General features: G+C 42.7%; 2 protein-coding genes, 2 long non-coding RNA genes and 1 pseudogene across 7 annotated transcripts, besides 11 other annotated features; 3 read left to right on the top strand and 2 right to left on the bottom strand.

Moving 5' to 3' along the window:
- Positions 31,977 to 32,176: a silencer, noted in NCBI's record as "silent region_16090". NCBI's record gives its function as "represses an Ori minimal core promoter by ATAC-STARR-seq in GM12878 lymphoblastoid cells {active_cell/tissue: GM12878}" and the evidence as "EXISTENCE:reporter gene assay evidence [ECO:0000049][PMID:35858748]".
- Positions 42,237 to 43,343, bottom strand: FUNDC2P1 (FUN14 domain containing 2 pseudogene 1; annotated as a pseudogene).
- BTF3 (basic transcription factor 3) lies at positions 46,285 to 53,510 on the bottom strand. 4 transcript variants are annotated; one of them, NM_001037637.2, is made up of 6 exons: positions 53,153 to 53,510; positions 52,750 to 52,818; positions 49,351 to 49,464; positions 48,835 to 49,036; positions 47,549 to 47,605; positions 46,285 to 46,760 (listed from the first exon to the last, which is right to left on the bottom strand). In NM_001037637.2, exons 1-6 carry the CDS (start codon positions 53,282 to 53,284, stop codon positions 46,714 to 46,716), a joined length of 621 nt encoding a protein of 206 aa, NP_001032726.1. In that variant the 5' UTR covers positions 53,285 to 53,510; the 3' UTR covers positions 46,285 to 46,713. The 4 variants fall into 4 exon arrangements, with proteins under 4 accessions (NP_001032726.1, NP_001198.2, NP_001380581.1 ...); NM_001207.5 differs by having other exon boundaries at positions 53,394 to 53,510; NM_001393652.1 differs by lacking the exon at positions 47,549 to 47,605.
- Positions 52,712 to 53,522: an enhancer, noted in NCBI's record as "NANOG-H3K27ac-H3K4me1 hESC enhancer chr5:72794255-72795065 (GRCh37/hg19 assembly coordinates)". NCBI's record gives its function as "activates a minimal SCP1, AML or CMV promoter by ChIP-STARR-seq in naive H9 embryonic stem cells {active_cell/tissue: H9 hESC(naive)}" and the evidence as "EXISTENCE:reporter gene assay evidence [ECO:0000049][PMID:30033119]".
- Positions 52,712 to 53,585: a biological region, named in NCBI's record as "NANOG-H3K27ac-H3K4me1 hESC enhancer GRCh37_chr5:72794255-72795065".
- Positions 53,026 to 53,075: a silencer, noted in NCBI's record as "silent region_16089". NCBI's record gives its function as "represses an Ori minimal core promoter by ATAC-STARR-seq in GM12878 lymphoblastoid cells {active_cell/tissue: GM12878}" and the evidence as "EXISTENCE:reporter gene assay evidence [ECO:0000049][PMID:35858748]".
- Positions 53,286 to 53,585: an enhancer, noted in NCBI's record as "active region_22658". NCBI's record gives its function as "activates an Ori minimal core promoter by ATAC-STARR-seq in GM12878 lymphoblastoid cells {active_cell/tissue: GM12878}" and the evidence as "EXISTENCE:reporter gene assay evidence [ECO:0000049][PMID:35858748]".
- Positions 53,616 to 53,675: an enhancer, noted in NCBI's record as "active region_22657". NCBI's record gives its function as "activates an Ori minimal core promoter by ATAC-STARR-seq in GM12878 lymphoblastoid cells {active_cell/tissue: GM12878}" and the evidence as "EXISTENCE:reporter gene assay evidence [ECO:0000049][PMID:35858748]".
- On the top strand, positions 53,632 to 54,399 carry BTF3-DT (BTF3 divergent transcript). Its single transcript, NR_186388.1, has one exon. It is a non-coding gene; the product is annotated as a BTF3 divergent transcript (long non-coding RNA).
- Positions 63,608 to 64,368: an enhancer, noted in NCBI's record as "OCT4-NANOG-H3K27ac hESC enhancer chr5:72783409-72784169 (GRCh37/hg19 assembly coordinates)". NCBI's record gives its function as "activates a minimal SCP1, AML or CMV promoter by ChIP-STARR-seq in primed H9 embryonic stem cells {active_cell/tissue: H9 hESC(primed)}" and the evidence as "EXISTENCE:reporter gene assay evidence [ECO:0000049][PMID:30033119]".
- On the top strand, positions 78,986 to 97,762 carry LINC01386 (long intergenic non-protein coding RNA 1386). The gene is made up of 5 exons (NR_126410.1): positions 78,986 to 79,079; positions 80,005 to 80,067; positions 86,500 to 86,626; positions 90,327 to 90,419; positions 97,633 to 97,762. It is a non-coding gene; the product is annotated as a long intergenic non-protein coding RNA 1386 (long non-coding RNA).
- Positions 100,366 to 100,575: a silencer, noted in NCBI's record as "silent region_16088". NCBI's record gives its function as "represses an Ori minimal core promoter by ATAC-STARR-seq in GM12878 lymphoblastoid cells {active_cell/tissue: GM12878}" and the evidence as "EXISTENCE:reporter gene assay evidence [ECO:0000049][PMID:35858748]".
- Positions 103,175 to 105,686, top strand: FOXD1 (forkhead box D1). The gene has a single exon (NM_004472.3). The coding sequence runs from the start codon at positions 103,590 to 103,592 to the stop codon at positions 104,985 to 104,987; it is 1,398 nt and encodes a 465-aa protein (NP_004463.1). The 5' UTR covers positions 103,175 to 103,589; the 3' UTR covers positions 104,988 to 105,686.
- Positions 106,523 to 107,425: an enhancer, noted in NCBI's record as "H3K27ac-H3K4me1 hESC enhancer chr5:72740354-72741256 (GRCh37/hg19 assembly coordinates)". NCBI's record gives its function as "activates a minimal SCP1, AML or CMV promoter by ChIP-STARR-seq in naive H9 embryonic stem cells {active_cell/tissue: H9 hESC(naive)}" and the evidence as "EXISTENCE:reporter gene assay evidence [ECO:0000049][PMID:30033119]".
- Positions 107,426 to 108,329: an enhancer, noted in NCBI's record as "OCT4-NANOG-H3K27ac-H3K4me1 hESC enhancer chr5:72739450-72740353 (GRCh37/hg19 assembly coordinates)". NCBI's record gives its function as "activates a minimal SCP1, AML or CMV promoter by ChIP-STARR-seq in naive and primed H9 embryonic stem cells {active_cell/tissue: H9 hESC(naive and primed)}" and the evidence as "EXISTENCE:reporter gene assay evidence [ECO:0000049][PMID:30033119]".
- Positions 115,427 to 116,330: an enhancer, noted in NCBI's record as "H3K27ac-H3K4me1 hESC enhancer chr5:72731449-72732352 (GRCh37/hg19 assembly coordinates)". NCBI's record gives its function as "activates a minimal SCP1, AML or CMV promoter by ChIP-STARR-seq in naive H9 embryonic stem cells {active_cell/tissue: H9 hESC(naive)}" and the evidence as "EXISTENCE:reporter gene assay evidence [ECO:0000049][PMID:30033119]".

The following is a 131,858-nucleotide window of genomic DNA, read 5'->3' as shown; positions in this document are numbered from 1 at the left end:
ATAGGATGTTTTGTCAGTTATGGTACTTGGTTGTAAGCCACATAAACTTGGTCTAGCTAATATAAACAGAATGGAAGGGAAAGCTGAAGAAGCATGCAGTCCCAAGGAATGAAAGGCAGCTAAGGATCTCAGTCAGGAAACCATGGCCAGGCATTTCAGATGCTGTTAATATGATGTTTAGCTTTAAACCCCTTTTTTGTCATTCTGCTCAGATTTACATTCCCAGGAGGCAGAACCCTGTTAAGCGTGGTGAAGGGATGGCTGATTAACAATATCCAGCATTGCCCCCAGACCACAGAGAATGTGTCAGGCAAAGGCTGCCTAAAGGAAAAGCAGGGGGGAAAGACAAACAATAGATGTTTACATCAAATGCAATTTAAATAGTATGTGAGGCTGGGAGCAGTGGCTCACACCTGTAATCCTAACACTGGGAGGCTGAGGCAGGATCACTTGAGGTCAGGTGTTCGAGACCAGCCTGGCCAACATGGCATTACCCCACCTCTACTAAAAAAAAAAAAAAAAAAAATTAGCTGCGTGTGGTGGCACATGCCTGTAATCCCAGCTACTCAGGAGGTTGAGGCAGGAGAATTGCTTGAACCCAGGAGACAGATTGCAGTGAGCCAAGATTGCACCACTGCACTCCAGCCTGGGTGACAGAGTGAGACTCTAAATAAATAAGTAAATAGTATGTGAAAATAGTACTAATGTCTCACCCACTGTCTGTAAGACATATACTTTAAATTGATTTTCTAGCACTCTTGGTGGGTTAACCTAAAACCATTTACCCTTCCATTTGGTTCCTTCTCTTGCTAATGGTACTTATCCATGAAGTGTTGGTTCCTGTTCAGATTATGCAGTAACAACATCCAGTGATCCATTTGGGCACATCACTCTGAGTATTGCTTGCAACTGCTTTCCCCACTGAAGAGCAACAAAACAATCTCTGCCAGAATTTACTAGCATAACCATTTCACCCCCAGTGTGACTCAAGATTGACAATCAACGATCTCAGAATTCTCAGGCCTGGCTGGGGGCTGCGCCGTCGGCTTCCCTGGTTCTGAGGCTTCAGACTTGGACTGAGCCACGCTGCCAGCTTCTCTGGTTCTCCAGCTTACAGTCGGCATGTGGTGGGACTTCTCCACCTCTGTGATTGTGTGAGCCATTTCCTCCTAATAAATGCCCTTCCACATATCCCACTGGTTCTATCTCTCTGGAGAAGCCTGACTAATATAGCATGTAATTCTCGATTGCTTTAAGGTTGTTTATAAACAAACATTAAAATAACAAAACAGAAACAAGACTAATAAATCGAATTCTCTGTCAAATCTCACCCAACAAAGAACAGGTCTCCCTTATTCATCCAACTGAGATAACCAAATAGACCATAAAAGCAAGTCCCCAATCATTGTTTTGTTGCTACCAGTAGGGAGTAAGTTACTGAAGGTGTACAAACCAGAAACAAAAACAAATATTAATACATAAAATCAGTAGAAAGGGCAAAAGAACTAGAGAATCGGAAAGTTCAAGTTCTGTCACCACTGAAGATGTACAAACCAGAAACAAAAACAAATATTAATACATAAAATCAGTAGAAAGGGCAAAAGAACTAGAGAGTCGGAAAGTTCAAGTTCTGTCACCACCCAGGATTCACTTCAGAGGTCAAGAAAAGATGAGCAGGCAAATCAGTTTCTTGGGCTCTGCCAGGCTAATCTTCTCAAACATCTCAGTACATGACCTTCAAAAATGATCACATGTAATTTCCAAAAGGTCACAAGACATGACTCTCATACACATAAACACAGGACAAGGACTTTATTCAACTCATTAATTAATGAGGAAAACAATAAAATGAAAACTGACTCCAAGAGCATTTGAGAAGCTGGGTAATTCTTGGCAACATTAAGATTACTAGGTTGAAGGTTGCACATTTATTTATTATGTTCAATACTTTGGTTCTTAGTTCTTAAAGAATCAAGAAGTTGTGTAATCTTTTAAAAATATCTTGCAGGTAAAGAAAAAAATTAAGAGTGTGTTTACAACTTTTTTTTTACAGCACATGTATTTAAATCATTGCTATAATAAAGTTAAGTTCATTATTTAGGAATATAAAAACTTGTAGTTCTATGATAGATTGCATTTATTAAAAATGTTTCATTGGAGCACATAGAAATATGGCCAGGAAGGACTTGAGAAGACAGTTTGATCCATTGCTTTTAGACAGGACTGGGTTTTGCTGCCCAATTATATACAATAATAGTTTTTCTTACAATGTAAGCTGGCCCCAGTCTTGTCTTGGTATTAATATATGAAATTTTTATAATTGTCTCATTGTCTCATTTAGAAACATCCATATTTTTCTGCTTTTCCTATTGCCATTTTTTATTTGTGCATGAATTGATTATTGAGAAAATGTAGCAGTTTGCATATTTAAAAATTAATCATTGTGCATTTTACATTTAAATATGCTAACATCACTGTCGTAGAATTCCCAAATTTCATTTGTAGATATTGAGCTAAGGGCTAATGTCAGGAGCTGATTTTTAATGATAAAGCTGCAGATGGGCTAAATAAAAGCCAAATTAGTCCTACAATCAGGTATTACGTTTTTAAACCAAGTTGACTGAATTGATAGTGGACTTGGGAAATCTTCCCCAGCAGAATCTAGATGAGTGGCACAGAATTGAAATCTCTTTCTTTCCCACCATTTCCCTTTAAGTGCTCTGCTCCTTTGTAAACAGTTAAAGATTTGAAAGAGAATCTGATATTCCCAAGGCATTAGGAAGAAAGGATTTAATCCCTTCAATTTGGGGCTTAATCCTGTTAAAGAAAATGTAAGTGAAAATGGAAGGCTGGAGAGAATGATTGCTTTTTGTACAGTTAAATAAGGTCACAATATTCTTATGTACTTTGTTTTACAACTGTGTTTTCATTTTTTCAAATGTCTGGTCACTTAGCAAAGTTATTTACTATTTACTGTGTACATAGAAAGCTTTATTATGTGTGGTGTATCTAATTTTTTTTTGCTGAAATACATTATGGTCAATCAAGCCAACCTTGCATGTACAGAATTTTTTTTTTCCAAATAAATTAGTTGTTTTCTTATTTTTTTGGTTTAGTATGTTGAAATAAACTATTGTAGCTTCATCATTTTGTACACTTCCTTTTTGAGGAAGGTTTCTTTATAAGTGCAAGGGCTACCCTAATAAAGGAATGTATTTGTGTCTGCAAAAAGAAAAAGAAAAAGAAAAAAGATTACTGGGTTGAATACAAACCTAGCTAATATTCAACAGGGATATAAACTACCATTTGGGTGCAAAACAAATTATTTGCTTCTTTACCAGACAAAAATCTTCAAATTAACATGCGACTTCATTAATTCTGAGACTTTGAATAAATAGTAAAGACAGGGCCAGGCGCGGTGGCTCATGCCAGTAATTCCAGCACTTTGGGAGGCCAAGGCAGGCGGATCACTTGAGGTCAGGAGTTTGAGACCAGCCTGGCCAATATGGCAAAACCCCATCTCTGCTAAAAATACAAAAATTAGCCAGGCGTGGTGGCGCACGCCTTTAATCCCAGCTACTTGGAAGGCTGAGGCAGGAGAACCAATCAAACCTGGGAGACAAAGCTTTCGGTGAGTCGAGACTGCGCCACTGCACTCCAGCCTGGATGACAGAGTGAGACTCTGTCTCAAAAAAAAAAAAAAAAAAAAGAATCAAATTACATTTTTCTAGATAGTGTCTTTGGGTGGCCTTTGTCCCTTATGACATGGAAAGGACATGTCACCAAGACCTTTACTTCAGTGAAAGCCAGGCTGGGGTTAAGGTAATTACCCTTGTAATTAATCTCCCTTCTTTCACGACCTGAGAGGTATAGTAACGCAGGTGTCCTGAAGTGTTGGTGACAACGCTTTTCTTACATCACCCTGCTGACTAGACGATGAAATTCACTCCAGAGTTACCTACAGCAAAAGTAGCTACAAGCTGCAAATATGAGTGAAAAGGTTAATATTTTTAATATTCTTGATCTTTACAAAAGCATGCCAATAGCTTAGATAAATGTATATATTTTTAGGGAAATTATAATGGATGATTTTTAACCATTAAAAGGTAAAGATTTTAAAAGTTTGTAGCTTTGAAATTTTCTCTAAAATGTTAAGTTAGCCTGCTAATTTTTAGAAAATACTCTTTTAAGATTTTATTACCATACCTTTTTATCTTTATACGTACAAAAAGTTAAATTTTGAAATCCTTTTGTTAGAACAAACTGGTTATAACCAGTTGGATACATATACATACACTATATATATCTAAATGTTTTGTGCAAGTTACATCATTGAATATTTATATTTCTATTAAGTGGGATTGTATTCATAGCTGTTAAATGATTTGTTGTGTAATGAATAAAATGTTTGCAAATATAAGAGTTATAAACTAAATAAAAATAGAATAAGGCCAGGTGCAGTGGCTCACACCTGTAATCCTAGCACTTTCAGAGGCTGAGGTGGGAGATCACTTGTGGTCAAGAGTTCAAATCCAGCCTGGACAACATAGAAAGACCCTGTCTCTACAAAGACTAAAAAAAATTAGCCAGGCACGGTGGCTCACGCCTGTAATCCTAGCACTTTGGGAAGCCGAGGCAGGCGGATCACAAGGTCAGGAGATCGAGACCATCCTGGCTAACACGGTGAAACCCCGTCTCTACTAAAAAAATATAAACAAATTAGCCGGGCGTGGTGGTGGGCTCTTGTAGTCCCAGCTATTCCGGAGGCTGAGGCAGGAGAATGGCGTGAACCCGGGAGGCGGAGCTTGCAGTGAGCTGAGATCGCGCCACTGCACTCCAGGCTGGGCAACAGAGTGAGACTCCGTCTAAAAAAGAAAAAAAAAAAAAAGAAAAAGAAAAAGTAGCTGGATGTGGTAGAACAAGCCTGCAGTCCCAGCTACTTGGGAGGCTGAGGTGGAAGGATCACTTGAGCCCAGGAGTTCAAAGCTGCAGTGAATTATGACCACACCACTGCACTCCAGCCTAGGTGACAGAGTGAGAATTGGCCATTTGAAAAAAAAAAAGAATGAAGGGCAAGACAGACTCTGGCTATTATAAAGTTCTTAAATTAATTAATTGTTTTTACTCTTTAGTATTTTCTGTGACCAGTTCTCATATTTACATACCTACTGAGAGCTTTAAAAGTTATCACCTTACTCGTTTGTAGTAGATACTACCAATAAGATTCAAACTAGTAGCAGTAACTTTCTACATTGTTTATTGTCTAGAAACTTTTACCGTATGTGTATGTTGGTTTTATAATAAAAATAACACTAAAGATATGAAAAAGAACCATAGCATGATTGAAATGTTTCTAGGCGTGCATTTAAACAGGAAATACAACCATTTAAGAAAAGAGGTGCATTTTGCAAAGAGAATTGTGTGACTATTCTTTGATTAAAGTAAACTTCGAAGGTTTATTCTGTCTTTCGTATACATTTTCCTCTTCAGATAGTAAAGCCCTTCCTGTTGGAGTAAGAGCCTTGTGATACCAATTGCGTGCACAGGAATGCGATCCACATGCATTATGCCATGTCGCTACCTGGAAGCAAGAAGCTATTGCTGGGGATTTTATGCTCTATGGAATTGAAATTCAAATCAGATCCATAATTATTACACTGGAAATAGACTGTTGCACACTCATTGCCTACTGGGTTCTCCTCTCTGTAGAGTTCAGGCCACTGTGTGATACGTTTGCCCCACATTTTATTTTTTATTCATAATTTCAGTGAAATTGTTCTCAATTTGACAGGTTCCAAATGTCAGCTGTTTTCCAAAGTGACAAATTAACTCATGTTACTTTATTTAAAAATTTTAAAGCGGCGGATCACGAGGTCAGGAGATGGAGATCATCCTGGCTAACATGGTGAAACCCTGTCTCTACTAAAAATACAAAAAATTAGCCAGGCGTGGTGGCGGGCGCCTGTAATCCCAGCTACTCTGAAGGCTGAGGCCAGAGAATGGCGTGAACCCGGGAGGCGGAGCTTGCAGTGAGCCGAGATCGCGCCACTGCACTCCAGCTTGGGTGACAGAGCAAGACTCTGTCTCCAAAAAAAAAAAAAAAAATTTAAAGCACGTTAAATTTTTAGGTGTTTGTTATTTCCCCTTTTCACATCCATGAGGATGGGTTGTAGTTGGATATATTACATCTCCCACAATCAATTTATGGAAAGCATTATAAATACCTTCTTGGTGCTCAGTTGACCTATTCACCATCTCTTCTGCAAAAGGTTAATGTTGGAAACAGGCAATTTCCCCTAAAAGTCATCCAATCCTTCAGCAAATGTTTATGGAGCGTGTACTCTGTGCTAGAGACTGGGCTGGGCCCTGGGGACACTGGAGACCAACACAGCATTGTTCCCTGCCCTGCTCAGAATGATCTCCCCTCAACCCATACATCCTGGGGACAAGTTAAAAATGTCATGCATTAACCAAGGTATGTTTGCATTTGTAATATGCCTATTACAGGTTTCTTCTATGCTAATTGTTCTGCTGTATCAACATCAATTGATTCAACAGAAGCCTCTCTCTCCTGAGAATGAGAGGACTGAAGACCTTACAGTGGTGGAAGAAAGTTCCACTCCAAGGGGAATTGGTTCTCTGCCTAGGATGTTCAGTGGAATCATCTGGAGAGGTCTGAAAATACTGAAGCCAGGCCTTATCTCCAGATGGTCTGATTTGATTAGCCTGGGCTGCCACATGGGGACTTACAATCCCTTCTCAGTTGATTCTAATGTACATCAAGGCTGGGAACCCCTGCTCTAGCGGCAATCATCTCCTGGCAGGTGGACAAGCCACATTCTCACACTTGCCTCTTGCATCGCCATCCTGTCTATGAAAGAACTTAGTCATTTATCCTTTGTCTCTGGCCTGTTGGCGCTTGCTATGATGCTTTTGTAAAGATGAACATGTTCCCCTTTAAGCCTACATGACAAAACAAGAAATTCTGAAACAGTAATTTTACCGTGAGTTACTAATTCACCTTTTTTACTCAATGAATTGCTTGTTGTGGTTGAGCATCCTTTATGAATCTGTGTGTGAAAGAGAGCCCACTTCAGATGTCACGTGACTGTTTGCTTCCCTTGTTTATCTTCTGGATAAAAAAAGAGTCCTGAACATCCAGTACAGCAGTCTGTACCAACAAACGCTTAAGAGCTTGTCTCGTGATTCCTTTGTTCTAGGATTTCCTTGAACATTGGACACCAGTGTTGACTGAAGCACCGCCCTTCCAGAACTCATGCCAGCTCACAGAGTCTATCCACAAGGCCAGGTTACCCCTCCTCCATGATGCATGTCTGTTATGAAATCTCTCTCCTCTTACTTTCATGTCCTGGTGTTGCCCCTCTGCCAAGGAGACTGTCAGCAACAACGAGGTCAATTGCTTGCACCCCTCTCTCAGTGAGCCCCTGCCTTGAAGGTCTCTCAGCTATTTCAGGAACAGGTTGTAGGTATTTAAGGAAGAGCCTGCCCACCCAATTGAGACAGAGATTGGCCTTGCTGCCCTCTAAAAAGAATAAGCCATTCTCCTTGTGCCATTCTAGATTCTTCTTTGAAAGATAATGTTGCCATACCTACAATGATGAGATGCTATAGGGTCCTCCCAAGGACAGCATTGTATACTTGGTCAGCTTTGACACAGCATCCTATTTGGGGAGAAGTCCAATGCATCAATCCGTGTCTTATGTGAAATGTCCATCTGGGCGTGGTTGCATTCCCCAGTCTTCTTTTCTGCAATAAACAATGAGATTCCAGGGAGGAGATGGGATGCAGTTCAGCTCTCTTTGGTGGGTCCAGTCTTAGGTTGATAAGGGTATATCAGAGGAGAGCCTTTTGCAGCATCTGCTGACCTTCAAGAGTCTTAAATTTAAAATATCAGCATGTCAGAGTGCCTCAGAAATTCCCTGGGCTCCTTCACTATAGTTTACTGTTTCATATAATATTGTAATGAGCTCTTATGTACATGTTTGTGCACTTGTGGGAATTTATCTGTGAGATAAATTTCTAGTAGTGGAATTGCCTGATCACAGGATATATTTACCTAAAATCTTGGTAGATATTGCCAATTGCCTTCCAATTTATTACCCCCAACCCCCAGCTCCTGCCAGTACTGAGTACGTGTTTGCCCTTTGTTCACCAACCTGTATGGTTTCTCACTTTTTGATCTTCATCATTCCAATTATTAACAATGGTAGCCTATTTCCATTTTAATGTACAATTCTTTAATCACAAACAAGATAGAACAGTTTTCACATATTTATTAGCCATTTTTTAAGTGTTTTTGTTCTTTGCTTTCTATTAGGTTATTATTATTTTTCTTAATTTTAAAAATTCTTTGTATACCATGAAAATTATATACTAAGAAATACTTTTTTATGCTAAGGTATATTTTAATACTTACATACTGAGATACTAAGGACTATTTAGTTGCAAGTGTTTTTTTCAGTCCATCAATGAGAGATTATTCAATTACAAGAGATAGAACTCAACTCATTTAAACAACAAATGAGCCTAGTGTGGTGGCTCACTCCTGTAATCTCAGCACTTTGGGAGGCAAGGCAAGAAGATCACTTGAGTCCAGCAGTTCAAGACCAGCCTGGGCAACATAGTGAGACCTCTGCATCCACAAAAAAATGTTTTTTTTGTTTGTGCTTTGTTTTTGTTTTTTGAGACGGAGTTTCACTCTTGTTGCCCAGGCTGGAGTGCAATGGCATGATCTTGGCTCAGGCTCACTGCAACCTCTGCCTCCCAGGTTCAAGCGATTCTCCTGGCTCAGCCTCCCCAGTAGTTGGGATTACAGGCACCTGCCACCATGGCCGGCTAATTTTGTATTTTCAGTAGAGACAGGGTTTCACCATATTGGTCAGGCTGGTCTCGAACTCCTCACCTCAGAAGATCCACCTGCCTTGGCCTCCCAAAGTGCTGGGATTACAGGCATGAGCCACTGCACCAGGCCTAAAAATGGTTTTAAATTAGTCAGGCATGGTGGCATGTGCCTGTAGTCCCAGCTACTTGGTAGGCTGAGGTGGGAGGATTGTTTGAGCCCAGGAAGCTGAGGCTGCAGTGAGCTGTATTCCTGCCACTGCCAGGCGGGCAACAGAGCAAGACCTTGTGTCAAAAATAAATAAATAATAAAGGACATTTATTGGCTCACAAAATTAAAAAGTGATTACAATGTTAGGTGAGACCTGATCTAGCAACTGAAAGATCTCATTTCTTTATTTCCCTGTCTTCTGCTTTCCACATGGTTGGCTTCATCCATCAGCTCCAGCAACTGCAAGACCTCACTCTCACTCTATGCTTTCCAGAGAGGGAGAGAGAGAGATTCTCTCTTCTGGGGGCTCCTGCCAAAGTCCTGGGATTTTTTCTTTCTTTATCTCTGTCTCTGCCTCTCTGTCTCTGTTTCTCTCTCTCTCTCTCTCTCTCTCACACACACACACACACACACACACACACACACACACACACTGACATGATCATATGCCCATCCCTGATCTAATCAGTTTGCTCAAGGGGGGACATGCTAATTCGTTTAAGTCAATTAGAATCCGCCCCCTACCCAAAGTATATAAATGAGAATAGGGAATTAAAAATTCCCCCAAGAAAGATGAGCTTCTGTGAATAACTTCAGGATCAGGGGGTTATGAACATCCGTTTTATAAGAGGAGACCAGTACAGCCTCAGAGTCCCTTATGAGTTTACCAAGTCATAGATTTCCTTAAGGCCTGCCTGAGCTTTTGGACTCAATTCCAGCAAATGGAATTCTGTGGCTTGAAAAGGCAAGTCCTCGTAACTGCACACAATAGAGAAAAGAGCTACTGATGCCAGCAGGAAAGATGAAATGCTAGCCCTAATTTTTAAAATTTTCATTAAATTTGGAGGCTAAAATATTTACAAAAATGCGATCCTGTTTTATATTTAGTAACCATAACAGTTTCCTTGTGAGGTTGTCTGTAAAAAGTCCTTTTCCAAGATTATCTGGCTTTCAAAGTTTGATATAATTTCTGCAAAATAAGATTCTAATCTCTAAAAACCTTGAATGCCGACTGGTAGTCATGGATAACTCTATTCAAACTGAGATTCGTAATTTTAGAAGTATAAACTACCATTCTGTTCTTTGTTAAGCACAATCGTCTTAGAACACCCTCCTTCTCTCTTTTCCTTTTGTGCATAAAGGTAAGTAAATAGATGGCTGGCTGATTCATCTTGAAACAACGTGTTCCAGGAAGTTTATTCCAACAGCCAATTTATCTTTCAGCTTTATGTTAATGTTTTCAGAGCAGGCTGTGTGTGTGTGTGTGTGTGTGTGTGTGTGTGTGTGTGTGTGTGTGTGTGTTTAAATTTACCAGTACTCCAGTGCTCCCAAAACAACGTCTCAAATTGGCTAAGCAGTGTGGGTTTCCTTTGGGAAATCACATGGTACTGAGCAGGAAAATGGTGGACATTCGTGGGCCTTTTTGACTCTCCACCTCCTTTTAAGAAAGCCAAAGAGTCCAGTCTTTCCACCCAAGCCTTCCTCTTCCCACCTCCCTTGAAGCTAGAGTACAAGGATGTGATCTGGGCTTAACCAGTCAGACACGCTAGCCCCAGAGTTTTGAATTGGTGGCTGCTGATCCAAAGCAGTATGAGAAATGAAGTCAGAGTGGCTACAGCAATAACTGGTTTCCGGGAGCAGCAGATGCTGCACAAAATGTGACGGCCATGTCCTCACTGGCAAGATTTTGGCTGTGGACCTGCAGCTGCCTGACCCTTTCTCCTGCCTGCTTCTCAAGATTTCCCCATGTTTCTGTGAACCAGGTGCTTTTCAGTCAGTTCCTTTTTGGTTTAACCAGAGTTGGTTTCTGATGCTAAGAATGTTGACAGTTACAAGAAATAAGGAGAATATCCCTACCCTAGACTCTGGGTCCCATTTTGCCACCTGAGCACCAGGAGTCCTTTGTGAAGACAGTCCCTCTGGTTCTGGTCATGTTTGCTGTGATGTCCCCTCCCCTCTTCTCCTCCTTCCCTCTTTCCTTTCTTCCCTCTTCCTCTCCTCCTTCTCTCCTCTCTGAGGGACCAGCATCAGAGACATTCACCACACACTCCCACCATCCCTCACTGGCTCAACATCCTCCACAAACCTTCCCTGAGAAGAGCCTACACCCCATACAACACAGCCTCCATCAGCAGAGCCCTGGGGCCACCCATTCCACTGGTTCATCCATCATGCCCAGACTGACCGCCAGGCAAGGACACAAGTTGTGCCTAGTTTGCAACCCTCCAAATACTGAGAAATGAGTTACTTTGGGAAATGCTTTGTCCTTTTTCTGAAAAGATCCTTCCAGGTTATCTTTGGCAGGGCTAAATTATTCCAGCTGAGCCTGACACCTGCTTCCTGAAGGCTCAGACCCTGCCGCTTTCCTCCCTCCCTCTCTCCCTCCCTCAACACTCCCTCCCTTCCTTTTCATAAGTATTCACTGAGCACCTCCTAGGAATGAGACAAGATGACGAGTCTCAACTCAACCCTCTGTCACTGAAGTCTCACTCCAGTAAGGCGCATTTACTCCAGTATGTCCTGTAACCCACAATGAGTCACTGCATTCAGTGCAGTCTAGGCTATTCCTTCTATTGTAGGTAACAGGAGTCTCTTCTCTTTCCACTGCAAAGGATGTGCCTTCAGATCATCTGAATCATAAAAAAGGTGACATTTCTACTTTTTTCAAAAATAAATAAAAGAGCCCTCCTAAGCAGGAACCCCTCAGTTATGTCACAAGAGCCTTCCAGTAACAACTTCTCTCTGTCATAGCCAATGGCTTAAAGGCACCCAAAGTCCCAGTAAGGTTTTCCCAGACTCTAGTTCCTGGGAAGCTTTACTTGGAAGACAGTTGCAGATAAACGCCAAGCAACCAAGCTGATGGGGAAGAAACCCACTGCCTGGGTCACGCTCAGTCCTTCAGGGTTTCCAGGGACCAAAGATTATGCACAAGAACAGCCCAGTCATATCTACTACCAGTCACTTCCAATAACCAACTTTGCATAAATGTCAATATGTGTCTGCTGACATATATACAACATGCACCCATATGCACATCTTTATAATAGTTTCATTATAATGACATACTTTCAAAAAGTTATTGGCATACATAAACATATGCCCATCTCCAATTAAAATAAACATATACTTAAGCTGTTTTTAGTTTCTGCTTCATAAGTTATAAATAGGCTAAACCATTTACAAAATAATAAAATCCAGCACTAATCTTTCTGTCTGCCGAAGACCATTTTCTGTGATCCTTACCTGAGCACATTTTTCAAGGCCACAGGACTGGGGGGTCAGATTTTCTGCATCTCCAGGTGCCTGGGTCATGCTGGTTTATAATCCTTCTGGCAGCTGGGCACAGTGGTGCATGCCTGTAATCCTGGCACCTTGGGAGGCCAAAGCAGGTGGATCACTTTAGGCCAGGAGTTTGAGACCAGCCTGGCCAACATGGTGAAACCCCACCTCTACTAAAAATGCAGAAATTAGCTGGGCATGATGGTGCACACCTGCAATCCCAGCTACTGGGATGCTGGGGCAGAAGAATCTCTTGAACCTGGGAGGCGGAGGTTACAGTGAGCCAATTTGTGACACTGCGCTGCAGCCTGGGCAACGGAATGAGACTCTGTCGAAAAAAAAAAAAAAAGGCTTCTGGCAGAAATTTAGTCAGGACCTGGGAAGGATTATTTCAAATTAGGTCCATCAAGAGGAAAAGGGGGAAGGAATTCCCAAGTGACACCACCCCTCCCGCCCCACGACAGTTTGAGGATGCCTCTGTCTTCACCTGTTTTGTGCAGATCTGGGTTCATTGTCTCCTAGTCACAAGCTTCCCCACAGCTTCTAGAAGGGTCCATTTTGGAAACTACAGGGGGCTCTGAGGTTTGGCTTTTTGAAGTTCTGAGAGAGGTATCTGCTCCAGCTCAGGAGGTCCCTACGTACCTGCCAGGTAAATGCAAGTTTACCTGGGAGAGAGTCAAGCCTGCTCTTGAGTCCTAGGGCTTAAAGTCTCAGCAGCTTACACAGAAAACTGTGTTCCTCAGCCCACTCGCTGAGCAGGACTTGAAGTCCTTGGCAATGCTCTAATGGCAGTCCCTTAGGAAAATAATTTGTCATCAATTTAAACCCTAAAAATAGACTACATTCCTTACACTACATAGACTTACAACCAACCTTTTTGATTTTTTTCCAAATATTTTATTTTATTTATTTTATTTCTGAGACAGGGTCTTACTCTGTCGCCCAGACTGGAGTGCAGTGGCATGGTCATGGGTCATGGCAGTCTCAACTTCCCTGGACTCAGGTGATCCTCCCACCTCAGCCTCTGGAGTAGTTTGGCCTACAGGCACATGCCACCATGCCAGGTTAATTTTATTATATTTTTTGTAGAAATAGGGTTTCATCATGTTGCCCAGGCTGGTCCTGAACTCCGGGACTGAAGGGGTCCACCTACCTTGGCCTCCCAAAGTGCTGGGATTACAGGTGTGAGCCACTGCACCTGACCTCAGATATTTTAAGCCAAAAAAAATTTTACCTGAAAAAATTTGTTTCAACTACCAGGCACTTGGCAAAACACTCTCCAAATATTATTTCAGTGATTCTCGTCATACGTTTGTATAGAGCTTTAAATAGTTACCAATGGCCAGGTGCAGTAGCTCACACCTGTAATCCCAGCACTTTGGGAGGCTGAGGCCGGTGGATCACTTGAGGTCAGGAGTTCGAGACCAGCTTGGCCAACACAGCAAAACCCCATCTCCACAAAAAATACAAAAATTAGCTGGGTGTGTTGCCACATGCCTGTAGTCCCAGCTACTTGGGGAGGCTGAGGCAGGAGAATCACTTGAACCTGGGAGGCAGAGGTTGCAGTGAGCAGAGATTAAGCCACTGCACTCCAGCCTGGGCAACAGAGCGAAACTTGTCTCAAAAAAAAAAAAAAAAAAAAAAAAAAGGCTGGGTGCAGTGGTTCACGCCTGTAATCCCAGCATTTTGGGAGGCCGAGGTGGGCAGATCACCTGAGGTCAGGAATTTGAGACCAGCCTGGTCAACATGGCAAAATCCTGTCTCTACTAAAAATACAAAATCAGCTGGGCATGGCGACACATGCCTTAATCCCAGCTACTTGAGAGGCTGAGGTAGGAGAATCGCTTGAACCCGGGAGTCAGAGATTGCAGTGAACCGAGTTAATGCCATTGCACTCCAGCCTGGGCAACAAGAGTGAAACTCCGTTTCAAAAAAAAAAAAAAGTTACCAAAATGCTTCCACACATGGCCTCATTGGATTCCCCCAGGAGACCCTCAGAGTTGGTAGGACTTGGAAGCATTGATTTGACAAGCAAGGAAACTAAGACCCAAGGGGTTATAAAGACTTGCACAGCTAGTAAATAACAGTAAAGCACTCGGGCCTCCCAAGCGTTTTCAAAGTTCATGCTCAAAATAGAAATGGAGGACTCTATCTTGGCATTTTCTAAGCTGAAATACTGAGGCAAAAAGCAAAAAACAAAAAACAGGAAGGCTATCTTCTGAGACCTGCTATTAAATTTTTTATTTGAGAGAGAAGATGCCAACTGTAAATAATTTCCTATTGTCTACATTTTGCAAAAGAAAGAAGGAAAGAATAACAGGGCTAAATGTAAGTTCTGACGTAAGAGCCTTCTCTATAAGCAGCTTGGAGGCCGCCACATGTGCTGCTCCTACGCTGTAAGCTGCGCACTTGTCACTTGCTTTGCACAACAGTGATATGCCATCAATGCTGTGTGCCAACTAGGACTCAGGAAGTCAAATTATAGTTTAGGATCAGGATCATTATTTAAAGGTGTACTATGGTAAATTTATGGTAATTTTTTCCCCCTCATTTTAACCGCTCTGAAAGCAGGATGCAGTCAATGCTGTCGTACAACAACTGTCCGCCAGGTGGCAGTCGTGATGTAGTACGAAATGTGAAAAATCATTGACATCTGTTAGGATCCAGCAATAGTAGGCCGGGCACGGTGGCTCACGCCTGTAATCCCAACACTTTGGGAGGCCGAGGCGGGTGGATCACCTGAGGTCAGGAGTTACAGGCACGCACCATCATATCCAGCTAATTAATTTAAAAAAATTTTTTTTAGAGACAGGGTGTCACTATGTTGCCCAGGCTGGTCTCAAATTCCTAGACTTAAATCCTCCTGCCTTGACCTCTCAAAGTGCTAGGATTACAGGCACGAGCCACCGCACCTAGCCATGTTCACTCTTATGGATGGCAATGACAATTATAATGCAAACATTTTAGCTGTTAGCTTGTGGGACAAACCTCTTCCAGGGTGGAGAGTGGAGTCAGCAGTACACATGTATCACCCTTTAATCTCTCAGTAGTTTCCTATTCTTGCCTCTGCAAATTATCTCAAATTTAGTGGCTTAAAACACACAAATTTGTTTTCTTAGAATTCTGTAGAAGTCCAATGAGAATCCCTCTTTGCTAAGATCAAGGTGTCGGCAGGTCTGTGTGTCTCCCTTTCTGAAAGGCTTAGGGGAGAATCCGCTTCCTCACCCTTTCCAGTGTCTAGAGGCTGCCACAGCCCCGGGCTCTCAGCCTCTTCTCGGTCTGTAAAGCCAGCAATGCCGCATCACTCTGGCCCCACTTCTGTCATCTTAGCTCCCTCTGATTCTCTCTTCTGCCTCCTTCTTTGACTTTTAAGAGTGGTTGTGCGGCCGGGAGCGATGGCTCACACTTGTAATCCCGGCACTTTGGGAGGCCGAGGTGGGCGGATCACCTGAGGTCAGGAGTTCAAGACCAGCCTGACCAACATGGAGAAACCCTGTCTCTACTAAAAATACAAAATTAGCCAGGCGTGGTGGCGCAAGCCTGTAATCCCAGCTACTTGGGAGGCTGAGGCAGGAGAATCGCTTGAACCCAGGAGGTGGAGATTGCGGTGAGCCGAGACCGTGCCATTGTACTCCAGCCTGGGCAACAGGAGTGAGACTCTGTCTCAAAAAAAAAAAAAAAAAATTCTGTTGTGCTTACACTGGCCTCACTCAGATAATCTAGGATAGTCTTCCTATTTTACGGTTGACTGATTAGCAACCTTAAATCCTCTCTGCCATGTAACCTAACAAAGTCACAGGTCCTGGGAATTAGGATGTGGATATCTTTGATCTCTGGGGGCCTATTATTCTGCCTACTAAAGTCCTTCTCTGTCTTCTACAATACTTAAAATGAATCTCAAAGCCCCAGTTTAAGAAAAAAGTGGCCATTTCCCCTTTCTCTTATCCATTGGTGTAGCTCTCCTTGAATGGTTGCCACGATCTTCAAAGAGAGGCTCCGAGCTCATTACTGTCTCCCATTTACAGTGTTAAGAAGGTGCTTCAATTTCTTTCCAGGATGAGGAAGTCATTTCAATTTGCCATAAATCTCTGTGCCCATCACTGCCCTGACCTTGTAATAATTAAATCTGCTACATGTCTTTTTCCCTTTCAATAGCTAAAACCTCAACCCTCCTCCTGAGGAAAAACATCTGCCCTCAGCCTTCTCAGAGTGTCTATCACCTTCACTTTCTCTGTCTCGATGGTTTATGGGAAGTCTTTTGACTAAAAGACAATGATTTGCTCTTGTCTTTTAAGCTGCCTTCATTTTGCTGAGTTTCTGATTATTTTCATCCTCCAACTGTGGTTTTTCCAGAGTCAGAGAGTTCCAGGCACAGAGCTTTTCTCTAAGCTCTCAGCTTGTAACTATTCTACCAAGTTGTTTAACCATCTCAATCCAAGAAGAGGATACAATCTTTGTATAATAGGAGTCCCCATTCCTCTTTTTCTGTTCACTGAGAAAATCCTTATATTAAACTGAACCCATAATCTGGGTCCCTGACATCCAAGAACATACTCAGAATTTATTTAATGACTATGTGAGGTGTTGAGCAATCAGTTTAGTCAATTAGAACAACAAGCCGCACTGAGAGTCATGGCTTTATTCATTTATCGTAATGGTGCAAGCAAGAGAAGTGCTGGCTCCCCAGGGTTCCATTTTCATCATGGAACAGCACTGAAAAATAGAAATGAAATCCTAAGCCCCCCAGCTGATGGAACAGACCTCCTCTTGGCCAAGGAGACCCCAGAGAAACCTTGAGCCTGAGTTCCCAACAATGATGGGATGGAAGGACAGACATACCTCGTTATGCACCCTCCCTCCCTCACTGCCTGCCATTGGGCTTTCCTCCACAAGGGCTGAACAGAAACCAGCCCTTTCAAAAGACCCCACCATGGATATCCACCAACAGCCTGACACTGCCCCTCCTTTTTTGCCTGATAAGTGACCACTGACCAGTGGTTCTGGCCAGTCTATGGAAATGCACAGTGAGGGTTTTTGTGTCCTCTGTCACACCTTTTGACATCAGAGGGCTGAAAACTACACCCTCAGATCATACTAATGCCGATATTGTTTGAACGTGAGTCCCATGGAGAGGCATGAAGCGCCATTGCATATGCACATATCTTTTCTTTCATAACTATCCATGACTCCTCCTTGAATATGTATATTTGACCACCTTGCTCAGCATGAATTCCTATTCCCTTTGCCCCTCCCTCAAAGTGTCCGTTTCTGGCTTCTGGCCAAAGGCTATGCTTCCCAGCCTGTCAGAATGGCCACCCTGCAGGCTGCAACCCTTTACAAGAAATAAAGCTCTCCTTTCCACATGTAGGGACTTCATCATTCTTCAGTTGACAGCATGGAGCAAATGGGTTGAGTCACCACACTGTCCAGAAGCCAAGAATAGAAGGCTTGTGCCTCTTCATGACTGCCTGTGGGCTTGGGGAGAGAGAAGAGTGTGGGGGCCAAGGCCCTTGACTCCCTAAATGTTCACTGAAAAAATTACTGACATGAGGCAGATTAATAGGAGACAAGGCATACGAATTTATTTAATGTGTATATACAAGAGCCTTCAGAATGAAGACCCAAGCTCCCAGTGAGGTACAGGAGCTTGTATACTGTGGATGAAAAGAGCCAAACTCCATAAAATTTTGAAAAGATTAGTTCTGAGTAAAATATGAGTGACCATGGCCCAAGGCGTGGTCTCACGAGATCCTGAGAACATGTGTCCAAGGTGGTTGGGTTACAGCTTGGTTTCATATGTTTTAGGGAGACATGAGACATCAATCATAATGTACAATATACATTGGTTCCATCTGAAAAGGTGGGACAACTAAAAGTAGGGTGGTGAGGGGCTTACGGATCATAAGTGGATTCAAAGATTTTCAGATAGGCAATTGGTTGAAAGAGTCAAGTTACCTAAAAACCTGGACTCAATAGAAAGGAGTGGCTGGGTTAGGATAAAGGGCTGTAAAGACCGAAGTTTTTTTTAGACGGAGTTTTGCTCTTATTGCCCAGGCTAGAGTACAACGGCGCGGTCTCGGCTCACTGCAGCCTCCACCTCCTGGGTTCAAGTGATTTTCCTGCCTCAACCTCCCGAGTAGCTGGGATTACGGGCCCGCACCACCATGCCCGGCTAATTTTTGTATTTTTAGTAGAGACAGGGTTTCACCATGTTGGTCAGGCTTGTCTCAAACTCCTGATCTCAGGTGAGCCACTTGCCTCGGCCTCCCAAAGTGCTGGGATTACAGGCGTGAGCCACTGCACCCAGCCGAGACCAAGGTTCTTATCAATTGTCTTAGGTGGCTGCCCTTAGAGACAAGAGATGGCAAATGTTTCCTAATCAGATCTTTAAAAGGTGCTAGACTTTCAATTAATCTCTTCAGAATTGGGAAGATCTAGAAGGGGAAATATCTAGTTATGTTAACAGAGATTCTTTACAGATGCAAATTTTCTCCCAAAAAAGAAGGCTTTGTGGAGCCATTTCAAAAGATGACAAAGAAACATATTTTGGGGTAGAACATTTGATTTCCTTCATCTGCCATGTGATATTATACCAGAGCAGGTTGGAAAGTAAGCCATGTTATATGCCCATCTGATGAGATTTTATGGTTTGTAGGATGGGCCTCCCCAGATCCCTTAGATAGGAATTTGGGCAAGAGAGGAAAAAGGGTCGGAGTTTAGTCTTCAATACCATCTTGAAGTTACGGAAAGAATGGGGGCTTGGATCCTGGTGAAACAGGTTATGGGAGGGGAAAAAACAGGAATTCTGTTGCGGGGATTACCAGGGAGAATGAGTGTATCTGGGAACAGTTATTGCCTTGTAAATAGTTATCCTTGGAACTTAAATGATCCTTGGAGGTAGTCATTATACTTGTAAAAGGGTATGTTCAGGTGTGGTTACATTCTTCTTGTTGTTGGTTTTTTGTTTGTTTGTTTGTTTGTTTTTCTGAAATAGATAATAAGAGGGAGGGGAAGAAAATACAGTTATTCTCCTCAGTGGGTCTGAATTTTAGGCAGGTAAAGGAACTTCAACTTCCATGAGGGAGACAGTCTCAATCAATTTAGAGCAGGGGTCGCCAACCTTTGAGCCATGGACTGGTGCCAGTCTGTGAGCTGTTAGGAGGCCAGCCACACAGCAGGAGGTGAGCAGCAGGTGAGTGAGCATTACTGCCTGAGCCCCGCCTCCTTCCAGATCAGCATTACATCCTCACAGGAGCACGACCCTACTGTAAACTGCACAACTGGCTTGTTCCTTATGAGAATCTAATGCCTGATGATCTGAGGTGGAACAGTTTCATCCCAAAACCATCATCATCCTCCTCCTCGTCCCTCCTCCCACCCTCACCCCTCCTGTCCGTGGAAAAATTATCTTCCACGAAACCAGTCCCTGGTGTCAAAAAGGTTGGGGACCACTGATTTAGAGGTTTGTTTTGCCAAGGTTAGGATGTGCCCAGGAAAAAGGAACAGAAATCACAGGAACATCTGTGATCCATGCGTTTTCCAAAGAGGGTTTGAAGACTTCAGTATTTAAAGGAGAAAGAGCAGGCAGTAGTGGAAAGAGGAAAGAAAAAAAGGGAGAGGATGAATAAAAGAGGCAAGCAGTTACATTCTTTTGAGGCTTTGATTAGTGCTTACTGAATCCACATTTTACATGTGAAAGGAGGGGCTAGAGATGGTGCCAAAGGGCTCAGGGGGATCCTCAGATGCCAGTGAGGCCCCAGCCCCAGCCAGTGTCCAGATTTCTCACACTGTCATGAGAAAGAACTCAAGGACAATTGGCTGGGTGCAGTGGCTCACACCTGTAATCCCGGCACTTTGGGAGGCTGAGACAGGCAGATTGCTTGAGCCCAGGAGTTTGAGACCAGCCTGGACAACATAGTGAGACCCCAACCCTGTTTCTTTAAAAAAGAAAAATAAATAAATAAGAAAAAAGGGAAATAATTCAGGGATGAATCAGAATGAAACAAAAGGCAAGAAGCTTTTATTGCAAAGCAAAAGCAGACACTCAACAAAGAAGTGTGGGCATGCTTATGAGATCAGTCACACACAATGGAGCTTGGGTTTCTAATTTTATGGATGTTTCTTTAATTAGGGGGTAGGATAATCATTAGGTATTCTGGAAAAGGGGGATTTCAGGGACCTCCCAGTTATGGCTCCCTTTCTCCATTATTTGGGTTTGCCTGGAAGAGCCATGGACCTCTCACCCTGACTGGAGTTTTGGCCATTTTCTTTCCCTTATTTTGGGTTTTCTGTTATCCTGTGGTAAGTTTGCCTAGTTCTTATTTTCCACCCTCCTGCAACTACCCCGTGCTATTCATATCTCAGAGGAACAGTCAACTATGCATTTGTCTCATGTGAGCGGAGGGGTGACTTCTAGTCCTGTCTTTGTCCTGTACCTGTGAAGGTAAGCTGTTCATTTACATTGTCAAGGTGAAGTTCAACAGAACTCTGTTTCAAGGTAAAGATCTTGGGGCCCACAAAGAATTTCCTTGTGAGCAATTTGTGAGGGAGGTCCCCAGGGAGATATGTGACCTTCTAGCTTTGCAGCTATTTAGGAACAAAATGGAAGGCAGTTTTGTGGGACTCAGCTCCCAAGCTTAAATTTTCCCTTTGGCAGAGTGACTTAGGGGTCCTGAGATTTTATGTTCCTTTCACACATCCAATTCCTTAAAAGCTAGCCTTAGGCTAAATCAGATAATTATAGAGTGAAGAGGCTGAATAACATCTCATCAGCATCATTCTCTTACCCAAAATATGTTAGCTGAATTTTACGTTGTCTTAATGCCATTGAGCTATGGACAACCAAATGGGTGACAGAGGCAAGTGTCCCAATGAATTGAGGTTTATTGATCCAGCTTGAGGGTGCATCCAGGAAAAACATGAGTCACAGACATATCTCTGGCTGTTTTTCCAAAGAAGTTCTCAGGAGGTTTAGTATTCTACATTTTCCTTAAAAATTGGTGGTGGCGGGGGGAGCATGACAGTGAGACTAATGGTTACATACTTGTGAGACTTCAGTTGGTGCCCACTAAATCTACATTTTACATAAGATAAGGTGAACATTAGAGAAAAAAGAGAATAGAGGAAGCAAATGTCAGGGAGGGATGAAGGAATGGTTAATCTCTTCTTTTCTTTGTTTTGTTTATTTTTAAATTTTATTTATTTTTATTTTCTTGAGACAGAGTCTTGCTCTGTCACACAGGCTGGAGTGCAGTGGCATGATCATAGCTCACTGCAGACTCAAACTCCTGGGCTCAAGCGATCCTCTCACCTTAGCCTCCTGAGTTGCTGGGACTATAGGATCATACCACCATGCCAGGCTACTTTTTATATTTTCTGGTTGTAGAGATGGGGCTTCACCATGTTGCCCAGAATGGTCTTGAACTTCTGGGCTCAAGTGATCCACCTGCCTTGGCCTCCCGAAGTTGTCTTTGTTTTGTGCCTGGAAGAATAAGCTAGTAACCAACGTTATCAGTGTGGAGTCTTTTGGAAGGACTGGTTTCTGTTTAGCCCTTAGGAAAGAAAGCCTAATGGTGGTTAAGGAGGGAGTGGTATAATGAGCCATGCCTCACCTCCCATTACATCATGGCTGGAAACTCAGCTTCTGAGGTTTCTCTGGGGTCCCCTTGGCCAAGAGGGGGTCCATTCAGTCCACTGGGGTCTTAGAATTGTATTTTCCTTTCTCAGCCATGTCTAGGAATAGTCCAGTGAAATGATCATTGCATTGACTGTAAGGGTGCTGTTGAGTACATTGTTCCCATTACACAGCATCCTCTCTTCATTACAGGAATAGGGGCTGGTTTGTTTTTATGCTATAGGCCTTAGGAATCACATGTCCGATCAGGCTTCTCTCCTTGTGTTGACTAACAAGAGTAAAACCAAATTTGTGGCCTATTTTATCAAATATATAGGAATTATTTGCATGTATTTTGTGTGTATAAACCTCACTCTTAGTTTCTCTTAGTTTCACATCTTTATTTTCCCGTTGCTGTGTTCCTTGCTTATTTTTAATTTATTTCATTTTGTTGTATTGTATGTGTCTTTATTCTGCCTAAAATACTTTGTGGAGTACTGCAGTTAGAAGTAAAGAAACACAATCGACTTATGGAAATAACATCTAAAATGTAGATTTGCATAACCCTTCAACTTATTGAATGGCTCAGAAAGACACATATTTACCTTCTACTTGTAATTATCCTTAGGGAGAAGATTGTAGCTCTGACACTTTCTCCACAGAATTATATTATTGGAAACAGCCCAGACCATTTCCAATGCTTACATCAGAGTGCTTGGCTGGAGAACTGGGGTGAAGGGAAAATAACTCAATAAGTCTTCCTGAAAGTTCACTTTTCAAGAGCCAGATCTTGGTAAAGGAGAGCAGAAATGTCATTGGGAATCAATTAGAATTTAAGAAGGCTTGGTGCCTCAGTCTACAGCAGATACCCAAAGCAGAACTCTGATAAAAGGGAAGGCAAAGGACCAAGACAATGGAAATGAATTTGCTTTTTAACCAAACCGATATGCACATAACTTTAAAAGTCAAATTATGCAAAGGTTAAAACAAAACAAAAAAATCACTCTTTTTCTGCCTCCTCATCTTACTATCCTGCTTCTTGCAGGCAACGAATTTTAGTGCTTTTCTTCTGATCTGTTCTTCTATATTTATAAATAACATGCTTAAGTTGCTGTTTTATTTTATTTAATTTTAAGCATAATCCAGGGACTTCTTAGGATAGATAAGGTTTTAACTCTTGTATCACAACATCCTCACTCCCTGCCAACTTTCCTAAACATTTTGATTAATCAACATTCACTACTTACATTATTACAGCTATACAAATATTATTCCCTGCTGGCCTAAGGAGTGAACTTAATTATATTTGTTTTCTTATGCTTATTTTTTGCTTATCCTAAATTTAATAATTGTTTTGTTTTTATTTGCTTAGCTAAATGCTATTCCTAAGTTTTCTTAGCCCCTATCACAGTCCCTCAATACAGTTTCCCTATAGTCAAGCCAGAGAAATAATCAGTTTCATTTCCCTAGAGATCTCCCTCACAGAGCACAGTCTCCTATTGTTCTAATATAGAGTGTTTACGCTCTAGACCTGATGCTCGCTGTCATCCTAGAATCCCTTTCGTAGTTCTCTTGTGTTGCACTTCCTCTTACCTGGCTGCTATGTCTTCCTTTTTCTTGGTTTTCTTCTTCATTTCAGTGCAACACACCCTTCAGTATGACATGAGAATACACTGAGAAAGGGTGCAGGAAGGTCTTTTTTTTTTTTTTTTCTTGAGATGCTGCATGTCTGAAAATATCTCTTTTCAACTCTAATGCTTGGTTTGGTTAATAGTTTGGTTAGGTATAGATTCTAGGTTGAAAGTCATTTTCCTTCACCATGTTGAAGACATTTCTCCGTTGTCTTTTCGCTTAGTGTTGCTATTGAGAAATCAGCTATCCTGCTTACTCCTAACCCTTTGTGTGGGACCTGTTAGTACACTCTATCCCTCCCCATTCCAGAACGTTTTGGGATCTTCTTTTTATCCTTAGTGTTCTGAAATTTCACACTGACTTGCTTTTTTGAGTGTCTTCTTCTCCTTCATTGGTTTATCTCTCAGTGGGCCCTTTCAATCTGGAAACTTAAGCCTCTAATTCTGGGAAATTTTTAAATATTACTTCTTTGATATTTTCTTCTCCACAATTTTCTCTTTTTCTCTTTTCTCATTTCTGATTTTACCTATTAATCAGAAGATAAATATTGAGTTAATTCTCTAATTTCCTTGTGTTTTTGGCTCTAAATTCCCTCTCTCTTTGTCCTACTTTATGAGAGAATTCTTCAACTTTATTTTCCCATAGTTTGACTTCTTAATATCAGCTTTTATCATTTACTTTCCATGAACTTTTTCTTGTTCTCTGAGAGTCCCTTTTATCATAGCACCCTGTTTTTTTCCGTTTTTGTTTTTGTTTCTGTTTGTTTGTTTGTTTTTTGAGACGGAGTTTTGCTCTTGTTGCCCAGTCTGGAGTGCAATGGAGCGACCTCAGCTCACTGCAACCTCTGCCTCCCAGGTTCAAGCAATCCTCCTGCCTCAGCCTCCCGAGTAGCTGGGATTACAAGCAAGTGCCACCACGCCCGGCTAATATTGGTATTTTTAGTAGAGACGGGGTTTCACCATGTTGGCCAGGCTGGTCTCAAACTTCTGACCTCGTGACTCGCCCTCCTTGGCCTCCCAAAGTGCTGGGATTAGAGGCGTGAGCCACCGCGCCCGGCCGCGTCATGTTTATGTTTCATGGCTGCATCTCTTCTCGTGTCTCTCAGAGGACATTAAACTATAATTTGTTTTACATTTTGTCCTGCTACCTGAATGGACTTTTTTCTCCCCTGATTCCAGTTTTCTCTTGATTTGCATTTCACATTGGATTGCCTGAAATGTCTGATGATCATTGGCTATCATCATATGTAAGAATGAGGCACTTAAAAATCTGGGAAGCTATACCTGCATAAGTGGGGGCTTTCAGGGGCCTCCAGCTATCAGAACATGTAGGACAGCTCAGGTCCTACAAGGAAGGATTCCCTAACATCCTAACTAAGAGATAACTTCATGTTTGCCACCTTCTGCCTGACCCCACACTCCAGTGTACCTGATACCCTTGAGCCCAGAGCTTGTCAGGTCCAATTTCTCCAGAAAATAAGCCTCCCTCTTTTGGGGATAGAAAAGACTCAGTTGCCTGGCTTCCCAGAGTGGGGTGAGAACCTGAAGTCAAATTGCTTTTCAAAGAGACTTTCAACCAGTGCCCCCACTGCGAGCCGACTCCTCACCTGTCTTCTACATTACCCAGCACCTCTGATTCTCAAGGCTTCCCAAAGTCCTGAAGGTACCAGCTATCCTGCTTCTCATCACATCCTCCCTGAAGCCTTCACCGTACTCCGTTCTGCTGTCTGTTGTCACTCATTCATCCACCTTCAGTCTTTATTTATTTATTTTTTTTGAGATGGAGCCTGGCTCTGTCACCCAGGCTGGAATACAGTGGCACGATCTCAGCTTGCTGCAACCTCTGCCTCCCAGGTTCAAGCAATTCTCCTGCCTCAGCCTCCCAAGTGGCTGGGATTACAGGCACCCGCCATCATGCCTGGCTAATTTTTGTACTTTTAGTAGAGACAGGGTTTTACCATGTTGGCCCAGCTGGTCTCGAACTCCTGACCTCAGGTGATCCGCCCACCTTGGCCTCCCAAAGTGCTGAGATTACAGGTGTGAGCCACTGCACCCGGCCTCCTTCAGTCTTCATGCATTGCAACTATGGTTTATGCATGCCACCCAGTTTCATTAAAGATGAAGTCAAGCTTCTGTTTCTCTTTCTCCTTGTTGTTATTCAGACTAATCACTGAAAGAAAGGGAGTAAAAAAGTCTTTACTCAGCCTTCTTAACATCAGAACCTATCCGCTTTTCTGAAGTTGATTGCCAGACACCATTTTCCATTAACAAACAAATGTGGAAACTCTTAAACTTATCTGCTATGTTAGCTTAAACAGTTCATGCCATTATTTCTTGACCTTTCATAGTCTGTGGCATAACTAGAAATTTGCAAGTACACGCTTTGCACTAAGCAGATAATTATTTCCTTCTCCCCAACTCCAGCTTTCTGTCCATCTGTCCTCACTGCATATTTTATAAGCACACAAATCAGTATCAAAAAAATGTCCCTAAGAAAGGCAGCCAATCTTCAAAGAAGCAAATAGGACATGGCCCATTTCATGGAGGGGGAGCAGTTCAAAAGCCACTGAAATGTCAACATGGTTTGAAAGATGTCGATTAGCAAAACAGATATAAAGATGCCATGCTTGTAACAAGCTTGATTAACAGAATGATGAGGCTAATTAGAAAAATTTTAATAAAACATTCTGGTGTTGAAAGCTAATCTTTGATGAGCTGGAAAAGAAAGAAAAATAATCCTGAACCATTTCTAAGTTTAGAAAGATTTTGTTTATCTTTCTTTGCTAGAGTTGGGGCCAGCAGTTCTGATGGTTTGGATTAGCTCTTAATATTCCTTGCCATTTGGGTGTTCAAATCAGTGGTGCATTTCTGGGAACAGACTGTGTCACCATAGACAGCAGACTGAGGAATGAAGGCCTTCCACATGTGAGGCACAAACACCCCCTCTTTTTTCACCACTTCAACCAGCATCCTTTAATCAGTCAGGAACCCTAGGACATCAGCACACCAAGGAGGTCTGTATGATACACCAAGTCCTCCTTGGTCAGCAGGGTTCCCAAGTTCCCAGTTGCTCACTAAGTTATATGCCTTCCTTTGATAAGACTAGCACCTTCAAGTCAAGCAACGCTTCCTGTTACACACCTCAGTCACGTTTCTAATAAATCTACACTGCTGAAGTTGAGGCAGTAAAACAATGGCAGAGGGTGGGGGATATTAATGTGGATGAGAGCCTCAGAATTTTTGAGAATGGTTAGGGACAAAGAATCCTTTCACCTGGAAACCTACTTTAGACTTGAAATAAACTTCATGTGTTCATGTATTCAATCACTTTACAAATTCATTTCAGTTACCAACTGCTATGTATAAGATTTGTAGGCCGAGTGTGGTGGCTCATGCCTGTAATCCTAGCACTTTGGGAGGCCGAGGTGGGCAGATCACCTGAGGTAGGGAGTTCAAGGCCAGCCTGACCAACATGGAGAAACCCCATCTCTACTAAAAATACAAAATTAGCTGGGCGTGGTGGCGCATGCCTGTAATCACGCTACTTGGGAGGCTGGGGCAGGAGAATTGCTTGAACCTGAGAGGCAGAGGTTGTGGTGAGCCAAAATTGTGCCATTGCACTCCAGCCTGGGCAACAAGAGACAAACTCTGTCTTTAAAAAAAAAAAAAAAAAGTAGCATATTGAAAAGAATTGGAGTTTTACAACCAAACAGACCTGAATTCAATTCCTGATTTTGAAAAGACTTTTTCTGAGCCTCAGTTTCTGCACTATAAAATGAAAATAATAACACCACCTTTGCAGGATTATTCTAAGGATTTGGAATAATGTACAAAAAGTTACTAACATACGTTGATTATTTAATAATTGAGAGCTATAATGTATTATTACTATTTTATTGTTATTATATTACCTCTGTCAAGCAGTATAAGCGCTCAGTTCAATCTTCCATATTTATGTAAGCATAGTTCTTCTTGTCAGCCAGCGTCTTAGCTGAACAGAAAGAAATTCACATTCCCATTAGCTTTTTATTAACTCCTCTCAAACATAGGAGGTCTCAGTACCCCTGACAAAGACTTCCTCCTTGGCCAAACATTAGTTGGGATCCTCTGAGCCATCTTCTCGACTAGGCCTTCACCTTGGCCTCTCAACCTTGACATTTGTCTGCTGAGCCCACTTTTAGCAAAGAATCCCCCTAAGCCAGTTTATTGAGAATCCACCTACCCTTGATGTCTAATCAGTTTCCTCTGAATAATTTTCCATCTTCTGACCCCTCACTCTGACTCATTGGCTATAAATTCCCAGCTGGCTTTGCTATATTCAGAGTTGAGCTCAGTCTTTCTTCTCTATTTCAACAGTCTTTAATGAAGTCTTTCTTATTGTTTTCACAAATGTAATATGGTTTGGATGTTTGTTCCATCTAAATCTCATGTAGAAGTGTGATCCCCAATGTTGGAAGTGGGGCATAGTAGGAGGTATTGCATCATGGGGCCAGATCCTCATGGATGGCTTGGTGCCATCCCCTTGGTGATGAGTGAGTTCTCACTCAGTTCACAAGAGATCTGGTTCTTTAAAAGAGTCTGGGATCTCCCCTTTCTCGCTCTTGTTCTCTCTCTCACCATGTGACACCACCTGCTTCCCCTTCACTTTCTGCCATGATTGGAAGCTTCTGAGGCCCTGACCAGAAGCAGATGCTAGCATTATGCTTCATGTACAGCCTGCAGAACTGTGAGCCAATAAACCCCTTTTCTTTACAAATTACCCAGCCTCAGGTATTTCCTTGTAGCAAAGCAAGAACCCACCAATACAAAGGGTCTGAATAATGTTTCTTTAACATCCCTCATCTCTATCTGACCGGAAAGTCATGATGGTGCTACCGCCCATAAAGACATCAAATGGAACTTGGCCTCCCATAGTTAGGACGTGTAATCAGGAGAGACCAGTTGATTCCCCTGAAGCCAGGCTACCACTAATCCATACGCCACACTGGACAAACACCCATCCTCTGAAATGCAGCAATAGAGCCAGCTCCACTTGAGGCCCTGAAAGACGTGTAGAGGGCTCCATTCCAGGCTTACTCAGGCCTCCTCTGCATGCCTACCACCAGTCTCCCTGGAAACTGCGTGGCTGCTCCTTGGCACCCCAAGCCAATCGTCTTGGCTCTCCTTGTAGGCCCGCCCTTGCCCTCAGGGCACACCACATCATTGACCTCTCTCCATTCACTCTTCTGATGAAAACTCACCCATCTTGCTTTCCCAGTGCCTCAGAGCCTTGCTGAGTGCCTCACTAACAAAGCTGACATCTCTATTGTCACATGTGAATGGCTGATACTAATTCCACGTTCTCCCTCTCATATTCGCACTTGTAGTATATCTGGAGCTTTTACTGATTCCAAATTTTAGGCCCCGCTCATCCAGTTCTGTTTTCTGGTGGAAAACAATGAGGTGGAGCTCTTGTTAAATATAGATTACCACGTTAAATATAGATTACCAGGCATCTTCCTGAATAGTCCAAATTTGGGTCGGGGCTCAGAAATTTAAGTGTTTTTTTTTTGAGACAAAGTCTCACTGTCACCCAGAATGGAATGCAGTGGCACAATCTCAGCTCACTTCAACCTCCACCTCCTGGGTTCAAGCGATTCTCCTGCCTCAGCCTCCCAAGCAGCTGGGATTACAAATGCCCACCACCATGCCTGGCTAATTTTTGTATTTTTCAGTAGAGATGGGGTTTCACCATGTTGGTCAGGCTGGTCTCAAACTCCCGACCTCAGGTGATCCGCCCACCTTGGCCTCCCAAAGTGCTGAGATTACAGGTGTGAGCCACCGTGCCTGGCCTATGCCAAGGGATTTTTATCTTCAGGGAAGATTAGGAAACACTGAAATTCTACTGTAATTCTGGTCATTTTACAGAAGAGGGCATGGAAGCCTGAAGAGTAGCAATAGCTTCCCCAAGGCTGCCCAGCTTCTCCTTGGCAGATCCAAGTCCAGCCAGAGGTTTGCTGACCCCCAGGGCAGTGACTGCCCTTCATCATACAATATCTGTTGAGGAAGAGGGAGGCTTTGATGCCGGACCTTTTTTTTTTTTTTTTTCCTGAGATGGAGTCTCGCTCTTGTTGCCCAGGCTGGAATGCAATGGCGCGATCTCGGCTCACTGCAACCTCTGCTTCCCAGGTTCAAGCGATTCTCCTGCCTCAGCCCCCCAAGTAGCTGGGATTACAGGAATGCACCACCACACCTGACTAATTTTGTATTTTCAGTAGAGATGGGGTTTCACCATGTTGACCAGGCTGGTCTCGAACTCCCTACCTCAGGTGATCCACCCGCCTTGGCCTCCCAAAATACTGGGATTACAGGCATGAACCACCGTACCTGGCCAGCAATGCTGGACCTTTAATCACTGTGTTGGAGGTGGGTGGAGAGAACTCTACAGCTAATCTTTGATGAGCTGGAAAAAAAAAAGAAAAATAATCCTGAACCATTTCTAAGTTTAGAAAGATTTTGTTTATTTTTCTTTGCTAGAGTTGGAGCCAGCAGTTCTGATGGTTTGGATTAGCTCTTAATATTCCTAGCCATTTGGGTGTTCAAATCAATGGTGCATTTCTGGGAACAGACTGTGCCATGCCTCTTATAATGCCTTGCACCCATGACTGTGGTCTAGCCTTGCTCCCATTTTGAAACAGGAAATTAGCAGGTCTGTGGGAAGTAGCAAGTGCTGCTTCCCTGTGCTTTTCCTGGGGATCTATGCTCTGGGCTTTGGATCAGGAGAGCCAGCTCCAATCTCCAGTGCCCTTGAATGAGTCACTTTATCCATCTGGGCCCCAGTTCCTTCATGTGTAAATTATGGTAATTGGACTAAATTAGGGTTCCAAAACTTTTCCCAAGAAGGACACCCCCGCTAAGGTGCTCAAGAGCTAAGTATGGAGTCACAGTAACAGAAGAATAAGGGCTGATATGCTGAAGAGGAGAGAGGAGCAAAAGAAGCCGAGCAGCTCTTGACATGAGACGTCGTGGAGCGGAAGGAGATGAGGCAGGGTCCTCCGCTGTCTGTTCCTCAAACCCAAGTGATGGATGGACCCCTTCATGTTCTTGAAAAGTTATTGCAGGCTCCAGCTCTCAACATGTTGCCATCATTTTCATTTCTATAATAATGTTATTTCAATATCTACAAATATAAAACATTGTATGAGCTCCATGATTGTAGATTACTGTCTCAGTCCATTTGGGCTGCTGTAACAAAATACTACAGATTGGGTAATGTGTAAGTAATAGTAATTTATTTCTCACAGTACTGGAGGCTGGAAGTCCAAGATCAGGGCCCCAGCAGCCTCGGTCTCTGGTGAGGGCTGCTCTGTGCTTCCAACATGGCGCCTTCTTGCTGCATCCTCACAGTGGAAGAGGGGAAGAGCGAGGCCGCTCTCTGCAGCCTTTTGTAAGGACGTTAATCCTGTTCACAAGGCTGGAGCCCTCATTGATCCTCATGACCTAATCACTACCAGAGGCTCCACCTTCTAAACCATCATCTTAGTCATTAGATTTTAGCATATGAATTTCATAGGGGCATATACATCCAAAACATAGCAATTACTGTGTAATTAAAGAAAAAAATTGAAACCAAATACCATGTAACTAATAAAATTCAAAATTTCAATGTTCAATTAATGTGATGGACATGTTTTGTAGAAACTAAATTGCTACTTTGGAGCTGATGACAGAAAAATACTAGGTCAAGTCTGGTCTTTATTTAGTCTGTTTCTCTATGGTGAGTTTCAAAATATAACTTATAAGAATGCCTGTTTCCATGCAAAACAGAAGTTCTAATACATTCCTGCCTTTGTTTATAACTTAGGAGAAAGAAACCTTTCACTTAACCAACACTGTGTAAGTGAGCAATACAGGTGTCACTTGGTAACTCTGCGAAGTCGTCTCTTTATTTAAAGATATTAATCTTTGTTACAGATAATTATCACAGTGAAGACAAAAATTTTAATTCTTACAGAGAATTTGCAGATTCTTGACATACTGTCCAAGAACTCTGAGAAATGTTGAGTTTCACAGGATAAACTAAATTTGCTTTTTTAGGAGATTTGGGTTCAAGTCGAGCCCTGTCTCTAACCAGCTATTGAAGTCTGGGCAAGTGTTCACATCTTTGGGCATCTGTTTTCTCATCTATAAAATGATCCTACGAATTCCACTTACCTCACAGGCTCTCTGAAAGTAAAGAGAGTCTGAAGGTACTTAAACAATCCTCACAGTGCTTACAAATGGAACACACAATCATAACGGCAGTGGCAAGTGGCTGGTGATTTATCTCCAAGTGCCTTAAAGTGTTCTGGTCAACCATCCCTGAGTAGCATGGGACAGGCATGAGTATCTTCTGGCCCTTCCAGACCTTGGGTCCACGATGCTCCGAGCAAGCAGCAAGGGTGGTGGTTATTGGCCCGTGTGCTGAAGATCTCAAATGAATGAGGGCCCATTCATTGCTCTCTGCTGCCCTCTTGAGTATAGAAATTGGCCTTGCACCAGATGGGGTCTCAGCAGTAAGTTAGGAGAGGCAGTACAAGCCTTCTGGGCAACCTCAGCTCAATTTCCTGACAACCCTTGTTCTGCGTGCCTGTGCGTGTGCGTGTGCGTGTGCGTGTGTGTGTGTGTGTGTGTGTGTGTGCATGTGCGCGCGCATGTGCATGTATCGGCCTCCGCCAAAAGATAGGTGAGTGAGGATTTGCACTTCAAGTATTCCCCATTTCTTAGCCCCAGTCCCTCCTCAGGATTCCACTGTCCCAACCTCACCCTTCAGGCTTTGTGTTAAGTTCCTCAACATTTGGAAGGAACTGTCTGTACAACTCCTCCCCCTCTCCTCTCTTGGTTGTTAATGGCTTATTTAAGACAGATTTTGGGGCCCAGAGACCCCATAACGTTTTCTCATGTCTGCTGACCTGCAGTGGAATGACTTGCAGTTATATAATAGGCACTGGAGGAATAAATACATGTGCTATGGTTTGAATGTATCCCCCAAATTTCATGTGTTGGAAACATACTGTGATGCAGCAAGAAGGCACTCACCAGATGCTGGCCCCTTGGTATTGGACTTCCCAGCCTCCAGAACTATGAGAAATAAATTTCCTTTTTTAAAATAAATTACCCAGTCTGTGGTATTCTGTTATAGCAGTGGAAAATGGACTAAGACAACACGCTTTGTTCTACTTTTATGTCAATGTCACAGGTCTATTTTGATGTCTAATCCTATTTTTAGATCTAATTTCATTTTAATTATTAATGTTTGCATTAGATTTTTGGATACCCTTGAGGGCTATGATGCTAAATAAGCAATGACTTATTAAAAGTAGCTTTGTGGGCCGGGCAAGGTGGCTCATGCCTGTAATCCTACCACTTTGGGAGGCCGAGGCAGGTGGATCACGAAGTCAGGAGATCAAGACCATCCTGACTAACACGGTGAAACCTCGTCTCTACTAAAAATACAAAAAATTAGCCGGGCGTGGTGGCACACACCTGTAGTCCCAGCTACTTGGGAGGCTGAGGCAGGAGAATGGCTTGAACTTGGGAAGTGGAGGTTGCAGTGAGCCCAGATCCCGCCACTGCACTCCAGACTGGGCGACAGAGTGAGACTCCGCCTCAAAAAAACAAAACAAAACAAAACAAAATAAAAGTAGCTTTCTTTCTTTTTTGCCTCTCACAGCTTCATTATCCTTTAGACGAGAGAATTAATTTTCAAATGGATCACAAAAGGTGGGCAAGATGATCTAGTAGGATTAGAGGAGAAAATATTAGAATCTTTATTTTTACATTGTATATTTAATCTCATCCTTCTTAAATTTAAATTTTGAGTTAAATATTGTAAAACAATGTTTTACAATAATATGCATATTAGTGGACTAGTACAGGTATATAATCTATAAATAAATTGTGATGGAATGCTAATTTTATTTAATTATTATTATTATTATTTTTGAGACAGAGTGTTGCTCTGTTGCTCAGGCTGGAAGTGCAGTGGTACAATCTCGGCTCACTGCAACCTCCACCTCCCGGGTTCAAGCAACTCTCCTGCCTCAGCCTCCCCAGTAGCTGGGATTACAGGTGCATGCCACCACGCCCAGCTAATTTTTGTAATTTTAGTAGAGACGGAGTTTCATCATGTTGGCCAGACTGGTCTCAAACTCCTGACCTCAACTGAGCCACCCGCCTCGGCCTCCCAAAGTGCTGGGATTATAGGCGTGAAACACTGTGCCTGGCCAGAATGCTAATTTTATTTTATTTAGTTATTTTGTTACTGAAGGGATATAGAATCATAAAAGTTTGGAGACCTCTATTCTAAGACAGTAGCTGTCATCCTGCCTGTATTTCAGAATCACTAAGAGAGATTTTTAAATAAATTACATTATGCCTCACCCCATCCCAGACTCAGTGAACCCAACCTTCAGGAGTGAGGTATTGAATATGTGTATTTTCAACAAGCACTTTCTGATGATTCTGACACAAACCTCCTTGCTAAAAACCATATTGTTATCTAGAGCTAAGTAAGTTCACCAAGGGAAAAGCAGATATCTTTCTTGTTTACCTTTGTATCTATATATATAGCATAGTGCTTAACACAGAGTAAATGCTAGCTGAAGGAATGAATGAACAAATAAGCCACAACCCAGAGATAGCCTCTGACTGCCCCAGTCTTTGTTTTCATGCTTAGTGTTTTCATATAATTGTTTTACACATTCAAGAACCTTTTATATATAAAATTGGGTACCTTATTTTGATTGCTTTTAGTAAACAGTTGTTTAATATGTATTTTAGCATTATTTAGCATTTAACATTTCCTATTATCAATTATACTATTTTAAAAAATATTGGCTGGGCCCAGTGGCTCATACTTGTAATCCCAGCACTTTGGAAGGCCAAGTGGGAGAATCACTTGGGCCCAGGAGTTGGAGGCTGCAGTGAGCTGTGATCACACCACTGCACTGAATTCAGCCTGGGGAATGGAGCAGGACCCTATCTCCAAAAAAAAGTCTTTACGTCTAAAGCTTTCTTGTGTATATCCAATTATATGCTTAGAATAGAGCCTCAGAAGTAGGATTTCTAGGCCAGGTGTGGCGGCTCATACCTGTAATCCCAGCACTTTGGGAGACCAAGGTGGGTGATCACCTGAGGTCAGGAGTTCGAGACCAGCCTGGGCAACATGGTGAAACCCCATCTCTACTAAAAGTACAAAATTAGCCAGGTGTGGTGGCAGGCGCCTGTAATCCCAGCTACTCGGGAAGCTGAAGCAGGAGAATCACTTGAACCCAGGAGGCAGAGGTTGCAGTGAGCCGAAATCACACCCCTGCACTCCAGCCTGGGCAACAAGAGTGAAAATCTGTCTCAAAAAAAAAAAAAAAAAAAAAAAAAAGGGCCGGGTGCAGTGGCTTATGCCTGTAATCCCAGCACTTTGGGAAGCCAAGCTGGGCAGATCACGAGGTCAGGAGATTGAGACCATCCTGGCTAACATGGTGAAACCCCGTCTCTACTAAACATACAAAAAAATTAGCTGGGCGTGGCGGTGGGCGTCTGTGGTCCTAGCTACTCAGGAGGCTGAGGCAGGAAAATGGTGTGAACCTGGGAGGTGGAGGTTGCAGTGAGCCAAGATTGCGCCACTGCACTCCAGCCTGGGCGACTGAGCGAGACTCCGTCCCCCTCCTCCAAAAAAAGTAGGTTTTCTAAGTCAAAGAGTAAAAACTTTTATTTTCTTTTTCCCCTATGGCAATTTTTTTCTTTTCTTTTCTTTTCTTTTTTTCTGGGACAGGGTCTTACTCTGTCACCCAGGCTGGAGTGCAGTGGTGCAATCATGGCTCACTGCAGCCTTGACCTCCCAGTTTCAAGTAATACGCCCACCTCAACCTCCTGAGTAGCTAGGACCAGAGGTGCACACTACCATGACTGGCCAATTAAAAACAAAACAAAACAAACAAACAAACAAACAAACAAAACTTTTTGTAGAGACGGGGTCTCACCATGTTACCCAGGCTGATCTCAAACTCCTGGGTTCAAGTATCCTCCCACCTTGGCCTCCCAAAGTGCTGTGATTACAGGCAAGAGCCATTGTGACCAGCCGAGAGAGTAAGAACATTTTAAAGGCTGTAGCTACTGTGGGAAGAATAAATTAACATTGAACCCAGATCTGGTTCAAGGAGCAAGGCCTTGCTTGCAGGGTCCTTGTGGTCTGGCAGAGTGAGAATCTTCAGCAGGGATTTTTGGTGTGGCGAATAGACTTGGAGTGTCTGATTGCCTTCTTGTCCCTGTTTCTACCACTGACAGGCTGTGACACTTAAGATTCTTCAAGCCTAAGTTTCTTCACCAAGAATGTGAATATTCATAGCTATGTGACAGGGCTGCTAATTCTGAAGCACTATCCAATGGTAGAGCTAAAAGCATTTATTTGTATATTTGACATAGTTCCAAAGGAACAAAAGATTAGAGTCTAGAAGTGGCTCTTATGAAAAGACACCACTCCATCTCCCTTTTGTTAAAAAATACTGTTTACCCAAAAGGGGGTTTGAGTGCTAGTTCCTTAGGTGGGGGCCCAAGAGATCCCGCAACTCCAGACTCAGCCCCTGAGGGAGGTTCAGAGCTGTTTAGCAACTCTGGCCAATGGGTCACTTTGGAAATATCAAAGGTGGGTATCGTTGTTGGCAAAAGGTAGTGCTGCTGTAACTGACAAAAATAATCATGAGGCTGGGTGCAGTGGCTCATGCCAATAATTCCAACACTGAGAGGCTAAGGTGAGAAGATTGCTTGAGGCCAGGAGCTCAAAAGCAGCCTGGCAACATAATGAGGTCCTGTCTCTATTTAAAAAAATAAATAAAATAAAATAAAATAACAAGTGGTCTGAGAACTCCTTCTCTTCGTGGTGTGCCAAAAAAACTGGTCAGGCAAGTTCTTGCTCATGGTGCCAAGCCACTCTAAATAAAACAGAAGCAGCTTCCGCTTCCTGTTCTTCAATGATTGCTTACTCCAGAAACCACTAAGCAGATGGCAAATGTTTGTCCTTTGGCATGTCTAATTGGATCCCAAAACCATGGTCCGCATTTCGTCTTTGCTTTTTTTTTTGTTGTTGTTTGTTTTCTTTTGTTTGAGACAGGGTCTTACTGTCGCCCAAGGTAGAGTGTGGTGGCGCGATCTCAGCTCACTACAACCTCTGCCTCCCAGGTTCAAGCAGTCCTCCTGCCTCAGCGTCCCAAGTAGCTGGGATTACAGGCATATGCCACCATGCCCAGCTAATTTTTGTACTTTTAGTAGAGATGGGGTTTCACCATGTTGGCCAAGCTGGTCTCGAACTCCTGATCTCAAAGTGATCTGCCTGCCTCAGCCTCCCAAAATGCTGGGATTACAGGTGTGAGTCATCACGCCCGGCCTGGTTTTGTTTTTGAGCCTGGGTCTCATTCTGTTGCCCAAGCTGGAGTACAGTGGCTCTATCATGGCACATTGCAGCCTCAACCTTCTGGGCTCAAGTGATCCTCCCACTTCAACCTCCCCAGTAGGCTGGGACTACAGGTGTGCAGCACCACACCCAGCTAATTTATTTTGGGTTTTTAACTTTTTGTAGAGATGGGGTCTCACTGTGTTGCCCAGGCTGGCATCTTTGGTATAGGGCTGTGTTCTCAAATTTGTGTGTGTTTAAGGATGACTCAAGGTATTCAGAAGATGTGCAGATTCCTGGTGCAACCCCTAGAGAGTCTGATTCTGTAGTCTGGGGTGGGGCCCAGGAAACATTAGCATAGTAGAAGCAGCCCTACCCAGATAGGAACCAGAAGACTGGGCTCCGTTTATATCAGCATAAACCTGAGAAGTCACTTCACCTCACTGGTCCTTCTTTCTTCATTGTAAAGCTTCATTTTTACGAGGGGAGCAATACCCACTCATCATAAGGCTGGTTGCCAGAAGATCAAATTAGAAACTGTAGACAGGAAAAGCACCATTATCACTAAAAGCACACACTCAAGGTCTAATAATTTTGGCTTCTGCCTTTCACAGTGAGAAAACCTGAACAACACCTGGTTAGGTAACACTGTATCCCCACTGTGAGCCTCTGTCCTGTGATAGAGACTCTCTTTTGTGCTTGTGTGTTTTGCGGTGACAGATCACAGCTGGCTTCCCACCAGGCAATGTCTTCTGATTTCCTACATGGCAGTCCTTGTACTGGGTGTGATCACCGCTGTGACTGGTCTTGGGATCACCTTTGGAATACCTGTAAAACCTGAAAGTATGTGTCACCTCTGGGTGGCCAATCTGTCAATAATTCACTCAACCAACAAGAGTATATTTATACTCCATATATTTCCAAAATGGGTGAGTCTACTGATAATGTTCGGCATGTGGTAGGTGCCAGCCACTGCTCTGTTCATTTTATACTTCTCATCTTTATTTTATTCTTAACAAACCTGCAGGGTGCTATCACCATTATGACTGAGAGTCGGTGGGGGGAGGCAACTTGCCCCAGATCATATCGCAAATACATTAATAAGCCAGGTTTCTGATCCAGGTCAGCCTGACTCTGAAGTCAGGATACAGTTTCCACCTTCCAGGAGTTTCCACTGTGATTAGGAGACTGGTGAAACAGTCGTGGGCAATACAGAACAGCATACGACCAGGAATTAAGTTGAGTGAGATGATACATATTTCCAGTAATTTGAGAGAAATCAGCTAGAACTGGTGCTGAAGGGACACGGTCATAAAAGTGAGAACTGGAGCCAAACCTTGTAGGGGGTTCAGATTTAGATTGAGGTTTGGGAAGAGGTTTGCCAGAGATGGAAACTGTGTACCCTCTGGTAGGACACAAAGGATTAGGACTTTGCCTTGCACCAAACTTGAAGTATGTGAGGGAGAGAGGTGAAAAATAACACTGAGTAGTTAAGGGGTGGGGGTGAGTGAAAAATAAGGAAGGATTATGGTCCAGTAGCACTGAATTGCATTACACACACGCATCCACACATTGACACCACGCTTCCTCTTGCCACACTCTGGCAGATGCTCTCCGCTCTGCCATGATGTCCTTCTTCCATTGCTTGTTTGGCTGGCTCATAGAGGGTTTAAGACTAATCTCAGGTGTCCCCAGACTGAGTGAGGTGTGCCACCTCTGTGCTTCCACAAATCCTGTGTAAAGCTTAACCCAGCTCCTGGACACACAGTGCAGTAATTATCTGTTCTGGAATGCATCTTGAAGACAAGCAATATCCTTCTAATCCCAGCCCTGCTACATGCTTATTGGACAAATGCCTTCAGTAATGCATGTTGATTAAAGAACTGAACCTTGATGCTGCCAGAAGTGGAGCCATGGAAGGCTTTTGAGATGATAAAAGCAAGCAGTATTTGTGTGGCTTCAGTGAAGGAAATGGGGCATAGAGAAAGTGATAGATTTGAAATATGGGAAACTGACTCATCAAATTGCCATGAAAACAAACAAACAAACAAAAACCTAAGGCTTAGGGTGTTGGTCTCCTGATGAGAACAGTTTTGGACTCACGATCCTAGTCAGCTTTGGGAGTTAGTAGGATTCTACACAATGGGACATAAGGGTAAGATCTGGATTCTCATTTTACCTTTTGAACACTCATTCAGAAAAGCATTTATTGAGCACATATTATGTGCCAATAATAGTGCTCTGCTCAGGTCTCCTTCAAGAGCGTCTGCATCAGGGAGCTCCTTTAACTGACAGCCCCAGCCACCACCTGTCTGGACCCACCACCACATTCATGCCAAGGCTACTCTTCCCCACGTGGTCCCCAGGCAATTACTGAGCACTGTGGGGTTGCTAGTGCTACCCATCCCTCAAGACATGGGACCCTGCTAATGGGTGACTTTGCCTCAAAGACTCCACCTTGGCCTGTCTGAAACTTTCTTAGAACTGGCTGCAGGCCAGGCACGGTGGCTCACGCCTGTAATCCCATCACTTTGGGAAGCCGAGGCAGGCGGATCACCTGAGGTCAGGAGTTCGAGACCAGCCTGGCCAAAATGGTGAAACGCCATTTCTACTAAAAATACAAAAATTAGCCATGCATGGTGGCAGGCACCTGTAATCCCAGCTACTCGGGAGGCTGAGGCGGGAGAATTGCTAGACCCTGGGAGGCAGAGGTTGTAGTGAGCAGAGATTACGCCATTGCACTGCACTCCAGCCTGGGCAACAGAGTGAGACTCCGTCTCACAAAAAAAAAGCTGCAGTCTGAGACTTCCTACGCAGACCTTCATTAACCCCCTCCTTTCATAGGCATTAGAACTGCATCAGGATAGGTTCCCTTGCCTACTTTTGCTTCCTCCCCAAACTATAATCCTCCAAGTTAGATTCACATCTAATCTAGTTTGGTGTTAATTTCTCAGAGGATGAAAAATGACACAAGTTCTTTCAGATTATCAGATCGTAACAGTTCTTGTCCCTAAAACCACAATGCCAAGCACCTCTTAGATTAAGGGATATAAACTAGTGTTATCTGCCTCTTAATTGTCAACAGTCCCAACTATAAAATATTTAAGATGTAAAATTTACCAAGCCCTCACCACTTCTAAATCAGGTACCTAAAGTATTTCCAGCCTGTTTATCACTCTACACACCAATCTGGAATTTTCTGGGTATACGTTATTTAGGTGTAAATATGTCTGAGATACAAATGTTACCAATGAGCTCTTTACATCTTAACTTCCACCATCTAATTTTTATAGCACTTGAAATTTTTAAAAATACCTTTCACATTATTTTGACTACCTCCCATTCATTTTTTGAATGGGTAGACTAATTACATTTAAACAATAATATCAGTTTAACTCATAGTATCCCCATGAAGTCAGCATAGAGAGTTACCCTTGCTCTCATTTCTAGCTAAGAAAATAATGGAGGGGGCTATATAACCAGCCCATGGTAAAGCTCAAGCCAGAGCCTATGCCTATGGACCCTCTCCCAGGCACCTTCCAGTACTTCTCCAGCAGTGGTGAGTGTATGCTTGTTTGCCCACATACAGTAGTATTACAAAAAAGAATGAGGGAGAATAAGAAAGAAAAGAGGGAGGAGAAATAATGGGCAAAAGAACAATGGTTACAGCTAAAGCTTCAGTCAAAAAAAGAACGATGGTAAGAAGCAGAAGAGGGAAGAGGGGCATGTTGTTATTAAAGCTGATGTTCATGGTCACGAATGCATGTGTCAACATTTAATACTTGTCTTATAAATCTTCCAGATTTAGGCCAGGCGCAGTGGTTCATGCCTGTAATCCCTGCAATTTGGGAGGCTGAGGCGGGAGGATCACTTGAGGTCAGGAGTTCAAGACCAGCCTGGCCAACATGGGGAAGTCCCGTCTCTAATAAAAATACAAAAATTAGCCGGGTGTGGTGACAGGTGCCTGTAATCCCAGCTACTAGGGAGGCTGAGGCAGGATAATCGCTTGAACCCAGGAGGCAGAGGTTGCAGTGAGCTGAGATGGCGCCACTGCACGCCAGCCTAGAGCGAAACTCCGTCTCGAAATAAATAAATAAATAAATATTTTCCAGATTTACCACATCGACAATGTAAGACAGCTTCACAGCAACTGGGCTTCTTGTGCGAGGACCTCAGCACTTGCTTGCCACCCTCCCAGCTGTGTAATGGCAAGTTGGATTGCAGTCAAGGGGAAGACGAACCTGCTACCCACTCTAGTAAGGCAGACAAGTAACCAAAATTTAAAAACAGTCACCAGCAACTAATCACTAAAATTCAGAATTATATGAAAACATTATTGTACGTGAATGCTTTCTATTAGAATTAATGCTTTTGTCTAATATAGGTCAAATGCCCAACAGTCTCCCACAAAACTTGATATTCAAGTGTCCCAACCAGAAGACTTGGACATATATGGACAAGGTGTGTGACACAAGAAATGACTGTGGTGATTGCTCAGATAAATCAGGTAAAAATGAAAATGTCATTAATTTTTTAATGGCTTCTTGGAGTGGCTACCCTTATACTTCAATTACATAAATTAACTCATCCTTACAAGCCTTCCTTAAGGATACATCCATGATTTTAAGATTCTGTCATTTCCAGTAGTTTGTGCATGTTTAAACTAGATGAATTCTCTAGCTAAGAATACAGCCAGTTCTGTAAGAATTACCAAAGGAAATAATCTTGACGGACAGCTCTTGTCTGCTATCAGATTCCTTCTATATTTCTTTACAAAGGTTGGTGAAGATCAAACAAAAATCTGTTGAGTGCTTTGGCTCTCAAAAATTTTTTTGTTTAACCTTTGCCATTTCCTTGCTTTTCCTCCCTCACTTTCCTCCTTCTCTCCTCCCCTCATTCTGTTCCTTACGGTAGTTTAATACTTGGCAGACACCTGATCACCCCACAATTTCATGAAAACATGGCAGAGGTGCAATTCCAATACCTCGTGGCCCCAGTTAGTAGTATCTGAAAGCCCTATCAGAAATACGCTAAATAGATAATTTCCTGCCCTTTGTCTGGTCATCGTGGAGGGTAGAAATAGAAATGCTAGGAATTACAGATAACAATGCTCTGACAAATAAAGACTAAAAGTATAAGGAGATCCTTTTCTTCTTGCTAGCTGCCAATTAGCAGTGATTCTTTTCCCTGCTGATTGAACATACAAACTCAAAGGGACCCTTTCTTTCTTTCTTTTTTTTTTTTCATGCTTAAAGGCAAATGTATTCAGTTCCTTTCCATGCAGCACACAATAAGGTTATCTATGTGCTTATTTCTTTTCCAAATCAACAGTTTGGGACAACCTTTCAGGATCCACTCATCCTCCACGGTCAGCCATCTTGCAATGTGTTCTCATAAGTGTCTTGCATGGGGGTAAAGGAACCTTCTTGTTGACCTACAGACTGACCTTCTTGTTGACCTACAGACTGACCAAGTAGGGGGTGTACTGGGAGGAGAGCTAAGGACTATTGTCTCTTCTGCCACCATCAAGCTCATGGTGCCACATTAATTTGTACCAGCAGAAGCTTATAGAAGCCACTCAGATTTGCCATGGCAGGCAGGAAGGCATGGGAGAAGGAGAGGAGGGACTCGATGTCCTACGATGGAGTGTAGAGGCTGCTGGCTGGAAAAAACCAGGAACAATGAACATGAGGTCATCTTCCTTAGGATGCCATGCCAAGCAGAAAGCCTCCGAAAAATCCCCCAGTCACTAGAACATTCTTCTTCACAAATGACACCACCTCCTCAGCTTTGCTCCTGACCTCAGTAGGTATCTGATTGCTCTTACGGATCTTCAGCTGCTCTTTGGCTTTCTTCATGTCCTTCTCCACTCGTTGCCAGTCAACTTTGATATACCCAGTATGGTTTGCAAGCTGAAGGAGAGAAAATCCACCTCCCACAGCTGTTGCAGCCAACTTTCCAACCTTCTGGAATATGAAACCCATGCACCATCCAGTGACACCTCCAATGAACAGCTGGGTTGCCATGCTATACTTTTCTGCTGAAGGTCCAGATTCCTGCCCGAACAGCTTACGCCACCATGGCTGCTTCTTAGCAAATTCCGTAAGGTCCAGTGACTCAAAATTTCCCTCAATGTTTCCTTGACTGGACGCGGCCATTTCGGTGAGCTTGTCTCGCGAGGACACACGTAGAGGATCTGCGCGGTAGGCCGCGGAGTGGCGCGCAGTTGTCGCCACCACTTGGCTTCCGGCACGTGTGGCAGATGTTTCCATTCCCACGGAAGAGGGCGCGCCGTGGCTGCTTGCAGTCTCCGCAAGCGGCTACATCACAGAGCTCAGCGGGCGGTGTGAGCACCCTTTCTTATTTATGCAATATGTCAGTAAGTTTATTTTTAGGCTGATGGTGAGGGGTAGTACTTGTCTTGGCTTTTCAAAGTACAAATTCTTTCACCCAAATATGTAGAATCTTTAATAAACATCTGCAATTTTTCCTGCTGGGCAGTTTTCACTAATATTTTTAAGATCCAGGGGGCTATTTCTTTTCCAATAATATCTTTTTCAGTCCACCTTGACATTTTAACAGTTATGGTTTTTAAAATAAATAAAATTGTCTAGTTTTACAGTGCCCAAAGTGTTCAGGCTGGAGATGTGATACTGTTTTCTTTGCTGACTGTGCCTGCATTCCCAGAACTCGCTGCAAAAATGGCATTCAAGACTGTGCTGATTGGAGCGATGAAAACTTATGTGAATAGAAGACTTTTCTAATCATTGTTTTGGAAAAGCTGAAAACTGTTATTAGTTGCCTTAATACTTCTCTCAAAAAAAGTATGTGTGCATGTATATATCTATATATGTGTATATATATGTATATATGTGTATATATGTATATATATGTGTATATATGTATTATATGTGTATATATATGTATATGTGTATATATATGTGTATATGTATATATACACACACACACATATACAAACATATATATCTTACTGGGATGGCAGAGGGAGGGAAGAGCTACTGAAGAACATGAATCCAGCATTAATGGAGAAAAAAAGATTAGTAGAAATCAGACCAAAATCTTACTTTCAGCTCATTTCTCAATCTGTTTCCAAATTTTAGAATGTAGCTCTCTGTTCTGTGCACCATAGGGTTATGGGAATGAAACAAACGTATTTTAGCTCAATTATTTTAACAAATAAAGGGTATTAATCCCAAAAGCTGTCAGATCGAAACAGATGTCTATTTCAGTTTCCAGCTGAAAACTAGTTTGTTCCGGTCTGCCCCTCTAGTCTGCCAGGGCCTAAAATTCTTTCCAGCAGGTAGTGAACTTGAAAGAGCAGACTTGGATTTGAATCTCATCCTAACACCTGGGGGGTGTGTGACCTGAGATAAATAATTTCACCTCTTAAAGATAATTTTCTTATCTGTACAATAAGGCTCTTTCTTGGGGTTATAAGCAAAGAAGACACAAAACAAGTGGTAGAGTGCTTTTAATATGTAACAGCAGCTAAACGGACTGTAGACAAAGAAAAATTAGAAAGATATGGTAGATTGTATTATTGTCCAAAAATATCTGCTACCCTGGAGGATTATACTTCCCCAGTCCCACAGCCACTACTCTGTATGTGACTTGCTTTGGCTGAGGAAGTTTATTAATGATATGCATCACTTCCCAGCATCACTTTGAAAGAGCCAGCTGATTGTTCTCCATATTTTCCCTATCATGAGACTGGCAATGTTCCAGTTAGATGTTTCTGGAGTACAGCGGAGCCCAGCCATGGGCAAACCACAAACTTCAAATGTGACAAACCTTTGTAGCAACTAGACTTTTGGTCCTTTCTAACTGTAACATAACCCTTCCTATTTTGATATTGAAGAGACTACAAGAAAAACTTGCCATATTAATCCATAGCCACGAACACAAACCCTTATTTACACAATAAGCTGAAGAAATAATTTTAGATTGTTGGAAAGAAGTTGCTGAGTGCAGGCACAACAGGCTTAACCTTAGACAACATCTGTCCAATAAGCAAGATATGCTGGGATAGGCCTCACCTGGAAATCGACTGCACTTCTGTTTAGTCCCTTTCCGCTAGGCCTAGATCAAACTGGACAGATATTCAGACAGTGGCATTCTCCACAAGCTTGTCAGTCAGTCAGTCACCCCCAATACTTCTTGGGCTGAGAATGTTTCCAATCATGCTACTCAAAGTAGGGCCAGTAGGCCAGTAGCATTAGCATCACCTGGGAACTTGTCAGAAACACAAATCCTCAGTCCCCATGCCACTGCCCTGCAGCTTAGCCATTCCACTTGCTTTGGTTTTGTTTGTAACAGCTTTAAGAGCCAGCGCATGACCCACCATCTTCTCTGCCAGGAAGCCGAGTGTCCCAGATAGGTGCTGCCATCAGGGTGGGATCTAGCGTGACTATATAAGCACAGCCCAACCTGACCAAGAGTCTGTAAATGTGCACTTAGTTTTTATAATTTTGTTACAGTTGAGACTTCAGGAGTCTTGTCACTGTAGCAGTGTACTTCAACAAAACTGATAAACATCCTGAGGAAAATACAATGTAAATATTTGCAAATACTGTTTACTCAAAACTTTGTTTTCCCTACGGTTAATAGTGACTTTTAGATACAACTGTATAATACTTTCAAAAGGTACTTGCAAATTGCTATGAAAATTTAAAATAAATTACCATTACAAGTAGAAACTATTTTCTCCTCAAATGGCCTTGGTTCAGATTACACAATTGTTTTCATTGTAATTTGTAAAAATGTTTAAAAGTAACCCTATGTTTAGGGATTTTCTGGGACCATGAAACTGTCTGGTAACCTGATTATAGTGGCAGACATTATAAATTCTTTTAACTGTATATGCTCAATTTTACTGTATATTTTTTATTAAATAAAAACATAACCCTATTCATTTATTAGTGTTGACACTTAAGGAAAAGACAATGACCCAGGAGCCACTCCTATTCTAAACACTACCTTTTCCAAGTCACCTTATAAAATATCCTACAAAGAAGGGATCTGGAGATTACTTTTACTTTTTAGAAGTTCTAAACCTCAGGTTACATCTACAAAATGGAGCTATTAGTTCTTCACAAATTGAGGAATAAAGGAGATAACACCGAGGTAATTCATAAAAGGCACTTAACATATGCTTACAATAGAGAATATCAGGGAGAAATGTCTGTTTATCCACTAAGGAATACTCTATTCTCATATTTACACCCACCATATAAATCATGGAAGCACTAAGGACTGTTGGAGAGCAAAGTTTTCAAACCTGAGAACTTTATACCACCTTTGTTACACTACACCGTGATTTTAAATCTTTAATCAAATTCCAAAGGTTATCAGCCATATTACATGCCATGATTAGCTTTCTATAAGCAATTTTTTTTACTGTGTACAGATCGGTGTCAATGAAATAAAAAAATAAAACTGTATACTAGGCAAAGAACTTTATTAATCTTTGTTTCAAACTTGATTCCCAGGCTTCTTCGGCTTAATTAGCTGCAAAGAATGAATTGTGTATAAGCAAAAACTGAAAAGAGCTGCAGTGTCCAAGGGGCTTGGGCTTAAAAATATTAGAGATCTAGATTTTATCAGATCCATAAACAAAAATTTCTTAAAAAGCAGTCATAATATAAAATAGCAGCTCCCAGTAACTTCTTCAGGTTTTATCTTCAGAAGTTGACTCAATTCAGTTTGCCTCATTCTTGGAAGCCTCATCAAAATTCTCCACAAGATCTAGGAAAAGGAAAAGAGTAGAAATTCTTAAAAAAGCCAAATCTACAAATAATTATCAGATATTAAAAGGGGATGAAGGAAAGACATTCATTTGCCAATGATGATAAATACTGTGTCATAGCCCCAAGAACAAGAATGCAAAAAAAAAAAAAAGTGAAAAAAATGCCCCCCTCTTCCCATCTCATACATTGGTCAATAGTGGGGGAGCAGAACCAAAGAATACAATGACACACAATGTTAAAATTTTCCTGGATTCCTAAGGATACCTGTCTATGCAAAGTGGGAATATTTATGAGTCCAGTGATTCTCCTGCCCAATAAATATTTTAGAAGAACGTAAATTTATCCAATAACAGGTAAGAGACAAAAATGTCTCATGATTCCCAAAGGAGTTATGCTGCTACAGATTTTAGAATGCATATATATATCCCAAGATACCTGAACAACTCCACACCTTCTTGTAAATTCATGAGTTTCAAAGTAGGGAGCAAGGGTCATTAGTGCTCTGCAGGTAATAGTTATATTTAGGGTACTATATATATATACTTATTTATTCAATATTTAAGGTTAGATACCTACACATCCTTGGGATCCCAAACAGAAACAAGCCAAGTCAAGTCTATAAACATAATTCTCAATTACCTAATACTGCATTATTTTTCTCATTCTAAGTAAGATCTATGTCCATCTTAACTTACCACCCCTCTTCCCTGGGTAGTTTTTCCTACAAAGATTTCTTATTCTCCCTTGCTAAGATTCTCTAGGTTAACCACAAGTAAACGTTCCTACCTGGAACTTCATCATCATCATCCTCTCCAGTAGCAAGTGGTGCTTTTCCATCCACAGCTATGAAAGGAAAATGTAAACATTATTTGTCTAGGTTTTTAATAAATATTCACCAAAAAAAAAAAAAAAAAAAAAAAAAGAACAGATGAAATGCCAAGTGTTGTTACAACTTATTTCCATGATAAGGGACATTTGGGATTTTATCTATGATACTATCAATAACATGATATTCTAATGTCTACAAATGGGTTAAAATACTAGGAACAGCCAACAAACAAAATTCCATACCCATCCTTTCAATCCCTCTGGGCCACCATAGGCCCTGAGGTAGTATAAGGGCAGTAGGGAACTCTTAGAGTGCAGGTAAAACCCACATACCAAATCATGGTGAGATTTTGGGAGACAAATGAAGATGCCATTTTCTCAACTACTCTGTGTGTGGCATAAGGGTGATGCTCAACAACCACTTACTGAAATGAAAAAAGTTAAAGTAAAAAAATTAAAGAGTCTGTGAGTGGTAAGCATCCACTCTCCTTTATCACACAAGAATATGAACGTACACAGGAGAGTTATGTACTAGGCCCATACAGGCATCAGTGGGATACTTCAAAAGCCTATTTCAGCTCTGAAAGCCCTGACAGTTTAGAACCTGCAACTCAATGTGATAATAAAAATGAAAATTGAGGCAGATTAAGTCAATACCTAGAAAAACATGGGTAACTAAAGAGCCATATATAAGCCTCTGACTTCCTCCTGCATTCCTATTCTTCAAAATTTTAAGCACAGAAAACAGCATAACACTGCCACATCCTCAGATGTATATTCAGCTACACTATTTTCTGCCCCGAATAAAATCCCTATCACACTGTAATTAAAAATGCCAGAATACTGGCAAGCCATTTTTAAAAGATTACTGGTAATACGAACTATATAGATGAAACTGAAGTAATTTCATAATTTACACTAATTTTTTTTTCAATTCCAAACTTACAAGTAGTTATTGGCAAAGCACCAAATTAACATTTTCATCATTTCTAGTTAATAAAGTATCTGATCCAAATCAAGTAAGTAGAAAACATTCCACAAAATCAAGTGTAACAATCATGGCACGCTACATCAATTACTGCAAACTTGAGCAAGGACAGTTGCTTAAAATCAGTTACAAATCTGTTATTTTTAAAGCTTGCATTTCCAAACTTAAAAATACTCATATCCATTCTGAGCCCTGAGATCAGAAATCAGCTGCTAAATGAGTAATTCCCTGGTAAAACCATTACTAGGAAACTCACATTGTTTGGGCAGAGCTTCGGCCAGTCTCCTTAAACTAGTCAGACTATCCGCACCAAGCTGGTTTAAGATGCTGGGTAGCATTTCTGTCAGCTGCTTTGTCTCAGCATGGCCTGTAATGGTGAAAGTGTTCGCTGCCAGAGATGCCTGAACTTTAGGGTTGTTAAAGTGGATCACTGTTCCTTGGTTTGTAAACATATTCACCTATTAAGAAAAGAAAAATTTAAATTAGCAATGCTGACCAGTCTCTTTAAAAACAAATGTTTTATTAAACTAAGTCTGGCTAACTAGTATTTCACTGTGAAGCACAGGTGAAATTTTGCCTGGAATGGAATATGTATTCTAATAGCATTCAGACTTAATGAGCTCCCTGATATTTATTAATTTATGGTAGAAACACATCTTAGGGACTTTGAAGTCCCTAAGTTAAAAAAAAAAAAAACAACCCATTTAATGCATTAACGTTAACTTTTCCCAGCCAAATCTTGTTTTTTAAAGTAACAAAATTTGATACTTGCCTCTTCAATACCAGAGATATTGTTTACCCCTAACTTCTTTAAGGAGAACTGAAGTTTTTTGTCATCTGCTGTGGCTGTTCTATGAACCACCTTCTTCTTTCTGCGAGCAGTTCCCTAAAGTCAGGGAGAAGAGGAAAGAAAACAGCACATTTATACCACAACAGATATTTTTCAAATGGGAATAGTTTCCAATTCATTTCTGACCTTTGGATCTGTATAAGAACATTACCATAATCATAAACTTATGCAGTGAGCAGGCAGGCTAAGGCGAAGATAGAAGCAAAAAATGGGAAAGGAAAAGAATGATCTTTTCAAAGTTCTACTTTTTACATTTGCTCTAAAAGTGATCAAAGAGGTAGCATGTGTCAATCTAAATTAAGCATTTGAAAGAATTCCACATCCAGAATTATTAACCTCTTCTGTTTTTTTTTTTTTTTTTTTTTGAGACAGGGTCTCACTGTGTCGTCCAGGCTGGAGTGGCGCAATCTCGGCTCACTGCAACCTCCGCCTCCCAGGTTCAAGTGATTCTCCTGCCTCAGCCTCCCGAGTAGCTGGGATTACAGGCACCACCATGCCTGGTTAATTTTTGTATTTTTAGCAGAGATGGGGTTTCACCATGTTGGCCAGGCTGGTCTCAAACTGCTGGCGTCAAGTGATCCGCCTGCCTCGGCCTCCCAAAGTGTTGGGACTACAAGTGTGAGCCACCGCGCCTGACCCCTTTTCTGTTTTTATATTAAATAAAAATCAACATCCAAATTAATATTTACAGGCAAGACAGTGTATGGAACAATCAAATGAATCTGTATATAGACTTCTATAGGACTCGATAGTAAAGTCTGAAGCCCTTACCTTAACTTACAAGAGCCCTACACAAACTGTCCTGCCCTTAATATGCCACTCCTGACTGCATCTGCTACCATCCCTCTTCTTTAGCCAATAAACCTTGGCTATTCTTTGAACAGGCCAAGCAGGCTATGACCCAAGGGCCTTTGCACATGCTGTTCCTCTCCTTCCGGAACATCTACATGGCTCTTTCCCTCACTGCAGATCTCTACTCTTATGTCACCTGATCAAAGTGGTCTTTCTCAACTACCCAAAGTAAAATAGCAACTTCCACACTCACTCATCAATTTCTTTCTATCCTGGTTTATTTCTCTTCATAACACTTATTACTATAAGAGATAAATACATTTTATCATCCATCTCCTCTCCCTAGAATGTAAGCTCCATAAGGACTTCTGTTTATTGCTATAAACCCAGTATCTACAACAGTATCTAGCTCACTGAAGGCACTCAAGGAAAGTCTATCACACCCAACCACCTCACCGTCCCCCAACCTCCATCCCTATTCCTATTCATCCTTTAAAATCTTATTCAAGTCATTACCTCCTGTTTGCCTTTCCTAAATTCTGCAATTACCCCCTTTCCCTATGCCAAATCATTCCCATCTCTAGATTTTGAAAATGCTTCTACTATTGTACTATGTATATTACACTGTGAAAGAAGATTTTTTTAAGAAAAGACAATTATCGCCACTGCTAGGCTTAAAGCCCACCTAGGGACTTTAAACTTCTTAAAATTTTATATTCTCAGGATCCAACATAGTAAAGGCTTAAATAAATCTTGTTATTTAACTGAAGAAAATATCTATGGCTACAAAAAAAAAAAAAAAGTACTGGTTACTAACCTCTCCAAACTATTAAGTACAAAAATCACTTTGAAATGGTCATGTATGTATCTGGTTTCCAAAGAAATCTTCTCTAAGAAACTCAAAGGAATTTCTAAGATTGTAAAGACAAACCCAGCATACTTTCTAGAGGTTTCATACACTTCACATATGTAGAGTTCAATTTTCACTTAAATAATTATTATTAATGCTGTGATTAGATATGAAAATAAAGGGCTTTTGTAACATTTACCTAAGAGCACCTAACACCTGCAGTTTTCTCTAAAGCAAAATTAACTCACCTAATTTCACATCCCATAATAAGTACGTTTCTTAAACAGTGTAGAAATGTTTCCATATTGTGACTACAGAAATACTTCTTGTATTATTAGCTAAACGAGTATTAAGATGTTAGGACACAAAATTTAATCTTGTTATCAGCTTTAAATATCCTAGCAAATCTCAAGATTTCCTTTACCCTAAAATGATGTCTCCCAAAGTTAAAGCCTAATGATGAGAGTAACAACAAAAAGACTGCACATAAGCACATTATTCAAATTACTCCTTCTGAAACTGTACTGAAAGTAAGAGTGGTTAAAAACACCAATATAAGAGCATCCAAACACTGAGACACAAAAAATTTGAGTTTTGCTGGCACTTGAAGGCCACAGTCTGATAACAATTGATTAAAGAGGACAAGAAACATCTAATGTTGTTAAATGTGTGGGTGTGGATCCTGAAGATGGCTAACGTTAACAAAAATAAAAAGTAAAAAAAAATCAGGATAAATTCACCGCTGGCAAAGTTCAGTAATTTAACAAAGCTGTATATTATTATTTAAGTCTAAGTGCAACTTCTGGCTATCTCACAGCTAACTCTAAGTTAAACGCTTAAAGTTGGGAAAAACTAAAAGGTAATAAACATGTACCATGGAAGCTTTACAAGTTTTACCAAGTAAAGACATGCTCTGTTTCAACAAGCTACCACACCTTGTTAAATACTAAGAATGTGCTAACAATACAAACTAGGTAGACCTCTGTCTACAGTGGACTTCTTATTAATTACAGGACAATCTAAAAATCAGCTTCAAAAAAGAATCCCCTTGATGTGAATCAGTATCCACCAGGAAAAAAACAATTAATCAAAAACTGATCATTTAAAAATCAGTCACTTTAATTCCCTCATTTTTACAGTAATACAAAGTCAGAACAGGAAAGATACCTACTTGGGTTATATTTTCAAATCTAATAGTCACTGCTCTTAAACTCCAAAATGTACCCGTATCTTCAAATACCCTTGAAATATGCAACTACCCTAAAGAATATTTAGTTCAGAAAGCAGTACAGAAAGGTCTCAATTTACAAGAGAGACAAACAAGCACTGACTTTAGAAAACTCAGGCCAAAACAAGTCAAGGGTATGATGTGCACAACGATCTAACTGAAATGACACATTTTCCTTACTAATTAAATTAGGAAACACTTTTGTGTTCTACTTACACTCTGTAACACTGAAAACACAAACATGTTTACACAAAGGCGATGTTTTTAGCTCGTCTCACTGATGTGTCTCCAACCCTCGTCTCCCCCGCTCCTCGAGATTTGCTAGCTCCGTGAATTTCCCTCGATAGGCAAAGTTTGTCACCGATAATATAAGAAGCGCAAAAGGAATATGTTTTTTAAAATACCTAAACCTTAAAAAAAAAACCCACAAACCCGAACTATTAAAACTTACTTTCCCACCAATGCGCACTTGTGCCTGCAGTTTGGCGAGTTTTTCCTGGTTCATGATTGTTTCTTTCATCTAGAAAAAGAGGAAATCCTCAGCAAGGATAGGTTTAGCTCACTCTAGCATTCCATGCTCGTTATTTCCCAAGATACCAGCAGGAAAATAAACGTCCTACACAGGCCGAAACCTGGATCCCAAATCCACCCCGCAAAGCTCCAAATTTGGGTTTCCAGGGAGCCCAAAGAGCACCCGCCTCCCCACCACTCCCCCACAGCTCCCCGCTCTTGGCAGGCCCGGATGAAAGGCTCTACCCCACGCCTGGCCAGCACCCCCCACCCCTGGCCCTGGCCTGGCCTCGGCCTAGCCAGGGCCTGCCCGGCCCGGCCACTCTCCGCAAGCCTCGCGGTACCTGAGGCTCCTGTCCTCGGGTTCCGCCGCGAGGTGGAGGTTGAGACAGCGTCGCCTCGCCCCCAGGGCAGCCGCCCCTGGCTCGACCTCGCCCCCGAGAGTCAGCCTGAGCGGGTGCGCCTGTCCGTCGCATCGCCTTCCTCTCCTCCTCTGCCCTGTCCCTCCCTGTCTCGCTCCTTCAGGGAACTTCCCGCCCCCGCTCCCGTCCTCCTACCACGCCGCCGTCCAGAGCCTTTTTGTACCTTGTCGGAGCGAATAAGGGGCCGCGCGGGGGACTAGGGTTGGTGCTCAAGGGGTCTCGGGTGGACCACCTGAGATTAGGCGCACACACGCGGGGACGCAAGATGGCAGCTAAAGGGAGGCCGGAAGTGACACAAGGCCACTTCCTTCAAGAGTCAGGAAACTGACTTCGCCGCGAACTCGGTTCCTCCCTGCGCACGCGCGACAGCGTTTGTGATGGTCCAGCGAGTCCCTATTCTCCTCCTCCTGCTCCAGCGGCTGCCGGCTGTAGGCCCTACGAGAGACTGCTGGCTTGGGGCGCAGCCCGTACCTCTGGGAGAGGCCACAAAGGGGTCGGAGAGCGCGGTCCTGTGCACAGTTAGGGTTAAGTCCGCTCAGTCTCCATTGGGCCCTGATCCTGAAGTTCTGTGCCCTCCGAAGAAAGGGCCTATTCACGTTTCCTGGAGACGCCGGAGGTGCCCAGCTTGTGCTCACCACTCAAGCAGCTCTCCCCTTGCTGGAGGTGTGGGTTGGAGAATTGCAGAATTTCCCTCTCGGCCCGAATGAGCCATTACCAAAGCATTTTGTCAAAAATAGTGAAGTTAGTTTGGCCTTCCAAGGTTAGGTGGTGTGGTAGATTGCGGGACCGAGGTTCAGAATTTCTGGGGGCTGTATCCCCGAGCCCCACTCCTCAGAATGCAACTCTGTACGACGAAGGAACTGGGTAATCCGCATTTCAGCCAATTTAGCAGATGACTAACCACCTTAAAACGGTCCACACAATTATCTTGTTTATCAGGCAAAAAAATTGACTCCTAGGTACCGAATTGGCATGGATTTGACAATTAGCGATTCACGGTTAAGCAGACTTTATCTATCTTAATCCAATCAAAGGAGAATTTCTGCCTGCTGTGTTTGGAGAGACAACGCGTGGATGTGAGTTAAACTTTGTTAAACCCAGGACAAGCTTTAAGATAAAACGACTGATATTTAAAATGGCAATTTAAATAAAAATGTTCTCTGATCAGCCTTTTTGTGGTCTTAACCATGAAATGTCTTTGCATATTCAAAAGTGAGTCCGAAATCTTAGAATGCAATGTGTGTAGCAAGAAAACTTGTTCAAGTGCAGACCCCTCTCCAGTTAAGATCAATGTTTAAACTTTTTGAATACTTTTTACATATAAGTTTGTTGCAACTGATGTCTCAAGAACATAACTGGTGAGGACAGCTGTATTGCCTTTTAGAATAATTGTTACAGTTATATTTACAAAAAACAATGTTGCTTCAGTTAAATATGAGTGAAGTTTTAGTACAGGTAAGGGTGTTTGTAGTTAGGCTTATGTGGGTTACCTTCCTAATGACAAAGGCCAAAATGGCAGTACCAACATTATGCTGTGCTCTGGAGATATTACAAAATATATAGAAAGACTCCCCCTTTTGGAAGAAATGTGTATCTTTGTCCAGGAACAGTTTTTTTCCTCTCCTCCATGTTATATTGGAGGCATTTGAAACTTCCTAGTCACGTGATGTTTTCTGAGCTTTTATAGAGACAAGATTGTATGTATGTAACCTGCCACCTTTTTTTTCTTTTTCTTTGCCTTCCCTCTCCTCTGCCCTTTTAATACACCTGTTTTCAGGAAATATTGTGAGCTACTTTTATTTATTTATTTATTTCTACTTTTTGAAACCAGGGATGCTGCTAATTTTATTTTTATAATTTTTTTAAAAAATATAAAACTTTAAAAAAATTAAAAGAGATGGGGTCTCACTTTGTTGCTTAGGCTGGGCTCAAACTCCTGCGCTCAAAGGATCCTTCAGTCTCAGCCACTTGAGAAGCTGAAACTACAGGTGTGCACCACTTTCCCTGGCTTATGACTTTTTAATTTTCCCCTCGTTCCTACTTTTTTCTCCTGTTCTTTCATGAATTTAAAAGTTTGCTGCGTGTTGAAAATATAAAAGATTACTTAATAGTAAAAAAGAAAATTTTGATTTTCTTTTTACGTTCTGTTTTGGTTTGGTTTTTGTGCTTTTCTATTTAGAGATGGAGGTCTTGCTATGTTGCCCAGGCTGGTCTCAAACTCCTGGGATCAAGCCATCCTCCCATCTGGGCCTCCCAAAGTGCTGGTAGTACAGGCATGAGCCACGATACCTGGCCAAAATTTTGATTTTTGACTCCAGCTGCTTCTGCTGGTTTTATGAGTAGTCAGGAAATTCTGATTCTTCTAATAAAATAATTATATACTAGACTTTTCAAAAATATGGGATTTTTTTGTTTCAAAAAAAGTTATTACATTGCAATCTTAGCTCAAGGATGCCAAAAGAGTAACTTGTGCTAATGTGGGAGCCATTTCCAGTATGCTCCCAATGTCTATGGCAAATGTGGGTAATTGGCTCCCACGCTTTCCTGCTGGGCTTCAAGGAGCCTAAGAATCATTTACTCAGCACTCAAGATTGTATCTGTCAATAGAGAAGGCAAGAAAGGTGAACCCTGTTTGCCCTCCTTGGTTTCTAGTTTATAGCCTAATCAAAGTCCATGAATTGTTTTCATCTCTCAGCTGGATTTGAGTCAGCTTCAGCAAAAGCCAAAATATCCACTTTATATAATGCTTATTTCTTTCTTTCTTTTTTCTTCTTTTTTTTTTTTTTTAGTCTCATCCTGTTGCCCAGGCTGGAGTGCAGAGCACTCGGCTCACTGCAACCTCCACCTCCCGGGTTCAAGCGATTCTCATGCCTCAGTGTCCTGAGTAGCTGGGATTACAGGTGCCCACCACCACACCCAGCTAATTTTTGTATTTTTTATTACATGTTTCACCATGTTGGCCAGGCTGGTCTCAAACTCCTGACCTCAAGCGATCTGCCTGGGATTGCAGGCATGAGCCACCATACCTGGCCAACTCAATATTCTTAATAGGTGGTAGGGCTATTTCCCTTTTTCACTTTTGAGACTGACAGATTTGCAGATATTCTATGTACATTTTAGGTTTTGTTTCATTTTGAAATTTTGATTAGGATTGGTTGTATAGATCGATTTGGGAAACTTATATATTTTCTAATTGTATGCCTCTGCATTCACTTGTAGGAAATCTGGCTATTTTTAATACACAGGGATTTAATATAGGGAATTGGTGCTTTACAAAGTTTGAAGGACTGGAGGAGTGGGCTTTAGCCTGGGCTGTCAGAAGTGAGTCCTAAGATAATACAGATTTAGTATCCCTAATCCAAAAATTTTAAATCCCAAATGCTCCAAAATCCCAAGCTTTTTGAACACAAGCATCATGCTCAAAGGAAATGCTCATTGAGCATTTCAGATGACAGATTTTCAGATTAGGGCTGCTCAACCAGTATGTACATAATGCAAATATTCCAAAAAAAAATCCCAAGTCTGAAAAATTTCTGGTTCCCAGCATTTCACATAACAGATACTCAACCTGCACTCCAGAACTGGGCTGTCATAGGACCTGCTGCAACTGTTTTCACCCATTAGGAGGATAGAGAATCAGGACCCTACAACTGGAATTATTGATGTTAAGAATGCACCACTGTAGCTACAATTCAGGAATCAAGAAGATAACTGTAGTAAGTACTACTCAATACCCACAAAGCTAATGACTGAGCTCTGGAAAGCTGCTGCAAAAAATATATCTCATGAGCATGCTTGCCAGCAAAAACAAAGCAGCAGGAAAAAGGCTTTAGCCTCACTTCCACTTTCTAAACCTTACTTAAATGTACTTAGTTGGCAAAAATAATTCACTTCTAGGATGGTAACTGCAAGGAAATCTGGGAAATATAGTTTTTAACTTTCCAAATTTATAGTACAAGGAGGCAAACTTGAAAGAAATTGGAATTGATCTGAGTACCAATCTACCTTACCTACCCAAAATTTCACCTCCATAAACATAGTGCATCTATTTTTTCAAATCTTTTATGTATTTTAGCAGTGTTTTAAAAACCTTCTGAAGGTCATGTGCATTCTTTAATAGATGGATTCCCGGATGTTATAGTTTTTATTCTTAATCTCTTTCCTATTTTAGTCATTGCAAATGTCTTCTCCTGGTGTGTTAAATCCATCATACTCTTGTTAAATAGAAACATAAATTTTTGACCCTGAGTTGATCTAGTTGTCGATTTACAGAATATACAAAAGACAAAATTCAGATTATAGGAAATGAGAGGACAAATAAACTCCAAGGGAACGAAAAAAAAAAAAAAAAAGAGTAAGGGGATCTTTGTATTAAGAGAAATCTAAGAGACATATCAAACAAACAAAAAACCCAAAAGAAAGCAGGCAAAACAATAGTGTCTAGGGGTGCATGCTTAGGTAATGAAACTGAAGAGGAAGGGAATTAATTATAAAAGAATAGTGGTTATTCCATGCTGGGTGTAGCTCACACCTGTAATCCCAGCACTTTGGGAGCCGAGGTGGGTGGATCACTTGAGGTCAGGAGTTTGAGACCAGCCTGGCAACATGGTGAAACCCTGTCTCTACTAAAAATACAAAATAAATAAATATAATAAAAAATAAAAAAAGAATAGTGGTCATTCTTGCAGAAAATGGATTATAGTTGGGAGGAGGCATATAGTAGATTTCTAGGGTGGGGAGGAAAGGTCTGTCTCCTTACATGTAGAGTGTATATGGTTCTCTGTATTTGCTGTACTGAACAACAAAATTTCTTAAAAGGAAAAGCACACGATATATAATGCAAAGAAATATGCATATTTACGATCATATTTCAACATTACAGTGCATACATTTATGGAGAAGGAGAATGGGAGTAAAGATCAGAGAAGAAAAATCAATGAGAGTGTTTTGCATGGACTGAAAATGACAATGTGCTAATAATATGTCATGTTTAGAAGGCCTTTAATACACATTAGGCACTGTTCTTAGTGCTTTACTTATATTAACTCATTTGATCACATGAAGTAGATACTATTACTCCCATTTTACAGAACCAGAAAACTGAGGCACGCAGAGGTTAAGTAACTTACCTAAGGCCACAGTGCTAGTAAGTGGCAAAGCTGAAACACAGACCCTGGCAGTCTGCTCCATCCTCTGTGCTCATAACCATTATACGATGCTGCTGACTACTAAGGAATATGATTGTCTCAACTCTGCACCTGATGCTCAGTAAAAACCCACGCAGCTGCTCACTCAGAATCTCTATGCACATGACTGACACCTCAAATATACCATGTTTAAGCCAGAACAATGTTTTCCATCTACCATTAAGTCAAAACACTTGAGAGCAGCTCTTTCCTCCTGTAACCTCCCACATCAAATCATCAATAAATCTTATTGGTCCTACCTCCAAAGTAGATTCTGAATTTGACCACTTAGCCATATTTACTGTTGCCACCCTAATCCAGACGAACATCATCACTCACTTAGGCTACTACAACAGCTTCCTAACTTACTTCCCCATTTCCACTTTGCCTCCTGCAGCTCATGCTCCACACAAGTTTTTGTTTTTTGTTTTTTTTAAAGCAAGTTTTCCCTACATAAGCATTTTAACGTCCGCCCATTGCATTTAGAATAAAATGCACTCTTTACTTTGACCAACAAAACCACACATAGTCAGCCACTATCCTCAAAATTTATCTCCTACCATTCTTTCTCTAGTTCTTAGGCATCTTACATATTTGAGCTGTGCAGAACACACAGAAAAAAAAACAAAACGTTTCCTTGGCCATTTTTATTTTCCAAATGTAAGAATAGAGTAAAAATTTCAGGAGTGATGAAGTTATCTCAGTCTGGGGCAGTGCTTAATGTAAGTTAGTATTTGAATTGACCACTCTTCAACCTCAGTTGTAATCAACTTCCTTAGCCCTAACCTGACCAAGGCAATAGCCATCAAAATCACTAGAATACAGAAACATTCACAGGCACAAAGATGACAGGGAGCAAAAATGAGAAAGAAGGAAAGGAGAGAGAGGGTGCACACCCTAATATTGGGGGATAGTTTAGATTTCTTGTTCAGCAAATATCCATTTCGTCTGCCTTTGACCATTTGCAGAAGATACTTCCCTGCCCATTGCTTTTGGGTTCAGCCAAGTGACTTGCTTTTATCAGTGGAATATTAGCAAATGTGAGATAAGCAGAGAACTTAAATGTGCTTTTATGGTTTCTTATGCCCCTTCTTTGGTGATCATCATGAAAGGAAGATGCCTCAGGTAGCCATAGACCCTTGAGTATGGACCCCAGAACCAACATGTGGAGCAATCCTAAACCCTATCTTCAGCCGTAAGGCCACGTGGCCAAGCCCATACAATTGATTTATAGACCCATGAGCATGAAAATAAATGCTTATTATTGTAAGATACTGAGTTTGAGGTACTTTATTATGCACCATTATTGTTGCAATAGTTGACTAATGCAAATGGTAACAGCTAGTGCTATAGGCTGTCTATCCTGTTCCCTTGCCATTACCTCTCAGTGCACCTATAACTTCTATGTATAATCAAAGTGAAATAATTGAAAAAATTCAAATTGTGTATATTGTTTAAAGGATTAGAGTACTATGCAATGAAGACAGCATATGCAATTTGCTACCTTTTGTGTTAGAGAAAAGATAAGTAGGAGAGACTGATTTGGGGGAAAAAGTAAACAACGGAAGAAACAATAAACAAATTTTTTTTACTTATAGGTTACTTACAGGGCTACCTGTATAGAGAAAGAAACAAGAGTTCTCAGAGTATACCTTTTCAGTTACTTTTGACTTTTGAACATTTTCTTTATTAAAAAATAAAATCAAAGTGAAAAGAAAAAAGCAAACCCTAAAATTGAAAACACAGGAACATAACTGTATATCAAGTTGACACAGAAATAATGTCTTCAGATGACTTTTGAATGCAATATGCACATTCTTCAATCTTAATGGGATTTATTTATTTTTAGAGATGGTGTCTTCTTATGTTGCCCAGGCTGGCCTTCAGCTCCTGGACTTAAGTGATCTTCCCACTTCGGTCACCCAAAGTGCTGGGATTACTGGTGTGAGCCACTGCTCCCAGCCTTAATGGAATATAGTTAAAGAAAAAAAAGAACCGGAAATAAACCTCACAGTAATTGTGATAATTAATTTTATGTGTCAATTTGACTGGGCTCTGGGTGCTGAGAAATTTGGTCAAACACTACTCTGGATGTGTTTGTGAGGTTGTGTCTGGATGAGATTAACATTTGAATCAGTAAGACTGAGTAAAACAGATGGCCCTTCCCAATGTGTGCAAGACTCATCCAGTTCATTGAAGGCCTAAATAGAACAAAAGGCTGAGCAAGAAAAAATTTGCTCTCTCTGCCTAATGGTCTTCAAGCTGGGTCATCATTCTTCTCCTGTCTTTGGACTTGGAGTCAAGCTGAAACTTACACCATTGACTCTCTTGGTTCTCAGGCCTTTGAGCTCAGATTAGAACTATGTCACCAGCTCTCCTGGGCCTCCAGCTTGCAGAGCTTGGGATTTCATAGGCTCAAAATGTGTGTAAGCCAATTTCTTATACTCTCCTTCTCCACCACTCCCCACCCTGTCTCTCTCTCTATATATATGTGTATGTAGATAGATGGGTAGATAGATAGAGTATATATATACTATTTCTCTGGAGAACACTAATAGTTGTTTTTTTTTTTTGAGACAGAGTCTCGCTGTGTCACCCAGGCTGGAGTGCAGTGGCACGATCCCGGCTCACTGCAACCTCTGCCTCCTAGGTTCAAGGGATTCTCCTGCCTCAGCCTCCTGAGTACCTGGGATTACAGGCGCGCGCCACCACGCCTGGTTACTTTTTGTATTTTTAGTAGAGATGGGGTTTTACCATGTTGGTCAGGCTGGTCTTGAACTCCTGACCTTGTGATCCACCCGCCTTGGCCTTCCAAAGTGCTGGGATTACAGGCGTGAGCCACCACGCCCAGCCTGGAACACTAATAGTTTTATACTTAGTTGTAATATTGGTACTGTGAAGTAAAAAACATTTTCTGTGTATTATAGGATAAAGCAAATGAGTAAATATTTTAATGTTTATAAAAATGGAGAATTTCAGTTTAAAAGAAAGATACAATGTATTATTTTGTAATTTTCTGGTTAGTACTTTTTCCTCCTTTTTAAGAAATCTTTATCCACCCATGAATATATTCTCCTTTGTTTCTTACAGTTTTAGTTTTCACAATTAGCTCTACAATTCATCTCTAAATTTTTTTTTTGAAATGATGAAAGGTAGGTGTTAAGGTTTTTTTTTTATATCTCACATGGATTAGAGAAAGACTGTAAAAGACCAATAAAGTTTTGAATTGGATTCTGGCCCTAGCCCAGCACAAACAAGAGGTTGAAGCCTCTCTGCACAAAGATGATATAAATCAGTATCATAAAGTAGATCATTACATCTTAGAGAATTTTATTGAATCTGTTACAGCATTAGAAGTGGTAAATGGGGCCTGGCCCAATGGCTCATGCCTGTAATTCTAGCACTTTGGGAGGCCGAGGCCAGTGGGTTGCTTGAGCTCAGGAGTTCGAGACCAGCCTAGGCAACATGGTGAAACCATCTCTACCAAAAAATAGAAAAAATTATCTGGGTGTGGTGGCACATACCTGTAGTCCCAACTACTCGGGAGGCTGAGGTGGGAGAATTGCTTGAACCTGGAAGCTGGAGGTTGCAGTGAGCCAAGATCATGCCACTGCACTCCAGCCTGGGTGACAAAGCGAGACCCTGTTTCAAAAGAAAAAAAAAAAGAATCTAAAGTAGCACCAAGGTCAAACCTGGGCTATAGCGTCTGTTTTTCCTAATTACTCTCTAATCTTTGGATAGTGCCTATAGAATATTATTTTTTTGTTATAAAGTGTAAATCGGGTGGTAGAAAATAATAATTTTCAGTCTCTATAGTTTTACATGATTCAAAATTTATATTCTCATTATTTTCTTGCAGAATGCGGTCTGTTTTGAGCACAGTTCTAAACACATGACTGAATTAAACCCATGTTAAGTTGTAACTATAATCTGTGACTTTTAAGTATCATGGATAATTTTCAGACTTCATCCTTTAACAAATTGAAGGATTCAAAACAAATTATTGATTCAAACAAATGAGTAAATGGGATTGTGTATTTACTGTACTGACTAAAACAGAATCATAGCTTTATATTTCTATCATAAGTAGTCTCCTCATGTATATTATAAAGACTGAACTGAAAACCGTCACAAATTATGCTAAACTATCTCAGTTTTACCTCTGCTTAAGTCAAGCTGAACAAATAGTTAACCTCTTTGAATCTGCTTTCTCACCTAAAAAGGTTGTCAAACTTTGGTGTGTATCATAATCACCAGGACAGTTAATAAATCGTACAGAATCCCAAGCTGATTGAAGCAGAATGGGGACAGGGTCTGAGTCTCTGTATTTTTATCAAGTTTCCCTGGGTAGTTCTGATTACATATCAGTACTTGAGAACTTTTGTCTTAGTATGTTTCTACTGATAGAATGATTCATTTATGTGCTTATGTATTCACTTAATGCATGTGTGTAGCAATAAATACATACTGAGTGACTAGGTGCTGTCACACAGTGCTGAGGGCTCAGAGGTGAAAGACCTAGCCCTGCCTGATATGAACCGAATGTTTGTGTCCTCCCGAAATTCATATGTTGAAACCCTAACCCTCAATGTGACTGTATTAGGAGGTAGTGCCTGTGAGGATGTGATAACAGTTAAATGAAGTCATAAAGATGGACCCTACTCTGATAGGGCTGATGCTTTTACAAGAAGAGGAGGAGACACCAGACCTTGCTTGCCGTCTCTGCCATATGAGGACACAGCAAGAAGATGGCCATCTACAAGTCAGGAACAGAGACCTCACTGGGAACTAAATTCTTTTTTTTTTTTCGGAGACACAGTCTTGCTCTGTTGCCCAGGTTGGAGTGCAGTGGTGCAATCTGGACCCACTGCAGCCTTTGCCTCCCAAGTTCAAATGATTCTCCCGCCTCAGCCTCCCAAGTAGCTGGGACTACAGGCAGGCACCACCAGGCCCGGATAATTTTTGTATTTTTTGTAGAGATGGGGCTTCACCATATTGGCCAGTCTGGTCTCTTACTCTTAGCCTCAAGCGATCTGCCCTCATTGACCTCCCAAAGTGCTGGGATTAAAGGTGTGAGCCACCACGCCCGGCCTGGAACTAAACTCACTGGCATCTTGGACATTCCAGCTTCCAGTACTCTGAGAAATAAATTGGTTGCTTAAGCTACCCACGCTATGATACTTTGTTATGGAAGCCCAAGCATCTAATGCATTGCCCTAAAGAAGTTCTTAGTTTAATGGAGGAGACACACAAATAATTGATAAATGCAATATAGTGTTAGGTGCTTTGATATAAGCAGGCAAGGTACTGCAGAAGCATTTTGGTATCAGGAGTGGTTCTAGAGGAACAGAATCTTAAAAATTGTAAACCAAAAATTAAATTCTAAGCTCCCCAATCAGCCGAATGGACCTCTCCTCTCAGTGGAGAGGATTCCAAAGTAAACCTGAAAAACTAGTTCAGGCCATGATGGGAAGGAGGAATTGGAGATGTCTTATTTTACCTTACTCTCTCTGGAATTCAGGCACAACTGACCAGCATTAACATTAAAACAGAGATCTTAAGACTGACAAAACCGATTCTTGGTAACAGTAGGATACCAAATTCCAACCTGACACTAGCATAGCATCACACGACAGATAGCGGGCCCTGAAAGAGATTATTTTACCCCAAAATATATTTCTTTGACATATTTTGAAATGGTGAAGCTGTGTCTTGTGGGGACAATTTACACTCTATAGCAAATCCTCTTCTTTTTCCAGGTCTTTTTCTTTTCTTTTCTTTTTTTGAGATGGAGTTTCGCTCTGTCGCCCAGGCTGGAGTGCAGTGGCGCAATCTCGGCTCACTGCAACCTCTGCCTCCCGGATTCAAGTGATTCTCCGGCCTCAGCTTCCTGAGTAGCTGGGACTACAGGTGCATGCCACCATGCCCAGCTAATTTTTTGTATTTTAGTAGAGACAGGGTTTCACCGTGTTGCTCATGCTGGTCTTGAACTCCTGAGCTCAGGCAATCCGCCCGCCTCAGCCTCCCAAAGTGCTAGGATTACAGGCATGAGCCACCGCACCTGGCCTCTTTGTCTTTCTTAAAAGGAGGAACTGAGCTGTGGCCTAGGGTTTAGTGTAGTGGATCAAAGTGTGCTGACTGCAGGAGGGACTCCTCAGTGTTTTACCACTGAGTAATTTCCACACTCTTACATGTCTCAGTTTCTCTCTCCAGAGGTCTGGCATCTCCAAGAGGGCTTAAAGTGCAAAGTGATCAGCTCTTATATGCATTTTCTGGATGAGCCTTTTTAAACTAATTTTTTTGGGGGGGCCGCTGCAAGTCATGGGAAGTCAAGCCCCCAAACACTCTCACTCAGCTCCCGGTCACCCAGGGGCGCCTTTTTGCTGAGAGGAGCAAAATACCTTTTCTCTTCCAAGCTGAGGAAGCTCAGTTTCTCTTTTATCTAGGAAAATGCAGTTCAGCTCCTCACAAAAATATGCAGACATGCCAATTGAACTTAATCTTGGGGAAAAAAGCAATGAAGAAGACCCTTTAGAATGCACTTCCAAACTAGAAACTAAATGGAGTGCCCAAAAGGGAGTCATTTTCCTTGTCTTTGGAAAAAGGCAATGGAGAAGACTCTTTAGAATGCACCTCTGTCTTAGGATCCGAAACAACAACTTCCTAGGACTAAACAAACAAACAAACAAACCAGCTCAGAATAAATCAAGGATTGTCAACCAAAGGGAGATCCATGCCTCAGGACTTATCAGTTCCACTGGAGAAGCTCACAGCTGGGGAAGCTTTCAATGGGCCCCTGCTGGTACCTTAGCTCTGAGTTCCGGCAACTTGTTTGGGGCCCATTCAGATGATTGGGGGTGGGCCTTAGAATTTTATTTTTGGTTTACATACTTGTAGTCCCAGCTACTTGTAAGGCCAAAGCAGGAGGGGTGCTTGAGCCCAGGAGATTTAGGTTGCAGTGAGCCATGATCACACCACTGCACTCTATCCTGGTCAACAGAGGGAGACCCTGTCTCAAAACAAACAAACAAACAAACAGAAAACAATACAAGGACCAGGTTCATGCCTGTATTTCCAGAACACTGGGAGGCTCTGGGCTTGAGCCCCAGAGTTTGAGATCAGCTAGGGCAACACAGTGAAACTCTGTCTCTACAAGAAAGAAAGAGAGAAGAGAGAAGGAGAGAAAGAGAGGAGAAAAAGAAAGAGAGAAGGAAGGAAGGAGAAAGAAAGAAAGAAAAGAAAGAAAGGAAGAAAGAAAGAAAGAGAGGGAGAGAGAGAAAGAAACGAGAAAGAGAGAGAAAGAAAGAAAGAAAAGAAAAGAAAGAATTAGCCATATAGTGGTGCACACCCATAGTCCCAACAACTCAGGAGGCTGAGGCAGGAAGATCACCTGAGCCCAGGAGGCTGAGCAGTGAGCCATGATCACACCATTGTACTCCAGCCTGGATAGCAGAGCAAGACTGTTTCAATAAAAAAAAAAATTATAAATATAAAAGATAAATAAATAAAAGAAACATGGGTGAAAGTTGAACAACAGTGAGTGAATTGGACATATTGGATGTGTGTTGATTTAATGTAGAGGAAGGAATGCAAAGGCTTAGGGAGACTGAAATGTTCAAGTGGATTACTCATTTAAGACGTCACCCACACAGGGAGGGTCCAGAAGACATACTCCAATTCAGTGAGAAATTAGTTGGTGAGAGAAGCCCCAGCATCCTTGAAAAGCTTCACGATTGCTTTTCTGTGTAGGCCAGACCTTACAGTGAGAACCACAGTCACTGAATTTAAAAACCTAAATACGATGGGCATAATTGGATCCCAGGTTGTAGGGCCCAAGTTGCAACACTCGACCACCAATGGCAAGGTGGCCATGGTTACCATAATGAAAAGCAGAGTCAAAGCAGCCATCAGAATGACCTAGTTCATAGATCTACAGTGTTCACTAGTTGATCATGGTGTTCCTAGACGTGAAATAGGAACTATTTCAACTAAATTCTTACTTGATCTGTATAAACAGAAAAGTTTTAGGTTAAGTGAACAGAAGTCTAATCTGAATCATAAGAAAAAAAAAGAGTCACAGTTCCGTAATCAATTCCCAGACTTGAGCTAGTTTACTCACCCAAAACCTTCTGAATGAAGAGGAGGTGGGATCCCCTTGAGGAAAGACCCCAGTATATTATGAAAAATTTATATGTTAATCTTTTCCCCAATATTCACCAAAGGGACCTACAGCTGTTTACCTACAGCTGTTTACCAGGGTAACTGTGCACTAAAGCAAAGGAAATAATCAGAATTTTCAGACACTGGCTCTAAACTGAAACTAACTTTAGGTGACCCAAAACATCATGATGGTCCACTGGTCAGAGTAAGGGCTTATGGCAGCAGTCCCCAGCCTTTGTGGTACCAGGGACTGATGTCGTGGAAGTCAATTTTTCCACAGACTGGGAGACAGGGGATGGTTTGGGGATGATTCAAGTACATTACATTTATTGTGCACATCTATTATTATTACATTGTAGTATATAATACAATAATTATACAACTCACCAGAATGTAGAATCAGTGGAAGCCCTGAACTTGTTTTCTTGCAACTAGATGGTCTCATCTATGGGTGATGGGAGACAGTGATAGACCACTATGCATTAGATTCTCATAAGGAGCACACAACCTAGATCCCTTGCATACACAGTTGGCCATAGTGTTTGTGCTCCTATGAGAATCTAATGCTGCCACTGATCTGACAGGAGGTGCAGCTCAGGTGGTAATGTGAGTGATGGGGAGTGGCTATAAATACATGGGAAGCTTTGCTCACTCACCTGCTACTCACCTCCTGCTGTGTGGCCTGGTTCCTGACAGACCACGGAGTGGTACTAGTTTGTGGCCTGGGAGTTGGGGACCTCTGGCTTATGGAGGTCAGGTAATCAATGGAGGGTTTTTTTTGTTTTGTTTTTGTTTTTTTCTGGAGGCAGAGTCTCACTCTATCCTCCAGGCTGGAGTGCAGTGATGCAATCTTGGCTCACTGCAACCTCTGCCTCCTGGGTTCAAGCAATTCTCATGCCACGGCCTCCCAAGTAACTGGGATTACAGACACCTGCCACCACGCCTGGCTAATTTTTTTTTTTGAGTTGGAGTTTCACTCTTATTGCCCAGGTGGGAGTGCAATGGCACAATCTCAGCTCACTGCAACCTCCGCCTCCAGGTTCAAGCAATTCTTCTGCCTCAGCCTCCCAAGTAGCTGGGATTACAGGCATGCGCCACCATGCCCAGCTAATTTTGTATTTTTAGTAGAGACAGGGTTTCACCATGTTGGTCAGGCTGGCCTCGAACTCCTGACCTCAGGTGATCTGCTCGCCTCAGCCTCCCAAAGTGCTGGGGTTAAAGGCGTGAGCCACGACGCCTGGCTCAATGGAGTTTTAACTCAGGTTCATCTCACAGTGGATTGTTAAACCCTCCTGTGATCATTTCCCCAGTTTCCAAATGTGTAATAAGAATAGATATATTCAACAGCTGGCAGAATCCCCATATTGGTTCCCTGACCTATAGAACGGGGGCTATTATGGTGAGAAATGGCAGATGGAAGCCACTAGAATTGCCTCTCCCTAGGACAATAGCAAACCAAAAGCAACACTGCATTCCTGGAATGATTGCAGAGGTTAGTGCCACCAGCAAGGACTTAAAAGGATGTGGGGGTGTGATTTCCACTACATCCCTATTCAACTCACCTATTTGGTCTGTGCAGAAGACAGACGGATCTTGGAGAATGACAGTGGATTACTGAAAGTTTAACCGGGTGATGACTCCAATTGCAGCTGCTTTACCAGATATGGTTTCGTTGTTTGAGCAAATTAACTCAATCTCTGGTACCTGGTATGCAGCTATCAATCTGGTGCATATTTTTTCTCCATACCTGTTAGTAAAGACCATCAGAAGCATTTTGATTTCAGCTGGCAAGGCCAGCAATACACTGCCACTGTCCTTCTCAGGAGTCTATCAGCTCTCCAACACTATGTCATAATTTAGTTCACAGGGATCTTGCTCACCTTTTTTTTCCACAAGCTATAACAGTGGTCCATTGCATTGATGACATTATGCTGATTGGACTTAGTGAGGAAGAAGTAGCAGCTACTCCCTAGACTTATGGGTAAGATATTTGGATGCCAGAGGGTGGGAAATAAATTTGACAAAACTTCAGGTGCCTCCTACGTCTGTAAAATTTCTAGGGGTCCAGTGGTGTGGAGCATGTCGAGACATCCCTTCTAAGGTGAAGGAAAAGTTGTTGCATCTAGCCCCCTCCTACAACCAAGAAAGAGACACAATGCCTAGTGGGCCTCTTTGAATTTTGGAGGCAACATATTCTTCATTTGTGTGTGCTACTTGGCACGTTTACTGAGTGAGCTGAAAAGCTGCTATTTTTGAGTGATGTGCAGACGAGAGAAGGCTCTGCAACAGGTCCAGGCTGCTGTGCTAGCTGCTCTGCCACTTGAGCCATGTAATACAGCAGATCCAATTGTGCTTGAAGTGTCTGCAGAGAGAGATGCTGTTTGGAGCCTTTGGCAGGCCCCTACAGATGAGTCACTACACAAACCCTTTGGATTTTGAAGCAAAGCCCTGTCATCTTCTGCAGATAACTACTCTCCTTTTAAGAAATATCTCTTGATCTGCTACTGGGCCTTACTAGAGACTGAATGCTAAACCATGGGCCACCAGGTTACCATGCAACCTGAGCTGCTTATCATAAGCTGGGTGTAATCTGACCCATCAGGCCATAAAGTCGGGTATGGAGAGCAAGAGCCCATCATCAAATAGAAGTGGCGTATACATGATCATGTTTGAGTAGGCCTTCAAAGCACAAGTAAGCTACATGAAGTGGCCCAAATGACCATGGCCCCCACTTCTATTATATCATTTTATCTCTCCCAGCCTGCATCTATGGCTTAATGGGGAGTTTCCCACAAGTTGACAGTTCACAGACAAAGAGAAGACTTGGGCCTGGTTTACAGATGGTTCTGCACGATATGCAGGCACCACCTTAAAGTGGACAGCTGCAGCACTACAGCCCCTTTCCAGAACTTCTCTGAAGGACAGTGATGAAGAAAAATCCTCCCAGTGGGCAGAACTTTGAGAAGTGTACCTGGTTGTTCACTTTGCTTGGAAAGATACATGGCCAGATATGTGATATATACCAATTCATGGACCACGGCCAGTGGTTTGGCTGGGTGATCAGGGACTTGGAAGGAACGTGATTAGAAAATTGAAGGACAAGAAAATTTGGGAAAGAAGTATATAGATAGATCTCTCTGAATTAGCACAAAAAAAATGGAAGATTTTTATGTCTCATGTGAATTCTCAACAAAGTGTGACCTCAGCAGAGTAGGGTTTTAATAATCAAGTGCATAAGATGACCCAGTCTGTGGATCCCAGTCCGCCTCTTTCCCAGCCACCTTGTCATTGCCCAGTGGGCTCATGAACAAGGTGACCGTAATGGCAGGGATGGAGGTTATGCATAGGCTCAGCAACATAAACTTCCACTCACCAAGGGCATCCTAGCTATGGCCACTGCTGAATGCCCACTGTGCCAGCAGCAGAGACCAATACTGAATCCTCAATATGGCACCATTTCCTGGAGTGATCAGCCAGCTATCTGGTGGCAGGTTGATTACACTGGATCACTTCCATCATGGAAGTGGCAGCATTTTGTTCTTACAGGAATAGACACTCTGGATATGGATTTGCCTTTCCTGCATGCAATGGTGTGATCTTGGTTCATGCAGCCTCCACCTCCAGGGCTGAAGTGATCCTCCCACCTCAGTGTCCAAAGTAGCTGGGACTGTAGGTGAACACCACCACACCTGACTAATTTGTTAAATTATCTGTAGAGAAGGGGTCTCCCTATGTTGTTCAGGCTGGACTCGAACTCCTGGTCTTAAGTGATCTTCCCACCTCAGCCCCCCAAAGTGCTGGAATTACAAGATTGAGCCACTGTGCCTGGCCTCACACAGCATTGCTTCTAAACAAGGAACCCCCCTCACAGCAAAAGAAGTGTGGCAATAGGCCCATGCTTGTGGAATTCACTGTTTTTACCGTGTTTCTCACCAGTCTGAAGCAGCTGGTTTGATAGAATTGTAGAATGACCTTTGGAAGATTGAGTTACAGCACTAGCTAGGTGGTGATACCTTGCAGGGCTTGGGCAAGGTTCTCTGGAAGGCTGTATATGCTCTGAACCAGCATCTAATAGCTGGTGGTGTTTCTCCTCTAGCTAGGATTCATAGGTCCAGGAATCATGGTGTAGAAATGGGAGTGGCATTACTCAGTATTAAGCCCGATAATCCACTAGCAACATTTTTGCTTCTTGTTCCTGTGACTTTATGCTCTCCTGGTCTAGAGGTCTTAGTTCCAGAGGGAGGAATGTTTCCACCAAGAGAAACAACGATTCCACTGAACTAGAAGTAAAGACAGCCACCTGGACACTTTGGGTTCCTCATGCTTCTGAGTCAACAAGTAAAGAAGGGAGTCACAGTGCTGGCTGGGGTGATTGATCCTGACTACCAAGGGGAAACTGGACTGTATTCCACAATGGAGGTAAGGAAGAGTCTCCCTGGAATACAGGAGATCCCTCAGGGAGTCTTCTAGTATTGCTACTGTGTCCTGTGATTAAGTCAATGGAAACCTACCACAACCCAATCCAGGCAGGACTATGACTGGCTCAGACCCTTCAGGAATGAAGGTTTGGGTCACTCCACCAGGTAAAGAACCATAGCCAGCTGAGGTGCTTATGAAGACAAAGGATATACAGTGTGTAGTAGAAGAAGATAGTCATTAGAAATACTAACTTTGACCACGTGACCAATTACAGAAATGAGCACTGTAATTGTCATGAATATTTTCTCATTTTGTTATGAATATGTGTGTTTGTATGATGTATGTGTGTATATATATGTTTATGTGTGTGTGTGTGTGCACACATAGATAGATAGATAGATCTCCTATTGGTTCTGTATCTCTGGAGAACCCTGACTAATACAAGGGACAGCACACTTCCCCTGAAAGCACACATCAGGGAAGATTCTTCTGGGTCCTGAAACACTGAAGGAATCAGCTGGGTGAGAACGAAAGCAGAACATTTGAGGCACAGAATAAGAAAGCTTGAAACCACAAAGTAATCTGAGAAGGATAGAGTGGTGTTTTCCAAAGCATGGGACAATTAATATTCAGATTTTATGTGGTGGTTCTAGGTCCTATCTGGCTTATATTCAGCCAGATAAGTAATTACATAGTGATAGAATAACACTCTTTCCAATTCTTTTTCAAACCTTCTTTTGTAAGGAAAAGTCATTTTTTTCTAGCAAGTACACCTATGTAACATTTGCTAATCTCCTTTTAGGCTTAAACTCAAAGCTTCAACTGGCAGCATTATCTAGGTAGAGTTAAATAACACCTATCTCCACTTTAGGCAATTGAAACTGATTTGCTATTTTTGGTAGTGATAAAAAGTTTCCTTTTAAAAATCATTTATTCAAGTAGTCAAAATTGATCTATTAAAAGATACTAAGTAAACAGTTCACTGGTACTTGTGTATGCCAAAAATTGTGAAGATGGTAGATAAAGGAATGAATGTTCAAAGCCTTGCCTGCATCTTGAGAAGTGGCAAGAGCTGAGGCTACCAAGACAAAGGAGCAGTTGTGAAGGACCATGGAAGAATACTAAAGCAAATGGGGGAGACCTGAAGAGTGTCAAACAAGAGAGGGTTAAGCTTGGAAAGAGCCACAAATGATAATGCCTGAATGGAGTGTAGAAGTGTCTGTGGGGTGGGGTAAAGTAGAGGAAATTCTCAAATAGGTCTGTCTACAGACAATTCAGAGTTATTCTTCCTGATGGACTTGGTCTATTAATTAAATCAGTGGAGACTTCTGAAGTGGGGAAGTAGATCCCTTTAAGAGCATTCAGCCCTATTAGCTGATAACTGCAGCTTAGGTATGAAGAACATAGCCAGTTTAGTAATATAAAGCATGACAGCTCCATAGACTGTTATTAATTTCACAGGTAATATTCCATGCTAAACTTTTATGAGAGATTTGAAATATAGGCCAGGCATGGTGGCACATACCTGTAATCCCAGCACTTTGGGGGCCAAGGTGGGCCAATAGCTTCAGCTCAGGGAGTTCGAAACTAGCCTGGGCAACATGGTAAAACCCCATCTCTGCAAAACATACAAAATTTAGCTGGGTATGGTGGCATGTATATGTAGTCCCAGCTACGTGGGGAGCTGAGGAGGGAGAATCACTTGAGCCTGGGAGGTGGAGGTTGCAGGGAGCTGAGATCGCACCACTGCACTCCAGCCCGGGTGACAAGGCGAGACTCTGTCTCAAAAAAAAAAAAAAAAAAGACAGAAAAAAATTTGAAAGATAACATATATTGTTGACATTATGGTAATAGTTCTTAAAATATGTATATAAAAAATCAAAACAGAACAAAATACTCTCATTTTCCATGTAATTTGGGTGGAATACTTCCTACTCTCTTCACTGCCCCCAAAATCTGGACACACGACTGGTGGCAAGTCACTGTTTCACCATAAAGACTGGGCGGGGCATGACTGTCAGCTTCTCTGAAAGAGTGGCCATTCTTGGTTGTAGAACCAAGTAGATAGATGCCAGACATCTGTCTTCTATCAATGAGGATCAAAATAAAGCCCTACCCATTAGATGACTTAACATATAACATAAAACCTAATAAGGTTTGCCCTGTTGCCTATTTAGCAAAATCTCTATTATAAGACTTCTTTTTCACCTTCTCAATAGCTGTGAAAATGCTGGCATTTAACAATGTAGGCTTTATTTTATTTTATTTTATTTTATTTTATTTTTGTCTTTTGGTTTGATGCTGGACTGGCTTATTTTTTCAACTACCTTTTTAGGCGCTCCTCTTCTTGTCCTTAGACTCTGTACTAGGAACCGGGCCACACAGGAGGGGAGCGAGCATTACCGCCTGAACTCTGCCTCCTCTCAGATCAGCAGCATTAGATTCTCATAGGAGCGAGAACCCTATTGTGAGCTGGCTTTGCGGGGGATCCAGGTTGCATGATCCTTCTGAGAATCGAATGTCTGATGATCTGAGGTGGAACAGTTTCATCCCAAAACCATCCTCTCACCTCCACCCGTCCGTGGAAAAATTGTCTTCCACGAAACCAATCCTTGGTGCCAAAAAGTCTGGAGATCACTGCTCTACAGGACCCTCTGCACTTGCATGCCTGCTCTCCCACCATCCTCCAGAGAGCTCAGCCATTTCCGGAGCCTCCATTCATTGAGTCTCTGCTGACTTTTGCATTTTGAATTTGTATCACAAACTATAGCCCCTTATTCCCAGGCCTGTATATTCAGATGTCTCTGGACTCCAACCATTTGGATGTCCTCAAATATAGTGTATCTCAACCTAAATCTTCCTGGTGAATTCAAATACCCTTAATGATCCCAATTTTGACTGTCAGTCACTGAGGCTGACGAAATGATACGTTGCTGGCCAGGCAAGGTGGCTCATGTCTGTAATTCCAGCACTTTGGGAGGCCAAGATGGGAGGTTCACTTGAGGCCAGGAATTCGAGGCCAGACTGGGCAACATAGCAGTATCTATTAAAAAATGTTTAAATTAGCCAGGTGTGGTGGCATGCCCCTGTAGTCCTAGCTACTCAGGAGGATCATTTGAGCCCAGGAGTTTGAGGCTGCTGTGAGCCACATTCATACCACTGCACTCCAGTTTGGGTGACAGAGCAACACCCTGTCTTTAAAACAGACAAACAAACAAAGATACATTTCAGGCTGTGACTTTGCTGCCCATTAGTTGGTATGCTGTTCAATAATTTGTGTCCATAAGATACAGACACAGTTAACTGATTGTGAGAATTAAAGAAACTATCTTTTGTTGCTTGCATCTTTGTCTTATGAATTCCACCAACCCCCCCCCACTTTTTTTTAAGGAGAAAGTACTTGAGAAGCGAAAAATCAATAATTCACTTAGTTTCAGATTATTGAGTACTGGACTATGAAATGTGATATGCTCATAAGGAATACTTAACAGCTTTGGTTGCTAATTAAAACCTTACAAACACATTTCAATTAGTATTGGCTAATATAATACAGTTCAACTAGAAAAATATTTGTAGAAGACATGTTTTGCAACAAAAATATCTAAGTCAGTTTCACCTTCTACTTATTTGACATAAATTAGCAATAGATATTTTTCATGGAGGTTGGAATTGAGTTTCATAAATATAGATTCATGTTGGTTGCCCTTCAGGTTGTAATACTTTAATGATACACCCTTAATGGTAAGTGACCTGATAATGATAGAATGCCACATTTTAATTTATATATTTTAATGTATGGCAAACATTGTGGATGTGTCAGCAAAAAGGAAATAAAACAGACCCCTTCAAATAAACAGTAATTCACAATTTAACCAAGAAATTGAAAGTGGCATCAAAAATACTGGTACAGGATTAGTATGTCAGGTTCAAGTCAGTACCCAGCAAGAATTGTAATACTTTTCTTAAGAGGAGAATTTGAGAAGGAGCATGTGATAAGTCAGGGGCCCTAGGTAAGAGAAGATTTAAATGAACTGAGCTCCTCAGCTTCTCCAGAGCTCCTTGCTTCTTGCTCCTTGGCTCTGACAGTTGTGGAATGAGGGTACTGGGCAGAGGAGGTTTATTAAGTGAAACCCTTCTCCTTTTTTTTTTTTTTTTTTTTTTTTGTTAAGACAGAGTCTTACTCTGTCGCCCCAGGCTGGAGTGCAGTGGCATGATCTCGGCTCACTGCAACCTCTGCCTCCTGGGTTCAAGAGAGTCTCTTGCCTCAACCTCCTGAGTAGCTGGAATTAAAGGTGTCTGCCATCACACCCAGCTATGTTTTGTATTTTTAGTATAGACAGGGTTTTGCCATGTTGACCAGGCTGGTCTCGAACTCCTGACCTCAAGTGATCTGCCTGCCTTAGCCTCCCAAAGTGCTAGAATTAAGTGAAAACCCTTCTGATTGCTAATGAGAGAGACACAACTCCAGTTAGCTTAGGCCACAAAGGATACCAGGAATGCCAGGGGTTTAAATAGCTTTAGGCTTGACTAAACCTAGGTTCTCAGTGATACCCTAGAATACTGTCTCTCACCTTTGATTCTCTGGCTCTGCTTCTGCTGCGGTGGTTTTATTTTCTGGTAGCCTTTTGCTAGGTTATGGCAAAGAGAGCCTCCAGTTTTTCCAGGCTCACAACCTGACAAATGTAGCCCTACCGAAAATGATCTCCTCTTCCCAGTTCCAGCAAAGTCCCAGGAATTACTCAGATTGGCCTGGCTCAAAGGTTGTGTCTCCTCCTGGCCATACCTGGGTCACCTACCATCACTGGAGCTAAGGAGTGGGATGGTGGCTCCCAAGAGGAAAATAATGAGTCAATTACCAGAAGACATACAACAAGTTGGGGGAGGAAAAATAGCAAGAAATGGGATATGACGACAAGAAGAGTGTGAATAAATCCATTCTTAGTTTCAGATTTTGGCTGGGATTCATTGCGGCAAACCAACAGCAAAGTACTTTCCTGTCAAGATGCCTAGGTAGTTTTAATTCAGAGTTTCTCAACTTTAAAAAAAATGTCATTTCCCTAAGGAGCTTTGAAAAATGTGTTGGCCAGGTGCAGTGGCTCGTGCCTGTAATCCCAGCACTTTAGGAGGCTGAGGCAGGACTCTCGCTTAAGCCCAGGAGTTGGAGACCAGCCTGGGGAACATAGTGAGACCCTATCTCAATAATTTAAAAAATATTTATATTGAATATTGACAAAAAAAATTTTTTAAATGAAAATAAAATAAATAAAAACATGTTTTACCTAATCATCCCCCCTTTAAAATTTCTTAATACCACAGATCTAGTATATATCTGTTTATGTACTGTATGTTATGTCTATACTTCATACATAAGAAGAGTAAGTATAAAGTTTATTATTTTTATCTGATGCAGGGTTAGGAAGGAGGAAATAAAATTTTAAATTAAAATTTTAGTTAAATTAAAAATAAAATTTATTATCATTTAATTTATCTTAATAACTATCTTTGCTGAGTAACTTTTAATAGAATTTATTTTCCCATAATTATAATGCATCAAATTTTATATGTAAATTGGCAATTTATATAGGTAAATAATAATAACAATGTATTCAGTTTGTTAGTTTCTTTTTTTTTGTTTGTTTCTGAGATGGAGTTTCACTCTTGTTGCCCAGGCTGGAGTGCAATTACCCACTCTCAGCTCACTGCAACCTCCATCTCCCAGGTCCAAATGATTCTCCTGCCTCAGCCTCCTGAGTAGCTGGGATTACAAGCATGCACCACCACGCCCAGCTAATTTTATATTTTGAGTAGAGATGGGGTTTCTCCATGTTGGTCAGGCTGGTCTCGAACTCCTGGCCTCAGGTGATCCACCTGCCTGGGCCTCCCAAAGTGCTGGGATTACAGGCGTGAGCCACCATGCCCTGCCTGTAGTTAGTTTCTTAAAAATCACTCAAGGCTGGCCAGGTGTGGTGGCTCACACCTGTAATCCCAGCACTTTGGGAGGCTGAGGTGGGCGGATCATGAAGTCAGGAGATTGAGACCATCCTGGCCAACGTGGTGAAACCCCATCTCTACTAAAATACAAAAAATTAGCTGGGCGTGGTGGCACGCACCTGTAGTACCAGCTACTCGGGAGGCTGAGGCAGGAGAATCTCTTGAACCTGGGAGTTGGAGGTTGCCGTGAGCCAAGATCTCACCACTGTACTCTAGCCTGGCAACAGAGCAAGACTCTGTCCCAAAAAAAAAAAAAAAAAAGAAAAAGAAAGAAAAAAATCAGGCAGGTGGATCACGAGGTCAGAGGGTGAGACCATCCTGCCCAACATGGTGAAACTCCATCTCTACTAAAAATACAAAAACTAGCTGGGTGTGGTGGCGTGCACCTGTAGTCCCAGCTACTCGGGAGGCTGAGGCAGGAGAATCATTTGAACCTCAGAGGGGGAGGTTGCAGTGAGCCGAGATCATGCCACTGCACTCCAGCCTGGGTGACAGGGAAAGACTCCATCTAAAAAAAAAAAAAAAAAAAAAAATTCAAAACTGGTACTTTTCTAGCAAAAGCAACAGTTGAAAATAACTGATTTTCTAAACATGAATGTTTAACTTTTGCTTCATATGAAAAAATAACTTTTTTTTTTTTAAGAGGCAGAGTAGCTCGAGTGTAGTGGTATAATCATAGCTCACTACAGCCTCAAACTCCTGGGCTCAAGTGATCTTCTTGCCTCAGCCTCCCAAGCAGCTAGGAATACAGGCTTGAACCACCACACCTGGCCAATTTTTCTATTTTTTGTAGAGTTGGGGGTCTCGCTATGTTGCGTATGCTGGTCTTGAATTCCTGGCCTCAAGCAATCCTTGTGCTTTGGCCTCCCAAAGTGTTGAGATTACAGGCATGAGCCACTAGGCCCAGCTGAGAAAATAACTAGACAGTCATTATTTATTCCGATATTGTTGATATTTTTTCTTTTCAGCACTTGACATATTTATTGATAGTTGAATAACTTTTGTAGGATTAAATAGTAAAATATATATCATTTTAATTTAATTCTCAAAGCTCAAGTCACACACAAAAATACTGAGGATCAAATATAGACAATATACTCAAGGCAGCCGATAACAGCCAATAGGCACAAAAAGGCCACCTCTAATGGACTGAGCAATCAATTGAGAAGTCCCCCAGTCACAGCCATCTACTCACCATAGTTTTGGTACCAATCTAGAATACATTTTGTGTATCTGCTATGTCAATACCAACCCCACTGAGTTGGGAGTCCTTGAGGGGCAGGCACTCTTTTGATCACCAAGCTGGTTTCTTTGTTTGGATCCCTGCAATCTGTTGTTGAAATGAGGTGTCCAGATTTGAATATAGTATTCTGACACAAAGTGGAGAAAAAGGTTATCTCTTCCCCTTTTTTAGACAGCATTTATCTAGTAACACAGTCTAAGATTGCATGGGGTGAGGAGTAGCCTGAATGGCTCTCTAAAGTCTGTTAGTAGTGGGCCAGGTGTGGTGGCTCTCACCTGTAATCCTAGCACTTTGGGAGGCTGAGGCCAGAGGATCACTTGAAGCCAGGAGTTCATGATCAACCTGGGCAACACAGTGAGACCCCTTCTCTACAAAAAATTTAAAAATTATCCAGATTTGGTGGTGCATGGCTGTAGTCCCAGCTACTAGGGAGGCTGAGGTGGGAAGAGTGCTTGAGCTTGAGAGATCAAGGCTGGGAGTGAGCCATGATTGCACCACTGCACTCCAGCCTGGGTAATAGAGCAAGACCCTGTCTCAAAAAGAAAAAAAAAAAGGTCTATGCATAGTGAACTGAAATCCCTAAGCCTTTCCTTACATATCCTGCTGTTATGATGAATTGTTCCTGGAACATAGGTGTGACTGGCATTCATACTTGTTACATTTCATTATTAGAATCTCCCCATTATTCTGTCATGTTGAGATATTTAAAGATTCTGATTCTATCATCCAATATATTTATTCATTCATGTATTTATACTTGCTTTTCTAAAGATATTTTCATAAAAGTTAATAAGAACAGAAACAAAAAAATCAGTATGAGGAAAAGAAGCAAAATTTCCAGTTCCTAGAGGTAACATATGTGCTGAGTTTGGGCATGTGAAGTGTAAATCTAAGCTTTACCTTAAAAGGGAGGATTATATTCTTCTTTATGCATCTTCCATTGCCGGGAGAGAATGGGTCTAAACAGGTTGTCTTGGGAGTTATACATATTTACTTTTTCAAAATAAAATACACTTGGCACCTGAGATTTAACCACTTAATATATATCAGCATACACTGTAAATTGTAAATATAACTGGAAAAACAGAATTTTGTAAAAATGCAAAATATGGTCTTTTTCATGCCCATAATACAATAAAGCATTTTATCATTTTGACCATATTAACTTATGTTAACAGTATGACATCAAACACGGAGTCAATGAGCAGCACAATTTTGGGGGAAAAAAGATCTTACTACTGATATTCTCTATAATAAAGGGAAGAGAGTGTTTTTGACTTGAATTTTTTGGACATTTGGCCGAATCCTTTACTCAGTGAGAATTGACTTGGCTTATGAGAGTTAATTCATACCATTTGGAGGCTGAAGCAGTTATAAAGCTGCTTTGGAATGTCCTAAATTGGGCCTAAGAGACCTGTTTTTGACAGATGCGCTCATGTAGTCCAGTCAATTGGCATATGGAATTTTAATGTACAAGCTAGTGCAAAAGTTTCTACATGTAACATTTATTAGTGCTCCTAGTGGCATGGAGAGACAGATGGTACACACATTACATGCAGAAGCGAGCTTTGCAATTGGCCTTACAGGCCCAATTTTGCTCAGTTACCTAGGTCCCTTAACTGCACCCCCATACTCCCCACCCCCACACACGTGTGAGAGCCCAAATGCCCAACCCTTCCATCTCTCCTGCCCCAGAGTCCACTATGGGAACCTCCCTTTCCTTCCAATTGCTTGACTTGAGATCTCCCTTCTTTCTTGCCCTTTCTTTGGCCCAGATCCTCACCTCCTCTGGATTTTCACATCCTCCAGCTGGTCCAGCATGAGCTCTGGAGGCTAAGGTAGGGAAGAACATTGCCTTACAGCTGTTCTCAGTCCCCACCCACCCCTAATATTAGTCTTGGCAACATTCATCCCATTTCCTCACATTTATCCCAGACTCCTCTCCTGACATCTCAGCTCTAGAAATGAAATGCTCAGGTCTACAAGAGCTGCAGAGAGATCTTCTGTCCCAGATAGTCCCAAAGAAAACTCAGGGGTGGGGAAAATGTCTTCCTTCCTTCTCTGTAATATCTAAATGAAATAGCAAAAGAGGGGAGTGCTGGGTGGAGCCTTTTTGCCTTTTCAGTCCCTGCCCCCTTCTCTGTTGTTACTGGCAATACAGACCCTTAGAAGCTAAAAAAAAAACCTTAAGGATGTGTGTGTGTTTTTAAAAGGTATGTCTGGGGAGGCGGAATGCTGAGTCTGAATTCTCTTCTTCACTGGCCCAAAGAGGAGAGAAATTCTGTTCAGAAGTTACTAAGGGCCAGCTGCTGTGGCTCAAGCCTGTAATACTAACACTTTGATAGGCTGAGATGGGCAGATCCTTGAGCCTAGGAGTTGGAGGCCAGCCTGGGCAATATGGCGACACCCCACCTCTACCAAAAAATACAAAAATTAGCCGAGCATGGTAGCATGTACATGTAATCCCAGCAACTCAGGAGGCTGAGGCGGGAGGATCACCTGAGCCCAAGGAGGTTGAGGCTGCAGTGAGCCATGATCATGTCACTACACTCCAGCCTGGGTGACAGAGTGAGATCCTCTTTCAAAAAGAAGAGAAAAGAAAAAAGAAGAGAAAGGAAAACAAAAGAAAAGGAAAGAAAATAAAAGAAAAATAGCTACTAAGAGTGGCAATGGTAAAGGAAGTGGGTGGGCTGGGTGACTGAGAGGCAGCTTGGAGATTCATTAGCAGGAAATCCTGACAGTCGGCAACTCCTGGAACCTTCATCCCAAAGAGGCTCATTTCCTCTCTGCTCCATTTTTTGGGTCTCCATCCAGATCTTCACCCCAGTCTTACCGTAGTCTCTTCCCTTCTCTCTTTATGTAGGTGTGTGTTGGATGGAGGGATATAAAGAGAGAGGATCCCCCACTTCATTATAGTGGTGGAAGGGGAGGGTGGGAGCTGAGGTATCATAGAATTCCAGATGTATATTCTCCTAGAAATACTATAATACATGACAGATAGGGTGAATAGTACTGTTAGGACTTTATTGAACAGAAAATCAGGCCTACTTGGTAAGCCATAGGGTATGATAAAGAAGTGGTCCAGGAATCTGAAACTTAACTTGGCTCTGTCACCAGCGCTCTAGATGAATCACATCCATTTACATTTCGATGAAAACATCTATTTACACTTCCAGTGAAATTTCTGATATCTGCCCACCTCACAAGACTGTGGAGGTGTATATGGCAGAGGTACCTGACAGCCACAAATGAGGCTTACTCTGAGAATGACCCCATGGTCTAAGAAGAATGTGGATTTGAAGTCCCAAGCTAAGGAATCCGGGAGTGGCCAATCGAGAGAATCACTCCTTATCTGTAAGGGACATCCAAACCCCTGGCCTATCCCTTAAAATGCAGGCCATATAGGGGATTGAGGCCCTTTGTTTTGTGTCAAATAGAGATTGCTAGGTGGAGGGTGCTAAGTGAAAATGCTATATAAACTGCATGCTTTTTACAAACAATAGTGGTTCTCCTGTCCACCTGCTGTCACAGGACCAGCCCTGTGTGTAAGTTCTCATAGGCCATAGAACCGCCCCTGTTTGTAATCCTCACAGGCCACAGGACCGACCCTGTGTGTAAGTCCTCACAGGCCACGGGACCACCCCTGTATGTAAGTCCTCACAGGCCATAGGACCGCCTCTGTTTGTAAGTCCTCATGGGCCATGGGACCACCCCATTCATAAGTCCTCATAAGCCTTATGTCTTGTTTGCTAGCTCCAGGCCTCTTCACGCTCTCGGACATGGTGCCATCGCCAAGTCAATCCTAAGCCAAAAGAACAAAGGTGGAGGCATCACGCTACCTGGCTTCAAACTATACTACAAGGCTACAGTAACCAAAACAGCATGGTACTGCTACCAAAACAGAGATATAGATCAATGGAACAGAACAGAGCCCTCAGAAATAATGCCGCATATCTACAACTATCTGATCTTTGACAAACCTGAGAAAAACAAGCAATGGGGAAAGGATTCCCTATTTAATAAATGGTGCTGGGAAAACTGGCTAGCCATATGTAGAAAGCTGAAACTGGATCCCTTCCTTACACCTATACAAAAATTAATTCAAGGTGGATTAAAGACTTAAACGTTAGACCTAAAACCATAAAAACCCTAGAAGAAAACCTAGGCATTACCATTCAGGACATAGGCATGGGCAAGGACTTCATGTCTAAAACACCAAAAGCAATGCCAACAAAAGCCAAAATTGACAAATGGGATCTAATTAAACTAATGAGCTTCTGTACAGCAAAGGAAACTACCATCAGAGTGAACAGGCAACCTACAAAATGGGAGAAAATTTTCGCAACCTACTCATCTGACAAAGGGCTAATATCCAGAATCTACAATGAACTCAAACAAATTTACAAGAAAAAACAAACAACCCCATCAAAAAGTGGGCAAAGGATATGAACAGACACTTCTCAAAAGAAGACATTTATGCAGCCAAAAGACACATGAAAAAATGCTCATCATCACTGGCCATTAGAGAAATGCAAATCAAAACCACAATGAGATACCATCTCACACCAGTTAGAATGGCAATCATTAAAAAGTCAGAAAACAACAGGTGCTGGAGAGGATGTGGAGAAATAGGAACACTTTTACACGGTTGGTGGGACTGTAAACTAGTTCAACCATTGTGGAAGTCAGTGTGGCGATTTCTCAGGGATCTAGAACTAGAAATACCATTTGACCCAGCCATCCCAAAGGACTATAAATCATGCTGCTATAAAGACACATGCACACGTATGTTTACTGCAGCACTATTCACAATAGCAAAGACTTGGAACCAACCCAAATGTGCAACAATGATAGACTGGATTAAGAAAATGTGGCACATATACACCATGGAATACTATGCAGCCATAAAAAATGATGAGTTCATGTCCTTTGTAGGGACATGGATGAAATTGGAAATCATCATTCTCAGTAAACTATCACAACGACAAAAAACCAAACATTGCATGTTCTCACTCATAGATGGGAATTGAACAATGAGAACACATGGACACAGGAATAGGAACATCACACTCTGGGGACTGTTGTGGGGTGGGGGGAGGGGGGAGGGATAGCATTAGGAGATATATCTAATGCTAAATGACGAGTTAATGGGTGCAGCACACCAGCATGGCACATGTATACATATGTAACTAACCTGCATATTGTGCACATGTACCCTAAAACTTAAAGTATAAAAAAAAAAAAAGTGAAGGAAAATTGAACTCTCTCTCTGCCTGTTGGAGCTGAGACATCAGTCTTTTTCTGCCCCTGGACTGGTACTTACACCATCAGCACTCCAGGTCTTCAGGCCTTTGCACTCAAATTGGAATTTATGTCACTGGCTTTCCCAGGTCTCCAACTTGCAATTGGCAGATTGTGGGATGTCTCAGCCTCCACAGTTAAATGAGCCAATTCCTTCTAATATATCTCATTCTCTCATATTCTTTCTCTCTCTTTCTCTCTCTCTCTCTCTACACACACACAAACACACACACACACACATACACACACACACACCCCCCCCATTCTTGCTCTGTTTTTCTGGAGAGCCCTGACTAATACAGTCATGATGCTGCATGGTTTAGCATGGGGCCTCCATTAGTCCACCTACTTGGCTCAGTGGTGAAGCACTGTAGTCCTCTTGCTATTTTCATTTCCACCCCTTCTCCTAGGAGATTTACTATACTCTCTACCCAGTTCAGTCCTCCTCCACAGCAGAGATCATGACTTAATGCGCCTATTAGTTGATGTTCTTTACCTAAATGTGATTAGTAGCCTTTTGAGGGCAGGGATTAGGTCAAATTTTTTTTATATCTCTGGGGCCTAGCAAAGTGCCAGGTTAACAGGAAACACTAGGTAATCATTAGAGAGCCAGCTCTAGCAGATATTAAAACATATTATAAAATTACACAAATTAGACTGGGCATGGTATCTCACACCTATAATCCCAGGACTTTGGGAGGCCAAGGAGGGATGATCATATGAGCTCAGGAGTTCGAGACCAGCCTGGGCAACACGGCAAAACCCCATCTCTACAAAATATACAAAAGTAGCCTGGTGTGGTGGCATGTGCCTGTGGTCCCAGCTACTCGGGAGGCTGAGGTAGGAGGATTGTTTGAGCCTAGGAGCCAGAGGTTGCAATGAGTCAAGATCAAGCCACTGCACTCCAGCCTGGGTGACAGAGTAAGAGCCTGTCTCAAAATAATAATAATAATAATAATAATTATTCAGAAGTTAAACCAGTGTTGTATCAGCACAAGAATAGATAGATCAGTGAAAGTCTCTAGCCTAGAAAAAAACTAAAATGCATATGAAGATTGAGCATAGAATAAAGGTGGCTTTTTTTTTTTTTTTGGAAGACAGAATCTCGCTCTGTCACCCAGGCTGGAGTGCAGTACAGTGGTATGATCTCGGCTCACTGCAACCTCTGCCTCCAGGGTTCAAACAATTCTTGTGCCTCAGTTTCCTGAGTAGCTGGGACTACAGGCATGTGCCACCATGCCTAGCTACTTTTTTGTATTTTTTAGTAGAGATGGGGTTTCATCATGTTGCCCAGGCTGGTCTCCAACTCCTGAGTCAGGCAATCCACCTGCCTCAGTCTCCCAAAGTGGTAGGATTACAGGCATGAGCTACTGTGCCCAGCAAATGTGGTACTTTAAAATAGGTGAGGAGAGTAGGTCTTGTTCAATAAATGGTGTTAGAACAACTGGCTACCAGCTAACTTCAGAATATTTTCCCATACATTACAACAAAATTATTTCAGATAAATTGCATGTAAAAAACAAGACATAAAAACTATACAAAAAGGTATAGGTAAATATTTTTAAAAGTTTGGCATGGGGAAGGTCTTTCTAAAAATGACCCTGGAGGAAGGAACCATAGATTTGACCATATACAATGAAAATTGCTGTTCTGCAAAAACAACCAAAGTCAAAAGACAAGCTGGGACACAATATATGCTTATATATATGTAAACCGAAAAAATTCTAAGCTTCCTAACAATCTGAACAGACCCCCTCCTTTTGGCCAAGGGCATTCCAAAATTAACCTGAAAACCTAGCTCAGGCCATCATGGGAAGGGGGAGTCAGACATGCCTCTTTATACCCTCCTCCCTACTGGAATTCAGGAAAAGCCAATGAGCATTAACATTAACACAGACCTTAAGTCTGATAAGAAACATTTACAATGTATTCTCTCTGAAGCCTGCCATCTGGAGGCTTCATCTGCATGATAAAACATTGGCCTCTACAACCCCTTATTGTAATCCAAATATTCCTTTCTTTTGATTCCAGGTCTTTAGATGATAACTTAACTCTTTCAACCAATTGCTAATCAGAAAATCTTTAAATCTACCTATGACCGGGAAGCCTCCACTTTGAGTTGTCCCACTTTCCCAGATAAAACCAATGCATATCTTCCATGTATTGGCTGATGTCTCATGTCTCCCTAAAATATACAAAAGCAAACTGTACCCCATCCACCTTGGACACATATCGTCAAGACCTCTTGAGGCTGTGTCACAGGTGTGGCCTTAACCTTGGCAAAATAAACCTTCTAAATTAATTGAGACCTGTATCAGATGCTTTTGAGTTCACACATGACAGATGATTAATACCCTTGGCCAAAAACAAGTTCTAATATATCAAGAATCACTCCCCAAAAGAAGATGAGTGAAAAATATGGATGGGGAAATCACAAAGGAAAAAATTCAAATATGTGTGTATTCAACCTCAACATCAATAAAGGACATGCACATTACAATCATGAGATTTTTATTTTTACCATTTAATGGAAAAGATTTTAAGAGAATATAGTTCTCAGTATTGACAAGAATGTGCAGAAGAAGGTACTCTCCCAGTCTTAGATAGATTGTTCACACACAGGTGGAAACTGAGGCTAGAGTGTGGAATAAAGGGGTAGGACAGTCACAGGTAAACAGCCTTATGTCCCTAAAGAGGCTGGATGTGGTATCAGTCTTGGCCATCCCAGCTGGAGATCTGATGAAAGTTCTTGATGGGTTAGGAAGTTAGACAGCAGGAGAGCAGGGGAGAAACAGATCCAAGAGAGTGCTTGTCATTTCTGATGCCATTGCATCTAAGTTTCCCTTCATAATTCTTCCTTGCTCACCTTTTTATTTTTATAGAGCATCTCAAGAATCAACTCTTAAAACCCAGCACACATTTATACTGGCTTCTTTTTAAAATTGCATTCACTTTCAACATTATATTAGGAAAGGCAATGCAGTAGCAGAAACAAGCTGGGCTGGCATTTCTGTGCAGTTTGTTCAGCACGCTGAATGGGAAGCGCAGGGTAACAGTGAGAGCACGAATCAAAGTTTATCACCTGTGGGGTTTCAGGCAAGTTGTTCAATCATTCTCAACTTGTTTTCTGCATGTTTGCCTTCCTTCCCTCCCTCCCTCCCTCCCTCCGTCCCTCCCTCTCTCCCTCTCTCCCTCTCTCTCTCTCTCTTTCTTATTTGAGATGAAGTCTCGCTCTGTCGCCCAGGCTGGAGTGCAGTGGCACGATCTCGGCTCACTGCAAGCTCCGCCTCCCGGGTTCACGCCATTCTCCTGTCTCAGCCTCACGAGTAGCTGGGACCACGGGCGCCCGCCACCACGCCTGGCTACTTTTTTTTGTATTTTTAGTAGAGACGGGGTTTCACCGTGTTAGCCAGGATGGTCTCGATCTCCTGACTTCGTGATCCGCCCGCCTCGGCCTCCCAACGTGCTAGGATTACAGGCGTGAGCCACCGTGCCCTGCCAAATGTTTGTATTTCTATAAGTAGGAATAATAACACTAACTTCACAGTGTTGTTGTGGGGATTGAGTAAAATTGTGTATGTAAAATCCTGAGAATTAGTCTATGTTTAATAAAGGTAGGTTTCCTTCCTTTTTTGAGAAAAACAAGCCATGGGACTAGTTATCCTACAGGTGGCATTCTACATTTCTTGTGTGGTCTCCATTCCAAACAGGCTCTGAGGCCTCACACTGTCTGAGGCTCTTGCTAACCCGTGATAAAGGGTTCTTGGCAAAAAAAGTTGAGCTGCTTCCTATTTCGTTGGCCTCCAGGCTGAGAGGAAAGCTCTGGCTTAGGGTAAAATACTGCTGGGTGGAATCCAGAATGACCTCCATCCAGCTCCCCAGCTGCACAGGCTAAACTGTGGCTTGCATGAAAATTGGAGAGTATGTGACCTCATCTGGTGAGGAAATGGAGAACAAAAGACGGGTGAACAGGAGCCAAAAAAAAGCCTCATAAAACATATTTTAATCACATCAGTCTGGCATTACCATCCCTGCATAGCTACTAAATGCTCATGGCTGTCAGAATTTGGTGATTACAACTGTGGCTGTCATGTTAGGGACACAAAACCTAAGCTTAAACGAAAAGGTCAGGGCCCAAAAGGCATGCACAGAAGGGAATGGTGGAGTTTACAATGTTCCATCTAACACTGGACACGTGACAGTAAGTCAGGTAGCTTCTGACGTTACTGCTTCGGCTGTTGCTACAGTCTTCCTTTTGGGAGGCAGTATAGGTAGGATGTGTTTAAAATAAAAATAGAGATGAATCCACATCAGAAAAGGAAGATCAAGATCTTAATTTCCCCACTGCTATCTTCCAATCAGTGCATCAGAATCACCTGCAGAGCTTGGTAAAAACAGATTCAGGAACACCACAGTCTTAGTTTGGGTTGCTATAACAAAGAACCGTAGACACAGTGGCTTATTAAGCACAGAAGTTTAATTCTCACTGTTCTGGAGGCTGGAAGTCTGAGATTAGGGTGCCAGCATGGTCAGGTTCTGATAAGGATGTTCTTCTCGGTTGCAGATGGCCAACTTATCCTTGTGTCCATCCTTCCATGGTGGAAAGAGGTGTAGAGAGCTCTCCGGGGTCATTTTTAAAAGGGGACTAATCCCATTCATGGGGGTTCCACCATTGTGGCCTAATCACCTCCCAAAGGCCCCACCTCCTAATACCATCACATTTCAGATTAGGAATTTTTTTTTTTTTTTTTGAGACAGAGTCTCACTCTGTCACTTAGGCTGGAGTGCAGAGTGATCTCGCCTCACTGCAACCTCCGCCTCCCGGGTTCAAGCGATTCTCCTGCCTCAGCTGGGACTACAGGTGCGTGCCACTATGCTCGGCTAATTTTTGTATTTTTAGTAGAGACAGGGTTTCACCATGTTGCCCAGGCTGGTCTTAAACTCCTGACCTCAGACGATCCACCCGCCTCAGCCTCCCAAAGTGCTGGAATTACAGGTGTGAGCCACCATGCCGGGCCAGGTTAGGATTTTAACACATGAATTTTGGGCAGGGACACAAACATTCAGTCCATTGCATCCATTCTCAGAATTTCTGAAGTGAGACCTGAGAATTTCCATTCCCAGGAAGCTCCCAGGTGATGCTGATGCTGCAGGTCCAGAGACTGCTTGAGCACTGCTGCTCTAGGTGATTTTTAGAGAAGGTCTGTTCCTGTTTCTAGGGGATCTGCTCTGAAGCCTGATATTCCCTCATGCCCCTACTCTTACCCAGACTATGTAGATCATTCTCCTCTAGTTTTCAAAACATCAAAGTAATTATCTCTTTTTTTGGTTGTTATTCAGAACAAGAAGAAGTTTATTAGTTGGAACAGAAATACAGATTATAACAGGGGTACACTCAAGTCCAGATTAATAGCCCCAACACTGGCTGAACTTTAGAAAAATCTGGGAAACTGGAAAGAGGAAGAAATAAAAGGCAGAAGGAAGCAAGCTGGCCCAGGCTTCACACCCAGATATTCTAATTTAATATGTTTGTGGTGGGGTCCTATCCTAGCAGGAATAAGCTTTAAAAGCTACCCATGTGACTCTAATTTGCAACCAGGGCTGAGAACTGCTGGTCTAGATCACTGTATTAGTCCATTCTTGTGTTGCTATAAAGAAATACATGAGGCCAGGCACAGTGGCTCACACCTGTAATCCCAGCGCTTTAGGAGGCCAAGGCAGGTGGATCCCTTGAGGTCAGGAGTTCAAGACCAGCCTGGCCAACATGGTGAAACCCCATCTCTACTAAAAAAACAAAAATTAGCTGGTCATTGTGGTGCATGACTATAATCTCAGCTACTTGGGAGGCTGAGGCAGGACAGTCGCTTGAACCTGGGAGGTGGAGGCTGCAGTGAGCCGAGATTGTGACACTGCACTCCAGCCTGGGTGACAGAAAGAGACTCTGTTTTTTTGTAGAGATGGGGTTTTGCTGTGTTGCCCAGGCTGGTCTTGAACTCCTGGGCTCAAGCAATCCACCTGCCTTGGCCTCCCAAAGTGTTGGGATTATAAGCATGAGCTACTGCAACTTGTCATGTACTGTGTTCAACACTGAAAGAAAATCTTCCTGACCACTTCAGGGCCTGCAGAGTAACAAAACACTCAGCAGCCTGGTTGAGTACAATAATATCCAATGGCTCTTACAAAGGAGACTTAAACTGCTTGATAAAGGACCACACTGCATATTCCCATAAAACCAGTTTATTCTAATTCAATCCAGCCCTGATGAAGTGGCATCATTTGTCTGGGGTAATACCTGAGGTTTGTTGCCTTATGCCAAGGAAATCAAGGATGTGGACACACAAGGAGTGAGGTTAAGAGCAGAGGTTTAACAGGCAAAAGAAAGAGAAAAACTCTTGAGGAGGCAGTATCTGATTTACATAGGGCCCAAAAGATTGGTTGGACCAGGTGTGCCATTTACATAGCGGGCAAAGAAGCTGGCCACCCCACCGTAATCTATATTATTTGAATGGGTTCTCTACTTGGCCAGCGCCATGTTGCCTGCTTCTTTATTGCACATGTGGTTGACAAAGAAAAGAGAAGATGGAGTCTCCATGTTGAACATGCCTGGCCCCCAGGTAGCCTTTTCTTACTGGCACAGCTGCTGGCATTCACCCATGCAAGCTTTCAGCTTGCTTATCTATGTCTGCAGCTGCCCTTTGTTAGAAAATAAATGATTTGGGGACTGCTTTTTATTAAAAGGGAAATCTTGCCGAGGACTCTTTTACCCTCACTAACTGCCTAAATAATTTCATTCTAGCTCCTGTATCACTGGGTTAGGTTTTGAGAATGCTGAGGTGAAGATGACATGGAGCCTGCCTTCAAATAGATCACACTTTAGCAGAGGAGATAGGTAGGTGAGCAAGTATTAATGTAACTGCCCAAGAGGTTTACCTTGCCTGCTGCCTAGACAGAGCCAATTCCTTAAGACAGGGGAATTGCAATAGAAAAAGAGTAATTCACACAGAGCCAGCCGGCGGGGAGACCAGAGTTTTATTATTACTTAAATCAGTTTCCCCAAGCATTTGGGAAGCAGAGTTTTTAAGGATAACTTGGTGGGTGAGAGGAAGCCAGTGAGCCAGGAGTGCTGATTGGTCAGAGATGAATCATATGGAATTGGAGCTGTCTTCTTTTGCTCAGTCAGTTCCTAGGTGGAGGCCACAAGATCAGATGAGCCAGTTTATTGATCTGTGTGGGGCCAGCTGATCCATCAAGTGCAGGGTCTGCCAAATATCTCAAGCGCTGATCTTTGGAGCAGTTTAGGGAGGGTCAGAATCTTGTAGCCTTCGGCTGCATGACTCCTAAACCATAATTTCTAATCTTGTGGCTAATGTTAGTCCTACAAAGGCAATCCAGTCCCAGGTAAGAAGGAGGACTGCTTTGGGAAAGGGCTATTACCCTTACTAACTTCTCCCAAAGTTAGTTAAGCCTACACCTAGGAATGAACAAGGATAGCTTGGGGGTTAGAAGCAAGATGGAGTTGGTTAAGTTAGATTTCTTTCACTGTCTCAGTCATAATTTTGTAAAGGCGGTTTCATTAATATATTTCCACACTGGGTGCTGACTGCTGTGGAACGAGGTGCAGTCGGAATTCAGAGCAGGTGGAGGTGAGGTCATCAGGGAAGGCTTTCTGGAAGCAGACACTAGGGCTGAATTTTGGAAGGAAAATAAGTTGTTCAGTAGTCAAAGTATGCAAAGGGTGTTCCAGGCAAGGGCCCAGAGGAGGGAGGCAGTATGTCTAGCGTTGTGAGCTATTGGTTGTTCAATATTGCAGGTAGGTAATCATGACGTGCAAAATAGTAGGAGATGCAATTGTAGAGTCAAGCAGAGGTGAGGCCCTTTTTATGCTAAGCTTCAGGAACTTGAATTTTAGCACACAGATTGGTAGTAATCAGACTTAAATGATCACCCAAATTACCTGGGGAACTTCCAAAAAAACCAAAAGCAACAACAACAACAAAACAAACAAAGCAAAATAAATTCCTGAGCCCCACCTGTAGAGATTCTAATTCAGTAGGTCTGTGGTGAGCCTGGCCTGGTGATGTGTGCATCCCAGCTGAGCAGCAGGACTTGGGGGAAGGCTGACCAGTGAAAAGAGGCTAGGGAAGTCGAAGCAGCAAGGGTGATAAATACTCCAAAGGCAATTGGAGATTAGTCTACTGGATTGTAGGATAACTGGGTCTCTTCAACTCACTTTTAAAAGGAATTTTTAGGGTTTAGAGAGGGCAAAAAGATATTGGCTTTTGTGTAATCTTTATTCAATGATTGATGTTACAGAAAATTTGCTGCAAGCACTGGGGCAATAAGATGTTACCAATACCTTTCTGGGTTTGGTGGGAGCCCCACCCAGGTTTAAAGTTTATTTTGCACAAGATTCATCTCAAGTAGTAACAATAATGGCAATAAATAAAGCATAATCATATTTATTGTTATAGCAAGTACTTATTAACATTTGTTTCTCCTAAAATTTGATAATAATACATGTTTAATCTACTTTGCACATAAAATAAAACTAACAGGCACGAATTCCTCTGAGTGAAGACAAGATTGGTCAAGGTTGAACTACAGCAACTAATAGCGAATGTCTACTACAAATAAGTAAATTAGCGAAGGATCTTAAAGTAGAGCAAATCCTTGGGCCAAAAATAATGATTTGCAGAAAGCACTGGTTTTTGAAGCACAGACTTGAATTGCCTTGGGAAAGAGTCAGTCATAGATTTTTCCAGGTGTCTTGTCTGGAACCAGACAGTTGGTATATGAGCTTTTTTGCTCACTGTAAAAATATAAAACACAGTCTGGGAGACATAGTGAGTCATTGTCTTTACAAAAAAAAAAAAAAAAAAAAACAAAGAAAAAGAAAAGAAAATGAGTCGAGTGTGATGGCACATTCCTGTAGTCCCACCTACTTTGAAGGCTGAAGTGGGAGGATTGCTTGAGCTCAGAAGTCTGAGGCTGCAGTGATCTATGATCATGCCACTGAACCCTAGCCTGGGTGACAGAGTGAGACCCTACCATAAAAAATTTTAAAAAACATATCAAAGTAGTTCCCCCCAAGTTATGTTTTATTATGTTGTGGGCTTATTTATACAGTGTAAGTTGTCATGGACTCTCATATATTACACTTTTTTTTTTTTTTCTGAGACAGGGTCTTCCTCTGTCACCCAGGCTGGAGTGCAGTGGTGCAATCTCATCTCGCTACATCCTCTGCCTCCTGGGTTCAAGCGATTCTTGTGCCTCAGCCTCCCAAGTAGCTTGGAGTACAGGCATGTGCCACTGTGCCTGACCTCATTATTAAACTTTTTTTTTTTGAGATGGAATCTCCCTCTGTTACCCAGGCTGGAGTGCAGTGGCACAATCTCGGCTCACTGCAACCTCTGCCTCCCGGGTTCAAGCAATTCTTCTGCCTCAGCCTCCCCAGTAGCTGGGACTACAGGCATGTGCCACCACACCTGGCTAATTTTTGTATTTTCAGTAGAGATGGAGTTTCACCATATTGGCCAGGCTGGTCTCAAACTCCTGACCTCGTGATCTGCCTGCCTCGGCCTCCCAAAGTGTTGGGATTACAGGCATGAGCCACTGCGGCCAGCCTCATTATTAAACTTTTTATGTCATGATGTGGCAAACTATATTTTTCAAAGATGGCAGTACCCACATCTCCCACACACTTTTTACATGGTGACTTGAAGACTCCTCCCATTCAGAGTTGGGTCTATGTTCCTTTTATGGGTTAAACTATGTTTCTCCAAAAATTCTTATGTTGAAGTTCTAACCTACAGTACCTCAGAATGTGAACTTAATCAGAGATGCAGTCTTTACACAGCTAATCAAGTAAAATGAACTCATTAGGGTGGGCCCTCATGCAGTATGACTGGCGTCCTTTTAAAAAGGGGAAAAATGGACATAGACACACAGAGCGGGAAGATGATGTGAGGAGACAGGGAGAGAAGAGAGGAGAGCCAAGGAGAGAGGCCTGGAGCAGATCCTTCCTCTCAGCCCTCAGAAGGAACCAACCCTACCAACCCCTTTATTTTGGACTTCCAGCTTCCAGAACTGTGAGATAATACATTTCTCTTATTCAGGCCACCAGTCTACAGTACTTTGTTATGGCAGCCCTAGCAAACTAATACACTTCCCTCCTCTCAAATCTGGGTAGCTTATAATTACTGTGGAAGTGACATTATGTGACTTCCTAGGCTAGGTCATAAAAGGGAATACACCTTCCACTGATTGTCTTGGAAGACTGGTCTGTGAGGAAGCCCAGGCCACCGGAAAAGTTCACATGTTGGTGTTCTAGCTGACAATCCCAGCTGATAGCTAGCATTGACTGGTAGAGATATAAATTAAACAGCTTTCACCCTTTGATTCTCTTTGTTAATTCCCGACTCACAAAAGGTGTTAGCATAATGAAATGACAGTTTTAAGCCACTACATTTGGGGATAATTACATAATAGTTTGTAACATGTCTTTAAGATGATTTTTATTTAAGATTACTCATGCCTTTGCTCAAATTGTTCCTCCTGCTTGGAATCCTTTCCCCCCAGATATCCAGCAGTAGCACTATTCTAGTCTTTGCTCACTGTGTAAAATTTCCACCCACCTGTCCTTTCCATGCTGCCCCGCCACTACCACCTCCAGCCCCCTTCGCTGTTCTATATTTTTCCACATGGTAAATATTACCTTTTAACATATGATATCATTAATTAATTAAGGTATTCAGTTTACTTATTTCTTATGGTCTTTCTCCTGCTAAATATGTAAAGCTTTTTAGGGCGAAGACCTTTGTCCATTTGTTTACTGATGTATCCCAAGTTCCTAGAACAGTACTTGCCGCATAGTAGACACTCAATAAAATAAATATTTGTTAAGTAAATGAATAAGAAGAATTTTAAATCTGGGAAATTAGAAAGTCACTGTTAACTCTACAACTTTTTGGATTTTTTTTTTTTTTTAAGAGACAGGGGTTTCACTATGTTGCCCAGGCTGGTCTTGAACTCCTGAGCTCAAGCTCAAGCGATCCTCGTGCCTCAGCCTCCCAAAGTGCTGGGATTACAGATGTGAGCTACTGCTCCCTGTCTGTATCACATTATTTCAGTGAATGCCATTTCCCAAACTGGTATCCCATAGTAAAATAAATTTGGAAAATATTACAACAAATGTATAGTCCTCTGAAAGAGTCACAATGTACAAAACAAACCTAAAAATTTCAAAGTGCTGCAATAAAGTCAACTGCTTTCTTGATGTACCTCATCTTTTCCAAAATTTCCATGGCCAGGTTGTTCCACAGCACACTGATTACCACAGCAGTGGCATATGGAGTAGGAATGACACTATGAGGGCCTATGGAATATGGAGAGAGGATATGAAAGCAATGGGGAAAAACAGATATTGGCGGGGTTGTGGAGAAAAGGGAACACTTAGACACTGTGGGTGGAAATGTAAATTAGTTCAGTCCCTGTGGAAAACAGTTAGGAGATTTCTCAAAGAACTAAAAATAGAATTACCATTCAGCCCAGCAATCTCATTACTGGGTATATATCCAAAGGAAAAGAAATTATCCCATCAGAAGGACACCTGCACTTCTACATTTATCACAGCACTATTCACCATAGCAGACATGGAATCAACCTAGGTGCCCATCAATGGTGGACTGGATAAAGAAAATGTGGTGCATATACACCATGGAATACTACACAGCCATGAACAAGAATGAAATCATGTCCTTTGCAGCAATATGGATGCAGCTGGAGGCCATTATCTTAAATGAATTAATGCAGAAACAGAAAACCAAATACCACATGTTCTGACTTATAAATGGGAGCTCAACATGGGGTACACATAGACACAAAGATGGGAACAATAGACACACTGGGGACTCCAAAATTAGGGAAGAGGGCAAGGGTTGAAAAACCGCATATTAGGTACTATTTTCACTATTTGGGTGATGGGTTCAATAGAAGCACAAACCTCAGTATCATGCAATATACTCATGTAACGACCCTGCACATGTACCTCCTGGATCTAAAATAAATAAAATGAAAGAGGAGCTTTCAAACTTTTTTATTGTAACCCACACTAAGAAATTATTTTACTCATTTTTAATTATTATTTTTTGTACAGATGGGGTCTTCTTATGTTGCCCAAGCTGGTCTCGAACTTCTGGGCTCAAGGAAACCAAGAGATCATTTTACATAGAAACTCAGTATACATACACACGCACAAAAGTATAAAAATAAAAATAACTGAAATAAAGTTTTCACAAACTATTCTTAGCATTATTATGTGCTGTGCAGTGATGTTTTCTATCCTAACCCATCCCATTCTGTTCTGTTCTATTCTCTTTCAGTTGTGGTCAAAATGCACTAAATTGATTTCATGAGCCAGAATTTTGTCTTTTCCTGCTGCTTTTGGAAGAGCTCCTCAAACTCTTCAAACCCAGTCCATTCTTCAGTTGTATCTATTCTGCTTCATATTTGTTTTTTAAAAATTAAATTGTTGTGGCTCCAGATGAGGGTTTTTTTTTAACAAAAAGAAATTTAAAAAATTGTCGTGGGTACATAGTAGGTGTATATATTTATGGGGTACCTGAGATGTTTTGATATATGCAGGCAATGCATAATAATCCCATTATGGGGAATAAGGTATCCATCCCTTCAAGCTTTTATCTTTTGTGTTACTAACAATTCAACTATGCTCTTCTAGTTATTTTAAAAATGTACAATTAATTATTATTGACAACAGTCACACTGTTGTGCTACATTCTGCTATGTATTCCATCTATTTGCCCTTTATTTTATTACTTTCTTCATACTTAATGTTTCCACTAGGTTTAAAACAATTATTTCTTTCTTTTGCTTAATGTTACTAATAAGTCCCCTCCCTCTTTGATATATGTATTATGCTTGCTTTAAATTCTTGATGTCTATTCCTATAATCATGCTTCAAATGATATGAACTGTTCCATCTGTAGTCTTTCTTTTACACTAATTGTGCTCCTCAGCTGTCTCAACTCAGCACTTTGGAAATTGCTCAGGCTGAAAAATTTGGAAAACATAGAAAAATATAATATAAATAACAAAATGAAAACCACCCATAATTTCACCCAGAGTTAACCAATTGACATTTTATTGTATTTTCTTCCAGTCTTTTGCATGTTTAGTACATTGAATTATTGAGAAAATACTGTATGTAATTTTCTATCTGAACCTTTCTCTTAACTTTAAGATTTTCTCAAGTTATTAAAACTGTTCACGGACCTCGCTTTAGTGATTGCAAAATATTCCATCATGAGAATAATATATTTAATCCCGAGCATTTAGAATGTTTCTATTTTTTTTTTTTTGCTTCTTAAAAAAAAACTGCCGCAAACATTTTGAACATAAATATTTGCTCATATTTCTGGTTATTTCCATAAAATAGAATCTTAGAATGAAAGGATTCAAGGGAACGGACACTAAGATACAAGCTCTGTTTTGCCAAATTGTTTGCTGAAAGGTTTGTACAATTTTATAGTTCCACAGGCAGTGTGTAATTGAATTCCTACCATCATGTTCATCATCCTCATGTAGTTTGCTAATCTGATAGAGTTTTCTCTTTCCTATTTTGCATGTCTCTGAAGAGTAGGGAATCATTCATTATTTGTATTTACTTTTATGTAAATTTTGGGTTCAGGCCCTTCCCAGTTTTTTCTGCTCTGGAAGGCTAGCCGACCAAAGCTTTCTAGCAAAGGTGCTCACACGTGCCTCTAGTGGAAGGTTTTGAGAATGCCTTCTTGCAAAGGGGTGTATGTACCTGACTGCAACCTATGACTTGCAGCCTGGTGTCAGATGGTGGTATCAGGTGAAGTGCCACACTGAGTGTAGACAATGAGGTTTCAGTGTGTTTGCATATGCGTAACAGACAGGTGATAGTTCAGTCTCAGTTTAAGCCTGGAAATCAGGCAATAGTGTGTGTGTGCGGGTGTGAGACAGAAAAGGTTGGTCACCAAATACCTTTTAAATACACACACAAAATTACAACTTATGACAAGACTTTCTCATGACCTCATAAACATACTTTTCATTTTCAGTGTGACTTGTAGACAGCTGCATCCCTAGAGTTACTTTAGAGAGCCCTGTCGTTCCCAAGCAGAGAGATTTGTCTGCACAGCCAGCCTCTGGGTGAAGTACAAATGCAAAATAAATAAATGCCTTCTTCTAGAACAGCAATATTATTTTTCAATTCTTCTTATAACTAAAAATACTAAGTCTATTTCCAGGAAATTATTAGACAATGTGAACAAATACCAGAAGTTTATAGAGCTGCAAAGATGTACTCAGGAGAGTCTGGTGTTGAAGTTAGCCCCCAACAAGAGGAGTCCTCTCTGGAATGGAAATATGTGTATTTTTCAGTTAAATTCATGATAAAAAATACTTTTTGAGCTTTGGGGTACAAAATCTAAACATGTGCCACTACAAACCACTTAGATGCGGAGCTAAGTAAGTCTGTGTGTGGGTGTGTGTTAGGATGGGAGGACCAGTCCAGGTTAACAATGTAAGGAAAATTTCTGAGTCCATGTAAATAATTTTGGTGTTATGAAACACAGATTTGGACTTTTGCTGACATTCTGAATTCTTGAGGATTTCTGAGCCCTGCTCAGGCCATGAAATGCTTGTTTAAGGAATTGTCGTGCAAGCACAAGCTGCCTAGTGGGACCTAGAGGCCACTAAAATATCTTCTTCACAAAGGAATCTCATCTCCCAACCACACCCTCTATAAAAGACCCACCACTGGAACCTTGATTAAGGTGGTATCAAGAGGATGCCCAGGTTAAAATGTACCCATTCTTGGGAAAGGCACCAAACACCGTCAGCCAGTAACAGCTTACCTCAGACTTATTGTCAGACCAAATAAGAGCTGGCCTGAAGAAGCAGGGTGGGGGAGGAAAGAGGCTGGCCCATGGAGTCCTGCCTTGGGAGAGGCTGCTGACCTGGAACAGGAGGACAGAAGGCTCTGCTCTGTCATGGCTGCCTCCATGAGGCTTAGTAGCAACACCCAGAATCTGTCTCCTCAGCCATCACATGGAGATACCCACTTCACCCGTTGTTGAAATTAGCTTGGCGCATGGGAACCAGCATGAGTGGCAGGTAATGTTACACCACAGGAGAATGCTGAAGTGGAGTGCCCTAGACAGCCAGAGAAAAATTTTAGATCATCTTGGGGCTCCCAAGGATCAGGACAGATAAGGAGGGGGACTAAGGGTGTAAAAGCATGGGGTGGGAGTAGGGATGATCACAAATTTGTCCAGAAATAATTCTGGAGGAGTCCCGACTTATGCCTTTTTACTGAAGGTGATGTGCAGAGTCTGAACCTGAAAGTCTCAAAATTGTGAACAAGTTGAGGTTTCAAATCCAGAAGGGCGAATCCCCCTTATGTTGTTCTGTCAGCAGAAACCGTCCCCCCTCACTTCCCCAATGTGTATGCTCTGTTAAGACAATGGGCTTCCTTTGAGGGCTTCTGGGGTGAAAAAGATAGAGGAAAATGAATATATCAAACATTTTATCAGTGTCTACTGCATGCAGAATAGACAAAGAACTAAGTGAGTGGAGGTTCAAAAACTAACAGAAAAAGAGAAGCAACCCAAATGTCCACCAATGGATGGATGGATAAACAAAATGTGGCATATACATTCAATGGAACATTATTCAGCCGTAAAAAAGAAGATATTCTGATACATGCTTCCACAAGGACGACCCTTAAAGACATTATGCTAAGAGAAATAAGTCAGACACAATGGACAAATGTGATTATGATTCCACTCAGATGATGTACCTAGAGTAGATACATTCATAGAGACAGAAAGTAGAATAGTAGTTGCCAGGGGCTGGCGAAAGGTTGGGGGGAGTAGAAAGATGGTTGGGGAAATGGGGAGTTACTTTTTAACGCGTACAAAATTTCAGTTTCGGATGATGGAAAAGTTCTGGAAATGGATAGTGGTAATAGTTGCACAACAATGTTAATGTACTTAATGCCTCTAAACTATACACTTAAGATGATTAAAATGGTAAATTACGTATATTTTACAACCCTACTCGCCCCTTCCCCTACTACCCTAGTAAACAATAAACAACTCAGAGCCCAGGTTTTGGCCCCCACACTCTTGATTTTAACAGGAATGGAAATGCCTGTAGCCCCAAGGAAGGACAGCGAAGGCTAAATGGGCCCTGGGGCAGCGACTCCCGGCATCCCTCCCTTTCGCGGGGGCGTCAGGAGGACCTCATCATCGGGCAGAATAACTACCTACCTGGCTACCCACGGGACGGAGCACCCTCAGGCCAGGCACTCGCGTTTTCTTCTGTCTCTTTTCAGGGCTCACAGTGACAGGTACAAACACTATCGCAATACAGCCTTCTAGAATGACTCTTCAAAGGAGGGTCGAGGCGCCAGGGGAACCGCTGGGGTTGAAAACACGTTCATGTTCACGTTCATGGGTAAAATCCTGGGATGCACAAGGAATAGCCTAGGTTCCTTCCCCGTAAGTCTGAGCCCCCAGGTCTCTTCCAGCCTTCATCCCCCTAAGGAGGTCCCTGGGCTTGGGGCGCTCATGGTCAGGGGCAAAGGACAAAGGGCGGAGGCAGGGAGCCTCCCGACGGTGGCGCAGCCTCTCCGGCTCTCACCTAGCGTAATCCACGTGACCCCCGCGCAGGGGCTCCTGGAGGGCCCAAACCGCTCGTGGGGGGAAAAAGCCTCAGCCTGCAGTCCAAGGACCTGCCTCCACTACCGCCCAGTCCCGGGCCCCCGCAGCCGGTGGGAGGGACGCCCGGGAGCCGGCTGCCCACACTCGAGAAACACAGGCTGCTGGGCGAGTTCCCCGCGCGGGCCGAGCTCCCAGGGAGTTGCCGGCCCGGGCGCGAGGGCCCGCAGGTCGTCGCACCGCCGCCAGGGGGCAACTCTGCCCTACGCAGGCACCACCGGGACCCGCCGCCCGCCACTTTCCGCGTCCACGCGAGCGGGTTGCGCCGGACGGGGGTCTTCGCGTCGCTTCCCCGGCTCGCCTCTGGGAAAGGTTTTGGTCCCTTGTACCAGCTTGGGGGCGGGGAGCCGGGGGAGAGTTACCAGCTGGGGCCGAAAGCTGGGAGCGCTGTAGAGAAGGAGGCCCGGGGTAGGGGACGATGGGGGAGACAAGGGGGTCGCGCAAGACGTGAATCGCTTGAGTTTCCGCGCTCGGGGAATTTCGCGACTGCGGAGCTAAAGGTTGCATACAAACATGTAGCTTAACTAAGCAAACAAAACAAGTGGTCACATCCACATGTGGGGCTTCAGTAAAGCTCGCCTAAATCTTAGTGACACTTCTCCGTCTCTGCAGCGGTCCCTCTGGGCTGATCTTCCACTCTGACCTTCAGTAAGTCCTAAAACTTTCCCCGGAGTGGCCAGGAGATAATTCGCCACATTCTGCAAACGTTTCCAGGGAAGAGCCTCTTAACCCTTTGGGGGAAGAACTTGCGGACAAAGTTACAAACGAACGCAGTCTATCTCCCGCGCCATGAACGGAATGATGGCTGTAACCGGTCATCTAAAGTCATTAATGGTCTGCGAACAAATTCTTCCTCTCTGTTTCATCTTTGAATAACTTCGCCACACACCAACCCTCAGTGCTGCGAAAGTCATGGTGTTTATTTAGATATCGACTGAGTACTTATAAAACTTAAACTTTCCAATGTAAAAGTGAACTCCTTGGTAAGGACTCCTGGCTGCATCAACAAAGCAATGTGATGCCTGATTAATAGTGCTGATTAATGTTGGCTCAGGTTAATGCTCAGCCTATTACAGTAATTAAATTGTTCACCCATATATCAAACAAGAGTTAATGAAAAATAATTTATTTAGAACGTCGAGGCTTTCTCATAGATTGTTCAAAGACCTATGATAGCCTTTATGGGTCACTTGTAAGAGTAACTGGTGGTAGCAGTCCTCAGCAACAAAAACTCGATTTTAATAGAGGTCTTTAGATGGGGAAACAGTTTATTTCTGAGGCTCTGTGATTGACAGCGGTAGTAATGACACGTTTCAGAATGTGAAAAGTACTTGGTCGATAAAATGATATACACAAGGGCAGCTGATGGCTGTTCCTACAGAACGCCATTGAATTTTGATTCTTAGTTCTTGTCAAGGGGTCATTTTAATCAGAAAGTTAAACTTTTGGGACAAGCTCCCCTCTTTGAAATAGAAGCATTTTAGGAAATGCACAAATAAGTGAATGTGAATTCAACAAACTATTAGGATTTTTCCACTAGCCAAAATAGCTCGTTTGAGTTGGTGATAAAGATAGGTATATTTAAAAGAGCATCATATCTTAATTATTTCCACTATCTTGTCACCCGAAAAGAAAACTGAATTGAGCGGAACTTTAATCTCATAAAAAAAATTTTCATCTCACCAGAAAGGATTAACAATATTTAAGGATTTTCCAAAAACACATTTTTAAAAAGTTTATCTTAAAGTCATCTATCATTATAGTTTCTATTAATAAGCCTCAGTAGAAATATGTATATGTTATGTAATTTAAGTATTTTGAGATTACTATGCAAAGTGCTGACTAGAATGTTCCTCCTACTGAGAACTATATAGCCCCATTATGAACGAACTTCTGTTTTTTTTTTTTTTTTTTGAGGCGGAGTTTCGCTCTTGTTGCCCAGGCTGGAGTGCAGTGGCACGATCTCGGCTCACTGCAACCTCCGCATCCCGGGTCCAAGCGATTCTCCTGCCTCGGCCTCCCGAGTAGCTGGGATTACAGGCGCCGCCTACTAATTTTTTTCTATTTTTAGTAGAGACGGGGTTTCACCATGTTGGCCAGGCTGGTCGAACTTTTTAGTAGTTTCTAGGTGCAATTTTTGTGCGTGTATTTGGGTTTTCACTAAAAATTTCAATTTCTTCTCCGAATTCAATTATTACGTTCTTTATTCCCATGACATTTGTCAGATCGTCTCATTAGAGTGGCTTAGTTTAACTGTCAAGTCTCTAGGGCATTCAATCGCAGAGAAGTGAGTAAAACGCCAGTCTCACAGCGTTTTTATTAACAGATGGCGGAAAACAAACGTCTTTGGAGTAAAACCGAAGAGAATGGGTTAAAGGGTCAATAAACAATTATTATCGTGCTTAAATTGGGGGGCTTCGCATCAGATCCAATGGGGGGCCGCTCGCCCGATCTGGAGGGGCTGGACACCCCCAACCGACCCCAGAGCGTCCCCCAGGGGCCACCTCAGAGGATGGGGTGGTTATCCCCCGGCTGGAAGGCTCCTACAGGCTGTCGAGGGGTCAAACCAGAGTGTCGCGGGTGTGCTTCTGAGGTTAGGGTGGAGGACTAATTGAGGAGGCTGGGAAGTCTAACTCGTGCAGCGGCCCTCGGTGCAGACAGCCGCGTAATTCGGGCATCAGCCTCTTTGGCAAGAAATAGTGAGGTCCCCTCTCCTCCCCACTCTTCTCAGCTGCTGCCTCCCTCCTACGGGTGAATTTTCTCTCCCGAGAAGGGCTGATTTCCTAGGCTTGCTTTCCTTCCCTCGGCAGCGCTCTGACGTGCACACCATGTGACAGGCCCCCTTCTGCTATAAGCCGAGGAAGGTCCGCCCTCTCCTGGACTCAGCCCTGGCCTCGCCGAGCTCTGTTCTTAGACTCTCACCCGTCCCGCACGTTCCTGGGCGCCTGGCGTTCTGATTCGCCCGCCCGGGCCCCGCCACCCCCTCCTCAGCTGACGGGGCAAAAGCTGCTCCGAGAGGAGAAGGTCAAGTCCTCCGCCCGGGCCGGGCGCGAGCGGAGCCCAGGGAGCGCAGCATCCGCGCGGCTACCGCGGCGGCGCAGGAGTTATAAAGTCGGCGCGCGAGACTCCGCCGCCACCCGGCAGCCCCGGCGCAGCTCCGGCAGCCGCAGTCGCAGCGCCCCCAGCGTGGCGCCCCCCGGCCGGGCCTGCCGCCCGGGACCCGGGCTGGGGCGCAGAGGGAGCCCGGAGCCCGGCGCCCCCATGCGCCGCCCCGCCGCCGCCGCGCCACAGCTATGACCCTGAGCACTGAGATGTCCGATGCCTCTGGCCTCGCCGAGGAAACAGACATCGACGTGGTGGGGGAGGGCGAGGACGAAGAAGACGAGGAAGAGGAGGACGACGACGAGGGCGGCGGTGGCGGGCCCCGGCTGGCTGTCCCCGCGCAGCGGCGGCGGCGGCGGCGCTCGTACGCCGGGGAGGACGAGCTGGAGGATCTGGAGGAGGAGGAGGACGACGATGACATCCTGCTGGCCCCGCCTGCTGGGGGCTCCCCGGCGCCCCCGGGCCCGGCCCCGGCGGCGGGGGCAGGAGCCGGTGGGGGCGGCGGCGGCGGCGGCGCGGGCGGCGGCGGGAGCGCGGGTAGCGGCGCCAAGAACCCGCTGGTGAAGCCGCCCTACTCGTATATCGCGCTCATCACTATGGCCATCCTGCAGAGCCCCAAGAAGCGGCTGACGCTGAGCGAGATCTGTGAGTTCATCAGCGGCCGCTTCCCCTACTACCGGGAGAAGTTCCCCGCCTGGCAGAACAGCATCCGCCACAACCTCTCGCTCAACGACTGCTTCGTCAAGATCCCCCGCGAGCCCGGCAACCCGGGCAAGGGCAACTACTGGACGCTGGACCCGGAGTCCGCCGACATGTTCGACAACGGCAGCTTCCTGCGCCGGAGGAAGCGCTTCAAGCGGCAGCCGCTGCTCCCACCCAACGCCGCGGCCGCCGAGTCTCTGCTGCTGCGCGGCGCGGGAGCCGCAGGGGGCGCGGGCGACCCGGCAGCCGCCGCCGCGCTCTTCCCGCCCGCGCCCCCGCCGCCCCCGCATGCCTACGGCTACGGCCCCTACGGCTGCGGCTACGGCCTGCAGCTGCCGCCTTACGCGCCGCCCTCGGCCCTCTTCGCCGCCGCAGCGGCCGCCGCCGCCGCCGCCGCCTTCCACCCGCACTCGCCCCCGCCGCCCCCGCCACCGCACGGCGCGGCCGCCGAGCTGGCCCGGACCGCCTTCGGCTACCGGCCGCACCCGCTCGGCGCCGCCCTACCCGGCCCCCTGCCGGCCTCCGCGGCCAAGGCGGGCGGCCCGGGCGCCTCAGCGCTGGCGCGCTCGCCCTTCTCCATCGAGAGCATCATCGGGGGCAGCTTGGGCCCGGCCGCCGCTGCCGCCGCCGCCGCGCAGGCCGCCGCCGCCGCTCAGGCCTCGCCCTCGCCCTCGCCGGTGGCGGCGCCGCCAGCTCCCGGATCCAGCGGAGGAGGCTGCGCGGCGCAGGCGGCCGTGGGCCCGGCGGCCGCGCTCACCCGATCCCTCGTGGCCGCCGCGGCCGCCGCCGCCTCCTCAGTCTCCTCGTCCGCCGCCTTGGGGACTCTGCACCAAGGGACTGCCCTGTCCAGTGTCGAGAACTTTACTGCTAGGATTTCCAATTGTTAATAACGCTATGTTAGCGCGCTCGAGGAAGAAGGTAGGAATCCCGGCTCCTTTTCTCGTCTTGGTGGTTCGGTGTTTTGTTCGCTCCTCCAGGCGCGGCCCCTCTCGACCTCGCGCGCCCATTTTCGCCGCTGCGAATTCTCGGACAAAACTGTCAACAGCCCGGGCGCGCCTTTTGGCTCTGCGGGTCCCTCTATTTATGCAAAGCCGACCTATGCTACAGCCCCCCAACCCCCGACCTGGGGTAGGGAGGAAGAGGGTGCCGGGGAAGGGAGTCCGCCCTGTCCAGGCACTAGAGGCTCCCTTGACGTTTGGCAGATGAAAAACAACTAAGCCTTTTTGAGGTGTAGAGATTCTCAGGTCCAGGCGTTAAAAAATAATGGTCAAAAGAATAATACAAAAATAGTAAAGGTCTTGAAGAATGCCAGCGAAGCAATTCTTTTTTATTTGAGGACACTTGTCTGGTGTACTTTTTCATGAAAAGGAAAAATGGTTAACATGTTTACACAAGAAAAAAAGTCAAAATTATCATTTATTTCAACCTGTGTTTTGTATCATAACAGACGTGTGGATTTTTTTGTACTTACTGCGTATTCTTTACAAGGAGTATTGTAAATTTTACTGGCAATTATTATTGTACTATTCTAAATGTAAGATTTTTACACTTTTTCAGAAATAAAAATGCTTAATTTTCAAAGAAAATTCACCAAAATGATTGGCTTCAGTTGTCCCCTTCTTAGTTTTTCTTTTCTACTTAAAAAAACTTTCTATGTGGGGTAAGCAGGAACTCAATATAGAACAGACTTAAATACTTTCAGAGAGAATTTAACAACAGCATCATGCCATGATTTTTCACTTGAACTTCCTAAGTGAAAACCATGGTAGGAGATCAGAAATTATTTTTAAATGACTACAAATAAAATAAGTTACTTTGGTATACATTTTCAGATCTGACTCTATGCCATTTTAAAGCGCATTGAAGTATGTTAAAATTAAAGCCACAGGTACCCAAAGATAATTTTATAGGAACTTTGCATTTCATTTTTGAGCTTCCTTCCTCATTTAATTTCCACTCAGTTCACGACAATATTATATCTGCAGAAACTGTCAACATAATATGTTGTAATGGAAGTGAAACAAAGAGGCAGTCTAGTTTTAAAATTCTAATAGGAAAAATTAGTAGAGATCATAATCAGTTAAGGAGCTTCAAAGCCGTAAATAAGGACATATTTGCATATATGAAATAAATCATATTTAAAAGTACCAGTATTTACAGCTACTATGTTGCAGATGGAAGGAATGCGAGTAATTGTATAAAGAGGTTTTTCTCTTAAAAGGCCAATTTATTGAAATTCTAGCTTAAGTGAATAATTTAGGGTATTTAAGATAAACCTTCAACTTTGGGATGCTTTAAAGAATAAAAAATGAAAATGTATCAGGTGTTCATTGAACTAATTTATTGAATTTAGGTGATTTAGGTTTATCTTTTTCAATTTTTAATGTCTTTTAATTATTACATGAAATTTCTAGTTCTTTGAAAAAAAGTGAGGCACTAGTTTTGATTACTACAATGTTGTGCGCTCCAAATAAAACCTAGGCATATGTAACACATAATTTAAATGTCTAACATTAGTGTTTGCAGCAGAGATTAAATATTCAATTTCTTTAAAATGTCTGGACAGGTATATATCTGAAGATTCGCAGATTTAACTTACCAAGTTAATGAAATCTGCATTATAGGGTCAATATGTTGCAATGATACTCATTCATGACGCCCTGTCTCTTTTTAGGGAGAAAACGGACTCTCACGGGCTCAAATGAAGTTCTTCCCCGTCCCCGCAACCCTTGTTAAATGTTTGGAGGAGGTTAAACCCTCTCACTCTCAAACTTACCACTAAATCTATAGATACAAATTGAAATACTGTTAGACCAAAGTCTTATATACAAAAGTTACTTTTACTCTAGCCCGGCTAAGAGAGAGGAGTCATTGAACCCGAGAACGTCCGGACTCCACGCGCCGCCCCGGGTGGAGAGGGGTTGGCAGGCGGAATCCAAACGGCACAGACACTGCTGGCGCGCCTGGTAGCCTTCTGTAACGCACGCATCTGAAATTTAGATCTGAAAATAATTACGAAGAGAGCCAAGAACAAAACCGTGTGTATTTTTAATTTTTGCGCGATGCGTGGATGTCCTGAAATCGGGGAATTCTGGTTAATCTTGTCTCTCGTTCATATTCCCACGTCTTCAAAAGTGCCAGGACCGGTCCCACCTCCAGGGGTGTCAGTGCATTTAAGAGAATGGCAAGAAGGCATAGGGCGATCCAGGCCTCGCTCCGGGGCCCGGGGTTGGGATCCCGCTTCACGCGCCCCCACTGGAGACCGCAAGCCTGTTTTTAAACAGGTGGAGAGCAGCGTGAGCCCAGAGCTAAAGGAACGTGTAAACCCAAGCCGCCTCGATTCCGAGTTTTGCGTCCTGCCGCTCACCTCCCCACCCTCTGCGTTTGGGGTTCCGTTCTTGGCCTTGCAGACCCTGCGGGCCTGCTCCCGAGAGGATGAGACTGGGGGAAGCAGGGCCGCGGGGCGGGTGAGGTATGAGCTGCGAGAGGTGTGGGCCGCGGGGCAGGCGAGGGACGAGTGAGCCGTGGACCCTGGATGGGCGAGCCAGGAGCGCGGGGCGCGCCCCGTCAGGCCGTGCAGGCGAGCAGGTGCTGGAACAAAGGCTGCGGGGCCGCCAGGCTACCGCGGCCTTTGATGGGCAAGGACGTCTCCTCCTGGGGCTCCTCATTCGCATGCAAATCCAGCGCTGGTCCCCTTTTCTTTGTAGGCAAACAGAAGGATGTTTGTGTGTTTGTAGGAACGAAGCCTGCTTGAACAAGCCTTCCTCAATAGGCTGGGTCTCGAAAAATAAACCAGTTGAACAAACATTGGCCACCAGCTCTCCTCCTCCCAACTACAAAGTGTGGATTTGCTACAACTCATTAACCCGACGCTTTTCTCCCCTTCTCCTTGTTTCTCTGCTCATCAAACGCCCCCGTAGAGCCTCGAGACAAATGACCGAAGCTCAGTCGGGAGGGAATTGCAGTTAATAGGGAGAGGGATATATTGGGGCTGATGGTTCAGGCAGCTCCCGGAGAAGGACCACACAAAAAGGAGCCTCTCCATTCAGGGCTCTGTTGTGCGCGGAGATTTAATCTGCAGCTAGGTTTAGCCAAATGTTATCTATTGCGGGGGTAATGAAGCCCTTATGGGTTGAATTGCTCCTTGTACCACACATGGTGTCATGACCTTAGATCGTTCCTTGGTTGATTTCTCTTTTCTTTATTGGGTAATTATTTTATTTCTTTAAAATAAGAAGCTAGTGCATCTTCTCAACAACGTGTTTCCTGTCCATCCTATTCCATGCATTTATTTAAGGGCCACTTCCCTTCCCCTTAAAAAAAGAAAAAAAGGAACTGGGGAGATGAAGGAAAAAAATTGTGAAGACGCTTCTTACTTTTCACTCCCTGAAGCATCTGTATGTTTACACATCTCAACTTGTCTGGCCCCTACTTGGCAGCTCTTTCTTGGCCAAACTTTCTGTTGATGGAACTGGAATTCTGGATATATTTATTATCAAAATTCTTGCAGTGAATGTAGTAAGCATTCATCTCAGGAAAAGGCTTTTCTGCCCTTCACAGTTTTTTCTTTTTTATAAACCTACCATTTCTTCCTGTAGCCTGTCCACTGAGAGAGTTGGGGGAGGTGGTTATTCTGATGGAAGGTGATTATTTTGATGGAATACCAGCCTGTGTCATTTATTAAAGGCCGTCTGAGGCCAGTGGTTGAGGCTGTGCCTGTTGTGTTTTTCTCTCTCTAGCCCCAGTGGCTCTGATTTCCTTGTTTGATTGAGGACCAAGCTTGGAGTGGCTAACGGTGTTATTACAACTGCTATTGATGGATAGGGATCTGATCTTACTACCCAAAGCCAGGAATCAAGGATTCTAGTTATAATTTTAAAATTCACTGCTGGCTACACATTCTGCTCACACCTATTTTTATTACTGACTGAGAAGAGACATTTTGGGGGCAATTTAAAGGTCATATCAGCATCAAACCCAATCCAAATCAGAAATCTGCCCAGGAACTGCCCTAGTCTCTCAGGGCTCTTCCAGGGGGGAAACCATGCATCTAATTGGAATGCCAGGGTTCCATCATCCCCTTTAGAACTAAACCAGATGAGGACAGGCCTGGAGAGCAGAGGACAAGTGAAGTGGGCCTAGCATTGTCTGCGTTCATTCTCATCTCTGTCGGTTTCCTGGTGGTGCAGCTGGGTCACACATATACATACACAGGCATGCATGCTCGTTGCCCATCAGCTGCCACTTGCCTCCTCTATGATTTTGTAATTAGACATATGCTTTTTGTTGGTAAATGTGTTTGATGTCATGGCCAGTGAAACGTGGTGTGTTTATAGGGCAACGAATGTAAATGTGTAAATATGTTTAGTGTAAAATCTGGCCCTTCGACTTTAGCAATAAATACCCTGCCAACTTGGATACAATTACATTTGACAGAAAGATGGAGAATCTGATCATGACCAGCTGCTCAGGGCTCTTTAGGGCTTATACTTTCCCAACTGAGTTCACTTTTCAGATAATTTCTTTGCATGTCGCATCTCTCTAATCACATCTTTCCCTTGATGTGAACAGCTTAGGCTTCTTTCTTGTTAGTGTTGACCCCTCTGGCATGTAGGAAACTTCCTGGTTCATTCCTCCAGCTTCTTTCCTCTAGTAAAATACTAGTCAGTAAGATGCAAAGCACACACAGAGAAAACAACTGATGATTCTCATAGATCTCCTTTGATTCCCAAGCCTCCATACATGGTGGCTAGGAGGAGAAACGAAGATAACAGTGATGAGCTTCTGATGACTTACATTTAGAGTTTTTCTTGTCGCTATTATCATGAGCGTACCACCTTGAAAAAACTATTTTGTGCTACTCTGTCTTTTAAAAGTAAAAGTTTTAGGGAAGCATATGTTTGGAAAAGTGCACAAATCCTAACAATTTCTCGCAGTGGCCACATATGTATTACATAACTAGCATCAGAGCAAGAAGCAGATGTTATCAGTGTCCCAGAACCCCTTTCCTGTCTATTCAGTCACTATCATCACCACAGATTGACTTTGTAAAAGGACTCTCACTAATAATTCTCTCAACTGCACTGTGAAATAGTGAGGACAAGAATTATTATTGACCTTATTTTACAAATAGAGATATCAAGGCTCAAAAGAGATTAAATGACTTGCCCAAGGTCACAGCTACTGGGACTTCAGCATTTAAAACCCATCTTATTTTTGTTACATCACACTGCTACTTTGTTGCCATCATTGTGATTTATTAAATGACAACTGTGGTAGGGAAGTTTCCTTAGAGGTCACTGTGCAGAAGAGTCATGTATTTCTTACACATTTCTTTTTTTTTTTTTTTTGGCATTGTTGCCACACCCTCCTCCCTACCACTTCCACCCAGGTCTTCTGAGAGATACTCTAGCAACTCATCTCAGATTCATTTGGAATTGATAGCTAATTATTTTAAGAGGCATTAGCTTCCTCCACGTAGCTCTACATGATACACATGATACTTTCCTGGCATCCCTCCCGCCCCCCCATTTTTTGGCATCAACAGTATTTATCACACACACACACTCACATACACACACACACGCAGCTTATTTTGTACCATTTACCCATGTCCTCAGCTTCTTTTGCTGGTTTTTAATGGTCAAGATCCTCTAGTTTAGAACTTTTTGCTAAACTGCTAAGCGGGTCTTACAACCATCCTTAGGGACACCTCCTCTCTGTGTGGAAAAGGTAAGAATACATAAGGAGTCAGATCAACTGGTTTAACACTTAATGAGAAAATGAAAAATTTTTCTGAGGATATGCCCCTTCTCCCAGCATACTGTTGAAGATATTTTGTTTTCTTTGAACAGCTGTATATGATGTGGCTTGGGCCAGTCCTCCGCCCCTATACAATTAATCCACCTGCCTTGCCAGAGGTCTCCTAAAATGCTTGTGGGGGAATTCTAGACTACCTGCAAGCTTACCATTGCCCATTGCCACCCAGAAGCCTTGTTGTAGCCTAGCCTCCTCAAGCATGGGCTGGGGCCACTGTTTTGTTCAGTTTGAAGACATCCATACCAGAGTCAGTGCAGGGATTGTGCCTGTAAGCTGCAGAGAGCAAAGGAGAGTGTGTATGGCAATCTTTCCAAGGGACAGTGCTTAATGCAAGAGAACATTGATTTCCTGGAGAAAATATGTTGTTTTAAAAACCAGAAACTTTTTTCTTTTTAATTCTAGAGTTTAAAAAAACAACAAAAACCTAGGCCCCACCAGTCCACTGAGCACCAGGAGAGGAACAGGTGTGGGGTGGAGGTGGGTGGGTACAGGCTGAATCTGAGGCCCTGCGGCCTTGCCTGGATCTCCCTGTCCCAGAGGGAGTCAGGCACAGACCAAGGATTCTTATTGCAATTACTCATCAATAATAGACTGGCAAAGAGGGGAGGGCAGAGATTAATTATGGCAGAAGGCAGAAGTGTCTTTGCTTACTTGTCTAGGAATTCCTGTTAAAATAGCTGGAAGACAGATCTTTTCAGCAGCAAAAGGAAGCAACACATTTTTGGAAAGGTCTATAAGAAAGGGTTATTATGAAGGAAAAATAACTGGTTCTCTATTTTTGCTTATTCTTTTTTTTTTTTTTTTTTTTTTTGAGACGGAGTTTCGCTCTGTCGCCCATGCTGGAGTGCAGTGGCGCGATCTCGACTCACTGCAAGCTCCGCCTCCCGGGTTCACGCCATTCTCCTGCCTCAGCCTCCCGTGTAGCTGGGACTACAGGCGCGCGCCACCATGCCCGGCTAATTTTTGTATTTTTAGTAGAGACGGGGTTTCACCGTGTTAGCCAGGATGGTCTCGATCTCCTGACCTCGTGATCCGCCCGTCTCGGCCTCCCAAAGTGCTGGGATTACAGGCGTGAGCCACCGCGCCTGGCCTATTTTTGCTTATTCTTATGCAGAGAGTTTCATATATGTATGAAACTGTGCAAAATTTTGTTCTGTTAGATGATGGACTATGAAGAAAAAAAAATCACAAGCCAAAAGAAAAAAAATCTCCAAAGACTGCAAGAGAAGAAAGAATAGTTTGAAATTAAACATTAGATCAGTTTTCATAATTATTTGCATTTTTCTTGTGGGGTAGGAGAGGTTGTGAGAATCAAGTAATACAATTTATGTGAAAATGCTTTGGAAAACTTAAAACCTGTATAATGTGTAAGAATTATCCCTTTGTGGCTTCTTTCCACATCCTTATTTTTCAAGGAAAAAAAGAAAAGGAAAAACTTCTAAATTTTGGCATATACTTAAATCCCTAAATTAGTTAAGAGAAATTTTTGGCCATATATAAAAATTTATCTTCAAAATTTCCATTCCTATCTATGAAATAAATTAGTTCTTCTAGATATAATGAGGATAAAAGAGATGGCATGTGTTTTCTCTTACTTAGCCAGATGTGTATTTGGACAGATAACTTTCCCTTTCTAAAATAAACAAACCACTGGTGTTTTAAATCTGCTCTTCTAGTCTCTTGCTCTATTTCTTTCCTCTACTTATCTACTGATCATCTATTTAACCTCTAAGCTTTGAAAAGTGGGATTAGTCTGCACTATTTATTGAGCACCTGCTATATTGCAAATCCCTTTACTCCTGCTTTAAATATAAGAAACAAATTAAAGAATTCCTGCCACCAATAAGCACTCGCTATGGAACAACAAGAGCAAGCCATTTTAGCAGGAAACAATGGGATGGAGGGAAAGTTAGCAAGATATATTTTTAAAATCTCTCCATTAAAACGATTTCTTTTCATTACCAAAAATCTCCCTAGTGTCTAAATGAAACTAATAATAGCTTCTTGACAATATCTTTCTCGTGTTGCCAATTTACTCACAAAATGACTAAAACGCCTGAGCACCTTTGCCTATGTGGTATGGAGGCAACTCAGTGCCAGAAGTTTCCAGGCACTGTGAATTTGAATTTCTTCCCAAGTGTTTACAGCTTTTTACTAATAGATTGAATCCTATCCCTAGCTGCCAGTTTTCTGTGAAGAGCTGAAAAGGAGGAGGGTGATGGTTTGTGCTCAGGCCCTCAGATATCATTGTGAACAGAGACAGTCACCTATTCCGAATGAGTTTAGGCTCACATGGGTTTGTGGAGAGTTAAATACAGAGACCCAGTAAAACAAAAACAACAAAAACCCTAGGGCACTTTTTTTCTTTTTGCAGGCTTAAACATTTTATTACAAATAAAAAAATTAAAATTAAACCAGGTATATTTTCCTTGCTAAACTTTTAAATAAACACTTTCCCACTTGCTGAAGTTGTAGTCGCATCTTCAAAAGGCAGACAGCAAATCCAGGTTTTGGACCACGGGGGGTGGTGCATAAGCACCCAAGAGTTTTTCTGCATTTATTTCACCTTTAAGTTGTCATTGCTAAGGAACTGCTTCCAAATCACCAAGTTTGGGTCTTGGCGTTTTTTGTTTTTTTTTTTTTTGTCTCCAGAAGTAACTGGGAGTACAGAGGAGAAAAATAAAATGTTGAGGCATTCTGTGCTCTGTTTTTCTATTTAAGGAATTTACTATTTCTTTGCCTTCCTCCCCCCTTCCTGGCCTCCCTCCCTATCTGCATAGATAGCAGGACTCCAGCAAACTATATCCCACAGGTCTTTAGAGTTATGTAGGATAGGATCCCTTATTTTAGGGAGTTGGTGGGCGCGGGTTGTTACTGTAACTCTATTCTGTAACTAAAGCTCTGGCATGTAATAAATCTCTCCCCAAAGACTTTTGGATCTTTGATTTGAAAAATCGGATTCCTTTTGTGGAAACAGTTGACAGGAACCTAAAAGGATTAGTTGCATTCCACATAGGATAATTTTTACTGGCAACATTTTGAAACGATTTGGTCCCTTTCAGACCTTAAACAATGTCCAGAAAAATGATCTAACGAGACTTTTATTGTTTTCCTTTGTGTGTGAATCCGCTTGCGCCAACATCTCGATGGGGTTTTGACGGTTTTGCTCCTGAGCAGGGCACTGAATTAATTTCTGATCGCCGTTTCGACTCGGTTAGTTACCTCCTTCGGCCAGGGGCCTGGCGGTGTTTTCCAGGCGTCAGCCCTTGAAATGGCAACAGGAGCGGGAGGCTCGGCCTCTCGGTGGCGCTGTGTCCGGGAGGGACGCGGGGGCCGCTGCCCGCTCGCCCGGGGCCCCGGCAGCTCCGGCGCCTGACGTCGTAGGGGCCGACGAGGCAGCGCGCACGCCCCAAACTGCCATCGTCAAACGCTCCCGGGGCCCTCCATCCACGGGAATGAGACGCGGAAAGGGAGATAATTCGGCTTCTCTCTCTCCTCCAACCGCCCCCCTCCTAAAGCCCCAAGCACAAAGCCGAGAGCGGCCCGCCTTCCCCTCGCAGAAGGCCGCCGAGCTGCTGCGAACCAGCCGCGGGCCACGGCGCCCCCCGCCCTCCAGCCTTCTCCACTGTTTATTTTGTTGTCAGCGGACTTATCAAGATGTTAGTTTGCTGGAGGTTCTGACCTGCCCGGGCGCTTTGGCTGCTCGGCCCGGGCTTTCCCCTCTGTTTTTACACCTGCATAAACTCCACCGCACTCCCCTGTCTGATTTATAGCCCAATTAAAGGTTCAGTGTTCTCCAAGCCACCCGGGCTGCTCCCTTCCCCGCCTCCCGCCGGCTGTGGCGAGCGCAGGAATGCGCGAGGCCGCGCCTAAGGCCGGGCCGCGGCCGAGGCGGTTCTGCGCCCAGCGACCCTCAGGAGCGGCGGCGCGAATGAACGGCCTGCGCCCGGAGAAGGGCAGAGAAACCTCGGGCACATCACCCAACAGCCGCGAGCAGAAAGGCCGCGTCCCCAGCCCAGAGTGATTTCCTTCCTGGGGTTTCGGCCTGAGTGGGACGAGGCGCTCCCCCGACAGCATGCGAGGCCGGGACGGGAGGGCGCTGGGAGCTGCCACGTGGCGCAGCCCGACGCGGAGGCCAGGGGTCCGGCCGCTACGCCGCGCCTCCCCACGATTTTCCGGGTGAGGAAGGGGCGGCCGCGGGGCCCGGCGGGGCGGAGAGGCTCCGGGCTGGGGCGGGAGGCCGTGCCCGCTCCACCGCGGCCCTACCTTCCCGCCCGCCTCGCTCGGCGAAGGCCGGAGACCGCGGCCTGGAGACGCTCCCCGGGGTAGCGGGTGCTTCCAGCTGCCGGGCTCCGGCTGTGGGCGGGAGGCGCGGGGGGTCAAAGACCGCCCAGCCTGCGATCCGGCCAGAGCCCAGCCCCAGCGCGGGCTTCGGCTCCAACTTCCTTCTTTGCGGCCTTTTCTTTACGCAGAGAATAAGCGGCAACCCAGCCGAGATTGGCAGCATTGAGCATCTTCCTAACCCAACTCTGTCTTCTTTCCATCTATCAATCCACCTTTCTAATTAGACTAATTAGGAGCGCTCTGGAGTGTCGCTAGGCCCGGGGACTGAACCGCTTAGGGGTTGTGAAAAGACGCCTGAATGGCCTCGCTGGGGGCCGGGCGGGGGCCTTTGCGACCCATTCAGCACAGAGTAACAGTGGCTACATTTATCCCTGGCCATTGAAAAGAGGCTCGATTAAAACGTTTGGGAACTAATGCCACCCTGCATCCCCTCTCTAATTAGAGGAGCCCAGGGCGAAGGCGAGAGCGCCCGGGACCCCGCAGACACTAGTTCTGTGCGCTACTGCTTTCCGCCCTTTCAGCACAGCCGATTTCCTTCCCCGAGACAAAAGTCCGCCACCTCCCCACCTGTTGCCCGGTCCTTGCTTTCCCACCCATCCCGAGCCCCTTCGCCCTCATCCCAAGCTGAAGGCCCCGCCAACTGCGTTACAACGCACAGCCCAGACGTTGGGGTCAGCGGAGTGGAAAAAAGGCGCCTAGTTCCCTCCTTCTGTCTTGGAAAGCATCCTTTTGCATTCGGTAGGCTACACATTTTCCTCTCCATCTGTCTTCCGTATTTCTCACATACTTACCAGCTCCTCCCTCTCCTCGTCCTCACTTTTAGCAACATGGAATTTCCAAGTAAGCATTTGGGAATGAGAGGAAAGTGGGTCGGGTGCCATCCTGAAGTCACTATCTTGGCCAAACATTATGCTGTAGGAGTTCCTCGCTTGCGTAAATAATGTGTATTTTTTGTTACCAGTTTTTTTTAAAAGAAATGTGTGTGGAGCACCTACTGTGTGACTAGACAGACAGATTCTTACTATACTCCTCAGTCTTCTTCCTTCCCTCTTAAGTCCATCTCCAAATCTGTCTTAAGAAGTTAAACCTGACTTGGTTCAATTCCTTAGGCAAGCTGTTGATTCTGTCCCCATAGTTTATATGTAGATGTATTTTTTCTTTGTCTTTTTCATGGCTCATTAGAAAGAACTGCAGACACAGGATAACAGGGAAGCAAAAGAGAAATAGTAGACATATTGCAACTACAGATTTTGTGTGGGGAGGGCGTTGTTTGTTCCTTTTGTTGATGAGAAGTTATCTAATATTTTTACAAAAATTTGAAGCAAACTTTGCCCTAAAATAAAGGTGACCAAAAGGGGTTTGATTTCCTCTCTCTCTCTCTCTGTCTCTCTCTCTCTTCACCCCGCCCCCCATCCCCTTAATCCTTCTTTTTGGAAAAGAGCCAGATGTACAAAGAAATATCATCAGGTCACTGTTCTTGATCTTGTTAATTTAGAAAATAGAACCTCAGCAAAAGATGCTATTAACTAAATGTCAACCCACAGCATGCAAAATTCCTTGGATCCAAACTTCAAAAAAAGGAATGAAAGATGTCATGTGAGTGAAAGGAATCATGGAATTTTTAAAGGCCTAAACTGATCTTAATAGGGTTTTATTGCTTCCACACTCTGCTTCACAATATTTTAATTTCACAGTTACAGTATGCATGACATTGCACCATAAATCTAACTAGTTTAGAAACTGGGAGGGGCAGAGAAGAGGAAAGAGGTGAGAAAAGCAGTTCATTTGCATTGGAGAAAATGACAATTTGTAAGATGTAAAAATTCCTGGAAACTTTGAGAGGAAAAACCAAAATCGATTCTGCCTGTGATGTTATCACCAAACCTCTTATTTTTTTCATTTCAGTTGTTAGCTTAACTTTTAATTAAAGAATAACATAGATACAATAAAGTATCCAACTCCTAGTGTACATCTTGGTGAATTGTCCATATATATGCACCTGTGTAGCCACCAGAGGTACAGAGTATTTTAAACACCCCAGAAAACTCCTCTGTGCCTGTATCCAATAAATGTCATTCCACTTCCAACCACTGTTCTCATTTCTCTCACCACAGGTTAGTTTTACATGTTTTTGAACTTCATATAAATGAAATTATACAATATGTATGGAGTCTCTTGATTGACTTTTTTTTTACTCATCAGTATGTTTGTGATATTCATCTGTTCAAACTCCTATTTATAGAATAATATAAATGATAAGTCAATTTAGATAGATAAAGAATGGGAAGCAAATGCTGGAAAGCTTTATCTTAACCTGAAATTAAAACATATGACCCTCCTCAAACCCCAACATTTCATTATCAACTAACAGAGGTAATTTTATGATTATAAGTAAATAAAATGAAATGATTTACACATAGTAACTGCTAGTTACATCATTTTCAAGATGCAGTTGTGGGTAAATGTAAGTGGAGCAGAAGCCACAAGCTGTTTTGTAATTGGATTCTTTTCCTCCTTGCCATTTCATTCCCTAAGACTAGTAGTAAGCACTTTGGGCCTCTTCACAAAGAGTGGCATGAACTTGAGGGGGAAAGTAAATTGTATCCTGTGTGTTCCACCTCAGCCGTGCAAGTACTTAATGCAACAGCCTCTCAAGGGCACTTTGAATTCTGTTTGAAGTAAAGTGATCATTTTGCAACTAACATAGCAGTCTCTACTTTGTCTCATCTATGGGTCACCATACAGACCTATTAACTTTGAACAGAGCAAACCTGCAGAATTATGATTGTGCTGTTCACTCCTAGCATCCCCAGAAATCCACCCACAAAAGCCAGCCACAAAGCCAGAATTCACAGTAGAATTTATGCTGCGAGTGACCAACCAGAGGCAACCAGTGCAGCCCAACATTAGTCCTCCTTCCCTCAACAGAAACAGAAGGCAGCCAATAGGACTTTTTTTTTTCCAGGAAGGACAATATTTTTAGACAAAGGCATGTTTATGACGTGGGAGAAATTATAAGGGCAGGTGGAAGAGCCTGAAGTGAGTTTTTGGTCACTTATGCTGGACATTGGTAAACGAAGTGATGAACACATCTTTTTATAATTTTAAAGCTAAAAATCAGTATAAAATAAGGCTTGAAGTTCATACCCAGGAAGACAATGTGAAGGCAAAAATCCATCTCTTTTGAATTATCATAAGACCAAATACATTGAATCAGCAATTTCCAAAAATAATTAGAACTACTGACCTATTAGAATAGCTAAAATAGCAATAATACCAAATGCTAGCAAGAATGCAAAAAACCTGGATCTCTCCTACATTATTGATGTGAATGTAAAGTGGCACAGTCACTCTGGAAAATAGTTTGTCAGTTACTTACAAAATTAAATACGCACTTACCATTCAGCCCAGCCACTATGTCCTAGGGCATTAATCCCAGAGAAATGAAAATTTATGTTTGCAGAAAAACTTGTACATGAATGTTCATAGTAGCTTTATTTGTAACAATAAGAAGAAAGAAAGAAAAAAGACAACCCATATGTCCTTCAGTGGTAAAACTCTGGGATATTCATACAAAGGAATACTACTTAGGAATAAAAAGAAATAAACTACTGATGTGCACAACAAATAGAATCTCAAGGGCAATATAGGGAAAACAGTCCACCTCAAATTGTTACATACCGCATATTTCCATTTATGTAACATTCTCAAAATGACAAAACTGTACATATGAGAACAGATTGGTGGCCTACACAGGACAGGGAAAGGGTGGGGGTCCGAATGTAAGAGGGGACCAGGAATGAGTTCCTTTGTATTGATGGAAGAGTTCTCTACCTTGTTATGGTGCTTACTTGAATTACACATGGGATAAAACTACATAGAACAGTACACACATGAATGCATGTAAAACTTGGCAAAAACTGAGTAAGGCCTGTAGTGTACTTAACAGTGAAAATACGGTGGGGCGCGGTGGCTCACGCCTATAATCCTAGCACTTTGGGAGGCTGAGGTGGGTGGATCACAAGGTCAGGAGATCGAGACCATCCTGGCTAACACGGTGAAACCCCGTCTCTACTAAAAATAAAAATACAAAAATTAGCCGGGCGTGGTGGCGGGCGCCTGTAGTCCCAGCTACTCGGGAGGCTGAGGCAGGAGAACGGCATGAACCCGGGAGGCGGAGCTTGCAGTGAGCCGAGATCACACCACTGCACTCCATCCTGGGCAACAGAGCAAGACTCCGTCTTGGGGGCGGGGGGGAGAAAACAGTGACATACAATGTCAATTTCTGAGCCGGACATGGTAGCTCATGCCTGTAAGACACGGTAGCTCATGCCTGTAATTCCAGCACTTTGGGAGGCTGAGGCCAGTGGATCGCTTGAGGCCAGGAGTTCAAGACCAACCTGGTCAACATGGTGAAGCCCCTGTCTCTACTAAAATTACAAAAATTAGCCGGGCATGGTGGTGGGCATCTGTAATCCCAGCTACTCAGGAGGCTGAGGCAGGAAAATTGCTTGAACCTGGGAGGGGGAGGTTGCAGTGAGCTGAGATCACGCCAGTGCACTCCAGCCTGAACAACAGAGGGAGACTCTGTCTCAAACAAAAACAAAAACAAAGACAAACAAAAAATACACACACACGCACACAAAAAGCAGTGTTATATAATGCCTGTTTCCTAGTTTTGATATTGTATTGCAATTACATGTCGCCACTAGAGAAAGCTGGGTGAAGGGTGTATGGAACTCTATTTTTGCAACATCCTATGAGTCTATAATTATTTTAAAAAATAGTTAAAAAAAGGTAAAGGATCCTTCAGTTTCTGTGTCATTAATAAAACTCCACTGATGGCAAGTGCTTTCATTGTCTTTTTCAATAATTAATAAGGGTAATTATCTAGCTCTGTCCTTGCAACAGGTACTTTATAAACAATGTTTAAAAACTGATAATTTTCAATTGCATTTTCTATCAATAAGCCCCATCATGAAAACTTTTTGAAATGCAAAAAAAAAAAAAAAAAAAAAAAATTGCCCATTCATTTGAAAAACTTTATTCTTTGAAGGTAGATTTAATTTTGCAAATGGCCAAATGTCACTGAGTCAAATATGTTGAATAAAGTGGATGAACAAATTTAGTAAAAACAAACAAACAAAAACTAACATATCCTTGAAGATTTATCATCTTGTGTGTCTTGTAAACTGGTTACAAAAGGAGAGTTCTCAAGATGTCCTCAGGAATGGCAGTATTATTGATATTGGTGTGCTCCCAGGGTGATTGCTTAGAGGAGAACATTCCTGTAAGTTTGATGAAGGGTGAAAAAAAATTGCATCACTTTTTAGTCATGCTTTAAAGATGGTTTCTGAATATATATATGGCTTATTTTAGAAGTAGTATATTAAACAAGGTATCAAATGTTTAAAAGATAGCATTTATTAATCTTTTTCTAAGACAAAGCAATATACATTATCTTAACTATTTTATAATTTTGAACTACTGCAAGTGAATTTTTTTATTTTTTATTTTTGAGACAGAGTTTCACTCTTGTTGCCCAGGCTGGAGTACAATGGTGTGATCTCGGCTCACTGCAACCTCCGCCTCCATCCTGCCTCAGCCTCCCGAGTAGCTGGAATTACAGGCACCTGCCACCATGCCCGGCTAATTTTTTGTATTTTTAGTACAGATGGGGCTTCACTGTGTTGGCCAGGCTGGTCTCGAACTCCTGACCTCGTGATCTGCCCACCTCAGCCTCCCAAAGTGCTGGGATTACAGGCGTGAGCCACTGTGCCCGGCCATGCAAGTGAAATTTTTAAAAACTACACATAATTAACTCCCTTTACCCTCTACCAAAGCATAAGGGTGACTCAGCCAGTACTACCACCAATTAAGTAGCAAAAAGTCTCTAATGATGAAGAGCATGTTCAGTCTTTGTGCTCAATAGGAATATGGCACAGGTTTAATACAGATCCCGCCCATGAGATCTGGCCTGCCGATCTGTAAGTGGACCATGACATAAAACAATCTAAATTCCTACTGTAAACATTCCAAATCATGAGTGACTGGGTTTCAGACAAGTTTCAAGCCCTGATGCCAACGTTTTAACCATGGTACTTGTTCCTTTCCTCGAATGTTTTATTGCTTTATTATTTTATTTCCACTAGGAATTGTGGAGTTATAAATATTATTAGTGGTTTACCACTTTTGCACACATGTATCCTATTATTTTTGGAGATTTATATGTGGAGAAAGAGACTGGCCTCTTTCATTGCACCCATTCATCTACCTGCTCACATAGATGGGCTCCTGTCTATTTAAAGAATTCAGAAGAGACCACACAGATTCTAAGAAACTTGAGCAGAAGAACTACATTGTGAGTAGCTGACAAAATGGTTTTATTATAGAAAAATCTCTAGTAATGATATTAAATTTTTGTTCTTCTTTTGCTTGAAAACAGTTTATTTTAAAAAAGCAACGTATGATACATTACTTTGCTCTACAATATCCTTACATAAATTCTTAGAAAAATTATGAATATTTTCATTTAACAAGTCAATAAAATATATGAAAAATTAATAACAAAGAAAAACCACTTCTTATAAAATGCTATAAAAAGTGTCAAAAATTGGGCATTTATTTTGAGATTCTTGGATCTGTATAACATTATAGCCATAAAGTAGCATAAGGGTTGAAAAAAATACAAATAAACTTCACCTTAAAATACTTATATTGTAGGCTGGGTGTGTTGGCTCATGCCTGTGATCCCAGTGCTTTGGGAGGCTGAGGCAGGAGGATTGCTTGAGGTCAGGAGTTTGAGACCACCCTGGGCAACACAGCAAGACCTCCATCTCTTAAAAAAAAAAAAAAAAAAAATGATCAAGGGGAACCAAAGACCCAGATTTAATCATCTATTCATTCTTTCTTTTATCGTGAGCACCTACTGTGTGCCAGGCATAGTGTGATGTGGATACAAAAATATTAGACATCTGGTTGGAGGTGGCGAGATATGTATACTCACCGAAATACAACAATTCTTGATGTGTTGTCATAGAAATATGAACTGATTGACAGGATTGACAGAGAAAAATAACTATCTGGGAGGGATAGAGAAAGCTTCCCAGAGGAGGTAATATTTTAGATGACCTTTGAAGAAGGAACAGAAATTAAACTTGTAAATAGAATGTATAAAAAATAGCAGCATAATTCTCACATCCTGTCATTCACCAAGTATAGTTAATTCTTCCTCTGCAAAAACTCACCTTTTCTCCCTTCTGCACTCCCACTGTTATCGTCAAAGATTGGGCACCTTTTACCCTATTCCTGTACCACTGAAATACCTTTTTCTCTCTGGTCTCCTTACCTCTAGTCTTCCCATTGCCCAATATATGCAGCAGACTAAAACTTTGCAAAACATCTTTATCATGCTACACTTCTGCTTAAGAAGTGAAAGTGATTCTCTATTGATTACATGAAGAAGTCTTAAGTTCATCTTATGTTCAAGACCTTTTACAACTGGGCCAAACTTACTATCCCAGCCAACACCACAATTTTCCTGCAATTTGTACTATTGATGTTATAGTCCATATCTGTAAGACCTTTTCCTCCTTACTCTGTAGTCTTCATAAGACCCTACTAAGACTTTTTTCTTCTTCATGAATACTATTACCCCATAAAAGCTACCACTACATAGGTAACATGTATGGAGTACTTTAGGCTAGGTTCTATGTTAAGTATGTGACATAAATTAGTTCATTTAATTCTCACAGCCATCCTACAAGGTTTTTAAGAGAGAAACACTGGGCCAGGCATGGTGGTGCACACCTGTAATCCCAGCACTTTGGGAGGCCAAAGTGAGAAGATCCCATGGGCTCAGGAGTTTAAGACCAGGCTGTGCAATGCAGTAAGACCCCATCTCTACAAAAAATTAGCTAGGTGTGTAGGTGCAAGCCTGTAGTCCCAGCTACTTGGGAGGCTGAGGCAGAAGGATGGCTTGAGCTAAGGAGAAGATTGAGGCTGCAGTGAGCTATGTTCACTCCATTGCACTCCAGCATGGGTGACAGAGTGAGACCCTGTCTCCAAAAAAACAAACAAACAGAAAAAAAACAAAAAAAAAAAAAAAAAAGAAGGAATCACTGAAGCATGAGGAGGTTAAGCAGTTTACCATTGTCATATATCTGTAAGTGGATGAGCTAGAATTCAAATCCAGGTGGCTGGATTCTTGAGCCTGGGTGCTGTTACTCTTATTTGCCCCCAGTGAAGGACTCATTTCCCGAATCCCTAGCAATTTTTTATGTGGACCACTACTTACGTGGTATTAATTCTATATGAGCGTTTGTGAAGTGCCAATCTTTACTCAGTCTACTATTAAGTTTCCACTATATTTCAAGCTACTTAAAAGTAAGGCCATGCCTTGTAATTCTTTACATTTCCATAATTCCATGTACATAATTAGCACTGAATAAATATTTTGACTGATTAATAAATTGACTGATTTACCAGGTGAATGATGTGGATAAAATAATTTGGAGTCCATTGGCTTTGTCTACTTACCCAAAGGCAAAACAGTAAAGATAAGAAATTGCTCTAACCATAAATGTTGGCCTAATGGATCTACACTGTCCAACTAGAACAGTAGGGTTGTAGTAATTCACCCTTTCAGATACCTGGCATTCGCACTGCTATGTTGGATGACTGCTGATTGCTCTGACCAAAAGTTATAGACTAGTATAGATGTACAGTCATGGGTTGCTTAACAATGGGGTTATGTTTTGAGAAATTTGTTGTTGTGTGAACATAATAGGGTGTACTTACAGAAATGTAGATGGTATAGTCTACTACACATCTAGACTATATGGTGCAGCCTACTTAGGCTACAAACCTGTTCAGTATGGCTATACTGAGTACTGTAGGCACTTGTAACACAAAGGTAAGTGTACCTAAACATATCTAAACACAGAAAAGACACAATAACAATAAAGCCTAATCATCTTATGGGATCAATATCTGTCTGTTAGTGGTGGTCTGTCATTGACTGAGACATTGTTATGGATGCATGACTGTACTAGGTATCAGAGCTTAGATGTGAACCCAGATCTTCCATCTCCAGAGCCTGTATTCTTTCTTATGACACTGTGGAGGCCTCCCAAAGATGAAGAGTTTGAAATGATGGTAAAGAGACCAGAAGGAACACAAATGGGGAGGACATGAGATTTTGCATAGCATTCCATGGTTATGATGCTAACTCACTTCAGTTTGCATTCCTACTAGAAGGACCTAGTACATATAATTAGCTATTCTTAGCCACCTTATACCTTAGGAGTACAGTTGTGGCCATTACAATATTTTTTGGGTGGGGGGCAGGGAGTGGTAAAGAGTATAAGAAGAACCCTTTTAGAGAATTAAGGTATATTAGTAAGTCTGGCATTTGTACAACTCAATGAAGTTTCTACTGCTGATTAGCTTTTCTGAAGCTTTGTTTAGTTCCTTTTGGCCTCACAACATGTAAAGTACTAGGCTTTGGGGTTAGGTGCATGAGGTTCACTAGGTTGAAAAACTGAAATCCCAGGTAAAGAAAAACTAAAATTCTCTTCTAGATTTGCCACATGATGTACCCTCATAAGCTGTCTCCTGGTTTACGTTGCAAATCATCATCATTAAAACCATGAGCAGTAGCAAGTATTCCCATGACTGGGATCCTGGTCTTGTAAGAGGGAAATTGGGAGGCCTGGCAGCTCTGCTCCCTTTGTTTTTAAGGCAATACTTCTCAAATTTTTAAGATGCTCAGAATAATCTGGTGGGCTTCTTAGAACACAGCATACTGGGCCTCAATCCTAGAGTTTCTGACTCAGTAGATCTTGAGTAGGCCTGGAAATCTGCAGTTCTAACAGGTTCCTGAGTCCCCCACAGATACCAAGGTATGACTGCAGATAGAAAGGTAGGTAGATGAGAGGTAATTTATTAGGGAAGTTGGCTCACATGGTTATGCAGGCTCAGAAATCCCACAACAAGCCGTCCAAAAGCTGGAGACCCTGGATGCCAGTACCATGGCTCAGTCTAAATCTGAAAGCTTCAGAACTAGGGGAGCTGATGGTTTAATTCTCAGTCTGAAACCAAGGGTCTGAGAACCTAGGGGGCTGCTGGTTAAGTATTAGAGTCCAAAGGCTGGAGAGCCTGGAGTTCTGATGTCCAAGAGCAGAAGATGGATGTCTCAGCTCCAGGAGAGAGAGAGAGGAAACCACCTTTCCTCTGCTTTTTTTTGGTTCTTTCTGGGCCTCTAGGTGATTGGGTGGTGCCTGTCCACATAGAGGGTGGATTTCCCTCCACTCAGTTCACAGACTGCCAGTCTTCTCTGGAAACACCCCAACAGACACACCCAGATATAATGTGTTACCAGTTCTCTAGGTATCCTTAATCTAGTCAAGTTGACACCTAAAATTAACCATCACAGGAAGTATACCCCTAATAGTCACCAGTGATACAGAAGACAGCTACTGACATGCTCCCAGTGATGCACACCTCTTGGAATTCAAACCGTGTGTAATCCCCTCCCCTCGAGTGTGAGCAGGACCTAGTCACTTTCCTCCAACAAAGAAAATACAGCTAAAGTGATGGGGTGTCACTTACATGATCAGGTCACGAGAGACTCTGTCTTCCACCTTGCTAGTACTCTCTCGCCCACTTGCATGCTAGCACTGATGCAGCCAAGTGACATGTTGTGAGATGATCTACCTAGAGGCCCACATGGGAAGGAACCTAGGGAGGCGAAGCCTCCAGCCAACAGCCCTGGAAGAAATGAGGCCTCAGTCCACCAGTCAACAAGCACAGAACTGATTCCTGCCACCAAGCAGATGAGTGACCTCAGAAGTGGACCCTTCCAATTCAAGCCTTGAGATGACTGTAGTCATGCAAGAGACCCAGTTAGGGGATCCAGCCAAACCGTGCCCAGCTCCTGACCCATAGAAACTGTGAGATAATAAGTGTTGTTTTAAACTGCTAAGTTTGGGGGTAATCTATTATACCACAATAGATAACTAGCTAGGCAGGAGAACAGCAGTGGGGAGACTTGAGAAAAACTGCCTTAGTGTGAATGATGAGAACCTTCATGTAACGAAGCTATTCTGGGCACTGTACAGAACCAGGTCAAGAGCCTTTATTCTCTGGGGTTTAAATTATTTATGTTTTACTTACAGAATCATCTTTAAATGGGAATGTTTATTTAGGTATCCTATTGCTAATTCTCAGAAGTTCTCATTTTGCACTATAACAATAGCTATATGGAAAACAAAATCCCATTGGAGTAAACAAATTCCATTTGTTACTCTGCCTTGTAACCACACACTTAAGCATCTAAGTGTCATGAGTATTTTATAATAAATTTACATCGCTTAAGAAGCAAGTTCATATAGGTAGATAGAAGCTTAAAATGCTCATCTTTAACATAATTTAAAATTTAAAGTAAATAACCAAAAGGATCATTTCAAATTCACATGTTATAAATGCCGCTGTATTTATTTAGGTAGGTTTTTTATGGTAGAGAAAGAGATCAAAGGAAATATGTGTAATGTTTTCCATTTTGTCAACATATCTCGACAGATCTATTAATACAAATCAGTACTATAATTCTATCATAAAAGACAAATAGATTATTGGATATTTTTTACAATGACTACATGACTTTTGTGGATTAAAATCAGGATGATCTAAATATTAGTAGATTAATTTATTTGGAGGAAAAGTTACAAATCATTCACTTAAAAATTGGCTTTGTGCCCACATTCTGGAGGCACACTAGGGAGAGTTGTAGCTGCACTGCTAATGTCTACACAGAGTGAATTTCAGAACATAATTTATGTAGATGAAGTGTGCAGAATGTTTTTATTTGTTCTACATCTCACTGTCTCACCTCTGCATGAACTTCCCAAACCCAGATCTACTCCAAATATTCTTACTCCCCTTCTCCACACTTCCCTCCAACGTGTTTGCTTTGGCAACTTTCATGTTCTTACAAACAATTCTCCCAAGGAAATCAATCACTCTTGCACCCAAAGAGAAATACTGTACACTCAATGCGATGACAAAATGAAACATGTCTGAGGCAAACCATGTGTTCCCGCGTGTCCGGGATTATGCTATTTGCACAAGGAACATGTTCCTAATGTGTTTGGCTTCTGTTACCCCTTGTGATTGCAACTTTCATTGTCTTTTGGAATTTATGATTTCAGAAGCAACTGCTTGGATTCATTTAATGGGACACTTTTGGAATGTGAAGCCTGGGGGATTCACTGGGCAATGTCATTCTGTTCTTTTCAGGCAAATCTGGCCCATATAAGGATACCTGTTGTTTAAGGAATTGTGGAGAATTGATTCTGTTTTGGCACCCCAGACAAATGGCTTACCTAAATGACATGGATCCATCATACTTTGAAAGTTCTTCAGTTCATCAGTGACATTATTTGGGAAGAAACACTTTCTGGCAAGTGAGTGAGGCAATGTCATTTTAGAAAAGAGGTTTTCTGGCCAGGCACGGTGGCTCACACCTGTAATCCCTTTGGGAGGATTTGGGAGGCTGAGGAGGGTAGATCACCTGAGGTTAGGAGTTAGAGACCAGCCTGGCCAACATGGTGAAACCCCTTCTGTACTAAAAATACAAAAATTAGCCAGGCGTGGTGGTGCCCGCCTGTAGTCCCAGCTACTCAGGAGTCTGAGGCAGAAGAATTCCTTGAACCTGGGAGGTAGAGGTTGCAGTGAGCCGAGATAGTGCCATTGGACTCTAGCCTGGGTGACACAGTGAGACTCTGTTCCAAAAAAGAAAAAAAAAAAAGACCTTTTCTGTGGTGCTCTCCTCAGAGGTACTCAAGGTACTTGACCAAATTCAAATTTGTCCCTCAACTTGGCAGCATATTTAATTAGAAGAGAGGAACCACTATTGCCAGTTCCATTTTTATAAGCATAAGACCCATGAGCTAACCAAATCCCTGTCCTGTTCTCTTTGTTCTGAATGAAGGATATCTACTTCCTTACACCAAAGATTGTCATAGTAGGAGGCTGACTCTGGCCCATTTGGCCTTTTACCCGGGTTTCTGCACTGTCTTCCACTGGAGTTCTTCAGTAAGCCCTGGGTTCATTTCTTGCCATGACTCCACCTACCTACTGGGGACCCTGGGAAACTCTGTTCCATTTAAGTTTTTTTTTTTTCTATATCTCATTAGTCTTAGATTTTTTAGAATGACAAATGGGGTGAGTAAATTTTCCCAGTCTGGTGCCTAATATATTAAAAAATTAAATAAATAAGAATTAGAACCATCAATCACTCCCATTGTAGCAAATGAAATGACACAGGCTCAGGGAAGGCACACAACAGAATCCAGTCACAGGTGATGGAAAGAGGCCTTAGTTTAAAAGAAACAGGGAGGCAATAATTAATTCATTGTTGAGAATGGAAATATAATTCTACCCAGTAAGGAAAGTGTTGATACTCAAAATCTTATTCTTCTGTTAAGAGAACTGTGGTCCCAGGGGCATGGAAATTAACATTTAGAGTCATCCCTCATAGACACTGGGGGACACTGTATGCATGAAGAGGGGCCTACGTATGGTGCATGGTTAAGATCACAGGCTTGGGAATACATATGCCAATGATTGGAGACCACCCCTGCCACATAATAACCTGGTGGATAAACTATTTAACTTCCCTAAGCCACAGTGTTCTCATTTGTAAAATGGGCAATAATAATATCTACCTCATAGGTTTATCGTGAAAAGTATGCAATATAATGCATGCAAAGCACTGGCAGATGATACAGGCTAAATCAGTGTTAGCTGCTGTCATTATCATGATCATCATCACATTATCACTGTTACTGATATGACATTCTAGTCAAGGCCATGGAATATATATTAATCCATGTATATATTATATAAATTGTATATATGTAAATCCATATATACATTATTTAAAAGTAACTTATGCTACTAAACAAAGATGGTCAAAGTAAGTGCTCTAAAATTTTTTTTTAAGGGGAATAAGGGACTGTAAAAAGGAAGACAGAGAAAGCTTCAAAGAGTAGGTGGTCTCTTTGCAGGGCCTTGGTCTGGTCTGGGCCTTGAAGGTGGGGTGGAAATTGCCATCCCGTGTTCCATCCACCAGCTGCACTGCACTGACACAGCAGTGCCTCTCTGTTACAGACTGAACGTTTGTGCCCCCAACTCCAAACTCATGTATTGAAGTCCTAACCTCCAATGTCATGATATTTGGAAGTGGGGCCTTTGGGAAGTAATTAGGTTTAGATGAGGTCATGACAGTGGGCCCCCCATGATAGGATTAGTATCCTTACAAGAAGAGGAAGAGATTAGAGCTCCCTCTCCCTGCATTATGAAGACACAGCAAGCAGGTGGCTGTCAGCAAGCAAGGAGACTAGAGCCCTCACCAGGAGCCAAATTTGTCAGCACCTGGATGTTGGACCTCCCAATTTTCAGAGCTGTGAGAAATAAATGTCTGTTGGTTAAGCCATCCAGTCTATTGTTTAAGCCATCCAGTCTATGGTATTTTGTTATAGCTGCTTAAGCTGACAAAGACACTCTCATATGAGGTGAGGGGAGCATCAGAAACCTCAGCCTCCGCATGGGAATATGCCACCTTCCAGGGAGGCAATCTCATTGGTTTACTGGGCTCCAGGCTCTTTATTGTTGTCTCTCTACTGACTGGTAGGAGTAAAGTGTCCTCTTTTGGCTGGGTCACTAAATAAAGGAAATTTAGGTTGGAATTATTGAAACCCATTCTCTTCTTTGATTCCAAAGAATTTAAGTTCCTCAGCTGTGATTTTTTTTTTCTGGTTTGCTGAAATTTTTACTTTCCTTATTCCCCTCATTTCTGCCAATCAGTTTCAAAATAATGTAAACTGAAGGCCGTTTGTACTAGTGCTATCTTTCCTTTTCTGTTTTAAATTTAGGGCCATGTGCCTCTTTGATCAAAAGGACCCATAAGCTTCTTTCACACCTTAGTTTTGAGTTGGAGGAGCGTATGGGCCCAAATCAGACAGGTGGACACTGTATTAAGTCATTTAGATCAAGACACTTCATGAGCAATATAAACCAAGCAAGTGAAGAAGTGTAAGAGAAAAAGATTGTTTTAATTCCCCAAATCTCTTCAGTTGTGGCTCCCCAGACTGAACAAAAAAAAACCTCTAATATAGAAACCAGGGAGAAGTTGGCACATGGTTCCAAACAGTTCATTTTACTTTCTATTTCCTAGTACTACGCTTGCTTTTGAAAGTCTTCAGATTGCATTGCCAACTGATACTTAGCTCAAGATCTCTATGGCTCTTCAGATATTTCTCTTCTGTGTACATTTGAATGAGTTCTGTCTCATCTTGCACTTGGGAAGTCTTTTCATAAGGTAAATTTACTCTCTGCTTGCTCTGATTCAACTTCCTATTTTCTTTCTTTTTTTTTTTTTGAGATGAAGTCTAGCTCTGTTGCCCAGACTGGAGTGCGGTGGTGCGATCTCGGCTCACTGCAACCTCTGCCTCATGGGTTCAAGTGATTCTCCAGCCTCTGCCTCCTGGGTAGCTGGGATTACAGGCGCTCACCACCATGCCCGGCTAATTTTTGTATTTTTAGTAGAGAAGGGGTTTTGCCATGTTGGCCAGGCTGCTCTCGAACTCCTGATCGCAGGTGATCTGCCCTCCTCAGCCTCCCAAAGTGCTGGGATTACAGGAGTGAGCCAACAATCTCTTCTTTTCAATATTTGCTCATTTACACTTTCTGCAGACACTTCTTACCAGCAATACCCTGCATACTGTCTTCCAGAACAACCCCTACCCAACTTCCCTTTTCTTAAGAGTCATTGAGAAGTACTCTTTATGAGGCACTTTCTAAGGACTGCTGAATTGTTAGAGGTTAGCAATAACGAGTTCCTGCCACAGCAGTCCATTTCTTAATGACTATTATTGCCAGTTCAGATATGTTTTATCTAGTTCTCAGTCAGTAACATTGAAAAAATTAAGGTCCAGTATTTTTCAGGTTATCTTTATAGTTCAAGTAGTATAAGCTCCCACTTGTCCGTTTTCAAACTTGATTCGACTTCATCTTCCATAGCTTTTCCTAGAGAGTGGCCAGTGGCTTTGCAATGACTTGACGTAGTTGTTTAATCACCTTCAGACCAGACTCAACATCTTTACTACGGTAAAGTTAAAAGTGGGTCTTTCTTGGGTGGATATTGGGAGGAAGAAAGACAAGAGAGAGAAAAAGCTTAGCACGATGAAGCGATGTGTTGAGGTAGGTGTTTTGGACTCATCCAGTTTTGTTGTTTGTGCTTACACTGGAACCTCTGAGCTTTGGCTTTCCTTTCTCAGGTCAGGGACGTTTCCCGCTATTTTCTCTTTTGTTGGCTTGGGCAGGAAAGAGCGTGCGTTCCTCTTTTCATTCAGCCCAAACATAAAACACGAAGCTTCCCGTGCTTTAGGGGACATGTGGTTGTGTTCTAAGAGCCATCTGCAGAAGGACGGTTTTGGGAAAGCTGCTTCCCCAGAACGGAGAAACGTCTCCGGAGCGAGCGATCTCCGGCCCGCAGATTCAATAAGCCCCAACCACACTTGGCTCCGTCACAA

The sequence above is a fragment of the Homo sapiens genome, chromosome 5, assembly GCF_000001405.40.
Source record: "Homo sapiens chromosome 5, GRCh38.p14 Primary Assembly".
NCBI classification, from domain to species: Eukaryota; Metazoa; Chordata; class Mammalia; order Primates; family Hominidae; genus Homo; species Homo sapiens.
Note: the sequence above shows the minus strand (reverse complement) of the source record. Positions and strands in the feature narration are given on the sequence as shown.

Coding starts and splice junctions, on each gene's coding strand:
- BTF3 (NM_001037637.2), bottom strand. CDS start 53,284: ATGCGACGGACAGGCGCACCCGCTCAGGCTGACTCTCGGGGGCGAGGT. Junction 49,465..52,749: donor AAGTGCGCATTGGTGGGAAA/GTAAGTTTTAAT, acceptor CCCTGACTTTAG/GGAACTGCTCGCAGAAAGAA. Junction 49,037..49,350: donor ATATCTCTGGTATTGAAGAG/GCAAGTATCAAA, acceptor TTTTCTTAATAG/GTGAATATGTTTACAAACCA.
- FOXD1 (NM_004472.3), top strand. CDS start 103,590: ATGACCCTGAGCACTGAGATGTCCGATGCCTCTGGCCTCGCCGAGGAA.